The 142,507-nt window shown below is 40.0% G+C and overlaps 8 protein-coding genes across 26 annotated transcripts in view; 5 read left to right on the top strand and 3 right to left on the bottom strand.

Annotated features, from left to right (window-relative positions):
- Positions 1-24,282, top strand: part of LOC128612621 (TOG array regulator of axonemal microtubules protein 1-like) — a 38,313-nt gene extending 14,031 nt beyond the window's left edge. For 2 of the 3 annotated variants that reach the window (XM_053632927.1, XM_053632926.1), the window contains exons 6-23: positions 27-265; positions 542-771; positions 997-1,091; positions 1,184-1,354; positions 3,390-3,455; positions 3,585-3,754; positions 8,951-9,098; positions 9,189-9,416; positions 9,736-9,853; positions 10,071-10,176; positions 11,526-11,761; positions 12,202-12,360; positions 12,484-12,610; positions 12,739-12,851; positions 12,954-13,125; positions 13,465-13,684; positions 14,444-14,530; positions 20,670-24,282. In XM_053632927.1, coding sequence (XP_053488902.1) covers positions 27-265; positions 542-771; positions 997-1,091; positions 1,184-1,354; positions 3,390-3,455; positions 3,585-3,754; positions 8,951-9,098; positions 9,189-9,416; positions 9,736-9,853; positions 10,071-10,176; positions 11,526-11,761; positions 12,202-12,360; positions 12,484-12,610; positions 12,739-12,851; positions 12,954-13,125; positions 13,465-13,684; positions 14,444-14,530; positions 20,670-20,929 — 2,945 coding nt within the window. In that variant the 3' untranslated portion in view covers positions 20,930-24,282. The remainder of the gene's footprint in view (positions 1-26; positions 266-541; positions 772-996; positions 1,092-1,183; positions 1,355-3,389; positions 3,456-3,584; positions 3,755-8,950; positions 9,099-9,188; positions 9,417-9,735; positions 9,854-10,070; positions 10,177-11,525; positions 11,762-12,201; positions 12,361-12,483; positions 12,611-12,738; positions 12,852-12,953; positions 13,126-13,464; positions 13,685-14,443; positions 14,531-20,669) is intronic. The other variant, XM_053632928.1, reaches the window with a different exon arrangement.
- Positions 24,283-33,187: 8,905 nt separating this feature from the next.
- Positions 33,188-51,766, top strand: LOC128612343 (TOG array regulator of axonemal microtubules protein 1-like). Of its 12 annotated transcripts, none has more exons than XM_053632423.1 (20): positions 33,192-33,409; positions 34,348-34,462; positions 35,009-36,200; positions 36,525-36,588; positions 38,403-38,595; positions 38,849-38,940; positions 39,033-39,224; positions 40,753-40,818; positions 40,953-41,122; positions 41,624-41,744; positions 41,864-41,981; positions 42,198-42,303; positions 43,650-43,885; positions 44,334-44,492; positions 44,618-44,780; positions 44,902-45,014; positions 45,117-45,288; positions 45,549-45,768; positions 46,524-46,610; positions 50,397-51,766. In XM_053632423.1, the coding sequence occupies exons 3-20, from the start codon at positions 35,064-35,066 to the stop codon at positions 50,666-50,668; spliced, it is 3,681 nt and encodes a 1,226-aa protein (XP_053488398.1). In that variant the 5' UTR covers positions 33,192-33,409; positions 34,348-34,462; positions 35,009-35,063; the 3' UTR covers positions 50,669-51,766. The 12 variants fall into 12 exon arrangements, with proteins under 12 accessions (XP_053488403.1, XP_053488404.1, XP_053488401.1 ...); XM_053632425.1 differs by having other exon boundaries at positions 41,621-41,744; positions 44,618-44,744; XM_053632420.1 differs by having other exon boundaries at positions 33,193-33,362; positions 41,621-41,744.
- A 127-nt stretch (positions 51,767-51,893) lies between these two features.
- fancm (FA complementation group M) lies at positions 51,894-92,190 on the top strand. 3 transcript variants are annotated; one of them, XM_053632416.1, is made up of 24 exons: positions 51,894-53,478; positions 53,618-54,620; positions 54,704-54,876; positions 54,960-55,037; positions 55,421-55,579; positions 72,279-72,410; positions 72,923-73,055; positions 73,239-73,331; positions 75,232-75,324; positions 75,610-75,800; positions 76,265-76,471; positions 77,004-77,244; positions 77,492-77,646; positions 78,782-78,940; positions 81,212-82,805; positions 83,953-84,038; positions 85,107-85,175; positions 85,272-85,376; positions 85,515-85,674; positions 86,006-86,112; positions 88,857-89,396; positions 89,871-90,231; positions 90,701-90,992; positions 91,313-92,190. In XM_053632416.1, the coding sequence occupies exons 2-24, from the start codon at positions 53,939-53,941 to the stop codon at positions 91,437-91,439; spliced, it is 5,937 nt and encodes a 1,978-aa protein (XP_053488391.1). In that variant the 5' UTR covers positions 51,894-53,478; positions 53,618-53,938; the 3' UTR covers positions 91,440-92,190. The 3 variants fall into 3 exon arrangements, with proteins under 3 accessions (XP_053488391.1, XP_053488389.1, XP_053488390.1); XM_053632414.1 differs by having other exon boundaries at positions 85,272-85,388; XM_053632415.1 differs by lacking the exon at positions 51,894-53,478 and having other exon boundaries at positions 53,499-54,620; positions 85,272-85,388.
- soul3 (heme-binding protein soul3) lies at positions 57,997-68,829 on the bottom strand. The gene is made up of 5 exons (XM_053632430.1): positions 68,321-68,829; positions 63,326-63,420; positions 60,639-60,780; positions 60,343-60,526; positions 57,997-59,832 (listed from the first exon to the last, which is right to left on the bottom strand). Exons 1-5 carry the CDS (start codon positions 68,586-68,588, stop codon positions 59,661-59,663), a joined length of 861 nt encoding a protein of 286 aa, XP_053488405.1. The 5' UTR covers positions 68,589-68,829; the 3' UTR covers positions 57,997-59,660.
- Positions 92,191-95,190: 3,000 nt separating the features above from the next.
- Positions 95,191-104,027, bottom strand: LOC128612902 (mitochondrial basic amino acids transporter). The gene is made up of 4 exons (XM_053633394.1): positions 103,614-104,027; positions 100,545-100,588; positions 99,104-99,187; positions 95,191-98,335 (listed from the first exon to the last, which is right to left on the bottom strand). Exons 1-4 carry the CDS (start codon positions 103,645-103,647, stop codon positions 97,577-97,579), a joined length of 921 nt encoding a protein of 306 aa, XP_053489369.1. The 5' UTR covers positions 103,648-104,027; the 3' UTR covers positions 95,191-97,576.
- Positions 104,028-105,097: 1,070 nt separating this feature from the next.
- slc25a47b (solute carrier family 25 member 47b) lies at positions 105,098-112,709 on the top strand. Of its 3 annotated transcripts, XM_053632889.1 has the most exons (6): positions 105,098-107,256; positions 107,586-107,629; positions 107,756-107,827; positions 107,915-108,097; positions 109,212-109,476; positions 111,454-112,709. In XM_053632889.1, the coding sequence occupies exons 1-6, from the start codon at positions 107,220-107,222 to the stop codon at positions 111,729-111,731; spliced, it is 879 nt and encodes a 292-aa protein (XP_053488864.1). In that variant the 5' UTR covers positions 105,098-107,219; the 3' UTR covers positions 111,732-112,709. The 3 variants fall into 3 exon arrangements, with proteins under 3 accessions (XP_053488864.1, XP_053488865.1, XP_053488867.1); XM_053632890.1 differs by lacking the exons at positions 105,098-107,256; positions 107,586-107,629 and having other exon boundaries at positions 107,728-107,827; positions 107,915-107,933; XM_053632892.1 differs by lacking the exons at positions 105,098-107,256; positions 107,586-107,629; positions 107,756-107,827; positions 107,915-108,097 and adding an exon at positions 108,238-108,365.
- LOC128612585 (tryptophan--tRNA ligase, cytoplasmic) lies at positions 112,613-122,933 on the bottom strand. Its single transcript, XM_053632886.1, has 11 exons — positions 122,602-122,933; positions 120,403-120,524; positions 120,005-120,212; positions 119,320-119,428; positions 119,091-119,210; positions 116,362-116,544; positions 115,917-116,017; positions 115,681-115,793; positions 114,031-114,204; positions 113,376-113,516; positions 112,613-113,260 (listed from the first exon to the last, which is right to left on the bottom strand). The coding sequence occupies exons 2-11, from the start codon at positions 120,514-120,516 to the stop codon at positions 113,102-113,104; spliced, it is 1,422 nt and encodes a 473-aa protein (XP_053488861.1). The 5' UTR covers positions 120,517-120,524; positions 122,602-122,933; the 3' UTR covers positions 112,613-113,101.
- Positions 122,934-124,373: 1,440 nt separating this feature from the next.
- wdr25 (WD repeat domain 25) lies at positions 124,374-138,428 on the top strand. Of its 2 annotated transcripts, none has more exons than XM_053632888.1 (7): positions 124,374-124,677; positions 125,445-126,163; positions 132,918-133,065; positions 133,740-133,870; positions 134,983-135,153; positions 137,212-137,352; positions 137,573-138,428. In XM_053632888.1, the coding sequence occupies exons 2-7, from the start codon at positions 125,603-125,605 to the stop codon at positions 137,792-137,794; spliced, it is 1,374 nt and encodes a 457-aa protein (XP_053488863.1). In that variant the 5' UTR covers positions 124,374-124,677; positions 125,445-125,602; the 3' UTR covers positions 137,795-138,428. The 2 variants fall into 2 exon arrangements, with proteins under 2 accessions (XP_053488863.1, XP_053488862.1); XM_053632887.1 differs by having other exon boundaries at positions 124,374-125,156.
- Positions 138,429-142,507: the final 4,079 nt, after the last annotated feature.

Below are 142,507 nucleotides of genomic sequence, written 5' to 3'. Positions count from 1 at the left end.
AGCCGACTGTCAAATCCTCAATGCAGGCGAGGCTGGCTCCACCAGACGTTCTCCAATGCACGCTTCTCGGACTAGCGTGGCGTCCTCCTCATCATTCCCTCAGGCAATGAACACAGTCAGGTCTTCTCCACCCATCTCACCCATCTCACAGCTGTCTGTGCAGGATGTGGGGAACCCGAGAGATCAACGTAGCAGGAATCTCCGCCTCGACCTGACTGTCATGAACCTGCAGGAGCCAGATGAGGAGCCAGTGGACAAGGAGGAGGTGTGTGGTCAAAATTGTATATTTATGCTCATCCAGATGGGGATAGCACAGCTATAACTTCCTGTTTATGGCAGTATTGCAAGTATTGTTGCCGCATACCCATGTTATAAGCTATAAAGACCCTTATTTTAATCATTTACTATTAATCATTTGCTCAGGTACAAATTTTGTACACTTCTATTTGACCACATCAAAGGAGAATTGGCATTGGGATTGGATTTATTGGGCTCATGGTGTTTTTTAAATATTTATTTATTTCTTTTTATTTATTTACAGATGATGAACTCACTGCGCTCCTTGCGTAACAGCGCAGCTAAGAAGCGGGCAAAGGCAAGCATGAGTGGCTCAGAGCCGGATCCAGACAGTCCGGACTCGGCCGTTAAACTCGAGCCAAACCTGGACTCATCCTCTCGGACCTCCCCGTCCGTGACAAGCCCAATGAGTGAGAGCAGCCTGTCCAGCCTTTATTCTCCTACTACTCCCACCATCAATGGCACCAAGAGCAGGTGCAAATTTATCATTTGTATTTACTTATTTGCTTGTATAGATTAGTTTTTGGAGATAGCCCTGATAAGTGAAACCTGTGAAACCTTATCTAGACATAAGATACAAGTACAGCTTCCATATAGATACTGCATTTATATGTGATTATACACAGTATACACCATCAATACTGGATAATTGGTACATCAATTAAAAAGCTCATTGTCTCATTCGTCGATTCATCACAGCAGCCCTGGGAACTTGACATCAAAAACACGTATCGCCAGAGTGCCTTCGGGGAAAAAGAAAGCTCCTCCTTCCTCCATGGAACCAAGTCCTCAAGGTATCATCTCGCCGAAGACACTCTATATTTCTGCTGTGTAGAATGTGTTAAGTGTGTACACGTTTCAGATCTCCGTGTGAACTGTATCGCAGGTGTCCAACCACAGGAAAAGCTTCTTTCTGATGCGAGTGTCAGTGTTGTTGGTCAGAGAGTGTCTTACTCTAAGGGAGCAGCAGTGGAAGAAAAGCCAAGTGAGACGTCTTCGCCTCCCCACGTTAGACCTGCAGGTCGTGAACCGCTCCGAGCTTTAAGGCCTGCCAAAGGTGAATTACTTTATGTTGCAGGTGCAGTGTGTTTGTAGTGTGTTTAAATCAATGTGTTTGTAGACCTAAAGTATCTATGTTTTTATTGGACTTTTGTAATTTATTTATTTATTTATTTATTTATTTTGCCAAGTCCCACCCACTAGCTAGCTCTCACCTATCACACAACAACTACCGAATGGGGAGGTTCAAGTTTAGCATGTGCTTCATCTGAGACACCTAAATCCAGCCACAACATCTTTTCACACAGCAGCTGAACACATTAGAGTTGGACACATTCACAGGACCCCCCCCACCGCTGGTTAGAGTGTCTCTGATTGACAGGGAGAGTGCCATCCAAATTATATAATATTTGTATCATTTAAAAAAAAAACAACCTGATTTGTGCTTTCTGTTGTGGTTCTTGAAAGTTTGTGAACCCTTTTGAATTTTCTATATATCTGCATAAATATGACTTAAAACATCATCAGAGTTTCACACAAGTCCTAAACCCAATTAAACAAATGAGACAAAAATATTACACTTGGTCACTTATTTATTGAGGAAAATGATCCGATATTACATATCTCTGAGTGGCAAAAGTATGTGAACCTTTGCATTCAGTATCTGGTGTGACCCCCTTGTGCAGCAATAACTGTAACTAAATGTTTATGGTAACTGTTGATCAGTCCTGCACATCGGCTTGGAGGAATTTTAGCCCGTTCCTCAGTACAGAACAGCTTCAACTCTGGGATGTTGGTGGCTTTCCTCACATGAACTGCTTGCTTCAGGTTCTTCCACAACATTTCTGTAGGATTAACGTCAGGACTTTGACTTGGCCATTCCAAAACATTAACTTTATTCTTCTTTAACCATTCTTTGGTAGAACGACTTGTGTGCTTAGAGTCATTGCCTTGCTGCATGACCCACTTTCTCTTGAGATTCAGATCATGGACAGATGTCCTGATATTTTCATTTAAAATCTCCGGTACAATTCAGAATTCATTGTTCCATCAATGATGGCAAGTCGTCCAGGCCCAGATGCAGCAAAACAGACCCAAACCACGATACTACCACCACCATGTTTCACAGATAGGATAAAACTCTTATGCTGGAATGCAGTATTTTCCTTTCTCCAAACATAACGCTTCTCATTTAAACCAAAAAGTTCTATTTTGGTCTCATCTGTCCACAAAACATATTTTTCCAATAGCCTTCTGGTTTGTCCATGTGATCTTAAGCAAATGCAGATGGGCAGCAATGTTCTTTTTGGAAAGCAGTGGCTTTCTCCTTACAACCCTGCCATGCACACCATTGTTGTTCAGTGTTCTCCTGATGGTGGACTCATGAACATTGACATTAGCCAATATGAGAGAAGCCTTTAGTTGCTTAGAAATTACCCTGGGTTCCACTGTGACCTTGTGGACTATTACACGTCTTGCTCTTGGAGTGATCTTTGTTGGTCGACCACTCCTGGGCAGGGGAACATAATTGTTCTGGTCCTAAATTTCCTCCATTTGTAAACAGTCTGCCTGATTGTGGATTGGTGGAGTCCAAACTCTTTAGAGATGGTTTTGTAAACTTTTCCAGCACCATCAACTTTTTTGTGAGGTCCTCAGAAATCTCCTTTGTTTGTGCCATGATACACTTCCACAAACGTGTTGTGAAGTATAATATTTTTGTCTCATTTGTTCAATTGGGACCTTTGTCTACATTTAGGACATCATAGAAAATCCAATGATGTTTTAGGTCATAATTATACAAAAATATAGAAAATTCTACAGGGTTCACAGACTTTCAAGCACCACTGTATGTTTTTATTTACGTTTATCTGGCCTAGACATTAGCTTTAGCTCCTGCTGGAGCAGCGCTCCTCAGCTATGTCCCTTTCTCTTATAAGACGTTAAGAGAGTGGGTCGTAATTAGAGTTTGTTTCACAGGCAACAGAGAGATTTGGAAATGACTTTTTGTTAAAAACTTTGCTTTCTTTATGTGTATCATAAAGCGATGAAATATAATCAGCAGTAATATTTATCACTGGCTCTTTATTTTTCAGAATCTCAGCTACACAACACTAAGACCACCCCTGTTAGTGACATGTCTGAGGGAGTAGTTGGGAGAGGTTAGTGCAACCTGTCTGCTTTTGTAATTAAAATCCTTTAAATGTTTATTGTGAATTTTATAATTGACTTTTGACCCTAAAAATGAAAAATGGACATCTCTTCGTTCAATCCCCCACACCCCCCGGCAGGAGTTTTTGGCTCTATGGTCCTTCCAAGCCGACCCGAAGTGGCAGCATGTCCTGAGCAGGATGAGTCCATAAACAAAGCCTCATGGGAGCCACCAGCTGGAATATATGGCCGTGCTGTCTCTGGAAGTCATGTTGATTGTGACGACAGCCCAGAACTTGATGAGGCAACGGTGAGAATCTTTCTTGGTCAAGTAATATAAAAAATTCCACATTCACTGATTGTCAGCATTCACTCTAAGCTTGATCCCAACTGTCATTAGTATAACATGTTGCTTGATTAAAACATTTTAAGGGATTGGCTATAATTTTAGGGAGGTTTTTTTTGTGTGTGCATATTTTTGTTCACATATTTACTACCATTTCAGTTCTGGTTTTGCGTTGGATGCAGAGCTTGCTCAGTACTCCTCTAGTTGTTGCTTAATTCGAACTTAGTATTGGATGCTGTGTAGAATCCCAAGGTTTCCTTCCTGCTTGTCATTCAGTATTCATCAAACCAAAACATTTTGAATGCCCCCTAAATTTCTAGGCTTGTGTTGAAGGATATTTTGCCACCCACCCGAAGGGCGTTGTCAGTAAAACAAAAAAAACTAAAATCATTTTTCAATTTTATTTGTATACCGCTTTTTACAAGACATTGTCTCGAAGCAGCTTTACAGAAATATATAAACATGGTATACAGATATTAAAAGTGTGAATTTATCCCAATTGAGCAAGCTGGTGGCGAGGAAAAACTCCCTAAGATGTTAAGAGGAAGAAACCTTGAGAGGAACCAGACTCAGAAGGGAACCCGTCCTCATCTGGGTAACAACAGATAGTGTGAAAAAGTTCATTATGGTTTTATATGAAGTCTGTTTGGCCTTAGAAGCAGCCGTAGTCCCAGCAATCTGGAATTGGAGTAGATGAGCGCGCCGTCCAGAGGTAGGACATCCGAAACGGATCAGGCAGGTCCGAAGAGCAGAAAGGATCAGGATCTCTAGTATCTCCATAAAATCGTGTGTGGCTCGACAGAAGGAGAGAGGGAGAGAAAAGATTATTAGGACTGTGCTTAGCGTAACAAAGTCTAGTCATGGTAAGCTTGAGTAAACAAATACGTTTTAAGCCTAGACTTAAACACTGAGACTGTGTCTGAGTCCCGAACACTAATTGGAAGACTGTTCCATAACTGTGGGGCTCTATAAGAGAAAGCTCTCCCCCCTGCTGTAACCTTCGCTATTGGAGGTACCGTCAAATAGCCTGCATCTTTTGATCTAAGTAGACGTGGCGGATCATAGAAAACCAAAAGGTCGCTTACAGACTGTGGAGCGAGACCATTTAGTGCTTTATAGATTAATAATAGTATTTTATAATCAATGCGAGATTTCACTGGGAGCCAATGCAGTGTGGATAAGATCGGGGTGATGTGGTCGTATCTTCTGGTTGTAGTTAGGACTCTAGCAGCTGCATTCTGGACTAACTAGAGTTTGTTTATGCTCCTACTGGAACATCCAGACAGTAAAGCATTACAGTAATCTAGTCTAGAGGTGAGATTTCTGCATCATGTAGTGACAATATATTTCTTATCTTAGAAATATTTCTGAGATGAAAGAAGGCTATCCTAGTAATATTATCTACATGAGCATCAAATGATACACTGGAGTCAATAATTACTCCCAGGTCTTTTACTGCTGCACATGATGAAACAGAAAGTCCATCCAGAGTTATTATGAGATCAGAAAGCTTACACGTGGTCCTAATACAATTCTTTCTGTAATTCTTTCTTATCAGAATTAAGTAAAAGGAAGTTAGTTAGCATCCAGTGTCTAATGTCCTTTACACATTCCTCAACTTTATTAAGCTGCTGTCTGTCCTCTGCCTTCGCTGAAACATACAACTGTGTATCATCAGCATAACAGTGGAAGCTAATTCCATGTTTACAAATAATTTGACCTAGAGGTAGCATATATAAAGTAAAAAGCAGTGGGCCTAAAACAGAACCTTGTGGAACACCAAATTTAACCTCGGTATGCGTGGAGAAGTCTTAATTTATATCTACGAACTGACAACGATCGGTCAAATAAGACCTGAGCCAGGAGAGGACTGTTCCCTTAATGCCAACAAAATTTTCTAATCCATCAAGGAGAATAGTATGATCTATAGTAGCAAAAGCTGCACTAAGGTAAAGTAACACAAGCAGCGAGACACAACCCTGATCAGAATCCAGTAGTAGGTCGTTTACTACTTTAACTAACTCTGTCTCTGTGCTATGATGAGGTCTAAATCCTGACTGATACATTTCATGAATTTTATTCCTATGCAAGTATGGGCATAGCTGCTGTGCTACAACTTTTTCTAAGATCTTGGAGATGAAGGGGAAATTTGATATAGGTCTATAGCTGGACAGTTGAGAGGGGTCACGGTCAGGTTTTTTAATCAGGGGTTTAATAACTGCTAATTTAAGTGATTAAGTACATAGCCAGTGATTGGAAGAATTGATTATATTTAAAAGCGGTTCAATTACTCCAGGACAAATCTGTTTAAAGAAACATGTAGGTACAGGATCTAGTATGCAAGTTGATGAATTTGCTGAAGAGATTAATGTAGCTAGTTCAGTCTCTCTAAAGGGAGTAAAACATTCTAAACATTGATCTGATATTGCTATATTATCATCTATAGGGTTAGTTATAATACTGTCTGGTTTTAATTTAATAGCCCGAATTTCTAATCTAATATTTTCAACTTTACCAATGAAAAATGTCATGAAATCTTCACTGCTATGTAATGATTGAGTGCTTCTTTCTGTAGTGGTTTTATTCCCAGTTAATTTTGCTTCTGTGTTGAATTGAAATCTCGAATTGTTTTTGTTATCTCCTGTTAAGGTGGAGAGATAGACTTTTCTAGCATCACTAAGAGATTTTCTATAGTTCAGTAGGCTCTCCTTCCATGCTGTTTGAAATCTTACCAATTTGGTTTGACGCTATTTACGTTCTAATTGTCGAGTGGTCTGTTTTAAGGTACGCATTTTATCGTTATACCAGGGTGCTAGTTTTTTCCCTCTAATTAATTTTCTTTTTTTTAATTTTCTTGCTATCTAGCGTGTAGCGGAGTGTTGACTCTAAGCGTTCAGTCGCCTGATCGAGTTCTATCGGATCAGATGATGATCCAAATCTAATTGATGTCTCTTGGAGGTTATTTATGAAGCTCGGTGCAGTAGCTGATGTGAAAGTACGTTTTATGCGGTAGCGAGGCAAGGTGGAAATATTATGATCAATACGTATTATGAACAAGATAAGATAATGGTCAGAGACAAAATTCAGACTGCGGGAAAAATTATAATGTTTTCTATATTTAATCCGTATGTTAGTATGAGGTCAAGAGTGTGACCACCATTATGAGTAGGTCCGATTACGTTCTGATTAACCCCTACTGAATCTAAGATGGACACAACCGCTGTTCTCAGGGGGTCTTCCGGGTTATCAAAATTGATATTAAAATCACAGACGATTAATGCTTTATCTACAGAAACAACCAGGTTTGAGATAAAGTCTGCAAATTCACTAAGAAATTCAGTATATGGCCCTGGGGGTCTGGAAATAATAATTAGAGGAATTGACTTTTTTTTGTGGCTACATAAGTTATACTGGTATAAAGAATTTCAAAATAATTAAATTTGTGACGCATATATTTTGACTATGGATGAGACCAGCACCTCCTCATCTACCAGTTTAACAAGGCTGATGTACATAACTGTATCCAGGAGGACTGGCTTCATTTAATGCTATGTACTCGTTTGGTTTAATGCAAGTTTCCGTTAACCACTTATGTTAATTAGGTTACTAAAACAAACTTTCCAAAATTTTCTGTGTATTTGTATAGCTCGGGGAACAGACACAGTCTCTATAAGTATGTACTACAAGTGTTGAACTATTAATTGAACATTGCTTATGATGAATGTTGTTATTGTAGGAAGATGTACTTATGGTAGGCAGTCACTTGGTGTGTAGCGCCTTGGAGATGTTGTCTGACAGCAGTTTCCCTCCAAGGCTGATGGGGTGCAGGCCATCGGGACAAAACAAACTAGGACGCTCCCAGAACAGATTCCAGTTATTAACAAACAGCAGATTCTGTTCATTACACCAGGAAACTAACCAGTCATTCAAAGCAAGAAGTCTACTGAACTTTTCAGCTCCACGTCTGTATGTGGGAAGAGGTCCAGAGATGATGATCTTCGTGGTGGGTGATCTGCCTCGTACCGTCTCGATCATCAAGGACATCAAGGACACGAGCACCAGAAAAACAATGTGTGTGCACCTTACCCTTTGTTGAAGCGACGCGGACGTTTCGCACAATGGAGTCCCTGACGATCACAGCGTTTGGTCTGGTCTGACGGAGAGGGGCGAAGCGGTTCCTGGTTGGGATCTCGAACACCGGAGGTGGAGAGGTCCTCGCCCGGGGTATGGCTCTCGCCTTTCGCTGCTGGTGCACCCAAGGTCCGTGGTGAGTCGGCACCAGCGTGACTGAGACCTTGGCTGGAAAAGTCTTGGGTGCACGGTCCCTGCACAGAGAAACACACGGCGTAGAGGGGCTGGGAGTGGTAATACCACGCTGCGTGCTTACCTTGGATGTGTAGGCGGAAGCACAAGATGTTTCCAGCACAGTTCTTCGCTCCAGCAGCTGTGGTTGGTTGTCGAGTAGGCCGCGGATCTGTTTCTCCACATCCTCCAGTTGCAGCAGCACCATGTGCAGCTCGAGCGAGTCCTCATCTCATGAGGGTGCAGTGGTGGCTTGGCAGTTATGGCTCTGGGTTACTGATCAGAAGGTCGGGGGTTCAAGCCCCAGCACTGCCAAGCTGCCACTGTTGGGCCCTTGAGCAAGGCCCTTAACCCTCTCTGCTCCAGGGGCGCTGTATCATGGCTGACCTGCGCTCTGACCCCAACCTCCTAACATGCTGGGGTATGCGAAGAAAAGAATTTCACTGTGCTGTAATGTATACATGATTAATAAATACTTATTATCTAATATAAGTGTGAAATGTAAACAAGGCTAGCGGTAAGGTGATGCTAGCAGGCTACAAGCTAGTCGCGGATGTTTGTAAGAACCAATAAAACTTAGTGACAGCTCAATGTTACCGTTGTTTTATCTAAAGTAGTATCAGTGATATTTGTAAATGTTATAAAGGTAAAAAAAAAAAACGTAAGGTAAAAAAAGTATCATTTTAAAGTATAGAGATTAGAAGAAATTGCGTCAGCTCGAGGGACACTGCTTCCTGCGACACTTCCTGCTTCCTGTATGTGTATTCCAATAATGAGAGGTGAAGTCCTTCCAGATTACACTGCAAGTCCAGTAGTCTCTTATTACTACTCCTTAGCATTTCAAACCTTTAATTACAGGAGAGGGTGAAGCTGTCCAAGATTGCAAGGGATAAGATGCGCCAACATTGGTTAGAACAGCAAGAAGCCCAGCCTACACCGCGAATGAGGCAGAGCCTTAGACATGTAACATCTGAAGTGACCGCAGATGAAACAGCATCTCTGCAAGGTAAGAGTTTGACTCGCTGAATGCTCCTCGTCACACTCGCATCGAATGGCAGAAATTCCGGCGTCACCGTAATTTCCCTCCTGTTCCCAGAGTTGCAACTGAATGGTAGCGTTTTACCCTCCACTAAGGCTGAAACCCTGACAAGGGAATCACCTACCAGTCCTACAAGTGCACAAGGACCCCAAAACCCACAAAAGTGTTTCAGTCCCCATCATCAGCCGAGCCCTCCTACAGGCCTCCCTAGCAGACACACGCTGCCACGGCGGAGAAGAGCTCCCAGTCTGACCAGAACACAACCATCTCTCCCCAACAGCTCTGGTAATGCTTTGACGTATTTATTTAAAAGAGCTTTGCTGTTTTTTTTCTGAACCCTGTGCATTTAAAAAGTAAATATGGTGCGCGTATATATATATATATATATATATATATATATATATATAAAATATTGTTATATTTCTATTGAGATGTGATATTTCCTCGAGCATATCATGTTATCTGATGTTATCATGATGTTTTTGCAGTTGTAAAAAAAAAAAAAGTAATCATATTTTATGACCATCTAACTGGAATAGAAACATTTGCTAGCATTATAAAATGTTGTGAATATTTTTTTATGAACACATACTTTCTGTTTTAGATGAAATCATACCCATTACCCTAAAGAAGGATTCCAATGAGCAGGTGGAGTTGCGGCCATTCTCCAGACCGGAGCTTGCCCTCACTCAGAGCTTCAGTCTGCTTAACTCGGATGATTGGTGAGTCCAGCACCTATAGAACTAGGTTACATCTTGTTCAATAAATGTGTCCGTTTATTTAAAACCGGGCTGCCTAACTCTGGTCTGAGAAGGTGTTCTGCCTAAATATGAATATAGTAAATATTAATGATATCTACCTTTTCATAACTAAACAGAGATCAGTTACTATAGCCTGCTTTTCCCAGCGTAGCAGTATAAATCCTGTCTCTACGTACAGGGAGAAAAAAATCGAGGGGCTCATGTTCCTGCGCTGTTTGGCACGGTATCACTCTGACGTGCTTAATAGTAGGCTTCATGAAGTCTGCCTTGCTCTCATTCAAGAGGTAAGCCACTCTTTTATTTTTTTTTGCTCTCTGCTTTATACTACTAATATTGTGCACTGGTATTTGAGTTCCCGGTTAACTGTCTGAGACACTAGTAATCGAATGCTTAAATCAGAATTTGGGTATTCGTTTATGCCGTGTGTCCAAATGAAGGAAAGCTGCCTCTGGCAATGTTTTGATGCAGAGGATAAGCTGCAGTATAGGATAAGATGTTCAAGGAGCTTAAAAGGTCTCTGAAAAGCGTTTTTTTTTCACTGGTCTAATAAAATATTGGCTATTAGTCCACTTGTAAATATTTATTCAGAGGTGGGTAGTAATGTGCTACATTTACTTGAGTAACTTTTAGAAAATAAAATTGACTTTTAAGAGTAGGTTTAACTGGCCGTACTTATACTCTTACTCAAGTTCATTTTTAATCACAGGAAGGTACTTTTACATCACTATGTTCAGTGGCATTCCTCCATTACTGTTAAATGTTAATGAATGTATGTAGTTTTAATAATTAGTTTATATCGCGTATAATGAGGTCGCGATACGCTGCAGTGGTCTGATGTGAAAATAAAGACTGTTGGGAAAATGTTTGTTTTTTGGGCTGTGTGTGTGAGATTTTGTGTTGAAAATGACAGGTTGTGTGTTATTATACCCAACACAGGACTGGGATACGCTGCTTCGTCTTGAACCCAAGTTTTATATCGTATAAACAGAACAGACCGACTTTCAAGGAGAGGCGTGATTTACAGTTCTCCATGTGGTCCGAGATTCAGGATTTTCCCTTCGTGTTAATCAGATCTGAAGTAACTAGTAACCTGCTACTTGAGTCTTCTCATCGGATACTTTATTACTCTTACTCAAGTCATTATTAACATTTATCGTTACTCGAGTGATTATTTTTATAAATAGTTTTACTTTTACTTGAGTGAACATTTTTGGCTACTCTACCCACCTCTGCATTCATTGCCACTGTGATTATATCATATATAAAGTGTGTTAATGAAATGATTTTTCACCCTGCAACAGTTTATGAGCTGTTTTAAAAGAATTGCGCAAATAACCCGGTGTCATTGTGTTCTGACCAAAGAAGAACTTTTTTTTTCTTTTTGTGTGCGTTCCAACCATGGTCAAGGCTCTGTCCTGTTATTTGCGCCAGTGAAAGCTTTACGAAAATATTGCTTCTAGGGCAGAGAATGTTGTGCTTTTGTCGAAAACAAAAGACGTTAATGCAACATAAAACTTTACAGTGCCTGTATACGTTTAATTCCGGAGTCAATTGGATCCAGGTTATATTGGTGTTCATATGATTTGGGGCAGTCTGCATGGTATAAACCCTCGATGCGCCTTCTGTGCTGCAGGTTCGTAACCTGCGCTCCGGAGTGTCCCGCATCGCCGTGGTGACTTTAGGAGAGCTATACTCTGGCCTGCAGAAGGGAATGGACCAGGAGCTGGAAGCAACAGCCAAAGTTCTGTTACACAAAACAGGAGAGACCAATGCATTCATTAGACAGGACGTGGATGCAGCGCTGGACAGCATGGTGCAGAACTGCACACCTACACGCAGCATGAACGCCCTGCTTGCTGGAGGACTCGGGTAAGTTTTGCCAAGCTGTTGAAATACTAATCTCTGGCTGTAATCAGGACTGGTTTATATTCTTCCGGGTTTCCTGTGGGTACTCTGGTTTCCTCCCCACCAGTACAAAGACATGCACTGTAGGCTGATTGGCATCTCCAAATTGTCCAGTGTATGTGATTGTACCCTGCGATGGGTTGGCACCCTTCCCCTTCCAGAGTGTCCCCCATCTTGTGCCCCGAGTTCCCTGGGACAGGCTCCACTGCGACCCTGGGTAGAGTAAGCAGTACTGAAAATGCATGGATGGACGGATGGACAAGTGACATGGAAGTCAACCAGAGAAAAACGGAAAACCCTACTCGCTTTTCTTGCAAAATCCAATTTTTCATTTATGACTTTACGTAAACATTCTTTTGTGAATCTTTTCGATTTCCTTCTCTTTTCTGGTTTCTGTTCCCCAGTCACTTGAACGCAGCCGTAAGGAAGTGCACCGCTCAGCACTTGACTACTCTGGTCGAGAAGATCGGTACCGGGCGCTTGTTGTCTGGAGCGAAAGATCTCACGGACCGAATCTTACCCGCTGTCTCCAAGCTGGTGCAAGACTCTTCACAAGAAACCAGGTTAAAGCTGTCTTTACGACATTTTTATTTGTCCCGCTCTCATACTCCACTACTGATTTAGTCTAAAAGCTTAGTGTTTCAAGATTAACCGACGATATTTTTCGGGTCTGTTATTTCTCTCAGATATTTTGGCCGGCAAATGCTGCTGTTCTTGTCTTCTCACCGAGACTTTGATAAAATGGTGGAAAAGTACATCCCTCCCAAAGACGTGGCAACCATCAGGGACACCGTCGTCACGCTGAAGACCAAGGTGTCTGTTCAGAACATCCGTTCATCTAAGTGCACGCGTCTAAGAGCTCTCGTTTATTTGGTCGCTGTGTAATAACATCCACACATGACAGCAGTGGGGAGATTGATTTTATAATCGTGATCTTTTAGGGACCAGGTGAGATGCCTCAGGACACTCCTTCAGCTCGAGGCAGGCGCTCCATATCTGGCAGCGGAATGGTGCGTGCCTCGTCTCTCACTCGAGAGCCTCAGGTTTCCAGCAGGTAAATATTTGAACGTTGGGGATTATAAAATGTTTCATGTTTTTCAGGCCCAGTTGGTTGATTTTTCCAGTGTTTTTCATTTGTGTTTGTTTTATATTTCAGCAAAGACAACAACAAAGCTCAGTTCCGCAGCATCGCGGACAAGACCGAGTATGTCAAGCAGCTCAAAGCCCTGCTGGCTTCAAAGGACTTCCGGGAACGCATCAAGGGCATCGATCAGCTGGTGACTGACTGTGAGGAAAACCCATATATGGTCATGGGCAACATCTTCCCGGTAATTTATTCAAGCATCTTTAGATTTTTTTTTTTGTTTGTGTGCTTTAAGAAGTATCTGTACAAGAGAGAATAAAGTGGGAGAATATAAATAGTCAAAAGCTAAGGGGTTTCCAAACGGAAGACTTTGTTTTTTTTTTCCAAAATATTTTATTGAGGAAAGAAAACAAACCTCCTGTCACAGCAACACCATTCTCATTTTTTTATACTTACGGATACAGATGGCCGCTGTATGCACGTGGGCCAATGGCCAAAAGCTACTTAATATTTTTTATACAATAAAGTGAACAGCTAAGCTATAGATAGTATAGGTGTGTTACTGTTTCTGTATTTCGCCCAGGTGTTTGATGCTTTTAAAGAACGGCTGCAGGAGTCAAACAGCAAAGTGAACCTCTATGCGTTGGAGGCCTTACAGAAGATAATCACCTTACTTAAAGACAACTTGGCCCAAGCGGTCTATATCCTCGTCCCAGCTGTAGTGGACAACCACCTCAACTCGAAGAATAATGGCATCTACACCGCTGCGACAGGCGCCATACATGCTCTGATCAATAACCTCGGTGGGTTCCTTTCTCTCCTGCACTTCTCCGAGGTCTATGCAAAATGAATGCCGTACACAATGAACGAAACCTGACACAGAGACACGTCATATTTTAAACAGTTTATAGTTACGTTTAATGTTGACGAACTTCATCTGCCAGACCAGTTCATGTTATCACTTACAGCATCAATAGTCGTTCCCTCACCAGCCTCTTTAAAAAAAAAAAAAATAATAATTCTTTTGCTTTTTTTTTTTTTTTTTTTTTTTTTAAAAAAAGTTAATCAAACAAACAAACAAAAAAGTAGCTGTCATGTTGTATAGAAACCAGAAACTCCAAGTGGTCTTGAAGACCGTGCCGTAAAAGTTATAGGTTTTTTATAAAGTGCTGACACTCGATGCTTGGTCTATTACATTTTAAATAAATGTCTCCTTATGGGAAATTTCACTATATCAGTGATTATACATTGTTAAATAAAAACACGTTGTTCCTTGTTTTGTTTTTGTTTTTTTTTTGTTTTTTATACATTTATCCTGCATACCAGTCCTTGGGAATGAGCTGCTACTATATATTTTGGGATGCACTAGCGAGATAGTGGAGCTTTTTATACTTCTGCCAGTTTTGTAATTTGAAAAGCTGAAAGGCGTGATTCGTGTGTATGATGTGTGATTCATTTAGGTCTAATGATCATTCTGTTTAGAATGCAAAACAAGTTTCTGAGAATTCAGTTTCTGACAAATTCGTATGTCATCTCTCTCTTTGTTTTTGTTTATTTTTCAGACAACACTCTACTTCTTCAGCCGTTTTGCACAAAGGCGCAGTTTCTCAGTGGGAAGGCTAAACTGGACCTTGTCGATAGAGTTGCAGGTATGTCCAGGATGCTCAGAGTGCCTGGAGAAGAGTTTCTGTATGTTCCACAGGTCTATGTCAACTGTAACGTGTGGCAAGAAACATCACGGTCATGTTCTGACAGAAATCGTATTATTCGTATTATGTTGCACATTCGGTACGTAACTATAAAAAACAATACAATTGTTTGTATTGACCTGTATTTTAAAATCTTAAGAGAAATTTCTAGAAAAATGTATGAAGTACGATGTTGGTAAAGATGGTTGTATTTGTGTTCGTAATAACTATTAGCTGTTGCGAGACCATATTAATAAATCAGCTTGATATCTAGAATGGAATTTCTTGTAAACAAAATGAATAAAGCATGAAATGCAGTCATGGGGAAAAACAAAGTACACCCTCCATAAATTTCTAGGTTTTTATTTATTTAAATATTAGTTTTGTGGTCCTTGCTAACTTCTATTCAAATAAACACTAACCTTAAATGACGATGTAGCATGTGGCTCGTTCGTAGCCAAGCCACCCCGAGAAAACGGGGGGGAAACAACCCAAACAAGGACACACAAATACGATCCACTTAGAACAGGCAAGAGGCATGGGTTTCCATATAAAAAATACATTTTATTGAAACTTAAAAGGACTGGCCAAGAATTATTTAAAAAAAATAACCAGCAACCAACGCAGTCAGGCATTGGTCAAATAAAACAGTCACAAGAAGAAATTAACAAAAATCATAGGAGGACTGAGGCTTCTTGTATGAAGGGCAGGCTAGTACAACAGCATCAGCTATACAAAAGGGAAAAGAACCCCACCAATCAGAATCATACCCACAAAATTCACTGCAAATAAACACAGCAATAATAATGACCCTTAGTTAAGTAAAGCCTAAGGTGCAGCAAAGAACGATGGTTACGTATGTAACCGTGGTTCTGTGAATTTCGGATGACCGCCAGAGGTGGGGCTTTCAGCACCTGGATGTCCATCACGTGTACGTGCAGGTCGAGTGTTTATATCAACAAAGTCACCTGTGACCTGGGTGACGTGTGCCTTTTGCCCTGGTACTAAAGGCACCTTCACCCCGGAAATGACCTCTTGCTAATCTTCTCACGAATCTTCCGAGTGACCGCCAAGCTCTGGCGGTCATCCGAAATTCATAGAACCGCGGTTACATATGTAACCATCGTTCTGTTTCGTTTCTACTGACCGCCAGAGGAGGTGCTTTTTCAGCACCTGGATGACTAATACCAACAAGGTCATGAGGAAGTTCTATGTGCCCCTTAATAACGGCTGTGAAACCGGGGAAAAAATGGCTGTAGCCACTGGGTTGTGCAAGATCACATTCACCCTATAAAATCTTGCAAATGTGCAGGTTGATGCCCATAACGCAGCCGCACAAATATCTGAAAGAGGGACCCCTCATAGGGCTGCCCATGAAGTAGACACACTCCTGATTGAGTGACCTCGAACCTGACTAGGGATCTGGAGGCCCCTGCCCTTATAGGCATAAACGATAGCCTCTACGATCCATTTTGACAGACACTGCTTGGACAAAGTGTGACCTCCCCTATGCCCCGTATGGCAGACAAACAGTGAATCTGACTGCCGGAATTCCGCAGTCGTTTGGATATAACACTTTAGTGCTCGCACTGGGCACAACAGACTCGCACTCAACCCCTGCTCTTTCTCCTGAGTTGGGGGCTCAAAAGCTGACAGACTGAGGGACTGGTTCGTATAAGACGAAGAAAAGGTCTTTGGGAGAAATTAAGGGTTTGGCCATAAGGTTCTGTGTTCCCAGAACTCCCGTGTAGGCACTCTCGGCTTACTGATAAGGCAGGTAACTCACCTACTCGTCTGGCCGATGCCATGGCTAAGAGGAAAGCTGTTTTCATAAACAGCCACCTAAATTCCAACTGCTCTAGAGGTTACATTTACATTTATTCATTTAGCAGACGCTTTTATCCAAAGCGACTTACAAATGAGAAAATACAAGCAAATGTGTGTTCAAATGGAGGCTGACACAGTGCCTCTAATGTGAGAGGCAAGTCCCAAGAGGATACATGGTTTTGTCGAGGAGGTCTCAGACATTGAGCACCTTTAAGGAAGCGGGTCACAAGGGTGTGGGACCCAATCGTCACGCCATCTACTCTATTACGCATAGCTGAGATGGCAGCTATGTATACCTTGATGGTCAAGGCTGCAAGGCCTCCATCAAGACGGGACTGGAGAAAGCTGAGGATTACCGGTATGGCACAGCGTGTTCCTATTTTGTGCCTGGCACCACTCAGAAAAGAGCTTCCATCTGTTAGCGTACAACGCATTGGTGGAAGGTGCACGGGAGTTGTGGATGGTCTGAACAACTGCTGGATCATACAGCCTTAGTAATGGTTCTGGCCATTCAGAGGCCAGACCCAAAGTTGCAGCTGGGATGGGTTCGAGTGCCAGATTCAACCCTCCAGCTGTGATAGGAGATCCCTCCTCACAGGGAGGCACCAAGGCTCCCTGTAGAGTAATCTGTGTAATAGTGGTAACCACACCCTCCCTGGCCATTTGGGGGCTAATAGTAGCACCTTCTGATTGCCCCTGAGGATCCTGTCTAGGGAGGGCAGTATCAATGGTAGTGGAGGGAAAGCATACAGCAGTCGATTTGGCCATGCCTGGGTCAGCGCATCTTGGCCAAAGGGGCTTGTTGGTTCCCCCCGTGAGAACCAAAAGGGACAGTGTGTCGTTGGCAGTGAGGTGAAAAGGTCCACCGCTGCCCTACCATATCTGTGCCAGATTGCTTGCACTTGTAGCCCTGTGACAGGGTTGATACAACCCGGGGGTCTGACATAAACACTTCCCAGCATCTGAGCTACTGGCTGGTAAAGCACCCGACTACGGGAGTGGTACAGTCATTGTCTACCCTGTCGCCTCTTATAATTTCTGTAGGGGCGACGGCCCGAAGTCTGGCCTCACTGTGCCAAGCGAGGGGGCTGGGTTGGGGTTGGCTGACGAAACCTTTCTGGGCGTTGTGCTCTCGACTGGGTAATTGGCTGTGGTATGTACTGAGCCGTATTTGTTGCTCTAGAGGGTCTCTGTCTAGCGGGGTGTTCACGACGCAGACTCGCAAACTGTTTCTGGCCTGTGTAACCGCTCCAGGGCTTGCTATGCAGCTGGGCCGAACAGTTCCCCAGGAATAACCGGGAGGGAGCGGAGGGCTCTCCTGCAGGGCTCCAAAAGTGGAGACTGGGTGAGCCATGTTTGGTGTCGGGCGAGGGTTAACGAACACATTAGCCTCCCCAATGCCCTGGTCATATAGGCGAATGCCTGAAAAGAGGTGTCACTCAGTCTCTGGGCAGACGGGTCAACCTCTGAAGCCTGCAATGTCTGGGACAGGGCAAGCATAAGGTGTGACATGGAATTTGGAATTCCCAATATGTCCCATACGTGCTGCTGTGTCATAGCTTCTCACAATTAAGTCATCTGTCAACTGGCACTGTGGCCAGGGGCAGCGTGCATCGGGCCGAAGTGCTTCATCAGGTGATCGCACAAGGGCGGCAATAGCCGGCTCTATATTGGGCATGCAATCAAGGCCATGATCAGATGCATCCTGCATATTAACTAGTGCTCTACAGTCTGTTGGTAGATGAGAGAAACGTCTGGGGTCTGCCCAGCACCTGTGCAGCTCCTCAATATATGGAGCTGAGGGTGGGATACAGAGAGCTGCGGACTGAGAGGTCTTCCTGAAAAAGGTGCTCTGAGGAATCACATGGACAGGTGCTGCATCTAACCCTAGATGTGCCAAGGTCATTTTTACCACAGGCCTGACTGATGTCTGACTGGTCTCTGAGCCCTTCAGTGTACTGTGGCTCATTCCCTGTGAATTGGGATGAGATGAATGGGAGCTCTCACCTGCCCCCTCCTCGTCATAACCTCCCCCAATAACTAGGCTCTCCGAAGCCCTAGTGGAGAGTGCATCCTCCTCCTGAGTCTCAAAGGCTGGTGACATTATTGGAGGCAGCACACTGCGGTGCAGCTGCCGCGGGACCACTAGCAGGCTGTGCACTGGGTGGTTGTAGATTAAGGAGGAGAGACTTGATCTCTGCAAACTCAGAAGCCAAGGTGTCTACCTTCTGGGCTAGGGGATCTACCTTTCTGCGTTACCCCTGACGAGGGGCCCCCCATGAATCGGTCTTACGGCGCTTATGAGAGCTGGGAGACATGGCCTGTGTAGGATGCGGTTGAGTGCCTAACCTGCCCTCTAACTGGGCCAGCCTGGATGCCCGTGCTGCTAAGCTCATGGAGCTGCAGTTCATGCATGCCATCTCCGTCAATCCCTCTCTTAAGTGTTCAACCCCCAGGCACGAGGGACATCTCTCATGGCCATCCTCTAGCTCCAGAGGGGCCAGGCAATCAATACATGTCATAAACATGGTTACTAGCAGTAATTACTATCCACATGGCTTTGTGCATGTGACCACTTTGCCAGGTGGTAATTGAGCACAAAGAGAGAAATATCTACACTTTGCCGTATCTCTGCAAATAATTAAAGAAATCCACAAACTAAATCATGGGGACGAAAAACAATCACCCATTTTGATCACCGCCCTTCAGGGTGCGTTGTGTAGCCTCTCCTACCACAATGAGTAAATTATGAGAATTAAACAATAGCAATATTGGGAAATGATCCCTCTATGATAACTATGCACTGCAATGCGATATGGTGCAGTTAAGAGCGGACACGCTCACACTGTGGCCAATAATTAAATTCAGGAATTAAATTACGGGGATGAAAACAATCACCCGTTTCAAACAACCCCAATCAGGGGCGTTCTGTAGCCTGTCCTATGGACAATGAGCCAATTATAAGAATTAAACAAATAACTATATTGGGGAATGATCCCTCTATGATAACTGTGCACTATGGTGCAATATGAAGCAGTTAAGAGCGAACACACTCACACTATAGCCAGTAATTAATTCAATTCACAAACTAAATCGTGGGGATGAAAAACAATTCAATGAAGCCCAATCGGGGTGCGTTGCCTACCGACAGCCCGCTTTTAAAAAATTAAACAACCAAAATCATGGGGAATAACTCCACGATAAGTATAAACAGAAATTTATGGGAGGAGATTTCAATCCGACTTTCAAAACGCGTTATATCCGCGTTAAAGCGAGAAACACCAAACTGAAAATGAACTGTAAACTGCCGATTGCCAAATTAGAGCGTGCCCACTCCTAAACGATTTTGATAGCAGAGTCACTTAACTTTCGCTGGATACTGTACTATTTGAAGTGATATAATCACAAAAAAAGGCTAACCGCAGTCTTTAGAGGACGAAAGTTCGTAGCTCCAACCCTACTTTGGATTACAAGACTACCAGCGGTGCCTGCACTCCTGAAACCTGCTTACCAACGCGAGAAGATACAAGAGGTCGTTTCCGGAGTGAGCATGCCTTTAGTACCGGGGCAAAAGGCACACGTCACCCAGGTCACAGTTGACTTTGTTGTTATAAACACTCGACCTGCACGTACACGTGATGGACATCCAAGTGCTGAAAGCACCGCCTCTGGCGGTCAGTAGAAATGAAATAGAACTCCCCCCAGCCTCAGGAAGCACTCAGCTCCTACAAGGAGAAAACAAAAACACAAGAAATCAATTACAATCTGCTCAAACAGGCACACAAAAGAATAAAAACAAGATAAAACAAAAACCAAACTTACGGTCACAAAAACACAGAGATGACCCCAAGCTCAAACTGATTACAGGTAGCAAATTTACCTAAACTGACCAAAACCACCACTACCGCATAGCGGTATCAGCATAATTGATAAAGACTGTTACAGCACAGATGAAGTAGAAAAAAAATTATCTTAGTGACAGTAACCTATACAAATAAAGCAAAATAAGAAGCAAAGCAGAGCAAAACCAAAGTAAAACAAGGCAACACAAAGCAGTCCAAAGCAGCAGCTTATTTGTTTATACACAGCTCTCTTAAGATCTCGCAACAGCATCTCAGTGGGGTTAAGGTCTGGACTTTGACTTGGACATTTGAACACCTTGATTTTTTTATTTTATTTATTCATTTATTTTTCTTTAGCCATTCATTTTTTCCCCAATGACTGTATGTTCTAAAAAATGACATTTATTTACACTCTGATTCCTGTTTCTTAGAGCTGGTCAGAGAGCTGTACCCCCGCAAGCCACAGCTGGTTGAACAGAAAGCACTCCCTCTGCTTTGGCACCTCCTGGGTTCCTCCTGCAAGAGCGGCACGGTCCACGGCAGGAGTGGCACCATGAGAGGAGCCACCACCAACCTGTGCCAAGCGCTGCATGCTCACATGGGCCCCATGCTGCTAAATCAAGCTGCTTCACAACCTTCTAACATCTCCAAGAGCCTGAATGAGATTCTGCACACCCTCACACCCCTCTGAAATCCACGTTAGAACATACCCCCAGCTGACAAACTACTTGAAAATAGAGATGTTCTCACATTTCTCACAGTGCCTGCACTTTTAAAAATATATATATTAATTAATTAAATAAAAATAAAGAATCACACTTCTATCACTTTGAATGAGCAAAAATGCTACGAGTCTTTAAAAAGTCCTGAACTAAAGGAATATAGATCTTAGTTTATTGTATATCAGGTTTAAGATTCCCAGGAGCCCTGCTCTTTTGGCACTTTGAATTAGTAACACTATAATGATAATGTTTTGTCATGGTGACTTTACTTATTATAATATTGTTCTGTGATTGTTGCGGTTATTTTTAATAATTTTTTTTTGCTCTTTGTGAGTTTTACAAAATGTTGACACATCCTGAGGCAACGATGCAGAATGTAATATTTGTGTCATGTGACTTTTCTACGAGGTGTCTTTAAATGGTTGTTTTAAACCTTTTGTGCATTTATGATTTACAAACTCTTTTGTATTGTATAGCTATGAAGTGTGATGGCACAGTATTAGCTTCATGTATGCTATATTATATTTCAGTATGTAATGTGTTGTGTGTGTGTGTGGAGATGAAAACTCTATAATGACTTGTTAACTGATAAGTTGTACCTGTCCTACTCTCTTCTTGCATGACCAAATATAGAGGTGGAGTGAAAAGATTATATTTCTAGTACAAAAAGATCTATTTTGATGTATACAGAAATTAACTCTGGATGTTAAGCAGCCATATTTTTGGTGGATGGTAAACAGGCAAAACAAAACCATATGATGAAAGCTAGCTTCATGCTAATGGATATATTTCTAGTCTACACATGAATTTATGCCCAGGTCTGTAATTCAGTATCGTGCCAGTCTTTAAATACCTTTTTGGAGATCTAATGTTAATTTATATTGAACATGTCTCTCAACATGGTGTACGACAAAGATCGATCTATATAATAAAATGTTTTATTTCAGTAAACCTTAACGATTTGGTGTTTGCTATACATGCATGCATGCATTTTTTCGCCCCTAATGCATGTGGTAAGATGATAAAAATAAGAAGCTTTGAGTAAAAGTAGGTTGCCAGTAGAGTGGCTTTAACATGGGGTAATTTTTGTTGTATAATTTGCAAACAATGTGAGTTTCACAAAAATTAATGAGATCCACAAATATTGGGTTTTTTTACAGACTATAATGTGGACTCTTCTGAATTTGTTTGTGGATCGCTTCATGTGTGCATCACTTACGCATCATGTGTTTGGAACCCACTGCATTTAGATTTCTTATGCCAACATGTCATCCATTCAAATGTATAGGTTTTTTTTTTTTTTTCAATGAGTTTGCATCAACTAATCAAGTTGTGAGACTTTTTGTTAATTTCCATGTTACTCTCACCAATTACAGCATAAATGTGCTCAACCAATCAGCTGAAGATTATAAGTAATGCAGGCTGGGTTAATAATGCTTCCCCTACCAGGAGGCCACTCCTATAGTGGCCTCACACATCCAGGGTTGGGGGTTTGAATCCTGCTTCCGCCCTGTGTGCATGTAGTTTGCGTGTTCTCCCCAGTGCTTCGGGAGTTTCCTCCAGATACTTCAGTTTCCTCCCCCAGTCCAAAGATATGCATTGTGATTGGCATTTCCAAATCGCCCGTACTGTGTGAATGGGTTTGTGATTGTGCCCTGCAATGAGATGTCTCCTGTCCAGGGTGTCCACCGCCTCGACAGGCTCCATGTGGCCCTGTGTAGGATAAGAGGTACAGAAAATGGATGGATCGATGGTTAGATGTCCAGGTACCATTTACTACAGAACAAAAAGTCCATGGGGTGGAGTTGGACCTGATCCAGCTTCTCCACCCTGGATACAACTTGCGTTTCAGGCTGTATAAGTATGTTTAATGTGTTTTGAGTTTGTACAGCATTGTGTGGGGTAAGTTTATAGGAGGAGTCTCAGACTATCTCCTGGACTTTTTTTTTTTTTTTTGCAACAACCACTGAAAATGGATGGACGCAAAATATTTGATGGTGAATTCGCATTCAGTGTACGGGTACAATTATTAAGTTGCCTACAGGATATGCCATGTGTATTGACAGGAATGTTGGGTGTGTGGGTGTTGTGCAGAGAAATCTAAGGTCTGTATGTATATGCCTGTGTATAAATACTCATAGGTGTTGACCTGGTTGAGGGCCCGAATGGTCTGCAGGAAGAAGTTTCTCCTCATTCTCTGTGTTGTAGTAGAGCTTTGAGGGCAGTTTCCCCAAACAGTTTATTATTTTTTTTTAGTTGTACAGATTGAACACCTGATAAGATAAATTAAGGTATTATCTGTATGTGTTACTATTTGTCACTTGATCTGAGTTTGGCTTTGATCTGAGTCTGATTTTAAGTCACTTTACATTCATTGGACATTATATAGCCAAAAGTATGTGGACACCTGACCATTACACACGTGTGCGTTTTTGAACACCCCATTTCAGATTTAGTCCCCATTTGCATAAATATTATAACCTCCACTCTCCTGGGAAGGTTTTCCACTAGATTTTGGAACGTGGCTGTTGGGATTTGTGATCATTCAGCCACAAGAGCATAGTGAGGTCAGGCAGTGATTTCTGGTGAGGAGGCCTGGGGCGCAGTCGGTTTTCAAATTCATCCCAAAGGAGTTCAGTGGAGTCGAGATCAGGGATCTGTGCAGGCCAACTCGAGATCTTCTGCTCCAAACTTGGCAAACCATTTTCACAGTGTCACTGTCATGTTGGAACAGGTTTAGGCCTCTTAGTTTCAGGGAAGGTAAACTGTAATGCTACAGTATACAAATATATCCTATACAATTGTGGGTTTGGGTAAGAACCACATATGGGTGTGATGGTCAGGTGTCTACATACTTTTGGCCATATAGTTTTTTCCATTGATACTTGGCCATTTCACATGTTACTTTAGCACAGTGCAATACTTTTTCCTCGTGTAGGCCAAAAAATGTTTCCTCTCTCTTTCCCCACTTACTTGTATTGTATTCTTTTTGTTCAATTTAACTTGAGTAACCGCGTTATCGTCCCTGCTGAAACCTTGTCCTTGTAATTGTCCTTTACTGGTAATTTGTTGCCATGTTATGTCTAGTGGATACCACTGAGGCCCAATAATGGTAATGGTTTTAATGGTTAGCTGATGTTTTTCAATGGTAGGAAACCTTTAGAATTTCTGTGATGATTTCTATTGTTTTTTGTTGGTTTTTTTTCTTCTTTTCAGCAGGGCTGGTCAGGGTTGTGGTGGATCCGGAGCCAATCCCGGCAACACTGGGTGCAAGGTGGGGAGAATTGACCCCGGATGTGTTACCAGTCCATGCCAGGACATCATGTACACACACACACACACACACACACACACACACACACACACACACAAAAATTCACAACTAGGGTCAGTATAGCGTAGCCAATTCATCTACCTTTATGTTTTTGGAAGTAAACCAGAGAACCCAGAGGAAACCCGTAGGAAAATGAGGAGAACATACAAAACTCCACACAGACAGTAACCCTTGGAGCTGTGATGTGGCAATGCACCACTCTGGCACCTTTCATTGAATTCTTAGCATTTATTTTAAACTCTTGCGTTGATGTGAGGCAGGGGCGGGGTGTTTTGAATATTCTGTTACACTTCAGGAATTTACCTGAATTGTGCCACAATGTATGTTTCGACATATTTGCACATGATATATAATCCAGACTAAATTGGACACTGAGTGTACATTTAAAGTCCCTGCGAAGTGCCTTGATTCGTGCAGCATTATTCAACATGTTATACACTGAAACAGGAAGTCAGGGCAGGACATATCAAGTGGCTCCTCCCTTCTTTTTAAATAGCCAATAGCGTCTAGCTTACCCCACAGCCTGGGGTTAAGTTGTACTTGACAGTTAAATTCGGGTGCAGACTGTGTGATTTTGAATAGTCCTTTGCGACTGTCGCTTGTCAGACTGTACGAACATGATCCCCGCTGTAAGCCACGTCACCATGTAGGATCTCAGTTGTCATTAATATCAGACTGTACAACAGTCAAGACGTTTAAAATGGATGCACGTAAGAAGACTCATACTGAGTAGGAGAAACCACACTACAGGACTCCGCAAATCTTCCGGTACTGGCAGAATTGAACTGGAGGAAAAATTTGATTGCAACGAGTATTGATCAGCTGTCGGGGAACGTGTCAAACTAGCGATCAAAGACTTTTGGCCTAGGATTAAAGGAATCTTTTAGGATTCTCAAAATTTGTCTCAGACAACCAAATCGTGGCCAAAATTGTACAGTGTGAACCTGGCTAAAGTTTGTACCATGGATTTTTGTTAATAATGTTGGGGGGGCAGGACACTTCAGATTCGAGAGGGCATTTGATTGGACAGAACATCTGATGAGAAACTGAAGTGCAGTGCAATGATGTCATCAAAAAATGGTGGTCGAGAAAGAGAGTAAATTTTGAATGCATTTATGAACCGCTGGCAACAAAAGTGACTACACCCCTAAGTGAAAATGTCCAAATTGGGCCCAATTAGCCATTTTCCGTCCCCGGTTTCATGTGACTTGTTAATGTTACAAGGTCTCAGGTGTAAATGGGGAGCAGGTGTGTTAAATTTGGTGTCATCGCTCTCACAATCCCTCATACTGGTCACTGGAAGTTCAACATGGCACCACAAGGCAAAGAACTCTCTGAGGATCTGACAAAAAGAATTGTTGCTCTACATAAAGATGACCTAGGCTATAAGAAGATTGCCAAGACCCTGACACTGAGCTGCAGCACGGTGGCCAAGACCATACAGCGGTTTAACAGGACAGGTTCCACTCAGAAAAGGCCTCACCATGGTCGACCAAAGAAGTTGAGTGCATGTGTTCAGCGTCATATCCAGAGGTTGTCTTTGGGAAATAGATGTATGGGTGCTGCCAGCATTGCTGCAGAGGTTGAAGGGGTGGGGGCTCAGCCTGTCAGTGCTCAGACCATACGCCGCACACTGCATCAAATTGGACTGCATGGCTGTCGTCCCAGAAGGAAGCCTCTTCTAAAGATGATGCACAAGAAAGCCTGCAAACAGTTTGCTGAAGACAAACAGACTAAGGACATGGATTACTGGAACCATGTCCTGTGGTCTGATGAGACCAAGATAAACTTATTTGGTTCAGAGGGTGTCAAGCGTGTTGCGGCAATCAGGTGAGGAGTACAAAGACAAGTGTGTCTTGCCTACAGTCAAGCATGGTGGTGGGAGTGTCATGGTCTGGGGCTGCATGAGTGCTGCCGGCACTGGGGAGGTACAGTTCATTGAGGGAACCATGAATGCCAACATGTACTGTGACATACTGAAGCAGAGACTGGGCTGCAGGGCAGTATTCCAGCATGATAACGACCCCAAACACACCTCCAAGACGACCACTGCCTTGTTAAAGAAGCTGAAGGTGAAGGTGATGGACTGGCTAAGCATGTCTCCAGACCTAAACCCTATTGAGCATCTGTGGGGCATCCTCAAACGGAAGGTCGAGGAGCACAAGGTCTCGAACATCCACCAGCTCTGTGATGTCATCATAGAGGAGTGGAAGAGGACTCCAGTGGCAACCTGTGAATCTCTGGTGAACTCTACGCCTAAGAGGGTTAAGGCAGTGCTGGAAAATAATGGTGGCCACACAAAATATTGACACTTTTGTTGTCAGCGGTTTAGACATTAAAAGTTGTGTGTTGAGTTATTTTGAGGGGACAGCAAATTTACACTGTTACACAAGCTGTACACTCACTACTTTACATTGTAGCAAAGTGTCATTTCTTCAGTGTTGTCACATGAAAAGATATAATCAAATATTTACAAAAATGTGAGGGGTGTAATCACTTTTGTGAGATACTGTATATCTTCTATATACAGTATATCTTATATACAGTATATCTTATATACTGTATATCTTCTATATACTAGCTTATAGACAACCTTAAAGCGAACATATTCATACTAATTTTGAGCGTCAATGAAATCCTAGCGCTTCATACAAATCCCATAGTTGCTCTTTTGGCGGTTTGGCAACAGCTGGACTCTGACTGGGCAGGAGATGGCAGAAGGAAGTGACGAGTCAGGAAGTGAGACGAGGTTTGAAGAAGATGGTGGGAGAGAGGTGTGTATGGAACATAGTACGATCGAGACAACAGAAAAAAAGGAAAAGAGAATGTCTAACACAGAGGAAACAGATATCGAGCAAAGTGTTAGCTTAGCAGCAAAACAGGAAGAGGAACACAAAGTGATCATAAAATTATCTCAAGAAGGTACAACGTTTGGTGAGTGGAATCTGGTTTAGCTAACAAAATCGATAGACAAACTGTTGGGTGAGGTCAAAAGTGCTAAAATATTAAGAAGTGGACCACTATTGATTAGTTGTAGAAATAAAGTCCAGCAAGGGAAAGCCATGCAACTGAATAAAATAGATGGTAAGAGAGTTCATTGTTCGTTGATTGGATATAAAAAAAATGGGTTCGAGGAGTCATCTCAGGGATACCTACAGGTGTTACAGAAGAACAAATAAAAATGTCTCAGGGGCAAAATTACTAGAAGCAAAACGTCTTAAAACAACTAGAAATGGGGAGAAATGCGACAGCCTGGCTGTGATGATTAAGTTTGACGAATAAAGACTGCCAAGTAAGGTGTACATAGGATATATGAGCTATGAGGTCAGGCCATATATTCCTCCACCACTGAAATGCTTTAAATGCCAAAAATTTGGCCATGTAGCAGCAATATGTAAGGGCAAACAGAGATGTGGTAGGTGTGCAGGCGAACATGAGTACGGGAAGTGTTGAGAAGGAGTGAAGCTCAAATGCTGCAACTGCGGAGGAGAGCACTGCTTAGCCTACCATGGCTGTGAAGCCAGCAAGAAGGCAGTGGTGGTGCAATGAGTGAAGACATTGCAAGGAATAACGTATGGAGAATAGAGATCAGACACTTGCCCAAAATCTAGGGATAGTAGAAAGAAGGACTACATCAGGGGAGAGTTGGACTTGCCATTTACTCTATTTGAATTAAAAAGAGCCATATCAAATGCACAGAAAACGGCACCAGGGAAAGACAGTATAGGCTATAGCATGTTAGGTCACATGAGAGACATCACACATGATGTAGTATTAAGACTGTTCAATATGGTATGGAATACAGGAAAAATCCCACTAACATGGAAACAGGCAGTTATAGTTCCAATACTCAAACCTGGCAAAGACCTGTCAGATTCAGCAAGCTACAGACCCATAGCATTAACGTCACAGTTAGGCAAAACTATGGAGAGGATGGTAACAGATAGATTAGATCACTATATAGAAAGTAAAGGTCTTCTCTCACTGTATCAGTCAGGATTTCGTAAAGGCAGGGGGACAATGGATTCTGTATTATGCCTAGAGTCAGAAGTTAGGAAAGCTCAAACTAACAAAGAAAGTGTAATTGCTGTATTTTTTGATGTTGAAAAAGCATATGATATGCTTTGGAAGGATGGACTTCTAATTAAATTCGACAAATTAGGAATAAATGGTAAGATATATAATTGGGTATTAGACTTTCTGAACAGAAGAATAATAGAAGTTAGAGTAGGTGAAGTGTATTCAAATAGATATGCAGTGGAAAATGGTACCCCACAAGGCAGTGTATGTAGCCCAATACTGTTTAATATTATGATTAATGACATATTTGTTCAGGTTGGAGGAAATATACATATGTTGCTTTATGCGGATGATGGGACACTCTGGGTTAGAGGTCGAAATATAGAATATTTAAGAAAGAAAATGCAACATGCAATAGGGAAAGTAGAACAGTGGGCAAATGAATGGGGATTTAAGCTATCCATTTCAAAATGTTTTTCTAAACATCATAAAACAGTACCACTTAAATTATATGGGCTAGATCTTGAACAGGTCAAGGCTGTGAGATTTTTAGGAGTGCTTTTTGATGAGAAGCTGACCTGGGGTCCGTATATTGATAAAATTAAGAACAAATGTAAAAAGATTAATAATGTTCTGAGGGTCTGTCAGGGCGAGACTGGGGAGCAAGTAGGGGATCACTCATAAATATCTATCAGGCTCTTATGAGAGCCGCCTTTGATTATGGTTCCCTAGCATATATGTCATCATCACAATCAAACCTTAAAAAGCTTGATGTGGAACAAGAACAAGCACTCAGGATCTATACTAGAGCATTTAAATCATCACCAGTGACTGCATTACAGGTTGAGACAGGAGAGATGCCGTTGTGTATCAGGAGGGTTAAGATCATGCTGGCATACTGGACAAATCTACAAGGGCATAGCAGGGTGCACCCCACGAAAGCCATCTTACAAGAATGCTCAGAGTTTTATAGGACTAACTTTAACAGTTTCGGATGGTTAGGAAATGCAAAGTTACAAAATGCAGGTCTCAGTCAGCTACAAGTAAGCCCCATTGTGGCGATACCAACTGCACCACCCTGGAGATTCATAAAACCATCAGTAGATACAAGATTACAACAAATATTAAAAGAGACATCTAAAATAGCACCACAGTGGATTATAGTTCAAAACTATATGGACCAATATCAGGATAAATTACTCATGTATACAGATGGGTCAAAACAGCCTGAGACAGGCCACACTTGTGCAGCTTTTTTCGTTCCTCGGTATGAAGTAGCAGTCAAAAAAAGAGCAACCGATCACTTATCAGTGTACACTGTAGAACTATTAGGAGTCCTATTGGCACAGCAGTGGTTGGAAAAAAATCATCAGAACCAAGATGTCGCTATACTTCTGACAGTCTATCTGCACTATCAAATATACAGTCTGGGAAAACATCATGCAGTCAAGACATTGTCTACCAAATACTTAATCTGCTTCTCATACTTCATGCTAAGGGGCTGAGTGTTTCCTTCTTCTGGGTTCCTGCACATGTAGGGGTAGAAGGGAATGAAACTGTGGATGTACTGGCAAAAAGATCTATAAAGCATGAAACAGTTGATATACAAGTACCGTTAAGTAGAGCAGAGATCAAAACCATTATAAAGGGACACACGCATAAAACGTGGCAGGAACACTGGGACACAGCTGACACCGGACGACAGCTATATACCATACAAAAACAAGTAGGCATGAGTGTGAGGCAGGGCAGAAACCCAAAGGAAGAGATGATAGTTACGCGTCTTAGAATAGGTCATGCTGGCTTAAATCTAGCATTAAACAGAATAGGAAAACACGCCACTGGACTCTGCACACACTGCAATACACAAGAGACGGTAAAACACATTCTGTTAATCTGCAAAAGGTATGAGGAGGAAAGAGCTGAGCTAGAGATGCAGATTGGAAAACAAAACATGACACTAGAGAGCTTGCTGGGGAAAACATCTGGGGAAATGCACCGCCCCCTAATGAACTATTTAAAAAGAACTGGTGTAAGTGAGAGAATTTAGTAATCTATAGTACGAATAAATAGTATATAACTAGTCATCTCTTTACTTTCTTTGTGTATGCAGTATCGTTTTGGTATTATTATTACTAGGGTTTTTTTTTCCCTGCCAATCTACTGCCCACACTCCAGTCCAGTAGGTGGCAGTAATGCACCTTTTGTGGTTTGCCAACCGCCATTAAAAACAAGAAGAAGATGAAGAAAATAATAGTAGTAATAATAATAATAATAATAATCATCATCATCATCATCCCATAGTTCTCTGCAGGAGTTGAGCTCTGGTGCTTCAAAGACTTGGCGTCACCATGGAATGGAATGGAAGCGCCATTTTGATTCCAAACACACCACCGGGAGCGTCGTGGAAAAGATATGTGTGTGTGTGTGTGTGTGTGTGTGTGTGTGTTAGTTAGTTATCAATCAACCGTGGACCGCGAATAAAACTGCAAACAAGTTTCCAAGCTTGAGCGCCTCGAGTCTGGACTTAAACGCCTTGTGTGCTGCTTTACAGTCGGCGACTGCGCTTTTTGTAACGCTGCTAATTCACAGCAACGCTGGTATGTGATGCCTGAAACTGCATAGCGGTGTGTTTGTGTTTGTTCAAGTTAGGCTCGCAGCACGCAAAACACGCTGCTGAACATAATTAAGGTGATATTTTTGTTTGTTTTTGTCGTGGAAATTAGATTATAAGTAGTTTATATTAGAAAATAGTATATAAAACCTGCGGAAAGAGATGTTAGGTATGATATTTGTGTTGTAAATGATTCTGGATTTTGGTTACTATTGTTAAACAACTTAATGTTTGTATTTTTTTATGCTTGTTACATTTTACAGAATGTTTACAGATGTTTTATTTTAAAACTAGAGTTAATATTGTACAGATTTACACTGGCACTTTTGTTTTAAATATGTAAAGGCCTATAACTTTGCTGTGATGGAATAATTGATTCATTGTGACAGCATATTTGAGTATGTTTACTACTTAATTTCCCAAGGCAAAATTTGTAGAGGAAAATAAATTTGTTGTTGTTTATTTTCAAGATTTAAATATTGTGGTACAAAAACTGCAGTTCAAAATAAAAAAAGTTAATTGTCTAACAGTATTGTTGTTGAATGAATTCATTTAATAAGCGCCATAAAATTAACAAAAATATGAAAGCTATAAACTACTAAAGAATATCTAATTATAGCAAATTCATTTTTAAATGGTTGTCAACTTAAAAAAAATTGTGTTCATAATTATGGTAATTAAGTGCATAACACTTAAATTCCTTTTAAATAATGGGAAAAAAACTAGTTGGAGCAACTAAATTTTTATGAGTAATCAACTTAAAGATGTGTGTTTATGCTACAAATTATTAAGTAAGTGTTAGGAAAGCTCAAACTAACAAAGAAAGTGTAATTGCTGTATTTTTTGATGTTGAAAAAGCATATGATATGCTTTGGAAGGATGGACTTCTAATTAAATTCGACAAATTAGGAATAAATGGTAAGATATATAATTGGGTATTAGACTTTCTTAACAGAAGAATAATAGAAGTTAGAGTAGGTGAAGTGTATTCAAATAGATATGCAGTGGAAAATGGTACCCCACAAGGCAGTGTATGTAGCCCAATACTGTTTAATATTATGATTAATGACATATTTGTTCAGGTTGGAGGAAATATACATATGTTGCTTTATGCGGATGATGGGACACTCTGGGTTAGAGGTCGAAATATAGAATATTTAAGAAAGAAAATGCAACATGCAATAGGGAAAGTAGAACAGTGGGCAAATGAATGGGGATTTAAGCTATCCATTTCAAAATGTTTTTCTAAACGTCATAAAACAGTACCACTTAAATTATATGGGCTAGATCTTGAACAGGTCAAGGCTGTGAGATTTTTAGGAGTGCTTTTTGATGAGAAGCTGACCTGGGGTCCGTATATTGATAAAATTAAGAACAAATGTAAAAAGATTAATAATGTTCTGAGGGTCTGTCAGGGCGAGACTGGGGAGCAAGTAGGGGATCACTCATAAATATCTATCAGGCTCTTATGAGAGCCGCCTTTGATTATGGTTCCCTAGCATATATGTCATCATCACAATCAAACCTTAAAAAGCTTGATGTGGAACAAGAACAAGCACTCAGGATCTATACTAGAGCATTTAAATCATCACCAGTGACTGCATTACAGGTTGAGACAGGAGAGATGCCGTTGTGTATCAGGAGGGTTAAGATCATGCTGGCATACTGGACAAATATACAAGGGCATAGCAGGGTGCACCCCACGAAAGCCATCTTACAAGAATGCTCAGAGTTTTATAGGACTAACTTTAACAGTTTCGGATGGTTAGGAAATGCAAAGTTACAAAATGCAGGTCTCAGTCAGCTACAAGTAAGCCCCATTGTGGCGATACCAAAATTAAACAACTTTTGTTGGAGCAACTAAATTTTTATGAGTAATCAACTTAAAGATGTGTGTTTATGCTACAAATTATTAAGTAAGTGTTAATTGGAAATACATTTGACTGTAGAGGAAAAGGAAATTCGTCTAACTCAATATAGTTTGTTGGTTGAACTTAATTTCATTAGAAGTCGTCATAACTCAAAGTTTTTTTTATTTGTTGAGCCTAAACATTTGCTTTTAGCATGTATCTTTGTTTTGAAGCTGTGATCTAAGAAACACCAATATCTCTGCCGTCGCAGAGGCGAAGTTCCTGGAACTTCTTATAAGAAATCGCTCCATGTAATACTTCTTGCAGTGTAATACGTGCATTTCTTATGTCATTGACTCGCTTCCATAGAGACAGCAATACATACTGCCTTCATAAAATTCTAATTCTAAATTCTTGATGATTCCTACCAGTCAGTATTAAGGCTGCATTGGTCTTTCGTTCTGCACAACAAAGGGCAAACCGCCTGCGCGTCAACACAGAATTCAGGGTGAAACTTTTCCACGAGCGTCCTCCGGTTTGCTTGTTGTCCAGTTCAACTGAAAAGACTCGCGCAGCCCAGCCAGGTGATGCCAAATCGTTGTTGAAATTAGACAACACTCGTCCTCTGAAGGTAAAAACAGGTTTAGTACAGAAAGATGGTTAATACAGGATAGAATAAAACAGGATTGAATAATGAGAGCACTCTGAAGCTCTTGTGCTGAACCACTACTATATATATGAAATGCAGAGCATGACACACTTCTGTATACCGATAAGAAGCGGTTTGAGGCAGTTCAAACTAGGGAAGTCACGAGAACCGATACTTCGGTACCAAGTCGGAACCAACATTCTTAAAACGTGACAGTACTTGTTTTTCTGCACTACTGTTGGAAGCGTTTCTAATGGAGGTACCGAGGTTGCGATTCTTCTGGACCTGATGCGGGCAGCAAATACGCGCAAGTGTTTTAGTCGGTCCACAAGTGGTGAAGAAGAAGAACGCCTACAAGCACACGGGAAAAACTACAGAAGATTAGCTTAGCTTAACAAGTTTAGCTCCTCCCTGACTCGTTGAGAGGAAAAGAGAGGAAAGCTAGTATCGGTTTCCGGTGTGCAACCGATGCTATCGTTCATTTCAAACAAAGCGAGGAAACACCTGGAATTTGACACCTGAAAGACAGTCCTATATTATATTTGTTTGAGGCAGCTGGCATTGTGGCCGTGAAACCAGCTAACGTTATGCTCCATGTAATGTTTGCGATAGCCAGTTATTTGTTAACGACGCTAACACATTGCAATGTTATAAACCACCTCCTAATGGACCACCATGCATCGCCATTCAGCCCGTGTCCTGTCAGCAAAATGTAGCCTAATGTCACTAATAATTATTCAAATGTTCATGCTTTGGCCTGCAACCATATCAGTGAATTTAAACTAATGCTTGCATTCAGAGTATAAATTGTGTGTGCGCGCTCACTTTTAGGAGTGCACCTTCACTCATTGTCAGACAGTGTTTGATAACTAAAATTCTCCCCCTCTCTCTCTCTTTCTCTCTCTCGCTCTCTTTCTCAGTATCAGCCAGAGGAGGATGTCGTCCAGGAGAGTTTATAATTTAATTTTTTAAATTTTATTTTTATACCACACCGTGGTATCGACTTTGGTATCGGTAACGACTACTAGATTTTTGGTATGATGACATGCCTAGTTCAAACAGGCTTTGTTTCGGGGTCTTTAATAATTTCCCTTACATTTTAAAAGCATTGTCGGGATGAGTGTCATAGGCTTGGCAACATAGCTAGCCAAACTTGCCATAAACAATGTTAAGCGGTTCCTATGTCAGTTATATTGCTTGGTCCTGGGTAGTCTTAAAGATGACACAGTTAGCTAGCTAGCTAACTAACTAACCAGGTTACTGAGACTAGCAAGTTGAGATCTGTCACATTGAAATGTGCTAACAGTAACCCGAATACCGCAGGGCCTAGAATAAAAACTGTAGGGTTTTTTCCCTGAGCTTATCATCATATCACTGAAGCTGGCAAAGCTACAGGTTGTTTAGACCTATTTACCTACGTTAATGTTTACTTATTTTGCCACCACTCAGTGGCAAAATGTCAGTACGTTGTTGTTTGTATTTTGTTCCTTTACTTCCCCCTCAGCTGTATTTGGCCAGGGTATTGATGTATTTGGCTTCTTTCAGCAGCTTGACTTGTTTTTTTCTTTTCTACTTGTTTAGACCTCTTTCTTGGTGACCACGTTCTGAAATCTGTGCTCACACAGGCCTTGTCAAGATGCGCTTGATAAAATCTCAACACATACACGGGCTCTTACAAATAACCTCAAATAGTAAGCTTGGGCTTCGACAGACTTTGACGTCGTCATCATCATCGTCAATGATGATTTATGGACTAATACCTCCGGAGTTACACGAACAACTCCTTGATCACAAGAACTACCAAAATCGAACGAATGGGATAGAAGAGCTGAAAACCATCCTGTCCGAGCTGGACTTGAAAACCGTTTCATTTGACAGAATTGTAGAGTTCATCTACTTTTTACGCAGGCTCCTGGACGACACCAACTTTAAAGTCTTGTACGGCACTTTACGGGTCCTGAACCTCCTTGTTCAAAAGCTGGACTACGATGTGGACAGATATTACAAACAGATCGCGCATGTGGCCCTCAAAACCCTGAGGGACACGCGTGCCGTTCCTCGGAACGAATACATGAACGTTTTTCGGCAGCTCATGAGGATCGTAGGGCCGCAGAAAGTTCTGGACCTTGTAACGGGACACTTGAAGCACAAAAACTCGAGAGTAAGAGAGGATGTTCTGAACATCGTTATAGCTGCTGTGCTGGCGCACCCCAGGAAAGACTTCAACATCCCGCATCTGTGCTTTCTGGTCGCTCCTTATCTTGCAGACAGCAAGAAGAGGGTGCGACACGCAGCCCTGGAGCTCTTTGCTGTTTTCGATTACTGTCTTGACATGGGCAAGAAACAACCTATCATGAAGGCTATAGACAGGGTGGAGCTCACCGGTAACGCTCAGGGCCTTATGGCTGCCGTACAGGCACGAAGGGCCAGGCACGTCCTTCCTCGGCTATGTGCGGATGGTATGGTGGAATACGCGCTGGTTATCCCCAAACCTGGCCAACGGCGCACGCCCCAGTTCGGCTCCGGAGCCGATCTGGAGTGGATCCTTAACGGAGGCAGATCGAATAGCGTGAGGAGTCACAGGACGAACGTGAACTCGGAAGGGCTGAATGCCTACAGCAGTTTTGGTTCCCTGACTGATGAGATACCATTACAGAGGAGGATAGTGAGTGCCGGCAAGGGCAAAAACAAGCTACCCTGGGAGAGGTCGAGCCTCCCGTCTGCAGGAAATCAGGAGCCTTGCAGCACGTCGAATGGAAAGTTGTCTGACAAGGTGAGGGATTCGCACATGTCTTTTAATGTTGCGTGCAAAAAATGAACAATTTAGAAGAATGGTCAGCATGAGTCAGACACTTAATACAGGTGATGTTTGGTGTCCAAAGAAATAGAAACGTCATAGGAACATCAAATCGCTTCTACTTTTTGAAGTTTATAGTTCTATTTAGGAATAATCCATGGTAATGATTAAGACTTTTGGTGGTATGTCAGTCAAATAAAATCTAAAATAATTTAAAATCATTTATTAGGCAAAGAAATGTAGATAATAACCAGGTCTATGTTGCTGGTTGGTAACTAAATAATTTTTTTGTTGTTTTAGTCAAATCTTGAAGATCTCACTACCTCCATGAAGCTGAATCAGGAATCTTGTGTCACACAGTCTGGTAAGTCCATGTCTTCCTTGAAGTTTTCATACTGTACATCTCTTTATTTCTTTGTCCCTCTTTTTCTTCATTAATCACTATGATGTATTATTTAGTTTGGCAACTGAACTTGTAATTGTTTTTATTTTTATTTTATCAGAGCCGATGATGTTTTATTACGTGAACACTTGCCTAAACGTTCTTCAGTCCCACTCCACTTTTTCAGGGCCATAGTGTTGCCAAGTTCATTATTTTCTCCTGCTCTAATACATATCAGCCTGTTAACACCTCTAACACATGATTACCAGCTCCTTCTTCAGTTTTGTTGAGTTGGAGCAGGGGAATGTTGTCTGCGAATGCTGTTTCTGGGTGACTGGAGGAAATTCCAGCTAAGCCTAACAGACTTGTAAAAATGTGGAAAAAAATGAAACTGTCTGTAAGGCGATGTTTATTTAACACTTGTGGAAGAAGTCTCGAGTGTCAGTAAGTCAGTGCCATGAGGACAGATTGCTTTACGGACAAAAAAAATACAGGCAGTTGAAGGAAGACCTTTTCTTGCTGCTTTAATGTAAGTGATGGGAACAGGAACTAACTTGTTATGCTTGAAATGCTTAAAAGTAACAGTCCTTCATTAGTAGATCGAAATTTGTAACGGGTGGCAAATTGCAGTGATATAAAAGGAATGAAACATTGAAGAATGCACTGTTATTGAAAAAAAATCAACTTTGCGGTGCTACCATTAACTCTGCTTCATCTATCACACCAATCTACTGCTGATTATCTTCCTAGAACAGCACATTGCCGTCATGTTTTATTCCTTAATTATATCTTGGAATATCTTAAGTCTTGCACACATCACGTCAGTATTCATCGGTCTCTGTCATGAACAGACTGTTTCCTACTGTTTAGATTTGGTGATTGTGGGTTGGTGCATGCCAGTTCTCCCAGGGAGTTACAGTTTGGACAATTTGCATTACGATTAGTCTTATTTCCTCAAATTGAACATACACTGGGTTGTATTCAAAAGATCTGTATTCAGGCCTGTGCTCAACTGATGCTTAAATTGATTTGTTGTGGCTTTTCTTGTGTAGAACGTTCTTAAAATTCTTCTAGGGTGTTCTTTAAAACAAGCCCAAAGACATTCAGTTAATAATTCAAATTACATAAAATATAAGTAGACTAATGATATTATGCAAAGTAGTAAGTAAGTGTCCAATAAATTTGTACTAGTTGGCAAATATATGGAGTTTGATTTGTCATGAATAATCCTAGTCATAAGCTTATTTTTACACGTCGCGAGTCCACTTGGGTAATGTGGAACTTTACGTAGGAGTCTTGTGCCTCAGGGGTGTATTAATAAAGACACTAAAGCACCCTGACATTGATGTCTTTGAGACCCCCAAGAACAATCCCAGATTCCCTTTGAAATAAACCAGATATCCGAACGGAAAGTGTGCGCGTTATGTGATGGAGCACAGACAGCAAGTGATGGCTGTCGAATTTGGGTTTACAGTCCTCATTGGAGTATCTGGCATGGACCAAAACTAGCTCCTTTGTTTGAATACACTGCTGATCCATACATGACAACACATTAATTCGTATCTGACAATCCTGTCGTTGTTTGCAGCACTTGTACTTATGTAACTAAAAGGTAATGTGAACCGATTTTTTCTCTCATACAATTTAGGATTAGCAGAACCGCTTCAGTCCCACCCGTCTGGCCGGAGGAAAGAAACCGCAGTCAGACTTCGCCTTTTTTCAGACTTAAAAAAACGATAGAATTGTCAGTTATGTCTTTGCAAACATGATTATTAAAACGATTTGTACCGTTGCAGGTGTTCCCAGGACAGGTCGTCTGCTAGGGTCCAGAAACTCTAATGTGGAGCAGGCTTTTTCTCTTTCGTCTAATCCCACTCCTCCTGGCTCCTTTCTGTTGCCCTCCTACCCTCTTGCCACGCTGCCAGGGGTCCAGTTAACTCCCACGCTGTGTTCTCCTACCACTCCCACCATCAGTGGCACCAAGAGCAGGTGCAAATTTATCATTTATGTTTACTTATTTGCTTGTATAGATTAGTTTTTGGAGATAACCCTGTTAAGTGAAACCTTATCTAGACATAAGATACAGAAGTATCTGCAGTAAATGCAGTATCTCTGTGGAAGTACAGCTTCCATAGAGATACTGCATTTATATGTGATTATACACAGTATACGCCATCAATACTGGATAATTGGTACATCAATTAAAAAGCTCATTGTCTCATTCGTCCATTCATCACTGCAGCCCTGGGAACGCCACATCAAAAACATGTATCCCCAGACTGCTGTCGCAGAAAAAGAAAGCTCCTCCTTCCACCATGGAACCAAGTCCTCAAGGTATCATCTCGCCGAAGACACTCTATATTTCTGCTGTGTAGAATGGGTTAAGTGTGTACACGTTTCAGATCTCCGTGTGAACTGTATTGCAGGTGTCCAACCGCAGGAAAAGCTTCTTTCTGATGCCAGTGTCAGTGTTGTTGGTCAGAGAGTGTCTTACTCTAAGGGAGCAGCAGCGGAAGAAAAGCGAAGAGAAACGTCTTCGCCTCCCCACGTTAGACCTGCAGGTCGCCAACCGCTCCGAGCTTTAAGGACTGCCAAAGGTGAATTAGTGTATGTTGCAGGTGCGGTGTGTATTTTAAATCAATGTGTTTGTACACCTAAAGTATCTATGTTTTTATTTTCTCTGTTTCCCCAATTAGGAGCCCTAGGCCTATTTATATAATATATTACATATCTGTGAGTAGCAAAAGTATGTGAACCTTTCATTTCAGTATCTGGTGTGACCCCCTTGTGCAGCAATAACTGTAACTAAACGTTTGCGGTAAATGTTGATCAGTCCTGCACATCGGCTTGGAGGAATTTTAGCCCGTTCCTCAGTACAGAACAGCTTCAACTCTGGGATGTTGGTGGCTTTCCTCACATGAACTGCTTGCTTCAGGTTCTTCCACAACATTTCTATTTAAAAAACTTTATGTCAGGACTTTGACTTGGCCATTCCAAAACATTTAACTGTTCTATGGAATGGCACATGTGCTTGGGGTCGGTGTCTTGCTGCATGTCTCACTTTCTCTTGAGATTCAGGTATAATTCAGAATTCATTGTTCCATCAATGATGGCGAGTCATCCTGGCCCAGATGCAGCAAAACAGGCCCAAACCATGATACTACCACCACCATGTTTCACAGAGAGGATAAAACTCTTATGATGGAATGCAGTATTTTCCTTTCTCCAAATATAACGCTTCTCAATTAAACCAAAAAGTTCTATTTTGGTCTCATCCATCCACAAAACATTTTCCCAATAGCCTTTTGGCTTGTCCATGTGATCTTTAGCAAACTTCAGACAAGCAGACAATGTTCTTTTTGGAGAGCAGTGGCTTTGTCCTTACAACCCTGCCACGCACATCATTGTTGTTCAGTGTTCTCCTGATGGTGGACTCATGAACATTGACATTAGCCAATGTGAGAGAAGCCTTTAGTTGCTTAGAAATTACCCTGGGTTCCATTGTGACCTTGTGGACTATTACACGTCTTGCTCTTGGAGTGATCTTTGTTGGTCAACCACTCCTGGGCAGGGGAACAGAATTGTTCTGGTCCTAAATTTCCTCCATTTGTAAACAGTCTGCCTGACTGTGGACTGGTGGAGTGCAAACTCTTTAGAGATGGTTTTGTAACCTTTTCCAGCATCATCAACTTTTTTGTGAGGTCCTCAGAAATCTCCTTTGTTTGTGCCATGATACACTTCCACAAATGTGTTGCGAAGTATAATATTTTTGTCTCATTTGTTCAATTGGGACCTTTGTCTACTTTTAGGACATCATAGAAAATCCAATGATGTTTTAGGTCATAATTATACAAAAATATATAAAATTCTACAGGGTTCACAGACTTTCAAGCACCACTGTATGCTTTTATTTACGTTTATCTGGCCTAGACATTAGCTTTAGCTCCTGCTGGAGCAGCGCTCCTCAGCTATGTACCTTTCTCTTATAAGACGTTAAGAGAGTGGGTTGTAATTAGAGTTTGTTTCACAGGCAACACAGAGATTTGTAAATTACTTTTTGTTAGAAACTTTGCTTTCTTTACATGTATCATAAAGTGATGAAATATAATCAGCAGTAGTATTTATCACTTTCTCTTTATTTTTCAGAATCTCAGCTACACAACACGAAGACCACCCCTGTTAGTGACATGTCTGAGGGAGTAGTTGGGAGAGGTTAGTGCAACCTGTCTGCTTTTGTAATTAAAATCCTTTTAAATGTTTATTGTGAATTTTATAATTGACTTTTGACCCTAAAAATGAAAAATGGACATCTCTTCGTTCAACCACCCCCCCACACCCCCTGGCAGGAGTTTTTGGCTCCATGGTCCGTTCAAGCCGACCCAAAGTGGCAGCATGTCCTGAGCAGGATGAGTCCATAAACAAAGCCTCATGGGAGCCACCAGCTGGAACATATGGCCATGCTGTCTCTGGAAGTCATGTTGATTGTGACGACAGCCCAGAACCTGATGAGGCAACGGTGAGAATCTTTCTTGGTCAAGTAATATAAAAAATTCCACATTCACTGTTTCTCAGCATTCACTCTAAGCTTGATCCCAACTGTCATTAGTATAACATGTTGCTTGATTAAAACATTTTAAGGGATTGGCTATAATTTTAGGGAGTTTTTTTTTTTTGTGCATATTTTTGTTCACATATTTACTACCGTTTCAGTTCTGGTTTTGCGTTGGATGCAGAGCTTGCTCAGTACTCCTCTAGTTGTTGCTTAATTCGAATTTAGTATTGGGTACTGCGTAGAATCCCAAGGCTTCCTTCCTGCTTGTCATTCAGCATTCATCAAACCAAAACATGCCCCCTAACTTTCTAGGCTTGTGTTGAAGGATATTTTGCCACTCACCTGAGGGGTGTCTTCAGTAAAACTAAAATAATGAATGAGAGGTGAAGTCCTTCCAGATTACACTGCAAGTCCAGTAATCTCTTAGTTCTACTCCTGAGCATTTCAAACCTGTAATTAAAGGAGAGGGTGAAGCTGTACAAGATTGCAAGGGATAAGATGCGCCAACAAGCCCAGCCTACACCGCGAATGAGAATTAGACATGTAACATCTGAAGTGACCTCAGATGAAGCAGCATCTCTGCAAGGTAAGAGTTTGACTCGCTGAATGCTCTTCGTCACGCTCGCATCGACTGGCAGATTCCGGCGTCACCGTAATTTCCCTCCTGTTCCCAGAGTTGCAACTGAACGGTACTTTCTGTTTTAGATGAAATCATACCCGTTACCCTAAAGAAGGATTCTAATGAGCAGGTGGAGTTGCGGCCATTCTCCAGACCGGAGCTTGCCCTCACTCAGAGCTTCAGACTGCTTAACTCGGATGACTGGTGAGTCCAGCACCTATAGAACTAGGTTACGTCTCGTTCAATAAATGTGTCCGTTTCTTTAAAACCGGGCTGCCTAATTCTGGTCTGAGAAGGTGTTCTGTCAAATATGAATATAGTAAATATTAATGATATCTACCTTTTCATAACTAAACAGAGATCAGTTACTATAGCCTGCTTTTCCCAGCGTAGCAGTATAAATCCTGTCTCTACGTACAGGGAGAAAAAAATCGAGGGGCTCATGTTCCTGCGCTGTTTGGCACGGTATCACTCTGACGTGCTTAATAGTAGGCTTCATGAAGTCTGCCTTGCTCTCATTCAAGAGGTAAGCCACTCTTTTATTTATTTTTGCTTTCTGCTTTGTACTACTAATATTGTGCACGGGTATTTGAGTTCCCGGTTAACTGTCTGAGACACTAGTAATCGAATGCTTAAATCAGAATTTGGGTATTCGTTTATGCCGTGCATCCAAATGAAGGAAAGCTGCCTCTGGCAATGTTTTGATGCAGAGGATAAGCTGCAGTATAGGATAAGATGTTCAAGGAGCTTAAAAGGTCTCTGAAAAGCGTTTTATTTCACTGGTCTAATAAAATATTGGCTATTAGTCCACTTGTAAATATTTATTCAGAGGTGGGTAGTAATGTGCTACGTTTACTCGAGTAACTTTTAGAAAATAAAATCGACTTTTAAGAGTAGGTTTAACTGGCCAAACTTATACTCTTACTCAAGTTCATTTTTAATCACAGGGATGTACTTTTACTTCACTATGTTCGGTGGCGTTCCTCCATTACTGTTAAATGTTAATGAATGTATGTAGTTTTAATAATCAGTTTATATCACGTATAATGAGGTTGCGATACGCTGCAGTGGTCTGATGTGAAAATAAAGACTGTTGGGAAAATGTTTGTTTTTTGGGTTGTGTGTGTGAGATTTTGTGTTGAAAATGACAGGTTGTGTGTTATTATACCCAACACAGGACTGGGATACGCTGCTTCGTCTTGAACCCAGGTTTTATATCGTATAAACAGAACAGACCGACTTTCAAGGAGAGGCGTGACTTACAGTTCTCCATGTGGTCCGAGATTCGGGATTTTCCCTTCGTGTTAATCAGATCTGAAGTAACTAGTAACCTGCTACTTGAGTCTTCTCATCAGATACTTTATTACTCTTACTCAAGTCATTATTAACATTTATCGTTACTCGAGTGATTATTTTTATAAATAGTTTTACTTTTACTTGAGTGAACATTTTTGGCTACTCTACCCACCTCTGCATTCATTGCCACTGTGATTATATCATATATAAATTGTGTTAATGAAATGATTTTTCACCCTGCAGCAGTTTATGAGCTGTTTTAGAAGAATTGCGCAAATAACCCGGTGTCATTGTGTTCTGACCAAAGAAGAACTTTTTTCTTTTTGTGTGCGTTCCAACCATGGTCAAGGCTCTGTCCTGTTATTTGCGCCAGTGAAAGCTTTACGAAAATATTGCTTCTAGTTCAGAGAATGTTGTGCTTTTGTCGAAAAACAAAAGACGTTAACGCAACATAAATCTTTACAGTGCCTGTATACGTTTAATTCCGGAGTTGATTGGATCCAGGTTATATTGGTGTTCGTATGATTTGGGGCAGTCTGCATGGTATAAATCCTCGATGCGCCTTCTGTGCTGCAGGTTTGTAACCTGCGCTCCGGAGTGTCCCGCATCGCCGTGGTGACTTTAGGAGAGCTATACTCTGGCCTGCAGAAGGGAATGGACCAGGAGCTGGAAGCAACAGCCAAAGTTCTGTTACACAAAACAAGAGATACCAATGCGTTCATTAGGCAGCTCGCAGATGCCGCGCTGGGCAACATGGTGCAGAACTGCACACCTACACGCAGCATGCATGCCCTGCTTGCTGGAGGACTCGGGTAAGTTTCGCCAAGCTGTTGAAATACTAATCTCTGGCTGTAATCAGGACTGGTTTATATTCTTCCGGGTTTCCTGTGGGTACTCTGGTTTCCTCCCCCCAGTACAAAGACATGCACTGTAGGCTGATTGGCATCTCCAGATTGTCCAGTGTGTGTGATTGTGCCCTGCGATGGGTTGGCACCCTTCCCCTTCCAGGGTGTCCCCCATCTTGTGCCCCGAGTTCCCTGGGACAGATTCCAGGCTCCACTGCGACCCTGGGTAGAGTAAGCAGTACTGAAAATGGATGGATGGATGGATGGACAAGTGACATGGAAGTCAACCAGAGAAAAACGGAAAACCCTACTCGCTTTTCTTGCGAAATCCAATTTTTCATTTATGACTCTACGTAAACATTCTTTTGTGAATCTTTTCAATTTCCTTCTCTTTTCTGGTTTCTGTTCCCAACAGTCACTTGAACGCAGCCGTAAGGAAGTGCACCGCTCAGCACTTGACTACTCTGGTCAAGAAGATCGGTACCGGGCGTTTATTGTCTGGAGCGAAAGATCTCACGGACCGAATCTTACCCGCTGTCTCTAAGCTGGCGCAAGACTCTTCACCTGAAACCAGGTTAGTGCTGTCTTTACGACATTTTTATTTGTCTCGCTCTCATACTCCACTGCTGATTTAGTCTAAAAGCTTAAAGTGTTTCAAGATTAACCGACGATATTTCTCGGGTCCGTTATTTCTCTCAGATATTTTGGCCGGCAAATGCTGCTGTTCTTGTCTTCTCACCGAGACTTTGTTAAAATGGTGGAAAAGTACATTCCTCCCAAAGACGTGGCAACCATCAGGGACACCGTCGTCACTCTGAAGACCAAGGTGTCTGTTCGGAACATCCGTTCATCTAAGTGCACGGTGATAGTCCACAGTAGTATTTATTCGTCTGTTAAGATCAGAGCCCTCGTTAATTTGATCGCTGTGTTCATTCATACATGACAGCAGTGGGGAGATTGATTTTATAATCGTGATCTTTTAGGGACCGGGTGAGATGCCTCAGGACACTCGTTCAGCTCGAGGCAGGCTCTCCATGTCTGGCGACGGAATGGTGCATGCCTCATCTCTCACTCGAGAGCCTCAGATTTCCAGCAAGTAAATATTTGAACGTTGGGGATTATAAAATGGTTAATGCTTTTCAGGCCCAGTTGGTTGATTTTTCCAGTGTTTTTCACTTGCATTTGTTTTATATTTCAGCAAAGACAACAGCAAAGCTCAGTTCCGCAGCATCGCGGACAAGACTGAGTATGTCAAGCAGCTCAAAGCCCTGCTGGCTTCAAAAGACTTCCAGGAACGCATCAAGGGCATCGATCAGTTGGTGGCTGACTGTGAGGAAAACCCATATATGGTCATGGGCAACATCTTCCCGGTAATTTATTCAGGCATCTTTAGATTTTTTTTTCTTTGTATGCTTTAAGAAGTATCTGTACAAGAGAGAATAAAGTGGGAGAATATAAGTAAACAAGAGCTAAGGGGTTTCCAAATGGAAGACTTTGTTTAAGGGATACAAATGGCCGCTGTATGCACGTGGGCCAATGGCCAAAAGCTACTTAATATTTTTTATATAATAAAGTGAACAGCTAAACTATAGATAGTATAGGTGTGTTACTGTTTCTGTATTTCGCCCAGGTGTTTGATGTTTTTAAAGAACGGCTGCAGGAGTCAAACAGAAAAGTGAACCTCTATGCGTTGGAGGCCTTACAGAAGATAATCCCCTTACTTAAAGACAGCTTGGCCCAAGCGGTCTATATCCTCGTCCCAGCTGTAGTGGACAACCACCTCAACTCGAAGAATAATGGCATCTACACCGCTGCAACAGGCGCCATACATGCTCTGATCAATAACCTCGGTGGGTTCCTTTCTCTCCTGCACTTCGAGGTCTATGCAAAATGAATGCCGTACACAATGAACGAAACCTGACACGGAGTCACGTCATATTTTAAACAGTTTATAGTTACGTTTAATGTTGACAACTTCATCTGCCAGGCAAGTTCATGTTATCACTTACAGCATCAACAGTCGTTCCCTCACCAACCTCTTTAAAAAAAAAAAATTTTTTTTGTTTTATTCTTTTGCTTTTTCTTGAAGTTAATCAAACAAACAAACAAACAAAAAAGCAGCTGTCATGTTGTATAGAAACCAGAAACTCCAAATGGTCTTGAAGACCATGGCATAAAAGTTATAGGTTTTTTTTTTTATAAAGCGCTGACACTCGATGCTTGGTCTATTACATTTTAAATAAATGTAATGTAAATTTCCTTATGGGAAATTTCACTATATCAGTGATTATACATTGTTAAATAAAAACACGTTGTTCTTTGTTTTTTTAAATTTATTTTATTTTTTATCCATTTATCCTGCATGCCAGTCCGTGGGAATGAGCTGCTACTATATATTTTGGGATGCACTAGCGAGATAGTGGAGCTTTTTATACTTCTGCCAGTTTTGTAATTTGAAAAGCTGAAAGGCGTGATTCGTGTGTATGATGTGTGATTCATTTAGGTCTAATGATCATTCTGTTTAGAATGCAAAACAAGTTTCTGAGAATTTAGTTTCTGACAGATTCGTATGTCATCTCTCTCTTTGTTTTCGTTTATTTTTCAGACAACACTCTACTTCTTCAGCCGTTTTGCACAAAGGCGCAGTTTCTCAGTGGGAAGGCTAAACTGGACCTTGTCGATAGAGTTGCAGGTATGTCCAGGATGCTCGGAGTGCCTGGAGAAGAGTTTCTGTATGTTCCACAGGTCTATGTCAACTGTAACGTGTGGCAAGAAACATAACGGTCTAGTGATGTAGATCGTAAATTTCTAGAAAAATGTATGAAGTACGATGTTGGTAAAGATGGTTGTATTTGTGTTCGTAATGACTATTAGCTGTTGCGAGACCATATTAATAAATCAGCTTGATATCTAGAATGGAATTTCTTGTAAACAAAATGAATAAAGCATGAAATGCATTCATGGGAAAAAGAAAGTACACCCTCCTTAAATTTCTAGTTTTTGAATTTTTATTTAAATATCAGTTTTGTGGTCCTCGCTAACTTCTATTCAAATAAACACTAACCTTGGATTACAACAAAAGAAAAATATTTATTTAAATATATTGTCTTTTTATTTATTTATTTTTTTAAACAAACCATTCAGAAATCAGTTGGGGAAAAATAAGTACACCCTATAAGTCATTAACACATAGAACTACGTTTAGCAACAGTAACATAAAGTAAATCTTTTCTGTAGGAGTTTATCATTCTGTCAAGTATCGTGACGCAACGGAGATAAGGACGGATGCAATCGCAGTTTGAACAGGTTTTGTTGAGAGACACAGGCAGGTTAATCCAAATTGTGATCCAAAAACGTAATCCAAAACATGCAAGAGGTCAGGCGATCGGCAAACAGGCATAAACGGGGCACGGCAGGAAACTATGTCGTGGTCACGGAAAACAAGTCAAGATACAAAACATGAAACATAAGCTATGAATATGAACTGGGAGCGGAGAAACCAGCGTGAACTAAACAGAAGAATCTAAACATGAAACATGACATGGACAAGAACTATGACTATGACTATGGTAACGACTCTAAACTAAACGTATACTATATCGAATCGAATCTACTCTAATATTCCGCGCCGTGTGCTGGGAGGCGCACGGTGTATATATACATAATCAGCCTCGTAATGGCTGACGGCTGAGGGCAATTGAGACACACGTTACACCATAGCCAATGATGGAACAGGGAGGAGACATAACAAAACATAACAAATGCACATGTCCAAATGTCACGAATGTCAACAAGGGAAAAGCAGGTGCTCGTGCACACGCGCTCACATGCTCCACAGCGCGCTGCTTAAAGGGGAACTCGTGACAGAACCCTCCCCGAAAGGCACTCCTCCCAGAGTGCCATGAAAGATGTTCACAGCAGAGCAGGAAAGCAGAGTGACGTCCTCGGCGGTGCATGAAGGCATAGTGATGTCCTCGGCGGAACATGAAAGCAGTGCGACGTTCACAGCAGAGCAGGAAAGCAGAGCGACGGGCTCCGCAGTGCAGGAAAGCAGAGTGTCGTCCTTGGCGGGACAGGAAAGCAGAGCGATGTCCTCGACGGAGCGAGGAAACAGCAACGTACTCAGCAGTGCAGGAAAGCAGAGCGACGTCCTCGGCTGAACAGGAAGGCAGAGCGACGTCCTCGGCTGAACAGGAAGGCAGAGCGACGTCCTCGGTGGAGCAGGGAAACAGAGCGACGTACGCAGCAGTGCAGGGAAACAGAGGGACGTCTGCAGCGGAACAGGAAAGCGGGGCGAAGTTCTCAGCAGAACAGGAAAGCGGAGCGATGTCCTTGGCTGAGCAGGAAAGCAGAGTGACGTCCTCGGCTGAGCAGGAAAGCAGAGCGACGTACTCAGCGGAGCCTGCAGGCTGAACTTGGCTGGTCATGTCAGCAGACTTGGATGTGAGCAGAGCTTGGTTGTCTGTTTCAGCAAACTTGGGCGTGAGCATAACTTGGTTGTCTCTGTCAGCTGACTTGGGCATGAACATAACTTGGTTGTCCCTGTCGGCTGACTTGGGCATGAGCATAACTTGGTTGTCCCTGTCGGCGGACTCGGGCGCGAGCAGAACTTGGCTGTCAGTGTCGGCGGACTCGGGAGTGAGCAGAACTTGGCTGTCAGTGTCGGCAGACTCGGGGGCGAACAGAACTTGGCTGTCAGTGTTGGCGGACTCGGGCGTGAGCAGAACTTGGCTGTCAGTGTTGGCGGACACGGGCATGAACAGAACTTGGCTGTCCTTGTTAGTAGACTCGGGCTTGAGCAGAACGTGGTCGGCCGTGATAGTAGACTCGGGGTTGAGCAGAACGTGGTCGGCCGTGTTGGCGGACTCGGGCGTGAACAGAACTCGGCTGTCCGTGTCAGTAGACTCGGGCTTGAGCAGAACGTGGTTGGCCGTGTCGGTAGACTCGGGCTTGAGCAGAACGTGGTTGGCCGTGTCGGTAGACTCAGGCTTGAGCAGAACTTGTTCGGCCGTATCGGTGGACTTGGGCGTGAGCAGAACTTGGTCGGCCGTGTCAGTAGACTTGGCCGTGAGCAGAACTTGGTCGGCCGTGTCAGTAGACTTGGGCTTGAGCAGAACTTGGTCGGCCGTGTCAGTAGACTTGGGCTTGAGCAAAACTTGGATCTGTGGAGCTGAGACCCCCTCTTGAACCTCAGGCTGGAGCTCTGGTGCTGGGGCCTCCCTGTTGACCTCTAGCTGGAGCTCGGCAGGTGAGCCCACCTCGTGGGTCTCAGGTTTGAGCTCTGAGGTTGCCAGGTTAACCTCCGGCTGGGGCTCTGATGCTGGGGCCTCCCTGTTGACCTCTAGCTGGAGCTCGGCAGGTGAGCCCACCTCGTGGGTCTCAGGTTCGAGCTCTGAGGTCACCAGGTTGACCTCCGGCTGGGGCTTTGCATGAGTTTGCCTGTAGTAGTGGGTAAACGGCAGGGTAGGTTTGTCTGCCAGATTTACCGCCCCCAAAAGTTGTTCTAGCTCGACCCTCACCTCCGGACTCCCGAACCGCATCATGAACTCCCCCACAAACTGTTCTACACTGTCCAGGTTCCTACAGTGCTTATCCAGTTGGAGCTGCACCACTGACGGGCCAGTCCAAAGAACCAGGACCACATGAATCGGAGTCATTGCTTCTCCTCTGGCTTAGGGTCTAACAGGCTGTAAAAATAGAATTGACAGTCTACCAGAACTTTTTTGTTTTATTGAGAGACACAGGCAGGTTAATCCAAATCGTGATCCAAAAACGTAATCCAAAACATGCAAGAGGTCAGGCGATCGGCAAACAGGCATAAACGGGGCAAGGCAGGAAACTGTGTCGTGGTCACGGAAAACAGGTCGAGATACAAAACATGAGGCATAAGCTATGACTATGAACTGGGAGCGGAGAAACCAGCGTGAACTAAACAGAAGAATCTAAACATGAAACATGACATGGACAAGAACTATGACTATGGTAACGACTCTAAACTAAACGTATACTACATCGAATCGAATCTACTCTAATATTCCGTGCTGTGTGCTGGGAGGCGCGCGGTATATATACATACATAATCAGCCTCGTAATGGCTGACGGCTGAGGGCAATTGAGACACATGTGACACCATAGCCAATGATGGAACAGGGAGGAGACATAACAAAACATAACAACTGCTTAAAGGGGAACTCGTGACACATTCTCTCATTTGTAGAAATGTTTGGCCCACTCATCTTTACAACATTGCATCAGTTCATTGATGTTTGAGGGCATTTGTTTATACACAGCTCTCTTAAGATCTCGCAACAGCATCTCAGTGGGGTTAAGGTCTGGACTTTGACTTGGCCAATCGAACACCTTGATTTTATTTATGTATTTATTTATTTATTTATGTTCTTTAGCCATTCATTTTTTTCCCAATGACTGTATGTTCTATAAAATGACATTTATTTACACTCTGATTTCTGTTTCTTAGAGCTGGTCAGAGAGCTGTACCCCCGCAAGCCACAGCTGGTTAAACAGAAAGCACTCCCTCTGCTTTGGCATCTCCTGGGTTCCTCCTGCAAGAGCGGCACGGTCCACGACCGGAGCGGCACCATGAGAGGAGCCACCACCAACCTGTGCCAAGCGCTGCATGCTCACATGGGCCCCATGCTGCTAAATCAAGCTGCTTCACAACCTTCCAACATCTTCAAGAGCCTGAATGTGATTCTTCACACCTTCACACCCCTCAGAAATCCACGTTAGAACATATCCCCAGTTAACTGTATATCAGGTTTGAGATTCCCAGGAGCTCTGCTCTGAAGAGACAGCTCCACTTCAGCACCACCAATGTTTTGGACAGCTGGAGAGCGCGTGGCTGCGGGGCGGGGCTGCCGACACACACACGGCTGGTGGATGATACGCAGCGCGGCAAATTTCCACCATCCAGCAGCCGATGGGAGAGTATAAAAGGGCGATCCTCCGCTTGCAAAGGGAGAGAAGGCTCTCGGGACACGTGCACTAATCTGTGTTGTGTTCCTGGCAAACGACTCAGACGCGAGCGAAGACTCCGCCCCCTGGCTGCACCCACGGCGTTTTCTGATGGCAGAAAGGGATCCCTGCCACTCAGGAAAAACCCCAGCAGCCCCGCGGACGACTGAACACTTCACCTCATGGTCTCACTTCTGCACACACTCACACACGTGCACACACACACCCTCATGGACATTTTATATAAAAATTCAACGTGTGACCCCTAAGCCACCTCCTGTGTGTTTGTGCTCTGCGCACCACTGGCTAAATTCCCTACACTGGTTGTTTTAAACCTTTTGTATATTTATGATTTAAAAACTCTTTTGTATTGTATAGTTATGATGTGTGATGGCACATTATTAGCTTCATGTATGCTATATTATATTGCACTATGTAATGTGTTGTGTGTGTGTGTGTGTGTGTGTGTGTGTGTGTGGAGATGAAAACTCTATAATGACTTGTTAACTGATAAGTTGGACCTGTCCTACTCTCTTTTTGCATGACCAAATATAGAGGTGGAGTGAAAAGATTATATTTCTAGTACAAAAAGATCTATTTTGATGTATACAGAAATTAACTCTGGATGTTAAGCAGTCATATTTTTGGTGGATGGTAAACAGGCAAAACAAAACCATATGATGAATGCTAGCTTCATGCTAATAGATATATTTCTAGTCTACACTTGAATTTATGCCCAGGTCTGTAATTCAGTATCGTGCCTGTCTTTAAATGCCTTTTTGGAGATATAATGTTAATTTATATTGAACATGTCTCTCAACATGGTGTACGACAAAGATTGATCTATATATTAAAATGTTTTATTTCAGTAAACCTTAACGATTTGGTGTTTGCTATACATGCATGCTATTTTTTTTGCCCCTAATGCATGTGGTAAGAAGATAAAAATAAGAAGCTTTGAGTAAAAATAGGTTGCCAGTAGAGTGGCTTTAACATGGGGTAATTTTTGTTGTATAATTTGCAAACAATGTGAGTTTCACAAAAATTAATGAGATCCACAAATTTTTTTATTTTTTTTTTGCAGACAATAATGCCAACATGTCATCCATTCAAATGTGTAATTTTTTTTTCCCAATGATTTTGAGTTTGCATCAACTAATCAAGTTGTGAGACTTTTTGTTAATTTCCATGTAACTCTCACCAATTACAACATAAATGTGCTCAACCAATCAGCTGAAGATTATAAGTGCTGTAGGCTGGGTTGATAATGCTTCTCCTACTAGAGGACACAGTGGCCTCACACCTCCAGGGTTGGGGGTTTGAATCTTGCCTCCGCCCTGTGTGCGTCGAGTTTGCGTGTTCTCCCCAGTGCTTCGGGAGTTTCCTCCGGATACTCCGGTTTCCTCCCCCAGTCCAAAGATATGCATTGTGATTGGCATTTCCAAATCGCCCGTACTGTGTGAATGGGTTTGTGATTGTGCCTTGCGATGGGCTGTCTCCTGTCCAGGCTGTCCACCGCCTCGACAGGCTCCACGTGACCCTGTGTAGTCTAAGAGGTACAGAAAATGGATGGATCGATGGTTGGATGTCCAGGTACCATTTACTACAGAACAAAAAGTCCATGGGGAGGAGTTGGACCTGATCCAACTTCTCCTACCTGGATACAACTTGCGTTTCAGGCTGGATAAGTATGTTTAATGTGTTTTGAGATTGTACAGCATTGTGTGGGGTAAGTTTATAGGAGGAGTCTCAGACTATCTCCTGTACATTTTTTTTTTTTGCAACAACCTCTGAAAATGGATGGATGCAAAATATTTGATGGTGAATTTGCATTCAGTGTGCATGTACAATCATTCATTTGCCACAGGATGGCCATGAATTGTGATTGGTGGGTGTGTTTCATTTTAATAATGTTTAATAACATCTATTTAAAAAAAAAAAAACATTACACCCACGCGTACAGAGGGTTAGTGGTTGGCACGTTCGCCTCATACCTCCAGGTTTGGGGGTTTGATTCCTGACGTGTTCTCCCCATGCTGTGGGGGTTTTTTCCAGGTACTCTGGTTTCCTCCCCCAATAAGCTGATTGGCATGTCCAAAGTGTCCGTAGTGTGTGAATATGCCTGTGATTGTGCTCTGCAATCGATTGGCACCCTGTCCAAAGTGTACCCCGCCATGTGTCCCATGCTCCCTGGGATAGGCTTCGGGTTCCCCGTGACCCAGTAGGATAAGCGGTATAGAAAATAGATGGATTGATGTAATTATAAACACTTTATACTCGGTTATACTCCAGTCCACTAGGTGGCGTTTTATACTCGATTGTACTCCAGTCCAGTAGGTGGCATTTTATGCTCGGTTATACTCCAATCCGGTAGGTGGGGTTTTATACTCGGTTATACTCCAATCCAGTAGGTGGCGTTTTATACTCGGTTATGTTCCAGTCCAGTAGGTGGCATTTTATACTCGGTTATGCTCCAGTCCAGTAGGTGGCGGTAATGCACCTTTCCGCTTGATATCAACCGCCTTTTCTGAAAGAGGAAGAGTTTCATCATGTCCGTGCGCCACATTTGACTCATAATAGAATGGGTAAGTGAGCTACAAAACAATTAGTATTGTACTCTGGTTTATTATTGTTATTTACAGCGCTGCTAAACTGTAATGTATATTTAAAAGAAAACACGGCTGTTGAATAATAGAGGGTTTCTTCTATGTTTTCTTTTTCCAGAAAGTGCTATTATCATCAGCAGCATTACAAATGTGTGAAATTAAACATACATGTCAGTAATAATGTGAAACCACAGAGTTAGCAAGAGCTTATTAGCAACATATAACTCGAGCTGTCTCACTATGTTATCCAGCTAAAGTTAACATCAACATCAACAACAACAACAACACGACTGGAGGCTAGATCAGATTGCAGACCTAGAGCCCTTCCTCCCAAGAGCAGAGATTACTTTAACACCAATGACGGCTTTGAGATTTGCTTGAATTAAAGTCTGGGGATCATGTTGCGTTGAGCAGAAAGTCATCCTCGGTGTTCAGCTTCATGTGCTGTGCTGAGGAGCGATTCAGAATGAGTGGTGCAAATCAAAAGACTTTATTTCAGACCTGGGGCTCAGCCGTTCCTAAGACAACCCTTCCGAGTAAAGATCCAGGGAAAAAGTTACCCCAGAGGCGTAGAGCAATCACAAACAGCCTGGGAAAGGCGAAGAAAAAGGAACGCGACAATGCAGCAGCGCCTTCACTTTGGGCTGAAGTCGGCCAAGGGACTGCAGTCCACCAGGCATCAAGACAGGACCAGGACGAGGAGATGGACGACGTTGACGACGATCTGATCCTTGTAGCTGTACACGAGGCTGAGAAACGTCTGGAAAACCAACCTGATTCATCAGCTGACGCCTCAATCGAGGATCCCGCAGACGTTTGCTCGGATCTTCCGGGTTTTGACGGTTCGTCGGGACGGATATGGATCTATCCGACCAACTTCCCAATCAGGGATTATCAGCTGAAGATCTCTGAAGCAGCCCTGTTGCAAAACACGCTGGTGTGCTTGCCCACTGGCCTGGGTAAAACCTTCATCGCGTCAGTGGTGATGTATAACTTCTACCGGTGGTATCCTGCAGGGAAGATAGTCTTCCTGGCCCCCACGAAGCCCCTCGTTGCTCAGCAGATTGAAGCATGTTACAGAGTGATGGGGATTCCTCAGCAGCACATGGCTGAGCTGACGGGTAGCTCCATTTCTATGATCTGTTCTTGCATATTTCCCGCTTATCCGGCCGATAAACTGACCCTGTTTTTTCTTTTTGCTTAGGGAGCACTCCGGCTCCACAGAGGAGGGACCTGTGGCGATCCAGGCGTGTTTTCTTCCTTACGCCACAGGTCATGGTGAACGATTTGTCTCGAAACACGTGTCCTGCTCCTCAGATCAAGTGCGTGGTTATTGACGAAGCTCACAAGGCGTCAGGGAATCATGCGTATTGTCAGGTACTTCCATCTTGCACGTAGGGTTCTTCAGACGTCGACGAAACCCATCCATTACTTAACGTGTATGAAACCTGTGTGTTCAGGTGGTGCGGGAATTATGGAACCAGACGAAACAGTTCCGCGTCCTGGCTCTCAGCGCTACACCTGGCGCAGACATGAAGGTTTGCCTTGTAGATGTTACTCACAAATGAAAAGCATTCAGCTCAACATATACAGTATGTTCATCGATCACTGGTCCTAGTTTTCTGGATCAAAGAGTATGCCTCACTTTGAGGTCGGTCATACACATCAAATAATCTCACCTTGTTTGTACAGTCTCTCAACTGATAATCCGGGTTTACTCGCTTAACCTTGTACCCCGAGTCCCCTGAGATAGGCTCCAGGCTCCCTGTGACCCTGTGTAGGATAAGCGGTACAGAAGATGGACGTGTTGTTACACTGTATACAATTATTCATCACCTTCTGTCCAATCACAATTGAGCATTCAGTGGATCTGTGGTAGAAAAGAACACTGTAGAACATGCTGTTGTTTCTTTGTGTGTAGGCAGTACAGCAAGTCATCTCCAACCTGCTGATCTCTCACATCGAGCTGCGCTCAGAGGAGAGTCCAGACGTTCGGGCCCACACCCATCAGCGCAGTGTGGACAAGATTGTTGTCCCTTTAGGAGAGTCACTCACTGGATACCAGTCTCGGTACTTACAGGTAGGATGCAGATGATCTCTGTGTGGTTACCGATTGCCCCTGGGTTTAAATAACCATAATCATAAACTGTTCAGGTATCGATCAGAGTGCACCTCAATGCTGTTCTATTTTCCTGAAGAATTTGTGTTACACACACACTGTCCACTTTAATAGGAACACCTGCACCTATTCTCGTTCAAGCATTTATCCAATCAGCAGCAGAGAAAAACTTCACCTTGTGCCATCCCCTTCACCACGGTTGTAATTACTATAGACTTCCTATCAGCTTAAACCAGTTTGGTCATGTTCCTCTGACTTCGCTCATCAACAAGGCGTGTCAACCCAAAGAAATGCTGCTCACTGGAAGGGGTTTTTTTTTTTTTTTTGGTCCCAGGAGATAAACAGGTTCTGAACTACTCGAACAGGCAGAGTCGCAGTTGCTGCCACGTGATTGACTGATTGGATGCTTGTGTAAATACACAGGTGTTCCTAATAAAGTGGACAGTGAGTGTTTATCGTAAAGCTCTGAAACACAGACAGGTGACGTTGATCAGCTGATATCACTTTCGTGAATATGTAACAATTTAGTCTTTACTATTTTACAAAATTGCTTTGTATTTAAGGCACAGTTAAAGTAAGCTTGCACATGTAAAGAATTATTGGCACCCTTGGTAAAGACGAGTTTAAATAAAAAAAAATGATAAAAGATTCTTTGTATTTAATTAACTTAATTTCACACTGAAAATATAGGTGTCTACTTTCCTTTTCTGTATGCCTGCATCAGTCGGTTATTCCAGTTGAATGATTTAGAGTAATCTGTTGATTATATTAGTCTAATCCAGGAGTGCTTAATCTGGGGGGGTTGTGGTGCTAAAAAAAGACAATCTCCAGGATACTGTCGATTAACAGTCATGCATGATCAGCTCTTGTACCACAGCAAAGTATGATTGCTGGTCCAGTGTGTTTAGGTGTATTTATATAAATATCAGCTGTCCAATCTAACACTAAACTGTATTCGCTGAACTTTTGAGCCGAATGTGTCAAAACATCTGAATGAACAAACTGACCTTACACAACATCTTCGTTTACGTGACAAATTACGGTTTACATCACCAGAAACGAGAATTTTTTTCCCCTGCCATTCAGAGCGCATAAAAAGAATACGTGTAATATTCGTTACATTGAAGAGGTTTTGGTTAATGGTGAGTACGTGTGCTGTTTTTTTCTCTTGGGGGTAGATGGCACACTAAAGCCTTGACTGTGTCCACATTTTAGAATAATAATAATAATGTCACCTTCTTCTGAACCGCCCTGTGATGCTGCATAAGCAGAAGTTCGAACAGATGGTTCAGCTTGGCTTGTCTCAGAGGACACCCATGTTACTCTTCAACCTGGTATCTGTGGTATGGTAGGGGAGAGCTGGATGATGGGTGGGAATTGGCAGGTGACCAAATTCTGGATTCTAGAAAGAAAACAACGGAGGAAAAAACTAAAACTGAAATTGATTACTTGTACTTTTTTTTTTGGAGCAAGACACTCACCGTGTCACCAAGGTGTCCGCGGATCCTTAACAAGTCTTGAAATGTCTTCAATTTCTTAATGTTAAAATAAGGCCGCAATTAGCATTAAAATGTCTTAAATCCACGTTTCAAAGGTCTTAAAAATCTAACTGAACTGACACCGTAAAGAAGGTTTAGATTTTATTTTCGTTCGTTGCTTTTTGAAATCGAAAACCCGTGCCACCATGTTGCACTCAGTGTGTATTTGTACCCCCAAATAAAAATGTATTATTATTATTATTAAGTGTTATTCAGTGCAATAGTAATATTCAAAATAGCAACGTTTAAGAAAAAAAATTCTTCTTTGCAAAAATGTATTTACATTTATAACACTACTTGTTACATTACCCTGACATTAAATTACCAAAAAAAAAATCTAGTAAACTCTGCTGCAAGGGGGTTTCTAATACAGCTGCTAGGGAGTGAGGATAAATTTGACATCTTTTTCTCTTCTGACTGCTGTAATCCATCTCTATATATTTTTTCCTCTTTTGGAAAGTCATAGAATTCATTGAAATACTGGATTTTTTTTTCTTTCACTGAGCAAACGGTAATGCAAAAAGCATATTCGCTGCAGTCTCCCATCTTCCTCTATAGAACTTTTACCCTGCTATAGTTTACTTAAACCCAGAAATGGACGTATACGCATGAACAATATAGCCGATGTCTCGTGTCGCATGATTGATATGACGTGCAGAGCTGTGAAGTGCTGATAAGTGCAGATACCCTGTTACCCTTCGCCTCGCGACCGCTTCTGCAACTTTACGTTCCGTTCAATGTTCTGGTGTCCTGGCAGATTTGACTGTTAAACAGCTGTAAATCTTTTACATATATATGTGTTAATAACATGTCTCTGACAAGCATATGTGCCTGCGAGCAAGAAGGTGTTCTAACCACAGAATTGAGTCTCATTAAAGCACTGATGTATTTATACCCCAATTCTTGCTAGGGCGCTTAAACAAGATGGAATTTATTTATAGGTTTTTGTTTTTTTTACACAAAATAATCTCTCTGTAGGGATCATACATGAACTAAGCCTCTGCTTCATGAATGTTTGAATAGGTTTATACTGTATATAAAATCTCTGGGGACCAGACGAATACATGACGCGTACACAACTCATTTCTGTACGTTTACTTATGGCCCTCTTGCAAAGCTACTGTTGCAAAACAGGACTGTTACACCACATGGACACAAAGTCAGTGTTGGTCCTTTTCTTTATTTAGACAGAAGTTAACAAAAACAAACATGAAGCACACAGTAGCTTTTCTCCCCCAGTCCCAGATCCCAAGTGACCAGAGTGTTAGTGTAGTTATTTTGCAGATATTTTGCAGACATTTTACCGGTTCTAACTGGTTCATATAATACTTTGATTGTACTGTTGTACTATATATAGCATTAAAAAAGAGATTAGAAGTTACTTCTAAACTCAAATGCAGCAAGTAAAATAAAACCTGAATATCTATATAATAAAATAAAAAAAATATTTAATAAAAATAGTACTACTATTCTATCTATACTAACACTATGACCATTAAAAATATGCACTACCCTAACGATCACTCTCACTAGAGCAGCAGTGGTACTTACACATTCAGTAAAGCTGCACAGAACACAAACAAGACTCATGAACCTGGCTGTAAGATCGACTGTATGAAGGTCAGAGTGGTTCATTTCACACAGAAGGATAAAAAAAAGGCATGAATAATAAGGTACATTGTCATGCATGTTGTCAGAGTAGTGTTTTTGGTTTGCAGTAACATTTTTATTGCCAAGTTCATTCTTTTTTTTTTTTTTTTTAACGGCAAGTGTCTTTTCTTGCTCTGTATTAAGCCCCATCACAGCTGCAACTGAAGCACACTGCTCTACTTTGTATTAACCTTTTATGGCAATTCCTGTAGAACTTGGTGTGTCTTGAGCAATCAGTGTCAAGTTTTTTGAGAATAATCAGTCATACGCCATTTTTTTGTGGTGCATTAAGCTAAGCCCATTATAATTATACAGCATGAACAAGGCTTCCTTTAAGCTTTTCTTGAATCTTAATTAGTGAAGCTTCATTTCCTTTAGAATTTCAAGGAAAAGCAGTAATAAACATGAATAATAATAATAAAAAACATACATAGACATGGCATGTGCAAGTACATTTTTAAAAAAGAATTTGATGTGTGAGAACTGAGTAGGAATTTGCTTCCAACACAACTTTATTATTATTTTTTATTTCAGTAAAAACAAAAGAACACTGGTTTTACTGAGGAGCAAAAGCTATGACAAATCACAGCCAAGAGATCAGGACAGAAAATGTTATTCATGTTTCCACAACTTAAAGCAGACCTGCCAACCTTTACACATCATTTTGCATGAAGGAACTTCGCATTTTAAAAATTGCTAGGAGGAGTTATTCAGAAATACACCCCCCCCCCCCCCCCCAAAAAAAAACAAAAAAAGAGCAGTCTTCCTATTTCACTCCGGGAAGTGTGCTTGTTCAAGCTGTAGACTGGGGCAAATAAGCAGGTGCAGGGTCGGGTGTTTCCATGGGAATCCCTTCACTGCCTTTGAATGAACCATATCTCATTAACACGGTGCGCTGCTGCAGGGTTTGTGTAGCCAGCTACGATGAAGGAGTTGGTGATATACAGCCCGGGAGAATCCAGTATTTCTGCCAGAGTGTTGATCTGACTCATGAGGGTAGTCTCATTTGTAGCCCCCGTGAAGGCCCTGGGAAATGGAAAGCACCTTGAATTGCTAATTGGCTGACAGATACATAACAGGGGTTAGATAATGAACCTGCATGCACATTTTCACAGTAAATATCTTTAGGCTGTATACTCTGGCATCAACAATGGCATATCATTAAAGTAAATATTATGCGTTTGACGGTTGTCACAGAGGTAGCAACGTAGCATGTTTATAAGAGTAATGGATTACACAGTCTAAGAGTTTTCAGTGTGTTGCGTCCTCTGCACAGAGAAACGGAGGATGCTGTGGTGTCACCGCTGTGGGCAGTCCAGGGGCAGGAGGTGGGTTGTGAAATCTTTTGGGGGAGTTTCTCACACAACTGGAGTGAGAAAATCGATTTGGTTGATCAAAAGAAATGGATTTTAATAAATATTATTGAAAAAGTCAACCGTGAGGTAATCATGTCACTGTAACAACATTAAAGTTACAGCACCTGCTAGAGGCCAAAGAACTGAAACACATTTTCTAGTTGTGAACCTTATAGCTGACCTGGTGTAGACTGTAGTAGCAGTCCACTCCTCAATCACTATGTCAGGGTCAAGAGGCTGTGGTGGCTGAGCCTGGTGGTTTGAGGGAAGATAGTAAGCTATGGTGACGGCTCTAGAAAAGCTCGTGTTTGCCTCCTCCATGCGCACCACTGTCAGGATGGGTATGGTCATGCCCAGATAAATACCTATAATGCAAAACACAAGACACACAGCCAGCTGACACACAGTCGCGTGATTCGGCAAATTGGTGAACAATGTTTTTTTGTTGCATCTATATTTTTTCCCCATTCCAGTTACCTAAAGAATTCTGCTGGCAAATGTATCTCATGATCTTCATGAAGCCGTAGCCAATGCTCTGTTCGTATGTGTCCTCTTTGACCGTGATGCAGGCCCAGTGCGCTTTGTCATAGTGGCGCGTCTCATAAAGTACGTCCCCGCACTGCAAGGCAATAAAAAATGTTTTACTTTATGTTTAGAAGGATATCAGAAAGATACAATTTCCTCACTTGGATGAAACGCACTATTCTGCGTTCGAACGCGCGATCTCCTGATAACAGCGTGAATGTGTTTTTCTGCACTTGGGAGCTACGCTTCTGTTTTATTTATACCTCTCCAAAACAACTAATTGGCAAATAATTAAGGCAGGACAGACTAACACGCTTGGTTCAGTACCGTACACTGGTGGCACTAATGTTCAGATACCACTGAAGGCCTGAAGGATAGTTCACCCAAAAATGAAAATTCTGTCATCATTTACTCACCCTCATGTCGTTCCAAGTCTGTATGCGTTTCTTTCTTCCGTGGAACACAAGAAAAGGTATTTTGAAGAATGTTGGTAACCAAACAGTTTTGGTGCCCATTGTCTTCCATTGTATGGAAAAAATAAACACGGACCTTTTCTCAAAATATCTTCGTTTGAAATATCTTCCACAGAAGAAAGTCAGTCGTATAGGTAGGGAACAATATGAGGGTGAGTAAATGATGACGATTTTAATTTTTGAGTGAACTGTCCCTTTAATTAACTGCATCAAGAATGTTGAACCCGCACCATTATGTATTCCAGACAGTAGTGCTGGACAGAAGAGTTCTTATTAGAAGATATTCTCTAATAAGAGAATAGGATCTACGTCATCACTTAATTTGAGCTGGGAAAATAACCAGACTGGAGTTGGGATGCGCTGAAAATGCGCTTGTTGACGATAAGCCTGTGTCTAGTCCGGTATAATCCTGTTAATAAGGCCTCTGGGCATTAACAGGGAAGACCACTCTGAAGTCCTAACAGTTTTTGAATAACAAGCTTTTCATATTACCAGATTTGTATAAATATATCATAAACGTTTGCTTCATCTGGAATACCGAAGCAGTCAAAGTTCCAAATACAAAGAACACATTTTAACAAAGTCAACACAGCATTAATGTGGCATTAGAATATTGTGATTGTTAATACAATGGTCAGTGTCTAATAGCACTAGTTCAATAATGTGCGTAAACAGCCTCGCATAATGGTATGTGGTTTTCATTTTCATTCTCTTTTTACATATGTGGTGCAGTCAGAAGTCAGTTATTTAATAAATTAAAAGAGCTTATTTTGACTGCAAAGGATGGAGCTTTTCATTACGACCATTTGAATGCCAAGCAGTCGTGTTTTTCAGGGGAAAACATTTCAGCCCTCACAAACAGAGCAAAGGCTGCTAGGGAAGTATTAATTCACCTTCGTGAATAGCTCGCTGTGGTTCCAAACGTCGTGTAATAAAAGCGGTCATCTTATCGTAGGGAGCTCAAGAGTTTGAGTCCCAACGATGTCACAGCCATCCGTAGCCAGAAGAGCAAAATTGACCGCGCTCTCTGGTGGGAGGGGTGCCATTACTTTCTCTCCCTGCCGATCACATCAACACTGAGTTTGTGATCTCATATATGTGGAAGAGGGCTGATAGCGTTTTCCTCCAAGTGTGTTATGCTGCCTCAGAGGAAGCACTTTTTTGGCAAAACCAGATTGGAGAGAAAATGCCTTTGTAATTCCAATATATAATCTCCAACTGTTTTTGACTTTTCACGCTTGACAATGTGCATATTACGTTCATGCCTCTGTATTTATGTACGAGTTGTGTTAAAATGTGTGTTACTGCACAGTCACTAAACTGAAGTGACTTCGCAGGAGTTCACTGCCTGCCGTCAGTCAGCTGTGAGCGAGATTTATCAGCAATTTCACGTGGTATTGTTTTACAATGATGATCAAAATGACGGTACATTGAAAAGACATCAATAAATGAGAAATCCGCACTCATAAACCACAGTCCCCAGGGTTTATTTACCATAATTCACAAAAAGAAAAAAGAAACAAAATAGGTGATAAAGTTTCCAACTATATGTGTAGGATCTGTAGTATATTTTATTTTGTTGTATTTGTTTGCTTGTATTTTATAGAAGGTGGTTGTCATGGTCTCATCCTTTCTAGTGTGTGTGGGAGACTAAACACCGTGAAACATTGGATTTTAAGTTCAAATCTAAGACTTAGAAAAGTTCATGTTCAAATTCAATTCATTTCTAGTAAAATCGTACTACTGGTTTGTTGTGCTCAATAGGTGCTTCTACTTTTACCTTAAATGGACAACTCAACCGGCGCCCATAACTCCTACTCTAAAGAGTGAATTTGGAAGAAAGAAAAAAAAAATCTAAGAAATTCCGTTGAATGTGATCCAATTAGTCAGGATTAACATAAAAATAATTTTTTTGCACAAATATTATTGTGTGCTGGTTAAAGCGGCCATTTCGTTAATAATGTCAGTCACTCTTCTCTTATTCTCGTCTTATTATTCATTATGACATGAGGTTCTTCGGCAGTGTCGAATAATTTAAATATTGATTGACTAACTTAATCAATTAAAATAAATAAACTAATCAATATTTATAAAATGTTTTATGTTTATGAAATAAACTATGCATGAAAATGCCTGCAAAGGCACCCAGATTATAAATATTCCTACCTTCTCCTTGCGTGAGAGGAGTGTGAAGGGAACTGTTTCCCGCTCGTGTGCGCCATTATTGTTAGAAGTTAGCTGCTGAATGGGTTCTGCCATATCTGTGAAGTCAAGACGAGGAAATGTGAACCAAATGAACATTGTAAGAGAATACCACACACACTTACATAAAACATGAAGCAAGGCTCCTCCTTTCCGTTTCACTGCTTGATGATGAGAGTAACTTTTGCTGCAGTTAAAGTAAGGATTTATGTTACAGTGAGATTAGTTCACCTTGTAATACGTTTTCCAAAATACACTATAAATACTTATACTGAACATTAGCACTGCTGTGATTCTGCTTTTATACAGTAGTTCTTACAAACAAGAAATTCATATAGCATAACTGACGTTTCAGACAAAATATGGCCAAATATTTTGTTTAATTTTGCTCCGTCAACAAAAACGGTTCCAAAAAGAAGCCACGGCTGGATAAAGCGTTGCGTGTTGCCATGCAAACGCACAGACTGACTGACAGCCTGTAGTAAGTGTAATAACCGTTTCGATGTAAAGAAGATACTGCTAGATTTTATGTAGCAAAAACAGACAAGCTGAGTGATACAAACTAAATGTACCAGCACTGTTAGACTAAATATCAGAACTCTTGGAACATCAGTAGTCCAATCAAAATAGTATGTGGAAGAAGGCAGACAGCAGTTTGAAAATATGCATCTGGCTGTCTTCACGTGTCTGAGGGAGCATGTGTTAATGGGGAAACAACATGAATGTGGATGAACCGTTTCTGTGACGAACCAATCTTTCATTTTAATTCAGTTTAGTTTTATTTGTATAGCACTTTTAACAATGGACCTTGTCACAAAGCAGCTTTACAGAAATGTAAAAATAAAGTTTATAACTATCATCATTTCTAAGGCTATATTGCTAATGCTGGCGTTTATGTAATAAATTAAGAGTAGGTTGTCATATGTATATAAGGTGTGTGTGTGTGAATTTTCTATATTTCAGCATAAATGACCTAAAACATCAGATTTTCATACAAGTCTTTAAAATAGACAAAGAGAACCCAATTAAACAAATGAGACAAAAATATTATACTTTGTCAATTATTTATTGAGGAAAATGATCCACCATTTCAGATCTGTGAGTGGCAAAAGTATGTGAACCTTTGCTTTCCGTATCTGGTGTGATCCTCTTGTGCAGCAATAACTGTAACTAAATGTTTGGGGTGTGTTGATCGGCACATCGGCTTGGAGGAATTTTAGCCCGTTCCTCAGTACAGAACAGCTTCAACACTGGGATGTTGGTGGGTTTCCTCACATGAACTGCTTGCTTCAGGTTCTTCCACAACATTTCTGTAGGATTAACGTCAGGACTTTGACTTGGCCATTCCAAAACATTAACTTTATTCTTTAACCATTCTTTAGTAGAAAGACTTGTGTGCTTGGGGTCGTTGTCTTGCTGTATGCCCCACTTTCTCTTGAGATTCAGTTCATGAACAGATGTCCTGATATTTTCATTTAGAAATCTCTGGTATAATTCAGAATTCATTGTTCCACCAATGATGTTACGTCGTCCAGGCCCAGATGCAGCAAAACAGGCCCAAACCACGATACTACCACCACCATGTTTCACAGATAGGATAAAACTCTTATGCTGGAATGCAGTGTTTTCCTTTCTCCGAACATAACGCTTTTCATTTAAGGGTTTGTAACCTTTTCCAGCCTGATGACCATCAACAACTTTCAGAAAATAAATTTCCACAAACACGTGTTGTGAAGATCAGACTTTGATAGATCCCTGTTCTTTAAATAAGACAGGGCGCTCACTCACACCTGAGTGACATCCCATTGATTAAAAACACCTGCCTCTAATTTTCACCTTCAAATTAACTGCTAATCCTAGAGGTTCATATTTTTTTGCCACTCTCAGATGAGAAATATTGGATCATTTCCCTCAATAAATAAATGACCAAGTATAACATTTTTTTGTCTCATTTAATTGGGTTCTTTTTATCTACTTTTAAGACGTGTGTGGAAAAAAATCTGATGTTTTTGCTCATATTTATGCAGAAATATAGAAAATTCACAAACTTACATGCACCACTGTATGTTGAGGTAAATGGAACCAGAGAAAGTCAGAAAGTTATGCAGTTATTACTCGTTCTTCAGAGGCCACATGACAAACTTAGTGTTTTGAAATGCTTTATTTATTTATTTTTGGTTGGGTTGAAATAACGCACAAAAAAGGAATAAATACATTTGTTGCTAATGGGTAAATACATGAAATTCCCTGTCCTTTACTGTGGATTCACATGCCTCAATAATTTGCATTTAAGTTTACATGCAAGCATGGGCGAAAAATGCAAAAAGGTCATGCTTTGCATGACCGTCCATGGGTTCCATGCATGCACGCGCATCTTTTCCAGGAAAAAGACAAACCCTGTTGTAAAAAGCTTAACTGTATCTTGCATATTTGACATGTTTATGCTTCACTTTAATGCCCAGTGAACAGTAAAACCGAACACTGATTTTTACACTCTGTGCATTAGTGTTGGGATAAATATGGTAAAAGGCAAGAAGTTCATACTTCTCCTTGCCCTGAGCCCTGATATCCGAAGACAGTGCATTTATTCAGAAATTAGTCGTCTCTTACTGCTTAGAGCTCAAACAGATCTACGTCATATTAGTGAGTGCTCCGAATTTGTTCTTTGTGTTGTGCTCATCCCTCATGGAACATCACGATATGAGATTTGACCTGAATTTCCCCAAAGCGTTTTTGTTCCTGCAGAATACCAGACAGGTCAGACAAGCATTTCAGGAACTTGCAAGCATGATTTGAAATGCTACCTCCAGTCGATGACTTGTGCATGCCTGTTCGCACAGCAGTCTTTGTAAGTTAGACGACATTACATTAATGTTTCATTTTTTTTTCCTGTGTGATTCGTCTATAGTGCAAATATGGGACTGCACTGCTACCCATCAGCTGTTTACAAGCTAAAATTAATTACTTTATTATAAGCCATGCTTGGTGTAAATGCATGTAACAAAGAAACAGCTGCATTATTCCTGTATGTAAGGACATTTTAAATATACATTTGGCTTTTATTAAGTGATTTCAAGGCAGACTAGAATCCAGGTATACTGTGGTCCAGGTTGAAGGTAAGAAGAACAGTGTGGGTTGGAGAAAGTGCAAGAAATCACGCATGCTACAAACTAGTGAGTCAACCTATGTGACATACGTTAGACATGGCTTCTAGCTAATGTACATTCCCTTTTGGTTGCACCCTGTAATCTACTACACCCTTAGGCTGCATTCCTCTGATACTCAAATAGGTCGGCGCAGTTTGGCTTCGTTCCAGTCTGACAGCAGATCACAGGCTTGACTGAGTATGAAGACTGGAAATAGACCAGGTGATTGATTGATTGATTTATTTTTCCTTCTTCTAATCTTCATCTGTCCAGTTTGGGTGAGTCTGTGCCCATGATGGCCTCAGATTCCTGTTTGTGATGGACAGAAGTGGAACTCCGTGTGGTCTTCTGCTTTTTGTAGCCCATCCACTTCAAGATTTGATGTTTTGTGCATGTTGAGATGCTTTTCTGCTCAACACGGTTGTAAAGAGTGATTATATGAGTCTCTTAAGCCTTCCTGGGAGCTCGAGCCAATCTGGCCAGTTTCCTCTGACCTCTCTTTATCAGCAATCCGTTTCCACCAACAGAACCGTCGCTCACTCAGTGTTTTTCGCACCGTTCTGTGTAAACTCTAGAGACCGTCCTGAGTGAAGATCTCAGATCAGCAGTTTCTGAAATACTCAAACCAGAGTGAATAAGAGTGAATACTGTATAGTAATATGGTGTAATGCTCCACATTTGATCAGTATGCAAAATATTTTTTTTTCCACATTTATCTTTTTGTGTGTAGAAAAGAAACTACGCGAGAATCTGTAAAAGCTTAATCACACAGCGCTGGGTGATCAGACGCTGTAACGTTGACGTTGTGATTAATTATGTCATAAGGTGCTTTTCTGAGATATCGTGTTATACAATTATAGTTGTATAAAAAATGTTGTATTAAAAATAAAATTTGGTACAAAATCTTTAAAATGTTAACTTTCCCCCTTTTAGTAGTAAATATTTTTGTTTTTATTATTATAGTAAAAAATATTTCTTAATATAAAAATACACATTTGTTGTAGACATTAAATTGAATATTGAGTATTTTCAAAGCAGCACTACTGTATTCCTGGCAGTTTTTGAGCAAAACCTACATTGTTGCCAAAAGTATGTGGACACATGACCGTCACCCACACGCGCTTGTTGAACATCCCATTCCAGATTTAATCCCCATTTTGCTGTTATTATAATCTCAACTCTTCTGGGAAGGCTTTCTACTAGATTCTGGAGCATGACTCTGGGGATTTGTGCTCCTTCAGCTACAAGAGCATTAGTGGGATCAGACCCTGATGTCAGGTGAGAAGGCCTGAGGTGTTCGCTGGGGTTGAGGTCAGGGCTTTCTCTGTGCAGGACACTCGAGTTCTTCCACTCCAACCTTCTCAAACCATGTCTTCATGGAGCTCGCGTTGTGCACACAGAGGCATTATCAAGCTGGAACATGTTTGGGCTTCTTAATTGCAGTGAAGCGAAATTGTAATGCTCCAGCAGACAAAGACATTATAGACAATGGTGTACTTTGGACTTTGTGACAATAATTTTGGAAAGATCACACACGGGTGTGCCAGTCAGGTGCTCTCGTGATACATATCGTATATTGTAGAAATATGTTGGAGAACCATGATGTGATGTTCTCGTCATATTGCTCACCCCTAAGGTCACACGCCTCATCATAATGTTCTCTTTGTAAACACATTATTTGTAACATAAGCCACCGGAAGCCTAAGGCGCAGGATTTAAGAGGTGGAGATTATCTTCTTTAAAACTAGGTCGCCTAATAAAGTGGAGTTGGTTTTAAGAAGTTCTTAAATAAACCTACAGCTGGTCAGTTTACCTCTGGGCACTTCTATTCGGTGTCCTCTGGCGACGTCCTGCCAGTACCTCAGGAGTCTGTTCTGCTCTTCATCCTCCATCATCTCCCTCTCTTCAGCACCGCCTGTGCCGGAGTCTGAGAGCTGATCTTCGGAGAAAGACTCGAGATCTTCCAGAGTGATCATGCCATGCTGAGCTCCCGACCCCTGGCTCTCTCCTCCTCCTCCTCCTCCTCCTCCTCCTCCACCTCCTCCACCGCCATTTAACCCACAGCCCCCGCCGTCCATCATAAATCCAGCGATATCAATCACAATCTTCAGCCTACAGAGAGATATGACGGCGTGTCAGAGTTAATGAGTTAGTGCTTTGCCCTCGGAGTCCCGCATGCAACAAGTGCTCGCGTTTGGAAGCGTTTTAAAAAACCCAAACAAACAAAAAAAAACTATTTAAAAACAAGTTTTCACAACACGGCTAACCTAAACCACATAGCAACTGCTTATGGACTCGCGCGATGAGTCTCACGAGCTGCTGAACTTCATGTTTATACGCTCACGAGCGATACCACGTGATCGGACACACCACGTGATCAAGGTAGAACGAGGAAAAACTGCGATGCTGAGGACTAATGTGTACTTATTTATTTATTATAAACGTACTTATTTATAATAAACGTCTTTTTCTTTTTAGGTTCTTTCATGGTGTATAACAGTATAGACTATATACAGTATAGGTATAGTTCTTAACTCTTTTATAGTAAGGATACCATTTAACTTAATTAATTAATATACAGGACAAAAGTCTTGCCTTTAAACATAATGAAATTAAACATTTGTGCATAAAAACACGATAAGAAGCAAACAGTAATAAACTAAGAGTTTTACACAGTACCGTGTGTATATGTATGTATGTGTGTGTGTGTGTGTGTGTGTGTGTGTGTGTATAAATGTGTATAACTGGTATAATTAGTGCAGTTTTGTAAGGAAATGAGCTGTAAGCGTTATTGAGCATCTTGCAAAACCAGCCACGGTTCTTCTGGAGACTTTGACTGTCGCACTCGCTTCTTATTTTTGCAGCAAGAATTCGTTTTTTTGTTTCGTTGTTTTTTGTTTTTTTGTCTGAAAAGTGTCTCTTACTTAATATGCTGCTTTCTTTACTTACATACAAACATTTTTCTGTAACATTTCATTTTGTGCTAGAAAACAGATGTTTGAGAATTTAAAATGTTTTTTTGTACTGACTCGATAATGTAGAAGTAATAAAATAAAAAAATCTATAACAAAGCTTGTGCTAAAAATAAATAAATAAATAAATAAAAAAGGGTGCCTAAGACTTTGGCACAATACTGTGTATACATATGCATATAACTATATATAAGACTGCAGCCATAGAAACAGCTCGGCACCTGAATAGATTAGAGGCAGCGTAGCGTATTCACTTTCACATTAAATGTTTTTCTCTCTTAATTAATTAAGTCACTGTCAGCTGGTTAGATTTATGGAGCAGGCTGTGAGAATGAAAAATAACAAATGCTTTCCTAAAATAGGAGAAATGCAAGAGAATTTGATGCTGTGAGAGCACTGGGTAAGACTAATGAAACACAGAGAATTGAGAGTATTGAATAGCAGAAATTTAGGCACAAATGCACTGTATGCCTGGTTGAATCAAGGTCCTATAAAGAAATGCATGAATATTCAGTTGACCTTTACAAAGAGGAATAAAGCCATTTTAGAAAATAAGTGGTGGCCAAATATCTGAATATATTTCTGAGTTATAAGAGTGGTGTCTTAAATTACCATGAGTCAGTATAAGCTGATAGCTTTATGAAACCATTCACATTGTATAAGAGGCTAATTGGGAATATCCTAGGGAAACGATGTCAAGAATTAACAACAGGGATAAGCGGAAAACGTAATTTCTGTAGATCATAATTGTAATTTGTTTCAACAGTCTTACAGTGTTCATGTGTGCAACAGGCTTATATTACAGCCATGACCATTACAAAAGTCAAATGGAAAAATAATTAACCCGGTTCTTACTTTGCTTTGTATCAGTGTATACCGGAAGAGACACACAGTGATTGAGGACGATGGGTACTCAACACATGCTGTATAGTTTACACAAGCTCTTCCTCAGGGCACACACCGACCCACAGTAAATCACAGGCAGATAAAACCCAGTCATGTGTACACTACCAGCACTTGGTGTCCTTGAGAAAGCCATTTGCTAGGGTTAGTCATAATAGTCTTTCGTCCTTGTGTGCTTTGCACTGTGTACGTCCAATCACAGCCACCCCATTTGTCCAGGCATCATTGTCACTTAATGAGTTGAATTTGTAAGTTTAGAATGGTGGTAAAATAGGTGGTTTTATCGAAACTTTCATTAGATTTAGTTAATTAAAAAGAGGCTCTGAGTCATCACAGAGGTAGCTATAATTTTATTATTTTCGCTGGAAAAACGGAACATTCCTTGGTTAAAGTCTGCTTGCGCATATGTGTGAGAATGAGGGCAATTGGAAAATTCACGTAAGCCTGTGTGTGACTTGTCAGAGGTCATTTAATTAACCTCCTTCACTCTTGGCTTTGTGCTTGTTAAATAAAGAACATGTTTTTTTATACTGTATGCTGCAGCTCCATATATAAGTAGGCTACATTCAGGCATGAAATAATGTCTTATACACCTAATAGTGTGCATTGTATGTGCAATAGAGTTGTATGTAGAATTGAGTCTCTGCCTGATTTGAACAAAATGCAACTAGAAGTGTGCACTAGTTGGTTATATGTTGGTCAAAAAATAATAACTAGTTAGTAATTTAAACCATTGCTAGAATCCAGACCACTGCAATGTTAATCAATAGTTTTTTCTTTTTTGTCTGGTAAGCTTCATGCACTATATGGCCAAATGTTTGTGGAAACCTGTTCATCACATCCATATCCATCCCAAACTGTTGCCACAGAGTTGGAATCACACAACTGTATAATGTCTTTGTATGCTTTAGCATTACATTGTCCCTTCACTGGACCCAAGGGTTCCAAACATGTTCCAGCATGACGATGTCCCATGAGGTCCATGAAGTCATGGTTTACCGAGATTGGAGTGGAAGAACTTTGGCCTTCACAGACCCTGAATTCAACCCCACTGAACACCTTTTATGTGAACTGGAACACCGACTACATCATGGGGGAGTTGACTAAATCATGAATGGGATGTTCAAAAAGCACAAATGGGTGTTATGGGCAGGTGTCCAAATACTTTTGGTGGATATAGTAGACATAGTGTATCTGACCTGCGTGCATAAAAGTAAAAACTGTTCTCTTTCACAGCTTTTTTGTTGGGCCTTGTGGAATCCCAGTGCAGATACTGGATCCTACTGTACACAACAGATGAGAGAAACTAAATAATGAATTTTCAGTTAATTTCTGATATTACTGCCAATGAAGTGTCAGTCTTTATCATTATAGGTATTTATTAGCCCTGAATAGAAAAATCAACTAAAGTGAAATGTGAAAGTAGAATGAGCTTGATCCGCATTGGCCTTCCCTTTCAGTGATGTCACAGAGTTACGTGGCAGAGCTGAGATCTGCTAGGAAAGTGATTTTAACTTTTTTTTTCTTTCTTTCATGTATAAAAAATGGATAGGATAACATCGTTATTATGTTCTGTGAATAAGGCTGTTGTAAATATTCCTTGTATTTTCTGATTAGCAGTAATTAGCTTAATGTCTTCTCATAACTTTTTGTCAACTGCATAGATTTGACTGTACTTTTTAAACTAACTTTGTAATTTGGGGTTCATTATCTATCATGAAGTATTAAAAAGGAAAATACATTTAAAAATGTCTTCCTCAGAAGGCCTCTTTTTTTATGTCTGAAACTGGGACATTGGGGGATTAAAAAAAAACAAAAACAGAATCACTGTTTATTTTGTATTGTGTAACCGTTCTAGTGTATCGTGTTATCTAACAGCTGTTTTTTTCTGAAAAGGTCTTGGAAAGGTTTACATCTCGTCTGACCCAGATGAGTGTGCTTAACCAGCGTGATCTTCGCTCCCTCACAAAGTACCAGCTCATTCTGGCACGAGAGCAATTCAGACGCAACCCTCCACCACAACTCATGGTACAACAGTTGAAATCTGATATTATTATTATTGCAGATCTTGAGCTCACAAAGACTATCTATATGCTACTACTACTACTACTACTAATATATTATTATTACGATTGTAATTAAGAGTAATATTTATTTTCCTGCCAAAAAATAAGTGTGTGTGTGAGAATGTAAAATAGAAATTGTACTTTTATGCGTTTCAGGTCTGTAGTCAATTGAGTAAATCTGAAATTCGGGTTTCTTTTGTCTCACGTTGGATTGGATGGATTACATGCAAAGATGTGACAGTTTGTAGCATGAACTTCTACATAATCTGAGGCTTGTCCTCACTGAACTTGGGTTACAGTCACAGTTGCTATATTCGAGGATGGATTTCTAATGCTTACTTTTGCTAGTGGAGTTTTGTCACTAATAAATTATTCATCTGATTAACCTAATTGACGGCATAAAATATGACCATAGTGCTAAAACATGAACACTGTGTGTAATATTGGACCTTTTTGGGATTGTTTTGGAGACAGGGAGCACAGCACGGGGCACTGGAGGGAGATTTCGCTCTGTGTATTAGCCTGTACCATGGTTACGAGCTCCTGCAGCAGATGGGCCTCAGATCTCTCTTTCTTTTCACACAGAACATTATGTCAGGCTCTAAAGGTACCTTGAGTGATTTAAACAGATTTGTTAAATGCTTCACTGCTTTTATAACTCATCTGTATTTCTAGTGCATATTTAAAAGCTTCCATATGTGCGTATAAGTATTGTCATTTTTTCCCCCCCTCGTAATTCATATGTTTTAAAAAATAAGCTGTGAGTTGTAATTCATTTGAATTTTCTCAGAGACTTCACGAGCCAGAAATGAGCTGCAGCGCAGCCCCGTCTTCATGGACCTGTACAGGGAAATGGAGGCCATGTTTCTCAGCACTCCCAAAGGTACTTTATTCTACTCATCAACTGAAAGAAATTTAAGCTTATTTAAAAGGCTCGAGATCATGCACAGTGGTGCTTGAAAGTTTGTGAACCCTTTAGAAGTTTCTATATTTCTGCATAAATATGACCTAAAACATCATCAGATTTTCACACGCGTCCTAAAAGTAGACAAAGAGAAGTCGATTAAACAAACAAAACAAAAATATTATACTTGAAATTTATTTATTGAGGAAAGTGATCCAATATTACATGGCAAAAGTATGTGAACCTCTAGGATTAGCAGTTTATTTGAAGGTGAAATTAGAGGCAGGTGTTTTCAATCAATGAGATGACAATCAGGTATGAGTGAGCGCCCTGTCTTATTTAAAGAACAGGGATCTATGAGAGCCTGATCTTCACAACATGTGTTTGTGGAAGTGCATCATGGCACGAACAAAGGAGATTTCTGAGGACCTCAGAAAAAGAGATTTTGATGCTCATTAGGCTGAAAAATGTTACAAAACCTTCTAAAGAGTTTGGACTCCACCGATCCACAGTCAGACAGATTGTGTACAAATGGAGGAAATTCAAGACCACTGTTACCCTCCCCTGAAGTGCAATCACTCCAGGAGCAAGACGTGTCACAGAGTAGTCACAAAATAGTCCACTGGGTCACAAAGGAACCTGCGGTATCTTCTAAGCAAATAAAAGCTTCTCTCACATTGGCTAATGTTAATGTTCATGAGTCCACCATCAGGAGAACACTGAACAGCAATGGTGTGCATGGCAGGGTTGCAAGGGGAAAGCCACTGCTCTCCAAAAAGAACATTGCTGCCCATCTGCATTTGCTAAAGATCACGTGGACAAGCCAGAAGGCTATTGGAAAAATGTTTTGTGGATGGATGAGACAAAAATAGAACTGTTTGGTTTAAATGAGAAGCGTTATGTTCAGAGAAAGGAAAACACTGCATTCCAGCATAAGAACTTTATCCTATCTGTGAAACATGGTGGTGGTAGTATCATGTTTGGGCTTGTTTTGCTGCATCTGGGCCTGGACGACGTACCATCATTGATGGAACAATGAATTCTGAATTATACCAGAGATTTCTAAATGAAAATATCAGGACATCTGTCCATGATCTGAATCTGAAGAGAAACACCGACCCTAAGCACATGTGTCATTCCAAAGAATGGTTAAAGAAGAATAAAGTTAATGTTTTGGAATAGCCAAGTTAAAGTTCTGACCTTAATCCAGTAGAAATGTTGTGGAAGATCTTGAAGCAAGCAGTTCATGTGAGGAAAGCCACCAACATCCCAGAGTTGAAGCTGTTCTGTACTGAGGAACGGGCTAAAATTTCTCCAACCCGATATGCAGGACTGATCAACAGTTACCGTAAACATTCAGTTACAGTTATTCCTGCACAAGGGGGTCACACCAGATACTGAAAGCAAAGGTTCACATACTTTTACCACTCACAGATATGTAATATTGGATCATGTTCCTCAATAAATGACCAAGTGTAATATTTTTGTTTAATCGGGTTCTCTTTATCTACTTTTGTGTGAAGCTCTGATGTTTAGGTCATATTTATGCAGAAATGTAGAAAATTCTAAAGAGATCACAAACTTTGAAACACCACGGTACATGATATATAATCGACTTTTACAGGCACTTAACCTTATCCAGGCTGTGTCTGGATTTGTTCCCTATTCATACACTATTTGTGGTGTAGCCATTTCCTCAATAGTTCATTATAGTACACTACTCAAAGTCGTGATTTCTTTCAGCACACAATTTACTAGGACTAATCAGTATAGAATGATGCATCAGCACTGAATTGCAATTCAATACTTATGAAACCTGTCAAATAATCTCCATACTCGGCGCAAATGCTTGGATCAGACTAACTGGTTCAGTTTTCAGGGCCTGAGGAGCAGTATTTCCACAGCCATCCAAAACTTCAGAAACTGGACGAGGTGATACAACAGCATTTCAGTACATGGGTGAAAAGTAGAGGTAAAGTTTACCACTCTCTAATTCCACAAACTCCTATATTTAACATGGACCAAAGAGAATACATTTAACTTTGTAAAAGTTTTGGTGAACCTTAGTCATTCTTGTAGAGATTATATTATGTAACGCATGTGACCGAGACATTAAAATATATACCACAATATTGTTGAGTTCTTCATTCTGATTGCCACGACGGTGTTGATTAATTAATCACTTAACCGTGATAAATGACTGTTCCTTGTGCTCTCCAGGCTGAAATCAAATTCTTTTCTTCTTTCATTGGTCTAGGCAGTGCTCCAGACTCTGGGGACAAAGCAGAGAGTACAAGAGTGATGATCTTCTCGTCATTTCGCGAGAGTGTTCAAGAGATCGCTGAAATGCTTAACCGCCACCAGCCCCTTGTCAGGGTCATGACCTTTATGGGGCAAGCATCAGCTGGGAAAGGGGTGCGAGGGTTCACTCAGAAGGAGCAGCTTGAGGTAACACCTTAACCATGAGTCTAAGAGCTGTGTATGTTGCATTCATGCTCAGTGTACATGATGGGATTATCTGCTTCCTTGTGGGTTTCAGTAGGAAAATACCAGGAAATTGATAAATAACCTTTTTTTTTCTTTTTCTTTTCCAAAAGTTGTATGTTCATGAAATGACTTGACAACTCTTGACATTTTCAGCATTTTATATATTTCCTCCCATGTCACCTCAGCATGATGTCCATTTATTTTGCTTTTCTTATTATATGGCCGTTGAAATGGACATAGCAATGTATATAGTGATGTTAAGACATAGTAATATAGCTCCAGTAGTTAAGTTTTATCATTTCCTTGCTCCTTTTTTATTATTATTTTTATTTATTTATTTATCTTTAAAAAAAATTTATATTTATTTATAAAAGCTGTCCTAAATAGGACATGGTTTATATCATTTATATTTTTATTGAAATTAGGTGGTGCGGCGGTTCCGAGAGGGCGGCTTTAACACCTTGGTCTCTACTTGTGTGGGTGAAGAGGGTCTCGACATCGGAGAGGTAGACCTAATCGTCTGCTTCGACGCTCAGAAAAGTCCCATCCGTCTGGTGCAGCGAATGGGCCGAACCGGGCGCCACAGGCAGGGGCGTATAGTGGTTATACTGGCTGAAGGACGAGAGGAGCGGGTGAGTCCGTTCAAAAAATAAATAAATGTTTATTAATGATTCCCAGCTATATTCTAATTAGTAGTATTACGATTATGATGTACCACAATGTCAAGGTCAAAAAAAATTGTGCTTCTGCATGGTTTTGATTCCTTGTTGGGTTGTATGCTTTTTTTTGTTTTCTGACTGTGATACTTGCTGTGACCACAGCTGCCCCCCAAAAAAGTTTGTTTTAAAAAATACTTTGGCAAGTTCTTTAGGCTGACAGCACTCTTGCTCTTCTACTGGAGTGTTATGCCATTTTGAACGTAAGAAGTTCTGCAAAACTATAACGTTGTGGTTTATAGTTATCACACGCAAACGTTTATCTTACTATAGGCAGAATTAACATGCGTACCTGTTAAGTAACCTGCCCTGTTCATTAGAGGGCACTTTGTCTTTTGTTTGTCTTTTGTTATGAGCTTTATATCGTCGCATTTTCTCATAACGACTCTGAGATTTATTTATTTTTTGTTCATTTTATATCTGCATGCTGATCTCATCTACTCCACAGATCTATAACCAGAGCCAGAGTAACAGGCGCAGCGTGAACAAATGCATCATGGGAAGCAAGCAAAGCTTCTTCATGTTCCCCCACAGCCCCCGCATGCTGCCTGCTGGTGTCACTCCCACCCTGCACAAGATGCACATTACATGTGGCCAGTTCGAGGCCAAAGAGATCAGCAAGCGTTCCAGCAACGGCCGACAGTCACTCAGCATGAGGAGAGCGTCTCTTCTCAGCCCTGACGCCCAAGGTACTGACTGAAGACCCCACGGTGTCGTCGTTACTTGCATATTAGTACGCACGTTTATGATAAAATAATAAAAAAATTAAAACGCTAAAATGATGGGACCTAAATATTTTTACATTAGAGGTTCATATGTACAGTTCATTGTTGATATTTATGCTTGAAAATGACACATAACGCATCATGGAATTAATCCTGTGTAAATGTAAAATCAGTTAACTGTATTTCTGTTTTTAACATTTTTTTTTTTTAGTGGTTGGTGTGCAGGGGCGTGTGAAGGAGGATGGCTTTCTCACCCCTGGTGAAGAGGCTGAGTGGTCATCTACCATGAAGTTGGGCGAGAATGAAGCCCAGCCCAGACTCAAGCACTCCTCTTTCCTCTGCTTTAACGCAGAGCCGCAACAACTGGTACATTTTTCTCACTTAGAACAATGATTAAAACATTAGAGGTGCAACAATAACATTATTATCAATACGAGGGCCTCTATTTGATACGAACAATACAGTCAACAAACTGCATAATAAAGTAAGCTATTAAATAAAATACAGCTTATATTACATGAGTTCAAATATTTAAACCTAATCAAGCCCACACTCCCTCCTCCGAAAAAAGTTGTTTCCCTTTTTTTTTGAAACAGTCAAGGCTACAGGGATTTTAAAAAAAAAAACGTGCCCTGTTTTTCTCGAGCTAATACTCTACCATACTAGCTGACACTAATAACACACATGCATTTATACTCTCTCTCTCTCTTTCTCTCTCTCTTTTCGGTTTTAAGAGAACAGTTCCTTGCCCGTTCAGTCTGGGATAAAGAAATCACATGTTTGAGCTACAGAGAGCTGCATGACATTAGAAATAAAGCAAACTTTGCTTTAGACGCACCCAACACCCAAACTTTAACTGTGTCTACTTTAACAGTTTTCCTGATTTAATCACTACTATACTTTTATACATAGTGTAGTAACTAACATAAACACATACAGGCTTATATAGCATTTAGTATTAAGTGTTAAGAAACATTAATTTGTTATTGCGATTTGATGTGTAACAAAACACTCCGGTAAAGATTCAATTTGATTCATGATACTGACTTCACGATTCTCTGAATATTTAAGAAAAATAAGGCTGAAATGCCTTTTTTTTTTTTTTTTTTTTTAAATTTCTGAATCATAAACAGTGCAAAACAATGTGCATTTTTGTCTGTATAAAACTAGAAGAATAAAAAATTATAAATATATAAATTTTTGATTAAATAAACAAAGTGTCTAACCTAGGGAAAAATATAATTTTGAGTTCTGTCGCAGAAATAGAGCTCCAAAGTTGGCTAAAATGCCCGCTTTCCGTGACTTTTAGTGTTGTTGAAAGCTATTGAGCTCTTTTTAACCATTATAACATGGTTGCGTAACCGTATGAAGTTTCATGTTCTCTCCATGATCACGTGACCGGTGTGCTCTCTATGTCACAGTGTATCATTACACACCGTATTATTTAATGATGTATTGACCATCCAGCATGTAGATGAGTGTGTGTGTGATGTTTGTATAGGATGAGTGTGTGGAGGGACCAGTGAGAGACTTGTCTCTTTGGGAATGGAGACACTGGCAGAATCAACCTCTTCCAACACACAGAGTAGACCACTCAAGCCGCTGCCTCCATTTCACCGCCATCATGGAACTCATTGACCAGATGAGACAGGAGGAGGAGGTGAGACATGGGAAATCAGGGAGGCCATTTTGCTCATATGTTCATATTCTATTATCTACCGTTGCCGTTATGTCAGTGCATCATTTTGGGTTGCTGCACATACTACTAAACATCATAATCGCATAAAATGCTGTCTTGTACTATGTTGAAGTTTATAGCAGGAATTTTATTGCTTAAGGTGATTGCACAGTAATCCTGATAACCATATAAAATACAGTGGTGCTTGAAAGTTTGTGGACCCTTTAGAATTTTCTACATTTCTGCATAAATATGAGCTAAAACATCATCAGATTTTCACACAAGTCCTAAAAGTAGACAAAGAGAACCCAATTAAATAAATGATACAAAAATATTATACTTGGTCATTTATTTTTGGAGGGAAATGATCCAGTATTACATATCTGTGAGTGGTAAAAATATCTGGTATGACCCACCCCCACTTGTGCCGCAATAACTGCAGCTAAACGTTTACGGTAACTGTTAATCAGGCTTGGTTAATCAGGCTACTGTTCCTCAGTACAGAAAAGCTTCAGCTCTGGGATGTTGGTTGGTTTCCTCACATGAACTGCTTGCTTCAGGTTCTTCCACAACATTTCTATTGTATTAAGGTTCAAACAGGCCCAAACCATGATACTACCACCACCATGATTCACAGATGGGATAAGGTTCTTATGCTGGAATACAGTATTTTCCTTTTTCCAAACATAACGCTTCTTATTCAAACCTAAAATTTCTATTTTGGTCTCATCTGTCCACAAAACATTTTTCCAATAGCCTTCTGGCTTGTCCATGTGATCTTTAGCAAATGCAGATGGGTAGACATGTTCTTTTTTTGAGAGCAATGGCTTTCTCCTTGCAACCCTGCCATGCACACCATTGTTGTTCAGTGTTCTCCTGATGGTGGACTCATGAACATTAACATTAGCCAATGTGAGAGAAGCCTTGATTTGCTTAGAAGTTACCCTGGGTTCCTTTGTGACTTCGTGGACTATTACGCGTCTTGCTCTTGGAGTGATCTTTGTGGGTCGATCACTCCTGGGGAGGGTAACAATGGTCTTGAATTTCCTTCATTTGTACACAATCTGTCTGACTGTGGATTGGTGGAGTCCAAACTCTTTAGAGATGGTTTTGTAACCTTTTCCAGCTTGATGAGCATCAACAACTCTTTTTCTGAGGTCCGCAGAAATCTCCTCTATTCGTGCCATGATACACTTCCACAAACATGTGTTGTGAAGACCAGACTTTGATAGATGCTTATTCTTTAAATAAAACAGGGTGCTGACTCACACCTGAATGTCATCCCATTGATTGAAAACACCTGCTGCTAATTTCACCTTCAAATTAAACTGCTAATCCTAAAGGTTCGCATACTTTTGCCACTCACAGTTATGTAATATTGAAACATTTTCCTCAGTAAATAAATGACCAAGTATAATATTTTTTCTTTCATTTGTTTTATTGGGTTCTCTTTGTCTACTATTAGGACTTTAGGCTGTTTTAGGCCATATTTATGCAAATATACAGAAACATTCTAAAGGGTTCACAAACTTTCAAGCACCACTACTGCAATTTCCATTACGTTGCACTTTTTTCACATAGGTATTCGGCTATCTAGTCATAATTTGAACTTTTAAGTTTAATGTCTGTTATTTTTAAGTTTCAAGCTAAGCCTAAGTGACCTATTATTTCTTTGAACTATCATCGGTACATTTTATTGATTTGTTAATCCCTCACTGCTCGTGTCATCTTGCCATTAGAGGATGACGTAAAACATCCATAATTTTTTTTTATGTTACCCCTGTTCTCTCCTGATTGGTCTCTCACCTCTTTCAAAAGCCAGACTGTCTTACATAACACTTCTGAGAGCAATTATATAAGTGCACAAAGCTGGAAGTTGACCAGGGACAAGTGACTTAGCTGTACATGAATGGCTAATGGAGACAAGAGGTGAGGAGTAGAATCAGAGAAACAAATTCTAGGATAAGTCTCACGCTCATTTGTTCAAAACAAAGCCCGTTTCATTTGCTCGGCTTTCCTTTTAAGTAATGCAGAAGCAACACAGTAGACTTAATATCATTAATCAGGATTGGCAGGTTTCCACTAAATTTCACGCCCTACTACATCTCCAAAACCACACAAAAGAATTGAAAGTCATTTTAATCCACAATTCATTTAAAAATTGTCCAGAACATTTCTAAAGTAACTTTTAAAAATATTTTCAAAAATTCTTATATTTTATCAATTAATTGAATCGATTTTCTGGTCCAACAGAGTGGCTGCAGATATGAATCTGAGGTCAAAGCATATCTACAGAAGGAGGATGTTGTTGGTTGTGAGGAGGATGGCTCAGTAGCGAAACCTACATGCGAAAAAAAACCTCGGCGGAAAAGATCTGAACCTAGACTTGTTGGTCGAGATGCCAGCCGTTCTGTCTCAAAAACTAAACTGGATAAGAAGGACCAAGCAGGACCTCCTTCATTGTTAAAAGACAAAGTGTCTTCCGAATCGGACTGTGATGCCACTAAAGAAGGTGTAAGTGTGTTTCAGTGTAACTATGATGACCTTGCAGCTGATGATAATGCTGATAATGCCCTGCAGACTGATGCAAATGAGACTAAAATCTCAAGGAAAGATGACCAGCTACATAGTTCTCCTGAACACACAAAGGACCTTAGGCCAAGCCCTGATGCTTCCATCGAGCCTGTTGAGGAAATGTTCTATTTACCCAAATGGGATGTCTGCCAAAAAGTCTACAATTTCAATCGATCTGCTGGAAGCTTGGAAATTATTCTGTCCAATGTGAAAAATCTTCTGTCTAGATCGCCGCCGGAATGTCTTGACCTACATTGCTCATTGAGCCTCAACGAACCTGTTCACTTTGATGAATCAGATAAGATCTGCAGTAGTCCGACGGAAGAGGTTGATCACTTCCAGGTCAATTTTGACCTTGCCGAACGTGAGAATTCGTTAGACTCTGACTCTCTAGACTGTAACATAGAAGGAGCCCCTCCTAAATCTGTAACATTGCCTAGTGAGACCGTTTCTGCTGGTCTGGATAGTACTGCCAACAGTCCTAGCTGGGATGAGGTTTTTGACGATATTGTGGATGATAAGTCACATAAAACAGCTAATCTACCTTTAGAGTCTAAAATACAGCTCACTAGCTTAGATGAAAGTGTTGACTTGTTTGGTGATGATGAGGCGTTCCTACAGATATCATTACCAAACATTGAGACTCCAAACAAAGACACTGTAATTCCAATCAAGAGACGGGACACTGACCAAAGGAAACAGGTCACACAAAATGTAGGGGGTGCATCAAATATTTTTAATTCCGAAGGTTCTTCCAAGAGCCCAGTAGTCTTAGGAAACAAACCACTATCTGAGCACAGGTCTGAGGCTTTTAATTATTCTCAAGACATTTTTTCTGTGAACTTTGACCTTGGGTTTTCCTTTGATTCTGAAGAGGAGGAAACCGCAGAACCAGCCTCTGACATGACCACAGAACTCACAGCTGATAGAGAGCAGCCGTTCACCTCACTAACCCTGAACAAACCCAATACATCTTCCAACAACTTCACTCTTGGACATATGTCAACACCCAGGGTGTGTCTAATGGACAAAAAGCTCCCATCTCTTACAGCCAAGAGTAACCTGTCGCCCATAATCACCGAGCGAGAGAGTTTGGCAAGACCCGATGCCTCGACCCCAAATCCATCATTTGTGTCTCCAAAAAGCAGAGCTCTAGAACTCTTTCCTAAAGTATTGAGCTCACAAGCACAGCCACGTGGAACAGGGAACAGATTGTGTCGGAGGTCTCTGCTTGACGCAAGGAAACCTGTTTATGAAGACCATGCTTGTTCAGGTCAGTTCAAGGTTTTTAAAAGTAAAATTTGTAATAGCTGCAAATGAAATTTATCATGAACGTTTACGAGCACGTTTGTTATTTAGAGCTATTCTTCGAGATGTAATAATAATAATAATAATAATAATAATAATACAGCTTATTTATATATGTAGCCCTTTTCACTAACCCAAGAAGCAGGTGGAAACAACAGATCACTTGATGCAGGGTGTTCAAGGTGTTGTTCTACAGAGGACATGGTAACCAAAGCTATGACATTTGGGTGTAGAACAGCCAGCGGTAGACGGTACAAGGGTTTGAGTGGGTTTGGGGGAAGGATAAAGTTCAGACAAAGAGGATGAGTTTATAAGTGAGGAAATGAAAAGTTTGCATTTATTTTTTGTTGTTTTATATAGTGAAGTTAGTAAATTATGTTACCAGGCTTGAGATCTGAATGATATGAGGCTTAGGAAGGATTTGGAGGTAACGCGTAAAAGAGAACTGTGCTGAAATAGTCAAAACAGTTAAAGAAGTAAGGTTAAGCAGTGGTGCAGAAATAAAAGAACTGACATAAATATCTATTTGGGTCCACAATGATTCCAGTATCCTAAAATGTTAAAGTGTTAGGGGTCTTGTTTTGTTGAGGGTTGATACTGAGCCAATGAACATGTTTTTACTAAGGAACAACAAGGCTTAATCTTGAGAAGGGGCGGACGAAGTACTGAGAAATTCTACTTAAGTGAAAGTGTAGATAATGTGTCGAAATCTTACTTCATTAAAAGTAGAAGTATCCAGCCTCAAGTGAGTGCACTCAAGTGAAAGCGAAAAGACGAAGTTTTAATGTACTTGAGAGTTCTAAAAGAAAAACATTATTGTTTGAACTGATGAAATTACGTTAAGGTCGTGTTTTCATTTCAAATGAACTTTTATTACTTATAGAAAATGGTCAGAAGGTGATTTTTATTTTTATTTATTTATTTTATTTTTTTTCCAAACGCAACTACGACATTTTACCTGAAAAACATTATTCAGTCGTTTCAGGAATGTTGTTTTCCATGGAAATGGATTATCCAGTTGATTGGTCAGCCACATAGCAATTTATGGCAGTTCTGTTTATACCACCTTTGTGTTTATTCTTCTGTTCTTTGTCTTATTTTGAATTGTCCAGTAACAGTGAACAGTGATAGTGAAGAGGAATCAGTCATTAGAAAACCCGGGCGTCAAGGCAGAGCCAATCCCCTGGCATCTCCAGATGTAAGACGCACTCACTACAAAACATGCTTGGCACACGGCTTGAATTAGGCCAATCCTCACACAAAGCCCAGCTTTCTAATCGTTACTTTGCAGTGTCATCTTTTGTGCTAGAACGTCATGGCTGATACTAGGTGATGTTTTCATTAATATCTCAAAAGATAGAAGTACAAAATAGCACTATGAAGACACTTGGTTGTTCAAATGCGAGGGGAAAATTTGAATGTGAAGAAAATGTTTATGAACCAGGGTCTGTTTTCTTGCTAAATTTCTCCAGTTAATAAGGGTATGAACCTCAGGTGTCCATGCAATGCAATACGATTTCAAATTCATAAGGCAATAATTTATATTTGATTATACTACTGAATCTGCTACAATACAGTTCGATTGGATTTACTAGCCTCCCATTGACGTGAGACCAACTTCGTTCAGAATCTGGGGTAGGCCTACTGATAATTCATAAATGATGATGAAATAGCGAAGGACCATTTTACATAACGGAGGTGCAGGCAAATCATCTTCGTAACCGATTTACACATCAGTTTTAAAAACTTAAATATTTTTTACACACCAGTTGTTTGTCCTTTTTGATAACATTCAAGTTATTATTGATTGTGATTGGTTCATATTAAATTCTAATCGATAATAATTTGCTTTGACTGTCGCCACGATTCATTTCAATCGTCGCCTTTTAAAATCGCCGCGTCTATCTAAGTCGTCTGATCGTCGTTCCTAAAACAGAACTTGCTAAATTCCTTCTTTATAAAAATATAAAATATATTTTAAAAATTCATACAGGAATTAATGAATTAAATGAAGCCTTTAGAGATCTTATTAGTCTGTTAAACTGGATACAGTCAAATAAATATTGCTTATTTGTTTATTTAATACCTTTTGAAAGATTTACTGAATTTATTCATATATGCCATTAAAAATTTGATTCATTTCTGTAATTGAAGGTATATTTGATTCTTGTATTGAATCCTTTTTGATGTGCTGCTGGTGAATTTGCGATCTGCACTAATGTCCACAGTCGAGTTGTTGTGAACGTTTATATTTTTTTCTTCCTAGCAATCAAAAATCAGTGACGTCGAGTCTCCTGTCCAGGCGCCTAGAAAGCGCGTCGCTCGACTGAATATGGTACGTCTATGAATTTTTCACAAAAAATCCCTACAGGAATGAATCAGCCTGCTCATGTTAAGTCATGATTGAATGACACTGGCTTTATGTTTCTAGTCAGAGGAGAGTGGCGGGGAAGCCGCGTCAGATGATGACTTTAAGCAAGACTCGTTTTTTCGGCCCAAAGTGTTTCAGCCTCGTAAAAGTTCACATCCTCTTAAGGTGAAATCTCAGGTAAAGGCAGCTCTTTACAGCTGCATGCAGGTCAAGAAGGTTATGTTTTTTTAATAACGTGTAGAGGCCAGAAATGTCACGCGCATTTATCCGTTGCCCTCGGTTCACTCCTCTTTAATCTCCCAGAATGCAGTGCACAGAGATGTGAGGCAATTCCTGGATGAAGAGGCAGCGCTGTCTGAAGAAGGAGACTTGGTCTCTTCTGATGAATGTGATGGAGAAGAACTGAACAAGTCTTTGGAAGGGTTTGTAGTGGACAACACTCAATTCTCTCAAGGTCTTAATGGTAAGGAATTCATGATTCTAACTGATGATGTCATTTTAAAGAATTTGCTTATATTTCATTCATTTTATGTGGTTTATTTACATGCAGTTTCAGCACAGGTCCTTCTTTAGAACAGTGTCCTATGTTGTATTTGACTTGAGCCCCTTAAAAGCAGTATCTAATAAAGTATCTAATTAATTATTGGAACGACTTTTGAGACAAGGTTTTCCCAAAAAGGGAATGGTTATAATTTTGGATGAGCTGATTTGAACTGGCCGGTACAAATACTTGTCATTTGTAGAAACACTTTGTGAGTAATGGTTTTCTCTTTCTGTTTTTTTTTTTTTCTCAGATTCGGAGATGCATGGAATTTATCTGAAATCTGTAAAAAGCCCTGCCATTTCAAGCAAATTTAGAATGGCGCATAGACCCGTGCATAATCTAAACATCTTCTCACAGGTGAGTAGAGTAGATAGTTTGAGAAACAGGCTGTGTCATGCATTTTCTGTGCTTAAAAGTACTAAATCAGCTGCGAAATCCGTTTAATTGTGTTCAAATAAATGAATAATTGCGACTAAATTGGACAGGGTGTAAGCAAGCTAAACAACACTGCAGAGTGCAACTAACAAGGTTCCAACGGGTCATGGAATTTCTGGAATGTCATGGAAATTTAATAAAGTCTATTCCAGTCATGGAAAGTCAGGGAATTTTTCAAATGTATTAGCTAATATGTGTTTATATATATATATATATATATATATATATATATATATATATATATATATATATATATATATATATATAAACAGTATCTCACAAAAGTGAGATACTGTATATACCCCTCACATTTTTGTAAATATTTCATTATATATTTTCATGTGACAACACTAAAGAAATGACACTTTGCTACAATGTAAAGTAGTGAGTGTACAGCTTGTGTAACAGTGTAAATTTGCTGTCCCCTCAAAATAACTCAACACATAGCCATTAATGTCTAAACCGCTGGCAACAAAAGTGAGTACACCCCTAAGTGAAAATGTCCAAATCGGGCCCAAAGTGTCTATTTTGTGTGGCCACCATTATTTTCCAGCACTGCCTTAACCCTCTTGGGCATGGAGTTCACTGGAGTCCTCTTCCACTCCTCCATAATGACATCACGGAGCTGGTGGATGTTCGAGACCTTGTGCTCCTCCACCTTCCGTTTGAGGATGTCCCACAGATGCTCAATAGGGTTTAGGTCTGGAGACATGCTTGGCCAGTCCATCACCTTCACCCTCAGCTTCTTTAGCCAGGCAGTGGTCGTCTTGGAGGTGTGTTTGGGGTCGTTATCATGCTGGAATACTGCCCTGCGGCCCAGTCTCCGAAGGGAGGGGATCATGCTCTGCTTTAGTATGTCACAGTACATGTTTGCATTCATGGTTCCCTCAATGAACTGTACCTCCCCAGTGCCGGCAGCACTCATGTAGCCCCAGGCCATGACACTCCCACCACCATGTTTAACTGTAGGCAAGACACACTTGTCTTTGTACTCCTCACCTGGTTGCCGCCACACACGCTTGACACCATCTGAACCAAATAAGTTTATCTTGGTCTCATCAGACCACAGGACATGGTTCCAGTAATCCATGTCCTTAGTCTGCTTGTCTTCAGCAAACTGTTTGCGGGCTTTCTTGTACATCATCTTTAGAAGAGGCTTCCTTCTGGGATGACAGCCATGCAGACCAATTTGATGCAGTGTGTGGCGTATGGTCTGAGCACTGACAGTTTGACACCCCACCCCTTCAACTTCTGCAGCAATGCTGGCAGCACTCATACGTCTATTTCCCAAAGACAACCTCTGGATATGGCGCTGAGCACGTACACTCAACTTCTTTGGTCGACCATGGTGAGGCCTTTTCTGAGTGGAACCTGTCCTGTTAAACCGCTGTATGGTCTTGGCCACCGTGCTGCAGCTCGGTGTCAGGGTCTTGGCAATCTTCTTAGAGCCTAGGCCAACTTTATGTAGAGCAACAATTCTTTTTGTCAGATCCTCAGAGAGTTCTTTGCCATGAGGTGCCATGTTGAACTTCCAGTGACCAGTATGAGGGAGTGTGAGAGCGATGACACCAAATTTAACACACCTGCTCCCCATTCACACCTGAGACCTTGTAACACTAACGAGTCACATGACACTGGGGAGGGAAAATGGCTAATTGGGCCCAATTTGGACATTTTCACTTAGGGGTGTACTCACTTTTGTTGCCAGCGGTTTAGACATTAATGGCTGTGTGTTGAGTTATTTTGAGGGGACAGCAAATTTACACTGTTACACAAGCTGTACACTCACTACTTTACATTGTAGCAAAGTGTCATTTCTTCAGTGTTGTCACATGAAAAGATATAATCAAATATTTACAAAAATGTGAGGGGTGTACTCACTTTTGTGAGATACTGTGTGAGTGTGTGTGTGTGTATAATATAAAAAATATGTGTGTGTGTGTGTGTGTATTTATTTATTTATTTATTTATTTTACAGTGTGCTCATTTGCTGAATGTGACGTGGTGTTATGGGTTAAAAATGTACTTAAAATGGCTTACAGTACCTTGTAATTGAATTGATTTTATTTCCATTAAAGAAATATATTTTGTTTCATTAGGACCATTTTGTTTATGCGGTGTAAAGACTAGTCATGAGATAAGTATATGTACTTTTTAAGCAATGAAAACTAAGTTTTGCACTGAAAATGTCTGTTAACCAGGAAATCGAGCTTACAGATTTAATGGGTTAAAATAGTTAGTTTTTTTCTGCTCAGTACCCAGGCAGTACATTGTACCATTCTTCGTACAGTAGGTCATGGAAATTCAAGATTTTGGTCAAGGAAAAGTCATGGAATTTTACATTTGACTTGGAGTAGGAACCCTGAACTAAAAATGGACAAATATTAGTTTAGGCCTAATATGGTTACTCCTGGGGGATAGCAGGTTTTCCTGTCACGTGGTGGTGTATTAGTTTGTTTTCTGCCAGTATTTGGACACATTTATCATAGGCTAATTTGTATTAGATCAGTTGTATTCTGGTTTGACTGGTTTTACTTTTTTCCTACTGTGCATAATGTATAAAGAGTTTTTCACACAATTTAGTCTGTATAGAATTCTTTATTTTTTTTTTAATCCATAATATCTTATCCATAACTAAAGGGAAGCACTTGTTCCTCTGTGTGCAGGTCCCTGAGCAGGACGAGACGTATGAGGAGGACAGTTTTGTGGTCGATGGCAGTGAAGTCGATGAAGACTTCGATAGCGCTTCTGACGACGAAGAGGAGGTCGAGGTCGGGATTGTCCCCGAAGACTCCTTCGTAGATGGGAGACGACAGTACACCACACGCCGCAGAGCTCATCTCCGACAAACTAGGACTGCTGGAGAGACGAGAAACCTCCAATCCAGAACAACCAAACGCTCCAGAATCGTCCAAGTGGAGGATTCGAGTGAAGAGGAAGAGGAGACGGATGAAAAGAAGAGGAAGATACTGTATGCTAGGAAGGCACCCGTTTCAGATACTGCACCTGGGACAGTTTTTAATACAGTTCGTCCTCCGTCCCGTTCGCCTAAATCAGATCCTGCACGAGCAGGTGGAGAGAAGAGCAGGAAGGATGCTGTGCCGCAGAAACAGGAGACGGACAGACAGAGGTTCAGTAACCAGGCCCTGCTGTCTGAAGAGCTGGACTTTCAGGAACCTCTGCCCACCACTTGTGTTAAAACACAGGTGAGGGTTCTAGAAGGACATTGCCAGTTTTTATGAATATTTTGGCAAATTTAAAATGGTCTTTAGTGTGAGAAATGTTTAACATCAAATGTTTGACCTCATTTTGCAATCTTTTAGTAATATTATATATTATTATTATTATTATTATTATTATTATTATTATTATGAAGTGAGTACTGTGCAGACAGACCGGCCCTCCGTTTATACGGTGTCATTTCTTTTAATGTTATCAATCTTAATTTATGGGTTTGTATGATTTTATATGATTTAAGTCGATCAAGTCGAGGTTTACATTAGTTAGTCTTCTTATGCATAAATTTACACACACACTCCGTTCGTATACAGTCATTTTTTCACATTTAACTACCTTTCTGTTTATATTTATGTTAAAAATAAATTCCCTGTATTCAATGTACTAAAATATGCTTTAAGATATGATTTCATTAATTGATCATTTATCCTTCATGTGTCCAGGCAGCCTGTTGCAGTACTGCTTCTCTGACCGTGGCCAGTGGTTCTGTTGATTATGGTACGACGACCGATTCCACAATCAACACCACCCCGGCTTGCGCGTGCGTGCTCGTGGACAGCCGTTGCATCAGCGCTGGTGCGGACGTGGTGTCTTCCCTCCGACTAAAACACGGCGCAGCCGTGCACATCTGCTCTCTGGTCAGCTGTGATTTCATCGTAAGTAAGCGGATGGCTGTAGAGCGGCACAGCGAGTCGGAGTTGGCCAGTCTGCAGAGTCGCAAGCGGCTGCAGGAGAGGATACAGAGCGTGCAGGGTTTATTTGACCGGGTGTGCCTCCTGGTGGAGAAAGAGCGCACTAAACCGGGTAAGCTAAAGGAGTGTGCAGTTGATATTTGAGAATACTGTAGTGTATCCGATTAATAACATTAATAACACTTGCGCTTACAATAAATGCATGATTAGTACACTAAACTCGTATTCTCTGGTAATAATAATAATGATAAATAAATAAACTATTTAGATCAATGCAAGTGATTATTATAAACCACAACAGAACTGCTACAGAAGCCATGATGGTTAATGTTTAGAAAACTGTTTAGAAGTTGCTGAACTACAGCCTACAGATTTTTTGTATAATATGGATATTAGTTCTGCTACAGTATTTTTGGTACTTGGTTCATTATTTGGCTGCAGTACATTCTTGGGTCAACATCTGGACAGCAGTCTGCCTTATTTATTTATTTATTTATTTATTCATTCATTCATTTATTTATTACCACCCTTGCGCTATCCAATCCTTTATTCACGACTTTCTTTTGACTGTTTTCTCTTAGGAGAGCCGCTGCGTTCGTTCCAGCGCAGCCGTTATTATGACGGCACCATGGCTGCGCTGGTAAGAGCAGGGGTCAGACTTCTGTTTAGCACGGGTCCCGATGACACCGCCATGCTGTTGGCCCAACTGGCGCAGGTGGAGCAGAGGAAAGGCCAGGCCATCAGCGTCCCTGTGGAGGTCAACGGTCGTCGTCAGCAGGCGCTGCAGTTTTACCTCACGCTGCCGTGTGTGAGCTACGTCAACGCCCTTTACATGTGCAATAGATTCTACTCTGTGGCACATCTGGTCAACAGGTATCATAAACAGTCGTACAGCTGTGACACTCTCTTTGATTCAATGGTTTGATGTTAAAAACCCATTTTGACTGTTCTAGTGCATTTGGAGGCTGCTGTATGTATGTATATGTATGTATATGTGTGTGTGTGTGTGTGTGTGTGTATATATATATATATATATATATATATATATATATATATATATATATATATATATATATATATATATATATATATACACATCACATTGGTTCTTTATTTGTTTGTACAAGATCTTATTGCATCGTATCGTATCCGGAGGTGAAATACAAAGCCGTGTTTTCTGTCTTGTTCTTCAGTTCTGTGGATACACTGCATGCGGGCATACACGTGAGCCGCTCCAGAGCTGAGGAGATTTACCGCTGTCTGCGCTACTCATGCGACACCACACTGATGAAAAGCAACACCTCAAAGAATAACCTTTAGACACGATGTTTGTCCATGCATGCACAAGGGATACACATTAATCTTACTGTGCACTTTATACATTCTGAACCATTGCCTCTGTCATAAATACCTCATTTTTATAAATAAGCTATTTTGAATCATTTTGTTTCTCTCTCTCTCTCTCTCTATATATATATATGTATGTATGTATGTATGTATGTATGTATGTATGTATGTGTGTGTGTGTGTGTGTGTGTGTGTGTGTGTGTGTATATATATATATATATATATATATATATATATATATATATATATATATATATATATAATATGGAAATGTATGTGTACCTAATAATGAACATTTTTGTAAATGGTGTTGTATAGAAGTGTGCATGTGTTGAGTAATAAACGGTTTGTCTGTATGATGAATAGAAATAGTCGTAACAATAATAAGCCAAACTGACCTGGCTGATTATAAAGGTCCTCAGCAGTTTCTAAAAATCTGTGGAAGATACTATATTAGGCGAAGTCCTGGTCTTCGTGAAGCACAAAGAGTCTGTTCAGGAAGAGTCCATTGATTTGTCAAGCTTCTCTCCTTGCTATTCAGGTAAAGAAATGACTATGAATCTAAAAATAACGTTATGTAAGAGCATCTCAAAAAATTTGAATATCGTTGGAAAGTTCACGTTTAACGAACTTTAATTCAGAAAGTGAAACTTTCATGTATTCTAGATTCATTACACATAAAGTGAAATATTTCAAGCCCATTTTTTTGCTTTAATCTCGATGATTACTGCTTACAGCTCATGGAAATCAAAAATCCAGTATCTCAAAATATTAGAATACAGAATTTATAATACAGAAATGTATTATAAATCCACTTTTTTAATTACACGCTTCCACGATATTAAAATTTTTTTGAGACGCACCTGTATGTTGTATGTTCAGGTGAGAATCTGGAAGCACCATGCCTGGTGGTGAGTTATTTAATTACTTCTATATCTTAAAATGCAGGGATGCCCACATTCTTGCAGTGAATATAATATCTAAAATAATATCCTCATTTCTCTTTGTAAATGCTGAGGGTGGCGTCACATCCCAGCCAAAGAATAAGCAACAGCCTTTATTTATTTATTTATTTATTGTCATTTCATCTCTAACTTTATTATACTTTGTGTGTGTACAGCAATGACATCACCAGTTTTCTGACTGTAACAATCACAACTCCACACTAATTCAAAAATAAAACAACAGCTACGTTTAAAGTTTAAAATGCACTTCTAGACAGGCAGAATTGTTAGGAAGCCAGCATGCACTAGTGAGCTCTGCAATAATAAGTGATGTGGTAGACCATAGAAATACTGTATATTTTATTAAGAAATTTGACATATGTAACTTTCTGTCAGAAACTACAGTACTTTCTTATAACTTTGTTTAACTCGTGAGGCCGAGTATAAATACATTTGTTTAAACATACCTTGAATTAATATAAGTATTCAAATGTTCATATTTGAAAGTAGACTCTTGGACAATGGATAGTAACATAATACAAATTTCACTTATTGGCATTTTGCAACAGTAGTCCTTAAAATGTAATGAAAAGTGTATTGTTTATGTAATAGAAGAAACTTAACACTATGAGAAGTGGGGTTGGTGATTTGTGAATGTCATGTAAGCTGTATTAAACATCTTAGACATTTCATAGACTCTATTATTTAACATACTGTAAAATTAAACAGTGAATGAACTTGAAACAAGAGGTTTAGTATTTCAGTAGTGCAAAGGTTGCTTGAGCAGCTACTTTTTAGGACTCTTAAGAGGCTTGGTTGGGGTTTCTTGGTAAAACTTAGGTCTCAACACAAAGGAACTACAAATTGGCTACTACTAAACAGTTCAGATTATATTGGCTATATATATGTATGTGTATACATATACGTCTGTACATATATACATACACACAGACATATACATACATACACATATACATACACACTCACACACACACACACACACATTATATATATATATATATATATATATATATATATATATATATATATATATATATATAACACCCACATACATACACACAGACATATATATATACATACACGTGTGTGTACATTTTATATATATATATACACACACATACACGTACATATATATACTTACATGTACATATGTATGTCTGTGTGTGTGTATATATATATATATATACACACACACACAGACATACATATGTACATGTAAGTATATATATGTACCTGTGTGTGTATATATATTTATATAATATTATATATATATATATATATATATATATATATATATATATATATATATATATATATATATATATATATAATTAATATGTGTGTGTGTGTGTGTGTGTATATTTTTTATGTAAATCTAACATAGGGCTGGGGAAACACCTGCAGAAGTCAAGGTTACTGAAATGTGGGGTAGTGTTCATCTCTGCTGGGGATATTACTGAGCAGTGGAATGAACATCTTGTGGACTTTCTGTCCCTTTAGGAGATTTGTGCTGGTGATTTGGATTCTATTTCTGTGGCTGAAGATACTACGCTGGTTAGACACCGAGAGTGATTAAGATTTGAACAGATGTATTGAAAGCACTAGGCAATGTCTGCGTGGTTGACCAGCCTCTTCAGTGTTGTGTCGAAATCTGAGACGGCTCCTTTGGACTGCTGAAACTAGACTGTGTTCCAATTATAGGGCTGCTGTGCGCCAGCCTTCCAGGAAAATCTATATCGGTGCTGAACATGACACAACAGTTGAACCATTGACTCAAGAAGAACAATGCTTGCACAACTTTGTGAGGGGTCATGGAAGTATGCCAATCTAGTCTACGTGTGTGTTGTTTATTTGGAAGAGGTCTGATTTGTTGCGAAATGTATTGTATGAGTTAACTTCATCCGCTACCTCAGACTCGGTATGAGCACGATGCGAGTTGTATCTGCCTTCTTGGCATCAATTCAGTGTATTTTATGGTGGGTTAGAGATAGCATTTCTGTTATTGGCAGATGATGTCATCAACTTGGCACCATCCTGACATGCATGTGAATGGTTTGAGTGTGAAGCAACAAGATGAAGTCTGTAGACATGATGCTCCCTTTATATGAGGGGAGAAAAGTTTATCAACAGCCTGTGTTTCTGTGAGAGTACAGGCAGTATGGCTGGTAAACCCTGAAACTGAGCTGATGGTGTTTTCTCTTTAACCAAAAAAAGAGCATGTATACTGCAATAATGTTTTTATGTGAAACCTCCATTTAGAATTTGTATTAAACGTAGTATTCTCTTTAGTGAATGCATGATATTATTTAGCACTGTTCTTAATCTGCTAATTGTGTTCTACTTTGTTTTCCTGATTTACTGCCAACATCCATCCAAACATCCAATTTATCCAGCCAATCATCCACCCACTGGTAAAGATACATTCATCTATTCTCTTGACATTCAGGTCCACTTGTGCTTCCTTAGTGGTTTTTTTTACCCCCTTTGTTGGAGTCACTGTAGGCATGGTACTTATGTTTTTCCCTAGTGGAAAGAACGATCGATATTTTTCCAGCATTGTTTCTTTTTTTCCCCCCGGCATTGATCTATTTATCCAAAACACGGCAGAATGATGAAATCCACTACAGCGCAGAAATATGCAGGCCCATGTTTAATATTCTTACTTACTTGGTTCTGTTTCTCAAATTCCTTTAAGGCATGCTACTAAGTATTCTTAGTAGTAGTAGTAGTAGTAGTAATAATAATAATAATGCACAGCAGTAATTCCATTACCCTTTAATTCGTTAATAAATACCATTTTGTACAATCATGAAAGTATAAGAGTATTCACAATTTCATTTACCATGTGAGAGAAGACAATGTAAAAACAGACAGAACTAAATGATCAAAAATGATCTTGATTAATTATACACATGAATGTGAGACCTTTTTTAAAAAAAAAAAAAATTAAAAAAAAAGGAAAGGTATTTTTGCCTTTCAGATGCTAAAAGTTAAACACCAACAACAAAAAAAAACACCCAGAACAAAAATGCATCACTAAACACATGCCTGTAAGTAAATCATTGCAGAGATTCTTTAAGCTTATTGCAACCGGACACACTATTTAAAATAATTCCACAGTACTAAAATAATGCTCCAGCAACTAAGATGATGATAAAACAGTATCTCAATTGGGTAACAAAGCAAGAAAAGGTAAGGGAATAATTGAAAGAAGTAAGGTGCACTTCAGATATCTTTGAACTTTTAAAATAATGTTACAAATTATAAAAGTGTTGTGCTACTGTGTAATGATTTAGAGACGTGTTCCACTTAACCAGATCTATCTGTAACGGTACCGTACAGAAATACTGTGTGAATATGTATTTTTCAGCAAATGAGCGGTGAACCAGTTCACAGTCTAATCTCTTGCAGAATGTGAACACGTTAAAGGCTTTGAGGTTTATCGTCAAATCAGAATCCATCTTTTCTTTGGAATGCCAGTAGCAATGGAGGGGAAAAAAAAAAACGGACAAGAGATCAAAGCTATACGCTACTAATCGCAACGCTGACAACATATGTCAGTAAATGTAGTTGTTTAGAAGCTCAGCAGCACCATTTTCTACATACAAAGAATGCCTCCATTGCAGATGCACTACAGGTACAAAAGTATGTGCATGCCTGGCCATCATACCTTTGCCAAATGGTTGCCACGATATTGGAAGCACACAATCGTTTCAGCAGTATTCTCTTTGCTATAACTAAGGGGCTTAGCCCAAACTCGTTCCAGCATGAGAGTGCCCTTGTGCACAAAGCGAGGTCCATAAAGACCTGGCATTAACAAGCATCTTGGGTGATTGGAATGGGGTCAAACGCGTCTCAAAGACACATCGTGATCCGATCACTCAAACCACATTCGGAGATGGTCTGGGGCGCGTATGGCCACATCACATTTGCAGTATGAATGCAAATGCATACAAAGGACCGTCTACTCGACTGCATCATTGCCCTAGCTGGAAAAATATGTAATTGTTGCGATTCTGTTTGGAAATGCCGCAGAATGATGGAGCTCTCCACCGCCAGGCTAACCCATAAAGGCGATGCTATGACAGCAAAGACGACAGCAAGTGTTTTTCATATAGTTTAATTTCTCATCTTAACGCTCACTCGTTTATAAGTTTCGCTAGCATATCACATGATTAAAACGGTCCATAAAGGTACATGAAACATGATTGGAGGGACATTTCTGCTTGAGAATAAATGCAAAGGAAGACTGACCGTCATAAAACAAGTCTTCGCACAGGTGGAGACGCGTTCATAATGCCGGGTGTGAACGGGGCCATCGTTTGCTGAGGTTGGTGTAGAAGAACCCCGATTTCAACTCCACGGAACACCTTTGGGATGAACTGGAAGTCTGATTGCGCACCCCAGGCCTCCTCGCCCAACATCAACGCCTAACCTCACTAATGCTCTTGTGGCTGAATAAATACAAATCCCCACAGTCACGGTCATGCAACAAAATCTAGTGGAAAGCCTTCCCAGAAGAGCGGAGTCTGTTATAGCTGCAACGTGTATGAATAACCACTTCTGCAAATGAAAAAAAGCTGTTGATCTTTTTGTCATTTCTGCCGAAGGGCTTAGTGATGACAGAGTAATCCTTTTTTTGGACCCAAAGCCTTCTGTCTTTCTATGAAATGGACTTGCCCCCCTCCTCTTGACCTCCAGTCAGTTTAATACAGGTTAGCATTAGCCTTTTTGCTTGTTCACAATTTTCCCCATACAAACTTGATTTAATCCAAATTCCTGGACTAGAACATGCATCCTGTGGACATTGAGTTAAAAAAACAAAACAAATTGTAGCAGCATGAACCCTCTCTCATTGTAGCGATAAACGTAGCAAAATATGGTTCGAGTTTTTTTCAGAACCTTGGGTCAACGTGGAATTTTCTTTTTTCAAAAGCACGTAACACAAATTGCTACTCCTTGTAAAGACACTTTGGAAGCTGGTACAATTTTGCTGATAATGTTTCTAGTGTAACTGCTAATAAGGGAACTAGAATTCCCAACAGGTTTCATATGGGGGGGGGGGGGGATTGAAATTATTATACAGACACTGTATAATAATTATTCTGGGTGAAGAGCCCAAATATTGGAGATTGGAGCATCCAATCAAAGGCTTGTGGTTTGGAGCTGTGTTTGCTGTACAGGCTGATGCTCAGGCTCGCAGTCTTTCACACCGCCATCGTTTCGCATGTACATGAGGAACAGAGTCACTGTGGCAAACGTGGTAGCGTTGACAGGGAAAGCCCTGAGAAGAGTAGAGGTAAGACCTCGAGTAAAAAACCTCCAACCTTCCCTTTGCCAGCTCTGATGGACACAGTCCATAATTCCACTGTATTTATTAACTCCACCTACGCCATCAGCCTGGAGGCGGGACTTAATAACGTCCACCGGATAGGTAGATAACCAGGAAGCAATCCCAGACATGCCCCCTGCGAAGAGCAGCTTAGGAATGATGTAGAGGTCGTCTGCTTCACATCCCAGTGAACGCGTCAGGACATCATAGGACAGGAAATACACTCCGAATCCTGGTGTCTCACGGATAATGGTGGTCAGCATGCCACGGTTGATGCCCCGAATGCCCTCTTTCTTGTAGATGCGAACTAAGCAGTCCAACGAGTTCTTGTATGTTTTCCTGGATGACTTCTTCTCTCCTGTGCCCTGCATCTGCATGCGAGTCTTGGCTAGCTCCATTGGGCAACAAATGATGCATTGGATAGCCCCTGCTGCCGCTCCTGCTAGAAACTGGTGAAGAGGGGTATCTTTGCTCAGCATGCGCATTGCGTTGCCCTGTACACCAAATACAATGGCGTTGATGAAAGTCAGGCCCATCATTGGGGACCCGATACCTTTGTAGAGCCCAAATATCTGTAATAAGAGAGATATTAAACAAACAAGAAAATCAAGTGTGAGAAAAGGTGCCCTCCAACTGAGAGATGAATCAGGAGGCAAAAAAAAGGACATTCTGTTATTCAGCTCTCACCACAACCATTTCATATAAATCATACTATGGATACAGAATACATTCCAAAACATAATAATAATAATAAATGTTGTATTTTAACATACAACTTACTTAAAATAAATAAGGACATTTGATCTTAAAAGCTCCCATAAATAGCCCTAATGGAACCCCCCGCAAAAAAAAAAAACAAAAACAAAAAAAAAAAAACACACACACACAACATGACATGCGTTTCACTGTTAAAACTTTTGTTAAGCCAACAACCACTACAACACCACTAAACTAAACTACTGATAATGCAACAGACTTGATGATGCAGTTGTTTATGATCTGCATTTAATTCCTTCATCAACATATTCCAGCGTGGCGTGTTTATCCTGGAGAGTGAACAAGATAGCACGGCCTCAGAGCTCAATTTAGCTCTCTATGCATGTTATCCTTGCTCACCCTGGGTATTAAAATATCCTTATAGCCGTAACACTGTGCAAACATCCACCTCCAAAATCAGACCCTACTGCAATAGCACTAGGAAGTCGAGAATTTTCTCTAAATTTACAGCACTCGCAATTGAGATATTAAAAAGCTGAACTTGCGCAGCTGATTTCTGTTTTTCTTTCTAGCGCTCTCACTTAATCACCAAAGACCAAAAAGAAACCAAATGTCATACTCACAGATTCTTGATGAACGATAGACTGGAAGCAGTGGTACGTTCCGCGATACAGGGGCTTGTCTATGTTTTGTACCTGAAGTCTTACCTGAAAGTTGGATTTCCACAATTATAACCAGCCCTTAAGAGCAAACGTCATGTCCATAAACACACACAACACAATACAATACAAGGCTGTAAAACTGTACAAACATGTAGCAAATGAGCAACATTAACTGAATCATTGAATCAAAGAGAAGGGGGGGGGGGGGGAACAACAACAACGCAACAATTAAACACAGCATGAAATTTAACAGTCTGAACTGCAGTGTAGAGAATACAAATAGGGATTTGAGTGCTGTGTCGTAGCTCAGAGATACTGTAATGAAAATAAAAAAACAAAAAAACAATGAAAACCCAAAACACGCCATGTTCGAATGGAAATAAAGAAATTCACCTTGACTGTACTTACTAGGTTACCAATCCGTGCAGGGGTTGTAAATCCCTCACCCTCATCTACAACAAAGTAACACTTATGCCGTGAAAGACAGCCCCTGTAGCAGGGTTTACAATGAACACAGGAAAAAGCAGGACAGCAGCCATGAAACACATTGTATCTCAAAGCTCTGAACCCACTCTCTGTGGCGGTTAGAATCCACAACAATTAATTTCATTATAAAGAAATAATAATAAATAAATAAGTTATTAGCATTATCTTTGAAATCCATAATACTGACCTAACATACATACCTAACACAAATACTGTTTAAAAAGAATATTAATGAATGACTTTCCCCAGATATGATATTTCCCAAGCATTTCACTAAACGTTTATGCATACATGGAACCACAGTACAGATGAAAGGATCAGTATAAAAGACCGAGTTCTTGTCAATACATTTTCTACAGAAATCTACTGTCTAATTTGATCGAATGGGACTTGTATGATTTGACATGATCCTACAATTACGAAAAAGATCATTCTTAACATTCCAAGGTCAAGATTAATTGCAATTATGCTCCGAGCCAGAGCTGGGAGTCCTTCACGTGTGCGCGCGCATTCGGTTTTCTGTGAGAAAGGTCGTAACTTTGGAGAGCATTCAAAACAAACAGTACGTATCTGCTAGACCAAAAACACTGCGGAGCCAAAACATGAAAAGAGCTCAGCTAGTGCATGCTCGCATGTGACACAGTAACCCACAACCAAAACCTCAAGCCAACCTATGTGATGGATAGTTTTTTTGTTTTTTTTTTAAAAAGGAAACCTGCAAGAGAAAAATATGTCCTAGTTTCCATATACAAATGAAATGAACATTTTCATTTTCTCGTCACAGGCTCATTCTGGAGCTTTGTTCACTCCACTAGAATTTTTCTGCTGTGACAGAATAACAGATCAATCAATATCAGGCATCAACATTATGAATTGGATTTGAGCAACCTAAAAAAAAATTAAAAGTTGAACCCACCTTAACGGTATCAAAAGGATGTCCAACCAATACACCAGCAGCACCTGGAACAAATAAAGACTTATGTTTACATCCGATACAGTTGAGTTTACATACGCCTTGCAGTATCCGCAGAATGTTAATAATACTAAAAATAAATAAATAATAATGATGGATCATAATAATTGCATTGCGTTTTTTTTTGGGGGGGGGGGGGGTCATAAACTTTTGCACAAGATGATCAGTGTAAATTATTATTTTGTTTAAAGATCTTATTCCCCCCCAATTTAGTACTGCGTTAACAATAATAACAATTAACACCAATCATCCTGTTCAAAGAAAAAAAGAAAAGAAACACTAGTACTAGTACTGTCAGTTCACCTTTTTATGAGATGATGTTTGTTTATTTGCTCGTTTGATATTTCTCATTTTTCTCTCCAGTGTGTTCACTTGCTAATTCCCACCCACCAACCACCTCTCCGCTATCATACAACAGTTTCCAAGGGAGGGTGAAGGCCAACATCTGCTTCCTCCAAAACATGTGAAGCCAGCCAAGGACATTTTTTTGAACTGCTTTACATGTGGCGTCGCAGAACAGCGTAAAACACACAGAAGAAAGCGCTATCTGTCTTCTTCCGCATATTCGGGCTGAGAGATGCCCACAATTGTCTAGTGTTAGTGTGAGTGACCATATGCCATCCCTCCCACGCCATCCTTAAAGACCAAGGCCAGTTTTGCTCCCTTGGCTCACAGCCGCACATTGTTGGGATTCTAACCCGTGAACACTTTCCTGTTGCACCACTCAGGAACCTGATATTTATTTTTACCAAGATATTTGTGTTCATAGAAAATCATGCTGGTCAAAAACTTTAGGTTGTGTATGATGGTCTTGTCTTAAAGCACACACTGATATCGTCACAAAGCAGCTTTAAAGAAATCCATACATTATATGTGGATTTAGAGCAAGCCAGAGGCGACAGTGGCAAGGAAAAACTCCCCAAGAAGACATGAGGAAGAAACCCTGAGAGGAACCAGATTCAAAAAGAAAGTATACACTTCCACAGTTATACATTCTAAAAGTCAGACAGGACCGAGTGTGTTAAAAGGATTCCAGTATATACACAGCAGTTATGTTGAAGTCTACAGTATCCAGGTGCATGGTAAGTATAATCTTTATGATATCCATGTGGGACGGTCCACAGTAATCTTTAGTGTATCACAGTTTACAGCACACCCATGGAAACCTAGCTGTAAAATAATCCGCTATACAGGTGCATCTCAAAAAATTAGAACATCGTGGAAATGTTCATTTTTCCCCCGTAATTTAATTCAAAAAGTGGAACTTTTCATATATTCTAGATTCATTACACATAAAGTGAAATATTTCAAGCCTTTTTTGTTTTAATCTTCATGATTATGGCCTACAGCTCATGGAAATCAAAAATCCAGTATCTCAGACTATTAGAATACAGAATTTATAATACAGAAATGTCGATCTGAGAAGAGCTCTAATCAGATATCAGTCTAATCAGTCCAGTGTGAAGTTTCCACAGTCAGTGATGGTTTGGGTTGCCATATCATCTGCTGGTGTTGGTCCACTGTGTTTTCTCAAGTCGAGAGTCGATGCAGCGTCTACCAGGAGATTTTAGAGCACTTCATGCTTCCATCTGCTGACGAGCTTTATGGAGATGCCGATTTCCTTTTCCAGCAGGACTCGGCACCTGCCCACAGTGCCAAAACTACTAGTAACTGGTTTGCTGAACATGGTATTACTGTGCTTGATTGGCTAGCCGACTCGCCTGACCCGAACCCCATAGAGAATCTGTGAGAGACACCAGACCCAACAATACAGATGAGCTGAAGGCTGCTATCAAAGCAACCTGGGCTTCCAGAACACCTCAGCAGTGCCACAGGCTGATTGCCTCCATGCCACGTCGCATTCATGCTGTCATTCGTGCAAAAGGAGACCGACCAAGTATTGAGTGCATAAATTAACATACTTTTCACAAGGTTCGACATTTCTGTATTACGAATTCTTTATTCTAATATTTTGAGATACAGGATTTTTGATTTCCACGAGCTGTAAGCCATACTCATCGAGATTAAAAGAAAAAAAGCCTTGTAATATTTCACTTTATGTGTAATGAATCTAGAATATATGAAAGTTCCACTTTTTGAATTAAATTACAGGGGGAAAAAAAACGAACTTTTCCACGATATTCTCATTTTCTGAGCTGCACCTGTACACTTCACCGGAATACCGAAAACGCTGATATGTGTGTGTGTGTGTGTGTGTGTGTGTGTGTGTGTGTGTTTGATTTGCTGGATGACGCCAGGACTCTGCTGTCCTTGGGGTCATACAAATGAGGGACTGTGTGTCAGTTATGAGCCCACTTTAAGCTGTAGAGTAGGCAGATAAAAGGACAGCCATTTTGATTGGCCGGTTAGACATCAGCAGAGAGGGAAGACAGATGTGTAACTCTGTAGTCCAGTTCGAAGAAAATAAGAAATCCAGTGTCACAAGATTTTGTCCCACCCTGGCACTTCTCTCCCATTTGCACTACAGTTTACTTATGTATTTTTTTTTTTAAATAATAATAATAATAATAACCTCATGAAATACAAGTGCAAGTACAGGTTCAGAACATTCAAGAGAGCATTCTGCAGTCAAGTTAGTTAGAAATAAAAACAAGTTGTCCTGACAGAGCGAAGGTGCCAAGGCATCTAATGAGGAAATAAAAAATAGTTCTCTCAGATAGTTTTGTAGGAAGCTTGGATGATTTGCATGTCAGTCCAGTGGGGAAAATGGACTTATATGAAATGAATTAAAGTTGCATTCAGTTCCCATGATTCACTTTGGCAGTTACAATTATCCACAATTTCAGCTTTGTATTTGAAAGTATAACTTTTATCAGTAAAAACAGCACTATTTATCAAAAAGAAAGAAAGGGAAAAAAGAAGAAAGAAAGTCGTATATGTCCATGTCATTACATAAGTCCAGCTGAAATGGAAAATAAATAGGTGGCTCCACTGCACTGCTTTGCTCCTGTGTGTAGTCTGTGATTCCCACTTCTGCATATAAACACTTACCTCCAATACATCCTGCTGCAAAGTCCAGTGCCATTCCTTAATTTCAGTTTGAACTGACTGAAAAATGACGACTGTTAGGACTTAACCGTGGAGTTGGGCTCCAAAAGACGCAAATGAACCCGCACTGAAGCTATTCTGAAAACACGGAGCTAAGTGCTGGTGTGTACGGTGGCTCAGCTAGCTCAATTAGCCAGCTTGCTGTCTGCAAACTTTCTGTAAGACGTGTGTTAAGTATGAAAATCTGTTTACGAGTTTTACTATTAACTTTCACCGCACAACCAAAAGGTGCTCGGATTTGCGTCTCATGCCTGACTCAAGCAGCAGTCTATTCTAGTACTTTCTGAATGGAGCTCAGACAGAGAGAGAGAAGCTGAGTCCATATTTAAGGACGAGTTTGGGCCAATAGACTCGTGTGAACACAGACAACACCCCTACTGCCCGCTGGCTCGTGCCCATGGGTGCGTCTCAAACCGATGAACACGGTGTAAAGATAACGTCACACCTGATCGTGTAAAACTGATATTTTTTGGTTCGTTAACCGTTTAGTTTATTTGCACACTGCGCATAATTAAATAACCCTAAAAGCAAATAAATAAATAAATAAATAAATAAGAATAATAATGGGCGCGTAGGACTTAAAAAGTACACCTATAGCCTTTTCATTCATTGGCCAAGAATATGGTGAGCTCAAATCAAAGGTAAATAAAACCTTTGCCAAGTGCACTCAGAAATCACAAAGTGCAGCCAAGCGCTAAGAACACAGAGTCAGATAACTAGAAATAACTATATTAAATCATTTTATGTGTCACATGCAGTGGTGTTAGCTGGTCCAAATATCCAGAACACAGATCATATTACTGCGGCGCTACAGTCTAGCGGCTCGGATTAGCAACTATTGTGTACAAAACTAAACAAACAAACAAACAAACAAACAAAATAACGCTACCCACGACAGTGTTGTCAACTCTTTTCAGATGGAAGCATACTCAAAAATGTCACTAGAAGTTGAAGGATGATGCCATAGCTTCATTTGCATATTCAAAGATTCGTTGTGATGGTTTGCCTATCCAAGTACAGATTTCGGTATATGACGAAGGAGGATTTTGTGAAGAGACTTAATCTACCCAAGATTATAAAATAGAATGTAGATTTATCGGAACAGAAATGAATAGGTGGCACCACAAGCGAATGCATTTCCAAAAATACTATACCTCAGTGGTTTTCAAAGTGGAGGCCGCGGCCCCCTTGGGGGCCGCCAGAGGGCGCCCGGGGGGCCTCAACAATTTGGTGTGTCCATCAAAGGGGGATATATTCAGAAGTCTGTATTTTTAATGTGTTTTAAAGACATCTTGCAAAAGGGGGGCCTCGGTCAAATGTTAATGCCATTTGGAGGCCTTGCCCTGGAAAAGTTTGGGAACCCCTGCTATACCTTCTACCAAATATATGGACAAAAGGATGCAGTGGTTGTGAGGAGTCCTGAAGTACACATTATGGAAACATTTACGGATAGAATAACTCACTTTTATTACTGTAAAAATCACCAAGAAGAGAGTTTAAAATGAAGCACAAAGACGTGTGATGGTGGGACAAAAACGATGATTGTTTGATGGGAGATTGTTGTTGGGAACAATGGTGGTCAGTAATTGGCTGTTGGGAACAATGGTAATCAGTGATTGGCTGTTGGGAACAACGGTAATCAGTGATTGGCTGTTGGGAACACTGGTGATCATTAATTGGCTGTTGGGAACAATGGTGATTAGTAATTGGCTGTTGGGAACAATGGTGATCAGTGATTGGCTGTTGGGAACAATGCTGATTAGTGATTGGCTGTAGGGAACAATGGTGATCAGTGATTGGCATTTTAGGAACAATAGTGATCAGTGATTGGCTGTTGGGAAGAATCGTGATCAGTGATTGGCTGTTGGGAACACTGGTAATCAGAGATTGGTTGATGGGAACAATGGTGATCAGTGATTGGTTGATGTACACAAGTACAACTCAGTCATACTGGTCTAACCAGCTGCTGCAATCCTTGTACATCAAATACATCCAGAAAAGAGCTTTTAAAATATCCTCTGACCACCCCCCCCCACCTTGCACTCATCATATTTAACCCTTCCCTTGACTAAACAAGCTGCTTCATAAACAGTTTCTTTCCTTCTGCTTTCAGATAATTCAGTTCATATTTATTTGATAACACGCTTCTTAGTTTCTTAGCTTCTTACTTTTTTAGCTTTTTACTTTTTTTTAGTATAAACTTCTCATCAATTTGTTGGTTCCTGTTTACTTTTGTTAACGGTTTTCTACATGACCCACGATGCCATTCATCTGCCCTCTGATAGCGGTGATAGTGGGAAATAGCTTGCTTCATTCATCTCTACCTACCAATCATTACTAATCCATCAGACCACTCATCTATAATAACAGTGACCCATAACATTGCTGTTTTTCTTCTAAATGTTGTTACAATGATGCTGTTAGATGATATATGCGACTTCGGTGCAGTATGACTCTCTTCCCACCCCGATTGTAAAACAAAATGTGATTGGTTGGAGCGAGAACGTGCTACAATTGGTCAGTGCACTGTGGCGGTAATCCGATTGGCTTGAGTAGATGGTGGGCGAAGTCCAACTATTTGTGGATTTGTGTGCACTTTTGACGCTAGAAATGTTTCATAACCTACAAATGCACAGGACTCACAAATGAATGCAAGGCAGAGTTGTGTTTGTGACATAAAAAACTATTTGTAATTTTTTTTTTTTTTTTAATATTTGCAAATCACATTTAATTTCTTTTTCTGAAACCACTAACATATATATTTGTGGATCTCCTTCAACGCATCTGTGAATTTGTTTAATTTTTGTAAATCTCACTACATTTATTTGTGGATCGTAATCTTTTTATTTGGAATTATGAAACAATTCTAACCTCCAGACATTAGAATACCCAAGAAATGGCTTAATCCCTAGTTAGTGCTGTACACTCAGAAGAACCAGCGGTCGATTTGAGACGCGCCCTGGTGTGTGCAAAAACTGAATGCGCGTCTGGCACCTGCCTATGCGCTTCAACCTGACCAGCGCGCTTCAACCTGACCAGCGCGCGCGCTGCCAATAGATCATCTAACAGTATTCGTGGAAGGAAAAAAGAAAAAAGTTTGACCAAAAAAAAAAAAAAAATTTTTTATAAAAAAAAGTCTAATTTGCTCCCACTTGTGGGGTGAAATAATAGCTAGATATACCGTTATTCTGATAACCACAACAATGTACAACAACTACTACTATTAATAATAAATAACATCATCATCATCATCATGTACAATAGCAGTGTTTTAGCTAAGAGCTGGCAGCTGAAGCCCAACAAATATATATTTATTTTAAACCTAGAAATAAAACTAAACCTGGGAAATATCACGTGTCAATCTTATGCCGTTTTAACTGGCAATTACAGCAACTCTAAATAAGTGAGCTCAATTCGAATAATTTAATGTTAAATGCTCAGATGAAGGCAGAAATAATATCCACAGTGTTGTTATTGTGTGCCGTTCACGGTTTTGCTAGCTAGCCAGCTACAGTAGTGGTGCTATGTCTATGTCTGTGGAGAGCAGACATGCATGTAGCAGACTTCATTGCCGGCTCTGTTGGAGGTAAATTCACTTTCTGGCTTTCTACACGGTCTGTATATAACGTTTATCCGTCGTCTTTATGACAATAATCTACATGAAAATGCTAGTGTGGCACTGACACTGTTGTGGTTAGCCTTTCTCTGGACTGTTTCCAGTAGCTCAGTTAGCTTAGCGGTTTAGAGGTTAGATATGGCGAAGGGCATGCTGCTTAAACTCGTATGTCTGTAGATAAATAAATGACATTCAGTACATTTCTTTCTATGAAACCTAACCCAAAAGCGTGTGGTGTTTGCGTCTGACTGCGAAGTGTTTGTATCTGTCATGTTTCTCTCCTGCTTTGTGGTGTCCAGGAGCTTTTGGAGTGGCAGTGGGCTATCCTCTGGACACTGTTAAGGTAATATTCACTGCTTTTTTATTTTATTTTATTTTTAAAAATTTTTTTAATAAGCACTGAATATGCTTATTTATAATCAACATGATTGCTGTGCATCACTGCCGTTTGAGATTGTGTTTTATTCAGGTCAGGATACAGACTCAGAGGAAGTTCGTTGGGGTTTGGCAGTGCATTCACACCACCTGCAGGAATGAAGGGGTATGTACGAGGTGTAATAAGGTATAACTAATGTTTTATTTCTCGTAGAATGAAATCCGTCTATAAGCTTGTACTGGATATTCACAGGTGTACGGCTTCTATAAAGGTATGTCGATGCCCATCACTACAGTGTCTATCAGCTCGTCTGTGGTGTTTGGCACATACAGGAATGTGCTTCAGGTGTTGCACCACCTGCGGGGTAAAAGCGCAGATGCCCCCAATGCCAAAAAGGACATCTTTCTAGCAGGCTTCGCTGGGGGGATTGCTCAGGTACCAGCCCAAGTGCAGTTTATTTTTCTATCAGACACACCAAGATTTCTTTATTGAGGGTTAGTACAGATCCGCAGTGTAATAAAACATGAGATAACAGTGCCTAATAGTCCTAATATGAAGCGAATAAAATTGCAGATTTTATGACGTCTTTTATACCTCAGCACTGCTGAATCCTTGAATTGGATCGGTCAGAAGGTGTTGATTAAATTTCTGACAGTAGCAGCAGCCCGGACTCGGTATTTCCCGGCTGTAATTCACGTCACAGGTTTGTAATCTAAACATGATATTGTTTCTAATATGATATTGTTTCTATAGTAACAGCTCACTTACAGGGACAAAAAAAGGGATAATTTCAAATACCTATAAAAGTTGATATTGCAAAGCTTCCTGTATTTATGGAAGGAGTCTCCAGTGTCATTGCATTCTAACAGTCAGTAAGTTTTCCGCTACGGGAAAGTCTTCAGACGAAACACTAATTGTGACTAATTATTAAGTCACAGAGATTCCCTTTAGTCATTTTGAGTGGAGTTCATTTTGAACAAGAAGACTGGCCTTAAATACTGTATAAGTATGAAATTAAAAGATTATTTTTAGCACCTGTCACATGACCTCCAGCCCTTATTCACACTCCCATCACCTGGAGCATCACAAAGGACTGGAAGGACTTTTGGATGTCTGTTTCCATAAAATTTGCTTCTATTGCAAATAATCATAAATATAAGCTATATGTATACTTTAAAATTTATATTTCAAGTACGTTGCTATAAAATTAAAAACAATTATTTTTAAGTGGATAACCAGACAAGGGTTAAGTAACTTATTTCAGTTTTATCTATGTTAAAATCTGCATGGGCTCCACGTTAAAATATAGTTTAATAATAAATAGTTCTTTATAAATTAGCATTAACCTCATGAGAAATATTTGAGTCACATAAAATATTAAATATTCCAAGGAAATTAAATAATAATAATAATAATAATAAAAAAGCAAAAGTTGAAGACCTTCCAGAAATGGTCCTGTTTTGAAAAGACGAATACCAGTTTTCAGCAGCACGGAAAGGGATATTAGTTATAACTCATACAGTTTTCACATCTGACTCGGGTGTTCCAGGTTTCAGTAATGTCTCCGGCGGACATTGTGAAAGTACGTCTTCAGTGTCAGACCCAACTGTATCAGCGATCTGACCTCACAGCCAGGCCTAAATACAACGGGCCTGTACACTGTCTATTAACCATCGCCCGTGAGGAAGGAGTGCTGGGCCTTTACAAGGGAGCTGGAGCCTTAGCTCTAAGAGACGGTCCGTCTTTCGCCACCTACTTCCTTGTCTATAACACTGTCTGTGACCGTCTGTCTCTGGACAAGAATGCTCAGCCAGGTAAAAGATTGCTTACTGTCCACAAAATTAAACTTTTACTGTGTTGAAACTTTAGAGACTCTAAAAGTATTTCTAAAGAGAAATACTTTTAAAGAGAAACAGTCTAAAGAGAGTATTTTGCTACACCAATGTAAACAAGTTTTTAATATGAGGAAACAGCATTTTGCATTGTGACAAACAATTGAAGACAGAGAGATTCTAATAGGATAGTGGTTTACCTGGACAAATAATTTAGCCTACTACTTAAACTGGTGTATGCTGTCATGTAATGTCATCCTCAAGAAAGTATGGCTTTGTAAGAAGACACCTGACCAATCATGCCTACAGTATACAGGTGCATCTAAAAAAAAATTAGAACATCATGGAAAAGTAAATTTTTTTCCCTGTAATTTAATTCAAAAAGTGGAACTTTCATATATTCTAGATTAATTACACATAAAGTGAAATATTACAAGGCTTTTTTGTTTTAATCTCGATGATTAAAGCTTACAGCTCATGGAAATAAAAAATCCAGCATCTCAAAATATTAGAATAAAGAATTTGTAATACAGAAATGTCGTCCTTGTGAAAAGTATGTTAATTTATGCACTCAATACTTGATCGGTCTCCTTTTGCATGAATTACTGCATCAATGCGGCGTGGCATGGAGGCGATCAGCCTGTGGCACTGCTGAGGTGTTCTGGAAGCCCAGGTTGCTTTGATAGCGGCCTTCAGCTCGTCTGTATTGTTGGGTCTGGTGTCTCTCATAGTTTCTGTATGGGGTTCGGGTCAGCGAGTTGGCTGTTCAATCAAGCACAGTAATACCATGTTCAGCAAACCAGTTACTAGTAGTTTTGGCACTGTGGGCAGGTGCCGAGTCCTGCTGGAAAAGGAAATCAGCATCTCCATAAAGCTCGTCAGCAGATGGCAGCATGAAGTGCTCTAAAATCTCCTGGTAGACGCTGCATCGACTCCCGACTTGAGAAAACACAGTGGACCAACACCAGCAGATGACATGGCATCTCAAATCATCACTGACTGTGGGAACTTCACACTGGACTTCAAGCAACTTGGATTCTGTGCCTCTCCACTCTCCCTCAAGACTTTGGGACCTTGATTTCCAAATGAAATGTAAAATTTACTTTCACCTTCCCCATGATTCCCCACTGAACCAGACTGAGAGATTAAAGGCACAGGAAACCTCTGCAGGTGTTTTGAGTTAATTAGCTGATTAGAGCTCTTCTCAAGTTGACGTTTCTGTATTATAAATTCTGTATTCTAATATTTTCAGATACTGGATTTGTGATTTCCATGAGCTGTAAGCCATAATAAAGATTAAAATAGCAAAAAAAAAAAGGTTTGAAATATTTCACTTTATGTGTATTGAATCTAGAATATATGAAAAGTTCCACTTTTTGAATTAAATTGCAGAAAAAAACCCTAACTTTTCCACTATATTCGAATTTTTTGAGAAGCACCTGTATGTACTTTTTGAACATCCCATTCCAGATTTAATTCCCCCTTTTCTGTTATATCCTCCACTCTTCTGGGAAGGCTTTCCACTAGAATTTGGGTAAGATTTGTGGTCATTCAGCCACACGAGCATTAGTTGGGTCATGCACTGATGTTAGGCGAGGAGGCCTGGGGTGCAGTCAGCGATCCAGTTCATCCCTAAAGTGTTCAGTGAGGTTGAGGTCGGGGCTCTGTGCAGGCCACTTGATTTCTTCCACTACCACCTTGGCAAGCCATGTCTTTATGGAGCTTGCTTTGTGCACAGAGGGGCATTGTCATGCTGGAACATGTCCTTTAGTTCCAGTGAATTACAGCATACAAAGGCATTCTATACAATTGTGTGCTTCCAACTTTGTGGCAACAGTTTGGGAAGATACGCATGAGTGTGATGGTCAAGTGTCCATAAGCTTTTTGGCCATAAAGCATACCATAAGTAACCAAAAACCATAAAATTTGCTTATACATAGTTCCATATACATTTTCCAGAGTGGAAGGTGGTGATGTTTGCTGGAGGATTTGCAGGGATGTGTGCCTGGAGTGTTGGGACCCCCATGGACGTGATAAAGTCCCGCTTACAGACTGATGGTGTGGGCAAGAGACACTACAGAGGATTTTTTCACTGCATAACAGAAAGCATCCGAACTGAAGGAACTGCCGTTCTTTTTAAAGGCCTCATGCTGAATTGTGTACGCGCCTTTCCAGTCAACATGGCAGTATTTGCCATGTACGAGCTGATCATTCGCTTTCTACGACCAAAGTCATAGGTCATTCTACTTATCATACTGCACTTACTCGCATATCACACCATGAATACGTGGAAACTGTTGAGAGAATTCGGGAAAATCATTCTCGAGTGACAAACCTGGTTTGATGGTGGACTTAATGAAAGTTTATTTATGACGTTTTAACTGGTTTGCATTGATTTGCAGTGACTACCTCTACTGAAAGCTTAATATAATTTTAATGAATATATTTATATCTGCATTATGTTTGATCATTTCCTGGTGAAACTAACACTACTGCTTCATATTGCCCATTGTACTACATATCATAACTTAATGGAAAACTGTATTAAGAGTCATTTGAACACACTTTAAACTGTTCTCACTAAAAGGGACCATTTTAATAGCCTATCATTCTTGTTGTTTTAAGCTAATATCTATCTACCCTGTCTGTAGTTTGTGTAATACAGTGGTTGTGTGTTACTAACATGTAGGTCTGATGGATACCTCAGAACCTTAGGGACAGTGAAGTAACCAGAACTTTTGTTTTGGAATGTTAATAATGATAATAGTGTGTATGGGGAGCTCAGCAGAACACCATATATATCAGATGACGAACTGGTAAATACAACCTCACTCTGTTTGGATGCTTATCAGAAGATATTCCAATAATCAGAATTAAAAAAGGATGGAGTTTTTTTGTAAAAATATTAAAGAAATATGTTTGTTTGTTTTTTTCAAACAAATGCTTCTTGCAATTAAATCGGAACATGGACAGAAGCAGTGAAAATTCACACTTGTGTATTATCCAGAAGCCCACATTTCCTAGTTCCATTTCTTACGGACATTAACGTCTATTAATGCACCACACATGAGGTGGATAGAGATTACTATCATTTTCTCTTAACAAAGAAACTACTGGATATTTAATTTCCTAAAATTTTTATTTTATTTTGAAATTAATATATCAGTGTACTTGAATGTGATTAGTTTGATTTGTGTGTGATTGAGACAACTGTAATAACATATACAACTCTCATCCCAACTTCTTACTTTATAATATTTTCAATGGATTTATATGTACTCTATCAAAATGTAAACATATGAACAATGCCTCTTGCAGCTTGGTAACTTCTTACATGGAAATTACACCTTTACTGAATTAGTTTGCATATCAACTACATAAATTAGAATAAAATTTGTCTGAGCTACTTCATGCTTATGGATGGTTAAATATCGGACGAGTATGGCTGTTATTCATCTGGTTTATTTGTAAGGAATCTTGCTGGACATCACTGTGATGTCCTGGTGTGTTGTGGATATTGCGGGACTGTATAACGATCTAGACCGTAATTCATATAGTGAGAGCTACCACTTCATCTTCCTCCTTCAGTTCCATTTCTTTCCTTATACTAGAAATCGAAGTCTAGCTTCCGTGGAGTCATAAACTGCTTGACCATGTCATCTGTAACTTGTTTGCGTCTCTCTTGGTGAGATGCGATCATTGGTTGAAGGGTTTCGATTAGACATTTCTTAAGCTCGCCAGTCAGGAGTGCTCCACTGGTATAATCCTGCAAAAAAAAACAACAATGTATTGGCTTCCTTGGAAAAAAAAAAAAAGTTTAATAACATTTGTTTTGTGCTTGAAAGAAAATGTCATATATTGGTTCTGCAGTCTTTATATACCTGTCGGATTTTCTCCAGCTGTTCGTCATCTTCGAGGAAGAAAGTCAAGTACATGAATGACACGTCCACATCTGGGTTTCCGCCATATTTCCTGTGCTCCTCTACAGTGTCTTTCCCCCCAGAGAATGCATGCTTGTTGACCTGTGTGATCCAGATTCAAGTTATTCTTTAGGATCTTAAGAGGTATGGTGTTGATTTGCATTTTTTTTTTTTGTTTAAGATTTTTCCATTGTTTTTGTTCTGACCTGAACAGGATGTCATGCCAAGTTCTCTTATTTGAATGTTTTTAATTCAATTCAATTTTATTTGTAAAGCGCTTTTAACAATGGAAATTGTCTCAAAGCAGCTTTACAGAAACATAAACACAGGATACAGATTTTAAGTGTGTGAATTTATCTCTATTGAGCGAGCCGGTGGTGAGGAAAAACTCATTAAGATAATATGAGGAAGAAACCGTTAGAGGAACCAGACTCAGAAGGGAACCTGTCCTCATCTGGGTAACAACGGATAGTGTGAAAGTAAAGGAAAGTTCTTTATGGTTTTAACATGAAGTCTGTTTTTAACCCCAATAGTTAAAAAACCAAAAGGAACAAAAAACAAAACACAGTGCTTAGCTGTTTGTGTGTGTGTCTCTGCGGAAAAGCTTGTACGGTACCTTCGTTTTGATCTGTTTGGGTGTGTCAGTCAGGAAGATGGAGGAGTTCGGGTCACTAGCGCTCATCTTGGTCTGAGCTCCTTGTAATGCAGGGAAAAAAGTGGAGTGCAGAAGAGCAGGCTTGGGGTAGCCTACTCGAGGAGCAACGTCTCGTGTCATGCGGAAATATGGGTCCTGAATTGACAAGTGTATATACATATTTTTTTTTTTAAATACTCTTAATAAATCATGTCTGTTTAAAATTAGTATGAAAATAATGTACAACACCAATTCCGAAAAAGTTGTGGCAGTATGGAAAATGTTAATAAAAACAAAGAGGAGTGAATGTAAATGTACTTTGACTTGTATTTAAAACAAAAAAAAATGTCTAATGACAAGGTATTTGATGTTTTACCTAATCAACTGCATAATTTTTTTTGAAGGTAAACATTTTATTTTGAAATTGATGCATGCAACATGTTCCAAAAAAGTTGGGACAGGGGTAATTTAGGACTAATAGCAATGTTAAGGCTTTAATATGCAAAGCAGAAGCCGTACATCAGCACTGTCCAGAAGCGCCACAGACTTCTCTGGGCAGATGGACAGTAGCAAAGTGGAATCGTATTTTGTGGTCCGATGAGTCAACATTTCAAATAGTCGTGTTTTCCGGGCCAAAGAGGAAAAGGACCATCCAAACTGTTATCAGCATCAGGTCCAAAAGCCAGTGTGTCATTGTATGGGGGTGTGTCACTGCCCATGGCATGGGTAACTTACACATCTGTGAGAGCAGCATTAATGCAGAAAGATATGTACACATTTTGGAGCTACATATGCTTCCATCCAGAGCAGGACAACGCCAAACCACAGCAGAGAGTGCGGGTGCTAGCATGGCCTGCCTGCAGTCCTGACCTGTCTCTGATTGAGAATGTGTGGTGCATTATGAAGCGCAAAACAAGGCAACAAAGGTCCTGCACAGTTGTGCAGCTGAAGAAATGCATAATGGATGAATGGGGGTAAAATTCCGCTTGCTAAGCTTAACCAACTGGTGTCGCCCTGTCCAAACGCTTAATAAGTGTTATTAAAAGAAAAGCTGATGTTACACAGCGGTAAACCGTCGACTGTCCCAACTTTTGTGGAGTGTGTTGCAGTCATCAGATTTGAAATGAGTGTATATTTTCAAAAATAAATTAAATCCACAAAATCAAATAATATGTTTTCAATATAGTACAGGGTGATTGGAATTTTCAAATGACACTGTGTTTTTTTGCATTTTCCATACCGTCCCAACTTTTTTCGGAATTGGGGTTGTATATTTGAGACACAGTTTACACAACCTTAACCTTAACTTTATTCTATTTGTAGCGAAAGGCAAAATGTGTGGTGTTTAAGTGTTTTCATATTTTGATAGTATATTTTTATTTTCATTATGATATTGCTCACACACCACTGTAACATCCCTGGGCTGTTCTCTGTAGAATCATGCTGACCGGCTAGCCAACACATATGTTGCTATATGTGCTACATTTTGAGTTTTAATTTATGCAAATGCTGCATTTCAGTCAAATGGTAACCTTTGAACCTAAACCTTAGAAAATCTTGTGCTCAGCTTTTCTATTAAGCCAGCATTCTGGCAAATAAATAAATAAACAAAATAACCACAAGCTCACTTACCTGGTCAATAGCACAGGGGATGAGACACTGCAAATCTTTCCTGCTGTTGAAGATTTGCGGGAAAGAGCTGCTGAAGGAAGGAGCTGCCTGTATTGCAGGAAAACTAATCTTTCCTTGAGATAAATAGTACACAGAGGCAGAGATTTGTTGAGGACAAACCATTTTGCACCCAGATTCTTGGCTTGACAATCTAAATTCATTTCGGACACAGTAGTATTAGTTTTAGGGTAACTCACCAATGCAGTCACTGTCTGTGAATCCAAATATGCCTTTAACTTGGTTAAAAGTTACATGCTTCTGTATTTTCACCACATTTCTATAGAATGATGAACTCATGCTGCAGGGATAAAGACACATCACGAGCACATATGAATCATGTATAGTCAAGATCTCAAAGCGGTACTCCTGAACCTACATTTCTATGCCTTCAATTCTGACAGTACTAACACAGCCATCTTTAATAATTCCTCAGTTTCATTAACTTGAATGAATTCAAATGTTTTGCGCCTTTCCTTTATGCACTAATAGGCCAAATCAACAAAACTATTTCCAATGATCATTTTACTGAACTAATTGGATTGGTTCTTTTTTTAATTGTAACACCAGGGCAGCATTCATAAGGAAAAAAAGTTTGGTGAAAAGATTCACATTCTCATCCTTGTACACTGCGCTGTTATTTACCCCATATAGTCTAGATCTGAGAAAATGAAGGTCTTATTGACATCAAATCCACAGGCGATGATGTCTTTGGCGTTCTCCACAGCAAAGCGGTAGCACTGCTCCTGCGTCAGATCCTTCCACAGATACTTCTCATCATCGGTCAGCTGGATGACCAAAGGCACGTTAAACACATCCTGAAGCCACCTATGGGATGTGTGAATATTAAAACCTTTTAGTCTGGCAGCTGGCTTTGGAATACTAAGCAATGTATGAATTTAAAGTCCTCTGTGACTGAAGCAGTGGCTCGGATACTTTCTCCTCTAATTACTGCAAACAAATGAATTCCAGTGACTGCTGTGTCAAACTAAACAAGTTTGTAGATAGTTGACAAAGAAAGGTGTCCTGGCTATTATTTTATGGTGCTTGAAAAACATGGCATTCAGCACACCGTTGAGATGATTCTCACATTAACACCGCCTGCCCAGGATCAATGACCTTGTTATAGATGCAGTATACAGTCCCCGCCGAAACTATTGGAACAGCAAGGCCAATTCTTTTTTTTTCCGCTACACACTGAAGACATTCGGGTTTGAGCTCAAAAGATGAATATGAAACAACAGATCAGAATTTCAGCTTTCATTTCCTGATATTTACATCTATATGTGTTACACGCCTTAAGTGGCAGACTAACCATTTTTTTTGGGGTGTGCATAAGTACTGGAACACAGTCTTAAAGTAACTAGTACTTGCAGTAACTGCCTCATTCTTGCGACTCATTGGCATCACCAAATTGTTGGTTTCTTATTTTGTTTTGCCTTTCCAGGCTTGTACCACAGCTTCTTTCAACTGTTGTTTGTTTTGGGTGGGTTCTCCCTTCAGTCTCTTTCTGCATTCTTCTTTTGTGATGTTTTTCCTGGCTTGTACTGTAGCTTCTTTCAGCTGTTGTTTGTTTTGGGTGGGTTCTCCCTTTAGTCTCTTCTTCAGTAGGTGAAATGCATGTTTGATTGGGTTAAGGTCTGGTGATTGACTTGGCCAGTCTAAAACCTTCCACTTTTCTCCCTTGATTAAGTCCTTTGTTGAGTTGGTAGTGTGTTTTGAGTCATTGTCTTGCTGCATGATGAAGTTCCTCCCAATTAGATTGGATGCATTTCTCTGTAAACTGGCAGACAAAATATTTCTATAGACTTCTGAATTCATTCTGCTGCTACCATCATGAGTTACATCATAAATAAAGATTAATGAGCCTGTTCCAGAAGCAGCCATGCAAGCCCAAGCCATGACACTACCTCCGCCATGTTTCACAGATGATTCGGCCTTTCCATCACTTTGGTAGAGGTTTATATTGGTCCCAGACCTTTTGTGGCTCATCTCTGTATTTCTTTGCAAATTTCAATCTGGCCTTCTGATTCGTACTGCTGATAAGTAGTTAGCATCTTGTGGTATGGCCTCTCTATTTCTGCTCTGAAGTCTTGTTTGAATGGTGGATTGTGATACCTTAACCCCTGCCCTGTGGAGATGTTGGTAATGTCACTGACTCGTTTTTGGGTTTGTCTTCACAGCTCTCACAATGTTTGTCATTAACTGCTGTTGTTTTCCTTGGCCGACCCATTTGGTGTCTGTTTTATTGGCTAGGCCCAATTCTTGTGCCATGGCTCTGATAAATCATCCCTCTTTTCTCAGCTTCAACATGGCTCACTTTTCTCCCATAGACAACTCCATTGTCTTCATGTTGGTTTGTCCTTTTTTAAACAACAAATGCAGTCTTCACAGGAGAAACCAAGGGCTCAAACTAAAAGTAGACATTCAGAAATATTAACTGTTTAAACAATTAGTCTGGACAAACCTGGGCAAGAAGAAACACTGGTCAGTCACGTGTTCCAATAATTCTGATCACTTGAAAAATGGGTCGGTTCAAACAAAAGGTGCCATGTTCTTCGCTGCTTAACACATCTAGATGTAAATATGAGGAAATTAAAACTGAAACTCTGATTTACCATCTCATATATTTTTTTTTTATCTAAAACCCAAATGTCTTCAGTGTATAGCAAAAAGAAAAGAATTGGCCTTGCCATTCCAATACTTTTAGAGGGGACTGTATATGGCCAAAAGTATGTGGACACCTGACCATCACATCCATTTGTGGGCCTTCATCAAAAATGGACCAGCTATAGGGGATGGAGAAGGTCCACCACCAGTGCCAAAGGAGTAGATTATGACAAGCTCATAGGTGGGTGTTCATACAGTAGCATACTGTTGCTACAAAGTTGGAAGCACACAACTGTATCGGATGTCTTTGTATGCTGTAGGATTACAATGTACCTTGACTTGAACTAAGAGGCCCAATCGTATTGCAGCACGACAATGCCCCTATACACAAGATTAGATCCATGAAGACGAAGATCCATGAATACGGAAAACTGATTCACAATATTCATGACTATTTAGTATGAATGCTGGTTATGACACGGGTTTATCTAATGAAGGATGCACCATTCTCAATGTGCTAATGCTTTTTTAACAACTCTGAGTGAGCTAACTCTGCTAGACATGGATAAAACTCACTTTATAATATTACTGTAGCATCAGCATGGACATCCTTTGCCTTGAAGTAGTTAGTTAACCATCCAAATATATCTAAGCCTGAGCAACTGATATCTGATGAAGAAAAAACTGCTTTAAACAATTAAAGTCTTTACAGTTATTTGTCAGTCTGAGGTGCATTCAGAATTCTTGATCATGAACATACTCACTTAGTGAAGATGAAGGGAATAAGGTGACCCACATGCATCGCTTCTGAGGAAGGCCCTCTGCCTGTGTACAGAAAGAATGACTTCTTGTTCTCGTAGGCGTCCAGGACCTGATGCATATCTCTTCAAAAATAAATAAATAAATAAATAAATAAACATAACATAAAAACATTGCAACACTGTAGAGGGTATTAATATTAATGACATTCATTTTTTTTTGACCAGGGCCAACCTGTGAGAGAAGAAGACTCCTCGGCGGAGGAAGCGGTGAGGTGTTTGCTCTGTGATTCTGCCTATTCTGTCAATCAGTTCCTGATCAATCTTACTGCTTCCGAACCTCACTGTGAACATAAAATGCCCCGTTTTAAGCGTTCCTAAGATATGATCAGTCAGCTCTTAAAACTCAATGCTGTGCTGCGTAAGGAATAAAACAGGACGGGGGCACACTGTTGTTACATATAAAAATAATCAATGATCAGGTTTGCGTGATGCAGGACACCACTGTTTTATTCCTTTTATACTACAGCGATTTGCCGCTGACTAGAATCTTTTATTTATAATTGTGTGATGTATCGATTTTTTTATCCGTTGTTGTTAAATAACAACACAGCAATACATATTCCTGTTAATGAGCTTTTACTATAGAAACAATAACGTATCAAAGTTCAGTTTAACTGAACGTATTAGAACAAGCTCATTAATGTAGCTGCTGGTATACAAAAAATAATAATAATAAAAAAGGTCAAAACACCTTCTGACCAATCGGATTCAAGACTTCGACAGTACTGTGGTTTAAAAGAATTTGACGAACGCGTAGGTCTGTTTAAATCAAACCAAGGCCTTCTCAGCAAGTGTACTTTTCATGGACTTACACAGAATCATCTACGGTTTGTAAATGCAGCAGTATGAACACCGACCTATGAGCTTGTCGTAATCCACTCCTTTGGCATTGGTGGTGGACACGTTCCAGGGGTCCACCTGGTCATCTCCATCCTCTGTAGCTGGTCCATTACTGCTTGATGAAATGTCAGTGGGGGGACAACCGGCCTTGTATTCTTGCCCTGTGATTGTTTTGTAATGAACCTTCAGCTTGAGCAGCAGCTGTACAGCAGCATCGATCTCAGCCTGAACAAACACATTATATTCTGTAATTACGAATACGAGCCTCAGCTGACTGAATAATTAATCACCAATAATAATTAAAAAAATTAAAACGGGATGGACAGAACAATAGAACTGAGAAGGTTTCTGTGCAAATTTATTATTATTTTAAACATTACCAGACACTCATAAAAATGCAGTTGTTATTACTTACTTTAGCAGCCTTCTCTGACTTTAGGACTCGGACTTGGTCTCCTTGGAGGTTCAGTTTCTCGTAAAGTTGCATGGGCGTCAGATCACACGTGACGTCTCCCTGACAGTCTGCCATATTTTACCCTTTTATTGAAAGAAAGGAAAAAAAAGCATGTCTTTCAGTTTAACGTTAACCTGCTACGATGAATCATAACTTAAGCGCGAGTGTGTGGTACATGATAGCGGTCCTGCGTGACTGGAATATTTTGTCAGCCATGATCATAAGGACTTATACATACAGAAAACCCATAATTTCAGCTCATTTAATACAATCAGAAATAAACAGACTTTTTTTTTTTAATATTTGCATTTGTATGATTCTCATCTCTAATAAAACGGCAGAACCAAAACCAGTGATGTAATTCCAATTAGTAACATAAAGGGATTAAATTAAATAATAGCTTTTTCTGAGTACTGTGGATCGGTGCCTGATCGGTACCCCCCCACACATGTGTGAATGATTGTGTGGATGTGTGTGTGTGCTCGTTGCCCTGTTAGTGTTCCTGAGGGGTTTCGGCTAAGGATCCACCTCAGTGATCCGCTGACAGATGAACGGTTAGACTCAACAATCACGCGTTGTCATGTAAATGTACAGCATATGTAATAAATACACAAAGTGCTTTCTCAATTAGACTCTTGATACAATCGTACTGATCCACTAAGATATTTGAAATCATTATTCTATCATCTATGAAATATTTCTAACCATGTCTTGTCAGGAAACACGTTAATATTTAGCGGCGCCGGAATGTTTCTGCTCTCGTTGTTAGGCATGGGGCGATGTCTTACCGTTTGCGATATACCGGTAGAAATTCTCCCCACAATAAGAATGAGTCTTCCCGCGATAATAACGATAAAGCCTAGTTGATAACGTATTTCTGTGCGTGACCTGTTCGCAGCTCTGTTTAACGCAATAAATACCAGAAAATATTGTGATATACTTTTAAGTCCATATCGCCCATCCCTACTCATTGTAAACGACAAGATTTATTACGCTGGTAAACGATTCGTTCGAGGCAGGCTATTTGCTATACTGTATTTGATCTCATTGTGATTTGATTTCATTCAGAAATGTGTTTAAGTTATAACGTGTACCGTGTCTAACTTTTTTCTTTCAGCACACAACAGAAATATAATTTCTTGTAATTGATTGTCCACAAACTTGTGCCTCTCTATTATACTGTACGTTCAGCGTTGATAAATGCTTGTGTATGGACGTTATTACGCAGATGTTATGCTTATAAATGTACGACAGTTATGTGTCTGAGCATGACAATTAATTGTCGCCATTTCGTAATTGTAACAATAACAACCTAACAAAAAACAAACAAACAAAAAACAATGCGTGTCTTCCAATGTGTGCTTTATGTTGGAATGATATGAGGTTTGAGAGTTGAAATGGAAATCAAGGACAGACAAAAAATGCTCATAAATAGTATTGATAAAGTTTACAGTGTAAAAAGTCTGTACGTTCATCTTGTGTTATGGGAATATAGCAGATGTATGGGGGCCCTGCCAAAACATTTTTTGTTTTACCACCATTGGTCTAGAAATTGAAAAGATCACACTGCATGTCTAAAAGATGTGTTCATTCATTTCTTTTTTAAGAAATCAACATTATTATTATTATTATTATTATTATTTTTTAAGAAATCTTTTGAATTGTTACTTAGAACAGTTTCTCAATCCTGGTCCTCCTGGAATACCCCTGTCCTGTATATTTCAGTTTTTCTCTCACCTATCTAAGCTCAGGCTTCTTAAATCCTGATTAGTTATAGTGACTAACTGAGTTAGAAACAGGGAAATGATTCAAATCTGTCAGACAGGGGAACCCCAGGACCTCACAACTGACAGGCGAGTGTGCTCATCTCATTTTCTCATCCAGGAGTTTACAGTAGAGTTCTTTAAATAAAACCCGCGGCATTAAATCAACGCAGCAGCGTTAACACGATGCAAGTCCTACACATTAGTCCAGCAGGCTTCCCTGGTTCGCCATCACGTAAATTCAGCATGAAACCAGCATATGGTCACCTACCTTAACTGACTGCTGGTCAATTATGTACATTATGGTATTGTGGCTGACTCTGAGACACTAACAGTGTAAAAAAACAAGTTTATGAATGTTAATTTTAATAAAAGAAGTTAGAAAGGAGTACGGTACCGTTTCGTGTTCGTGGAGCCGGCTTTTCCTTCAATACATTCCACTTGCATCAGATCTCCCCAACGTCAGTGTGACAGCAAAAAACACTCCCGGGTGCAACACAGAAAACAGACAAAGTTCCGGATACTGCGTTAAATCCAAAGATTACTGATATGAGATTACGATCGAGTTAAATTGGTCTATTCCACACACAAATGTTCTTGATTTTTTTTTTAACTAAACGAAAAACGTGTAGTGATATTTTGTGAAACAAACAAATCAATATCAATTAAGTATACAATACATTATTATAATTGATAGTCTGAATAATTGGACCTGCTTCAGTGAATTAACTTCATATGCTACGATTTGAACATTCATCATGAACAACTGCTAGTTTAGTTTGTGATGGTTATGTTGCAGCAGAAATTTTTTTTGTGAAAAAAAATCGAACTTTTGGAGTCGACTCTTGATTCACGATGACCGGGACCAGAGAATCGACTCCTTTTTGGATCAGCTCCCAGCCCTACTCTTTAGTAACACTGCACCAGTGAAAATGTCACCAGGGATTGAAGTAAAAGATTTCGTTACATTACACGGGTAGACAGTAGTCATACACATACATACATATATATGTATGTACGTACACACACACACACACATAATGTCTTATACCCAAGGGCAATAAAGTAAACGAGTGAAAAGGCTGAGAAGTGTGACGGGAAGTTGCCATAGTAACTCGTTGGCGTCCCCTGAGAGAGTGAGAGTGTGTATGCTTGATCAGGCCAAAACAACGCAGTGCATTTGGGGTATTTCCTGACCGTTGCGGATTTGTTGTTGTTGTTTTTTTAATGTATATTATTGTGTTTCAGTGATACAATAAGAAGATCAAACCATACATTCATTAAAGACGAAATTAAACACACATTAACAATATATACTGTCACAAAGCAACTTTATATGGCCAACAATTTGTGGACACCTGACCATCACACCCATATGTGTTCCTTCCCCAAACTTTTGCAACAAATTTGAAGGCACCCAATTGTATAGGGTGTCTTTGTTTGCTGTAGCATTACAATTCCCCTTCACTGGAACTAAAGGGCCCAAATGTGTTCTAGCATGACAATGCCCCTATGCACAAAGCGAGCTCCATGAAGACATAGTTTGCCAAGGTTGGAGTCGAAGAACTTGAGTGTCCTGCACAGAGCCCTGACCTCAACCCCACTGAACACCTTTGGGATGAACTGGAACGCCAACTTCAGTGGGTCAGTGAACTCATGAACTCAACTCACTAATGCTCTTGTGGCTGAATGGGCAAATCTCAACAGCTACGCTCCAAAATCTAGTGGAAAGCCTTCCTAGAAGAGTGGAGGTTATTATAACACCAAGGGGGAAACAAGTCCATATTAATGCCCATGGTTTTGGAAAGGGATCTTCAACAATTGTGATGTTCAGGTGTCCGCATACTTATGCATATTGTGTATATCTCTAATGAGCAAGCAAGAGATGACAGTGGCAAGGAAAAACTTCCTAAGATCACATAAATAAGGCAGAAATCTGGAGAGGAACCAGATTCAAAAGGGAACCTGTCCTCTTCTGCATGATACCGTCATTACTCTTACAGTATAACTGTGTACTATAAAGTTAAACAGTACTAATATTCAACATGAGCGACAGAGCCTTCAGTTTGATTTTTGTTAACTGCCTTCTTCTTTAGAAGTCTTATTTATTCATTAATTTACTGTAGATATCTATTTCCCCGCCCCAAAGCAGTCACGTGATTGTGCGTCAACCCCACTCTGGCTACGTCGTTGGTCATGTGTTTGCGGCAGAACGAATCAAGCACCGATACGTTTTTCTGAGATTTTTTAAAAATGCAATTTTATTTTAAATATTTTCCAATCAAATATTATTACCGTCATTAAGTGTATGTTTTTTGAAACATTAATAATAAAAAATACAGTTACCTTTTTTTTTTTACACGCATTGGAAATTCGGCTCGAAGGGTGACGTCACTATAAAAGACTACTGACAGCTCTACAAAATGTCAGATCCCGGAAATTGGAGGTCAGAATACGGGTGGGAATACAAAACGTACGCATCACAAGCTTATGGCTGCTGTATTCGAAACAACTCGTTTTTTTTTTTTTTTTTTTTTTTTGCTTAGACCGAAATATAGCGTGTACTAGAAATACATGTATATGCGCGGATGGTTTAGTCGTAGGTCTTTGCAGAGAAACATTTGGTGTAATCTATCAGTTGTTTGGACACGTTATTGCCGCCAAGCTAATGTAATTAGCAAACAGCTACAAAGACAGCGGTTTGGGTTTAATTAGTCCTTTTTTTTTTATCTGCACCCGGAAATCCTCTTTAGCTGACTTCTTTTCCGCGGTGTTTTGCTGCATTCATGACCAAGCGGGAACTGGTAAATTCCCTACTTCCCAGTAGGAAAGACCACTTTGGACAGCGCTCCATCTCGTAATTCTCGTGAACATTGGTTTTTCGAGAGCCCCGACTTCTGTTAGCTGCGATTCTGTGACGTCACTTAAATATGGCGGCGCTCATGGTGAAAAGTAAGAGCAATAAATAACTGAACTCGCTAAATACCATTTGATACTTTGATAAATTAATTGTTAATTCGCTTTCTGCAAGATGCTAATTTTTTAAATCAAACTGCTGCAATTATTGCCGTTATTAACCGTGAATTATCACATTCACTGTAGAACAAACCTGCAGAAATTAAAAATAAATAAATAAATAGGTGTAATATTATGAAAAGAAATAAAGGGATAAATGACTTGATAGATAAAGATATATTTGATTTATCTACTTATTTATATATTTATTTTTAATTTCTGCAGGTCCACCATACTTTCCGAGTTCCCAGTTGTCCTGATGTGAAGCTGGAGTGTTATTTCACAGCCTCTCCAACAGATGGCGACATTCTCTGTGCAGAATCATAACCTCTAAGCGCACAGATTGTTGTTTGGTTAAACTGTATTTTATACAGCATTGCACCATGAATTCGTTGGTGGATTATGATTGTGACAGTGAGGACAGTTTAGAACCAGAGGAGACACTTGCAGGAGAGAGTGTCAGTTCAGCCGAGTCTGAAGAAACAATTCGAAGCTTTCCATTACACGTTAATAGGCCCGATTCAGATCTCCATCACCACAAGTCAAAATCAGAAGAATATAAAACCCCATCAGGTTCCAAGTGGCCTGAGTCGACATGTCCTTTAGTACAAACTTCTGTGTGTTCAAAAAGACCTCAGTCTACTCCAGGTGGACTCAGACCATATGTATCAAAGAGACAGAGGATGATCACGCAGCCCGAATCTGCAGCAATGGTGCGCACAGGAAACTCACCTGACCTCCAGACTACAAACCTGCGCCCTCTCTCAGAAGTGTCCGAGAGAGTGCAGACATTCCTTGGCAGGAAAGTGGTGCAAGGCGAGCTGCCTAAACATGTTCAGCATCAGCTTCATGCTCATCAAGGTCCAGTAAACACAGTGCAGTGGTGCCCAGTGCCGCATCTCAGCCACCTGCTGCTCTCAGCCTCCATGGACAAGACCTTTAAGGTGAGAGTGTGACCTTGCACCAGTGAGGCTTGGATTCTAAGAATCTATTAACTTTATTAAAAAAAAAAACAACAACAATTTTTAAGGATGGGCACTAATAACAGGTGATTTTATTTACACTTTATTTCCATTTGTGCATAGCGTTCTCTCTGGCTTCCACATAAAGCTTCACAATATTATTTAAAAATGTTCTGGTAGAAGTTTAACGTACACTACGTGAAAACGGAACATGGCTTATGGTCTGCCATCATCGTGCATGTGACGTTTTATGGAACTTGGCAACAGATGTTCGCATAGAGCAAGGGATCAATATTGTTTTGAGCCCCTTGACTAATACTCAAGGCTTTGATACTGGGTTAAAGTTGTAGCCGTGCAGCCTTTTTATTTATTTATTTTGAAATAGACTCTTGCTGCTGTAGTGCGTGACATCTAATGATGTATGGTTTTCTTTTCCTACTGTATTGATGCCAGTGAGTGTGTGTATCTAGCCAGGAAGGTTGGATTTTTAAGGTAGCTTGTGCCTGAATGCAAGCAAACTACTTCAATAGGACCTAATAGGACCAGAGCAGAGAGACCACTACTAATACGTTTATAGCGTCAGCTGGGACGGGACAGAAATGCAAACGGTTTATTTATAAATGAGGCCCCTGGGGTGTGAGCGTTGTTTGTTGAGTGTTACTCCTGCTTTTCAGGGAGGACAGCGTGAGTGATTCAGGTTCACATGACTGCATTTCTACTATCTGGCATGCACCGCATCCTTTTTGTGATTTCGAAGAAGTCGTGCTGCCGCGTGACCTTTTTGCATAATTGCAACTCTAAATATTCATGAGCTGTTTTTTCAGGTTGTGCAGGAGCATCAGTATTACTCCCACGGCGCACATGTTCAGACAGCCGGCTGAGAATGAGCAGAGCAGATGGTGTGATTTATGTGCAAGGCGCTGGTGGTGTGCAGGTTCATTTGCAGTCAGTGCAACTCATCCAATTTCTTCTCTTTACTCATTTCATCTCTGAGCTATACTAATTAGTTGTGCAGTCTGATTAGTCCTAAATTAATGATCCCACGTCTCCCATTAATGAATTGAACAGCGTGGACACAATATAGACTAAATATGACATTGAAGCAGTTTATATTTTATCTTTCTGTATTTGCCACTGCAGGCCAATGCACTTTTAATAGTTTGCTTTGAGTTCATTTAAGGACGAGAACCGTTATATCTGTGTGTAATTAGATTCGTTCTAAATTCCCAAGTCAAGGTTTGTAAGAGTTGGACTTAACACAAGAGAAAGCCGTCTCACACCGATGAGGAGTGGTCTTTTTTGCATTTCCTTTAATGAGGCGCTGTGTGTGGTAACGAATTATACCATTAGAAACAGAAATTGCAGCATGCTTTCAGATGTACCACGGTTACCAAGGTTACAGAGGTTTCTTCGTAATCGATAACAAAAATACCAATTTACTCTCAATTACTTCAGACACATTAGCAGGCTGATGAAACGGAGTGCAATTTACCCAAGACTTCCTTAAGTGACCACGGATGGAGAACACGAGGACCGTTCTTCATTTAGCCGTGCTCCTAACGTTAGTCTCGGTTTCGGGTTGTCTTGGTTCAACTGCAAAAGGCTTTTCAGAGACCGCATCTGAGCATGATTTTGGAGTCTGCAGTTTTTAAAGCAATACTTTATATTTGCCACTGAAGGGCAGTGTTCCTCCAATGTGCTTTCATGGCTTGGTTTGCACCACAGCCAATTTGGGTGAGGAAGATCAAGATGATGTTGAAAAGTAGTGTTACGTTACCTGACAGACCTCCACTTTCACAGAGGTAGAAAGTAAAGAACAGTCCACAAAGGTTTTTAAAAAATAATTGTCGAAAAACTAGCTGGTCTAAATTCTTCTAACCATATCAGTCTTAAATACAAATTTATACACTGACATCCGTATGCTTATTATGTGATTAACTTTTTATGTTTATTTTATGTCTCGGATTCCATTGAGGTCTCATTTGTTCCTGTCATTCTTGATATAAGGCTTGCCGGAGTCTCTGATGCTGTGTCTGGTGCTGTGCAGTGTTCAATAATGAAATTCAGGAGAAGAAATGGATCAGTCTCTTAGGGAACTTCAGAGCTGCATTCTGCTTGTTAAATGAGTGCACACCATTAGATAGGCCTCTACGTTTGACAGTGTGGCCCTGCGGGCGTGCACGCTGCAAAGGACTGGCAGGAGAAAATTGGTCCTCGCTTCACTAGCTGTTGGCTCTTGAGAGGTTTAGTTACTGGGCTTTGTTGGATTGCAGATAAACACACTCGAAAGAATCCTGTTTAGCTCATGCTTTAATTATATTTTGAAAGAAATAATCATTTCTTTTGTGTTTTTCACTTTAGACTTGTCAAATACAGAGAAATTGCATCAGTAATTTGACAGCTATGGTGTACCCTGTGGATGGTTCTTTGTCTTTTCAAAATTGCTGTTGCATTTTCTTCAGTAAAGATTAAGTCCAAAGTTTGAGACATGCTTATGAAGTTATTTGGATCTGGAAATCAGGCTATAAACAAATGGATTTTCCCCATTGACTGACATGTTCCTAATACCAACATTTTATAAATATTCATTAGACTATATGGCTGTATTTTTGTGGACACCTCACCATTACATCCATTTGTGCTTTTTGAACATCCCATTCCAGATTTAATCCCCCTTTGCTGTTACAATAACCTTCACTCTTGGAGCGTGGCTGTGGGGATTTGCCCATTCAGCCACAAGAGCATTCGTGACATCAGGGACCGATGTTGGGCGAAAAGGCCTGGGGCGCAGTCGACATTCCAGTCCATCCCAAAGGTGTTCACTGGTGTTGAAGTCAGAACTTTGTGTAGGCCACTTGATTTCTTTCACACCAACCTTGGCAAATCATGTGTTCATGGAACTCAAATGTTTGGGCCCCTTGAAGGGAAATTGTAATGCTACAGCATGCAAGGACAACTTATACAATTGTGTGCATCCAATTTTGTAGAAACAGTTTGGGGAAGGCCCACATATGGGTGTAATGATCAAGTGTCCACATAGTTTTGGCCATTTTGTATGTGTTTATTGAGTATCAGATTAGAGATCTGATTTCCAGAGCCCTTTTTTTTTAAATATCCTTTGTGGTACTGAACAGGTTGACCCTACAGAGGGAAAGGGCCTTTGAAGATGCACCTATATAACCTCGATAAACATGCAGGTTTCTATTTTATTTTATTTTTACAGCGTATTATCATCAGTCAGGTCTATCTGTGCCAAGCAAGATTTGTGTTGAGGCTGTGCAGGGAGATGCATTAGTTGATCTGACTCTATTATTTAGTCCAGATGGGATGTAATGGTTTTAAAAATATACTGGACGTGGGATGAATATTTCAAGGCCATCGCTCTTCGACATACAGTCCCCTCTCAAAATACTGAAACGGCAAGGTCATTTCTTTTCTTTTCGCTACACACTGAAGACATTTTGGTTTGAGGTTAAAAGATGAATGAGATGATGGATCAGAATTTCAGGTTTCATTTGCTGATATTTACATCTAAATGTATTAAACACCTTAGAAAATTGCACCTTTTGTCTGCACCCATTTTTCAAGTGATCAAAAATATTGGAAGACGTGACTGACAGTTGTTTCTTGTTGACCAGATGTGCCATGTTAGATTGATTTTTAAAAAAAAATAATTAATAGCTCTGAATGTGTACTCTTGGTCTGAGCCCTAGGTTTTACCTGTGAAGACTGCAGTTGTTGTTTAAAAGGATGAAACAACATGAAGACCAGAGAGCTGTCTGTCTGTGGGAGAAAAGCAGGGGTGAGAGTATCTCAATCCACCATTCGAAGAAGAGCTTTGAGAGCATAAATATAGGGGCCATACGACAAGATGCAAACCACCCCTCGGCATTAAGAATCCGAGGGGCGAGTTTGGAATTTGCAAAGAAATACAGAAATGAGCCACAAAAATTCTGGAAGCAAGATTAACCTCTACCAAAGCGATGGAAAGTCCAAAGTGTGGAAATGGAACAGATTTGTTCACAATCCAAAACATACAAGTTCAACGGTGAAACATGGTGGAGGTAATGCCATGGCTTGGGCTTGCATGGCTGCTTCTGGAACAGGCTCACTAATCTTTATCGATGATGTAACTCGTGATGGTAGCAGCTGAATGAATTCGGAAGTTTACAGGAACGTTTTATCTGCCAGTTTACAGAGAAATGCATCCAATCAAATAACTTCATCATACAGCAAGCCAATGACTCAAAACACATTGCCAACACAAAAAGGGCCTTCATCAGAGGGAACAAAGTGGAAGATTTTAGACTGGCCAAGTCAATCACCAGACCTTAAGAAAATTGAGCATGTATTTCACTTCCTGAAAAGGAGACTGAGGGGAGAACCCACCTGAAACAAACAACACCTGAAAGAAGCTACAGTGCAAGCCAGAAAAAACATCACAAAAGAAGAATGCAACAGTTTGGTGACAGTTTGCTTGATGCAATTATTATTCCTGGCAAAAATTATGGGTGGAAACAGCAGTCAATGTTTGTGACGGAACTGTAAGAAATCGGCTGAATGAAATGGGATTATCATATAGAAAAGCCATACGAAAACAAGTACTAACACCTAAACAGAAGAAAACAAGGATACAGTGGGCTAAAGAGAAGCAATCATGGAGTGTGGATGATCGGATGAAAGTGATATTCAGTGACGAATCACGAATCTGCATTGGCCAACGAGATGTTGCTGGAACTTTTGTCTGGTGCTGTTCTAATGAAACATATAAAGATGACTGCCTGAAAACAATCACATTTCCTCACTCATTTATGATCTGGGGTTTCATGTCAGGTGAAGGACCAGGGGAAACTTCAACAGTCAGTACACAGGTGTACACTGAAATTTTGGACACTTTTCTCATTCCATCGATAGAAAATGGGTTTGGTGATGAAGTCATTTTTCAGGATGATCATGCATCTTGCCACAGAGCAAAGAGTATTAAAGCATTTCTTCAGGAAAGGCACATCAACCCAGTGACACAGCCAGCAAACAAAAAAAATTGGTCTATGATAAGGCCCCATCCTGCAATGCTGATCTGTCAACTGCTATTGGAGAAAGTTGGAACCAGCTTGATGGAGAATATTGTTTTTCATTAGTGGAATTCATGCCTCGAAGAAAAAAGTCATAGGAGGAGCAACACAGTACAAATTGTGATTTTTAATTAATTAATCATTTTTATTTATTTATTTTTTTGATTAATCGGTAATCTTTTCTTCAACATTGAGTGATTCCTTAATTTTTTTCCTCTACTTGATTTGAAATACGCCATTAATTAAAATACATGTATTTAATTTCATTGAATGTTTTACGAAGCCAGATTGTTCTGCTATTAAACAAAAATTGTGTCATATCTGTGATTTGTTTATTTGCCCAGAAGTGTAAAAAGCCAGGTGAGCATCCATAATTGTGGTGATTCTGTAATTGTTGCCAAGGGTAGTATTGCAAGCAAGGGATATGCAACCATATGTTAAGTGTTGTTCACTTTAAGACTACCTGTTCCACCTAAAAACTGGTGGTCTGCCACCATGGTGTGGGATGTTCAATGTTATTTAACACATATAGATGTAAATATCAGGAAATGAAATTCTGATCCATGGTCTCATTCATCTTTTGATCTCAAACCCAAATGTCTTCAGTGTGAAATAAAAGAATTGGCCTTGCAATTCCAGTACTTTCGGAGGGGACTGTATACCTGGATTATTACAGTTTCTCATATAATATTGTTTTTTACCCTGAATGTAGTATGAATTCTGCGAGTATATACACCCACCAGCCACTTTATGAGGAGCAAACTGTGTCTAACTTGAGACAGAGAATGATGCCAGATCAGCTAAACCACTAATAGCAGTGATTTCTTGTGCTGTTAGATCACAGCATTCGTGCTGTGCGAATTCCTAGGGAAAGATCATCAACTTGTCACTTTATGGAAGATATGGTGTATTTGCAAACCTACACTGGCTGTGGACGAGACAGAGAATACAGTGTTCAGTTCACATCAGATCTGCTCTGACGACTGGTCGAAGCCAAGGAGTTTAAATTGGGTAGAGATCTAAATGTTCTGGTGTGAAATAGGCTGGGTAGTTCAATATGTTTATTCGTTGCAGACAGTGAGGACATGGCTTCAACAAAAGTGACACCTGTAGCAATTAAAAGCTGTGATGTTACACTAGTCAGATAACATCCTGGCTATCAAACATCCTGCTTCAAAACACTGGATAAAATCAGGATCTTGCAGCACAAAGGCAATCGATCGAGCACATGGACAAATGTAGTATAAAACCAGATTGCCAGTTGTTGGAAAGACTCTGAGGTGTGTGTAGAACATGTGAAGAGCAGCATTGACGGAGTTTTGTAAAAATGGGTTGGAAGAAGGACAGCAGATTGGGTAGGGCAAAAGAAGTCATAGAATGAAGGATGAAGGATTTAAAATAGACCACCACAAACTAGTTGAAATGTGTGACCAGTCGGTGGAGGAATTTTTACCTGACAGGATTGACTCTATTATTAAGGTGAGGAGAGAGATAAGTTAAGAAATGACATGTGATTAATTATTTTATGTCTGGGAAGTGTATCATTTATGAACTACAGGGTGTATAAAATGTGACAGAAGGCAACTCGAAATTTATCACTCAAAAGCCAAGACCTCATTACTGTAGAATTTTGAATGTTAACTATTATCTCTCTGTGGTTGAAGGTCTGGGATGGGGCAGGCAGTGGGCGGTGCCTTCAGACTTACTCCACCCACTGCGGGGCTGTCCGAGATGCATGTTGGCTGCCATGTGGACGACGCCTCCTATCTGGCTCCTTTGACAACGCAACCTCTGTGACAGATCTGGAGACGAGTAAGTAATTTGATCCATCTATCTCCGTGTTATCAGAGACCATCTATCTCAGTGCATCGTACTGCACTGGCATTTTAACATTTTCTAGAGTTGGCTGTAAAGTTCACTCTTAAATGCTATACAGAGAAGAATGCAATCATGGACTTTGCTATCAGGGTTTTTCTAATGTATTTGAAGAAGAAACTTGTAAAATATTAGGTAGTATACCTTATAGAATTTGCAGTTACATTTCTTCTTTGTTTGCTTATTATACAGCATACACTTTTATCCGAAGAGGATTACTTGGGAAGTAGAATGCAATACAAGCACAGGCACTTGAGGCTTGAAATTTAGTACCCAACAATGCTTCTGTACGAGTTCTGGAAGTTGTCACCAAAGCAGAATCCTAACTGCTGAGCTGTATTTGCCACTGTTTTTTTCATGTATCTCAGGAAGTTGGGATTATCCTACATCGCCCCTGGAGCAGTTATGGGTTAAAAGCATTGCTTAGAGTTAACATACAAATGGCCCAAGAGATGCTCTAGAGATACTATATAAATGTTATGATAATTTAGCCAAATCAGCAATATCCCAATTTCTATTTACCATTTGCTTGATTAAATTTTATTTTAATCAATTCTCCCTGCCTTTTTTTTTATTTATTGCATTTTGGTTTTTTTTATTTCTGTTTTTAGGTCAGGTGGTTGCCAGGGTGGACAACCAATTCAAGGTCACTTGTCTTGCCTTTCAGCCCTCGGATCCTACTCTTTTTCTTTGTGGGGGATTCAGTTCTGAAGTCAGGGCATGGGATTCCCGAACCTGTAAGGTAAGTTTGATTTATTTATTTATTTATTTTTTAAATGTAATGTTTTTAAAAAGACTAAGAAATAAATACGAGATTTTATGGCGACATACTGTATGTGTCTATTCTATTTCCCCAATTACATTTAGAAAACCTGTGATGGTCGCTCATTATTGTTGCTGTTTCTGTTGCCGTAATTGGAATTTTGGCATTGCAGCGTGGGCGATATGAACGTATGGAAGACTTGCCATTATTCAGCTCATAGTTGGCTGGAAAAATGCCAGACCTGTCTGCAGTTTCTTGTTAAAAATGTGCCTGAGGCACAGATCAATTAAAACTGGACTGGACAAATGAACTGATGATGGAACTGATGATCCACTCGTCACTCTCCTGCGCTCCTTAAAAACATTTCCCTGTGCACAGATGCGCATGGCATATCTTCCAGAAAGGCGTTATCCCAATCAATCTTTAGATTTGTCTTTTATTCGATTTTACTTCACATTTCATCTGTGCTACTTCTCTGCACCTTGTCAGCACCAAAATCAGTAATTACTCTGTCAATTATGGTGATATGACAGACAATAAGTGGGATGGGAGATCCTCATAATCAGTTTAAGTGCAATTACACTTTTCTTCTACTATGGCTTCCTGCATATGTATGGTCATGCACACTAAGTAATTGATAAATAACATTCTAGGCATAGAAACGTGCTTAAGCATACTATGCGCACACATAAATGGTTGATAAATGAGACCCCTGGCTGCTTCTGCCAGAAGGTTAAGATTAAATGTTTAACAAGATTATGATCCCAAATCCCCAAATGAATACACAAATGGTTGCACGGGGAATAAAAGTTTATTTTGCAACAGCCATCTCAGTTTCCAAATTTGAACCCTATCAAAAACTTGTGGTCTGAATTAAAGAGGACAGCCCACGTACACAAACCTAAGAATATAAATGATCTTGAAATGTTCCCTTTATCAAGGAGCATCCAGTATGCTTCAAAGTATGTATACAGTCATAGTCAATTAAGAATCCATATCGAATGAAGGTATCTTTAAACCATGAAATGATTAAAAGGTGACATCTTTTTTTTGGCAATGGTATAGTCAAATGCGCTAACTTCATTTTTCAGATGGTCAGAGTGTACAAGGCTGGGATTCAGCAGACATTGGACATCCTGTTTCTGGGTGAAGGGAAAGAATTTGTGACCAGCAGTGATGTCGTCAGTCGAGACTCTGCAGATCGCACCCTCATTGCCTGGGACTTTGTGACTACTGCTAAAATCTCCAACCAGATATTCCACGTAAGAAACTCCATATTCTACTTTATTCTAATACAATATGTTAATTTTCTCTGCCTCAACGGTTTCATTTCAAGTGCAGTGTTATATTGTTGACAAAAACTAAAATGAAAAATGTTTCACACTTACTTCCACTTGCATACATCTGCACCAGAGTTAGAATGTATATGTACAGAGCCCTCCACTAATATTGGCACCTTTGGTAAATATGAACAAAGAAGGCTGTAAAAATTCTCTTATTGTTTAATCAAACAAAATAAGGTTTATTAAAAAAATAATCTTTTTGGCACCCTTTTAGTCAGTATTTTGTGCTACCTCCCTTTGCCAAGATAACAGCTCTGAGTCTTCTCCTATAATGCTTAATGAGGTTGGAGAATTCATGGCAAGAGATCTGAGACCATTCCTCCATACAGAATTTCTCCAGATCCTTCACATTTCGAGGTCCATGCTGGTGGACTCTCCTCTTCAGTTCACCCCACAGGTTTTCTATGGGTTTCAAGTCAGGGGACTGGGATGGTCATGGCAGGACCTTGATTTTGTGGTCAGTAAACCATTTTTGTGTTGATTTTAATGTATGTTTTGGATCATTGTCCTGCTGGAAGATCCAACCACGGCCCATTTTAAGCTTTCTGGCAGAGACAGTCGGGTTTTCATTTAATAACTGTTGATATTTGATCTATGATGCCATGTATGTCCACAAAATGTCCAAGTCCTCTGGCAGAAAAACAGCCCCAAAACATTAAAGAGCCACCACCATATTTAACTGTGGGCATGAGGTACTTTTCCACATGGCTACCTCTGTGTGCCAAAATGACCTCTGGTGTTTATTGTCAAAAAGCTCTGTTTTGGTTTCATCTGACCATAGAACCCGATCCCATTTGAAGTTCCAGTAGTGTCTGGCAAACTGAAGACGCTCAAGTTTGTTTTTGGATGAGAGTAGAGGCTTTTTTCTTGAAACCCTTCCAAACAACTTGTGGTGATGTAAGTGACTTCCGATTGTAGTTTTGGAGACTTTCTGACCCCAAGACGCAACTAACTTCTGCAATTCTCCAGCTGTGATCCTTGGAGATTTTTTTTCTCTTCTTCGGCCAGTCGGACCATCCTCTTCACAGTGCATTGAAACGATATAGACACACGTCCAATTCCAGGTTGATTCATAACATTTCCAGTTGACTGGAACTTCTTAATTATTGCCCTGATGGTGGAAATGGGCATTTTCAATGCTTGTGCTATTTTCTTATAGTCACGTCCCAGTTTGAGAAGCTCAACAACCTTTTGCCACACATCACAGCTATATTCCTTGGTCTTACCCATTGTTATGAATGACTAAGGGAACTTGGCCTATGTGTTGCCTCATATTTATACCCCTGTGAAACAGGAAATCATGGTTGAACAATTTCCTGTTCCCAGTCACCCAGGTGTACTAAAAACAACTTAAAATATTCACAACCTTCACCTCTTCCGTGAATACCTAACCAACTCATAAAATGTGCACTTTGCTTCTTCTGGAACTCAATTAATGGATATTGTATGGTAGCACTACTTGTATTGTTCTCTGCTTGATATATCGCCTTGCTTGTATTTTTCTCATTTGTAAGTCGCTTTGGATAAAAGCGTCTGCTAAGTGAATAAATGTAAATGTAAAATATCAATGGGAATGTAATTCAAATATATTTTTTTCTCATATGAATTCATAGGGGTGCCAATAATTGTTGCACACCTATATTTAACAAAGATTTATTTTGATAAACCTGTGTTTTGTTTGCAATTGTTTGATATTCATGAGAGCAGAGTATTGTTTAGTTGCTTTTTTTTTTTTAAACAAAAGATCAAAAGTTTAAACAATAAAAACAAATTTTCACAGCCTTCTTTGCTCATATTTACCAAGGGTGCCAATATTAATGGAGGCAACTGTATAAATATAATATATACTACTAATTGATTAATATTAAGAACAATATCTTTGCTTGTGATAATGGCCCATAGTGAACAAACCACTCATATGCCTCATATTTATATTCATCAGAATATGTAATCATATTCCTTTTGCTTATGGTGCAGGAGAGATACACCTGTCCTAGTCTGGCCATGCACCCACAGGACGACTCCTTTGTTGCTCAGACCAATGGAAATTACATAGCACTCTTCTCAGCCCAGAAGCCATACCGGATGAACAAGAGGAAGAGATATGAAGGACACAAGGTTAAGTTCTGTGCTTGCATCAGATCTGACTGCACTGAATTACCATTTGATTAATATAATACATGTCATTTGTTGCAGTATCTTCTTTCTCAGTATTTGTTATTCTTTCTAATATCAGTTATTCAAACTGAACTCTGCAGCAATTCAACCAACAAAATCAGTTGTGACCCTCATTTTTGTCTGTATCTGTTTTTAAGCAATTTAAACTTTTATGTTTTAGGTGGAAGGTTATGCAGTGCAATGCGAATGGTCTTCAGATGGAACCATACTGGCGACAGGTAGTTCTACAGGCTCTGTGCACTTCTATGAGTCTCATAGTGCACGGAGTTTGCTCACACTCCATGCTCATCAGCAGGCCTGTGTGTGTGTGTCTTACCACCCTGTAATACCTGCTACGGTTGCCACATGTGACTGGGGAGGGGAGATCAAGATATGGAACTGACAACATTTAGGACTTCTGTTTGCTGCAGGAATGTATCCAACGACTCTGTATTTAGAAACAAAATACATTTAATCCATCCATCCATCTTCTACACCGCTTATCCTTCACTTCATGGTCATGGGGAAATCTGGAGCCTATCCCAGGGAGCATCGGGCACAAGTACCCGGAGGAAACCCCCGCAGCACGGGGAGAACATGCAAACTCTGCACACACAGGGCCCCGGTGGGAATCGAACCCTCGACCCTGGAGGTGTGAGGCGAACGTGCTAACAAAATACATTTAATTTGTCTTATAAATGTCTTATAAAGCAAGATTGGTATATGAGCATGTACAAATGTCTACTCAGAGTGTTTCCTTGCCTCTGTGGCCTTTGGCTTGGAATCTACATCTAGATTTCTGTAAAGCTGTTTGTGCCCATGTCTTATTAAAAGCTGCATAAAAGTAAAACTGAAGTGCGTGAAGAATCAAAAACGTACAACTTCATATATTTTATTTTATCATCTTTCAGGTAATAATTTATTAGTACACCATGATGAATATTTCTCAGAAATTATGGAATAATTCACTATTATCTCAGTATATCTCAATCTCACTATAAGAAAATACTTTTTCTGTGATAAATAGACAATTTGACATCTCGGGCAATAACAAGATACACTACACTATCCCATACATAAAATTCTTTCCCAGTCATTCTCTAAAATCCCTCTGTGTAACAATTAACACTAATTTTAAAAGAAATAATGTTTTATTACAAATGTGTCTACATAGCACCTCGATGACACTTGGCTATTAATAAAGTTTAATATTAGCATTTGTGTAATTATATTTAGCAAGATATTAGTAGAAGGAGTTTTGTGTGGCTCTTAGCTAACCTATGAAATTTAGCTAAAAGGGGCAGAGCTCATACAACTGTAACATTTGACTTTCCCAAAGAGAGTTTAAATTGTAGACTTCCTACATAACCTCATGCATTTGTTTTTTGATTTTTTTAAAATCACGTGCCAACTTACACATATTAGCAGAGAGTACCGTAAATGTGCACTGAAATCACTTTCAGAATTCTAAAGTTACGTGGGTCAAATTTAACACCACTCAAAAACGCTGTACATGTACATAAGGAAAATATTAAGTGATTACAAAAGATCATCACATGGCTTATGCTCTGTATGAACTTCTCAAACAATTTCCCCCCCCCAAAAATCAAACAATTGCAAACACACAACACAGGTTTATCAAAGAAAATATATATTTGAAGTACATTCCCATTGATATTTAAAAAATTTTTAGTGCACCTGTGTGACTGGGAACAGGAAATTGTTTAACCATGACTTCCTGTTTCACAGGGGTATAAATATGAGGTAACACATAGGCCAAATTCCCTTAGTCATTCATAACAATGGGTCAGACCAAGGAATATACTGTAGCTGTGATGTGCGGCAAAAGGTTGTTGAGCTTCTTAAACTGGGAAGTGGCTATAAGAAAATAGCACAAGCATTGAAAATTTCCAGTCAACTGGAAATGTTATGAATCAACCTGGATGAGGACGTGTGTCTATATCGTCTCAACGCACTGTGAAGAGGATGGTTTGAGTAGCCAAAAATCTCCAAGGATCACAGCTGGAGAATTGCAGAAGTTAGTGGTGTCTTGTTTTCAGAAAGTCTCAAAACTACAATCCGAAGTCACCTACATTACCACATGTTTTTTGGAAGGGTTTCAAAAAAAAAAAGTTCTTCGTTCATCCACAAACGAACTCAATCGCCTTTTGACGGACATGACTGGAACTTCAAATGGGATCGGGTTCTATGGTCAAATGAAACCAAAATAGAGCTTTTTGGCAATAAATACTAGAGGTGGTTTTGGTGCAAACAGAGAGGTAGCCATATGGAAAAGTACCTCCTGCCCACGGTTAAATATGGTGGTGGCTCTTTAATGTTTTGGGGCTGTTTTTCTACCACAGCACCTGGACATTTTGTTAGGATACATGGCATCATAGATCAAATATCAACAGTTATTAAATGAAAACCTGACTGCCTCTCCCAGAAAGCTTAAAATGGGCCATGGTTGGATCTTCCAGCAGGACAATGATCCAAAACACATCAAAATCAACACAAAAATGGTTTACTGACCACAAAATCAAGGTCCTGCCATGACCATCCCAGTCCCCTGACCTGAAACCCATAGAAAACCTGTGGGGTGAACTGAAGAGGAAAGTCCACCAGCGTGGACCTCGAAATGTGAAGTATCTGGAGAGATTCTGTATGGAGGAATGGTCTCAGATCCCTCGCCATGTATTCTCCAACCTCATCAGGCATTATAGGAGAAGACTCAGAGCTGTTATCTTGGCAAAGGGAGGTAGCACAAAGTATTGACTAAAAGGGTGCCAATAATTGTTGCACACCTATATTATATATATATATATATATATATATATATATATATATATATATATATATATATATATATATATATATATATATATATATATATATATATATGGCACAGCATATATTGTGTGACCCTAGACAACCATCTCACCTCCACCATAATCACTTTCCTCATTACTGCCACATTGCCAGCATTCTTTCTATAATGCAATAAACATTATGTGTCATTCAGAACATCATGAACGTTTTGAATGTGTAAACATCTTGTAAGAACCCTTAGAACTAGGGTTTGGACATATGGCATGTTACGCATCATATAACTATTGGTAAATTCCAATAGGTAGCTGCATATTCAATGTTTTGTTTTTAGATAACTCAATTTAATTATGTTATAATCTTTGGGGAAAACAAAGTTTTATTATTCAGCAATCTCCAAACAACTATTGCACCAACTTAGGAAAACAGCAGTTGAGATAATGAGAAACCAAATCAGGAAATCAAGAGTAATTAAAATAAGTGATCCCTTGTCCCATACTACTATTTTTAAAAACTTATAGGAAATAGGAAAGCTACTTTAAAAACTCTACCAAAAGTTTCTAAACATTAACTTATAAGAAATAGCACTGTTGCTAATGCTGGCAAATGCTGCTTTAACCATCTGATGGGAACTATATAATGTTACATACAACCTTCATTGACTGAGTTGTTGTGATAGCGAACACTCAGATAAACATATTAGTAGTCCTACATAGTAAATCCTTCTATGTATAAGGCCACAGTGAAAGTCGCTGCAGAGGTGGACGGGCAGTTTAGACACTTTGGAACAACCATGCTCTACCTTTAGGCGGTTTGTGAAGGAGCTCTGCATTTCAACCTCTGGTACAAATACAATGCACCAGTCAAAAATATGCCAGAAGAGAAGTCTGGATAAAAAGTCAATATGTATGTTCAACTTGGTTAACATAAGCATATAGTTAGCATCAGTTATGTATATTTATTCGGGATGTATTTTCATTTTTTTGAGCAAAAGATATTAAACAACAGTGTAAATGTTTGTCCTGTGGAACCATTTCACAGTTTCTACAAGGAAAATTAGACAAGCAATTTGTAAAAGGGCTATATTGAAAATGTACCATATGTTTTTCACTGTTTACTGTGTTTTTATTCACCTTCGGAAAGAAACAGAAATCTGGCTTAAAAAATACAGATGTGTAAAATTAATTGTTGATAGCTAACTACTGTATGAAATTTGTATGAAGTTTTTTGCCTTCTCTGAGACTCCAAGCCATATTTACTGTCACATTAATGTTTCAATAGATAAAAACATGGTTTGACAACAATTTACTACTACTTTTTTTTTTTTTTTAAATCATTTTGGTGACTTTTAAATGAGGTACGTCTAAACATGCATTGTAATAATTTGTGCACTTAACAGGTAAAGACTGAGCATTAAAGAAAAGTGAGTTCCTAATCTGTATTTATTTACTAAACAAACACACAAAAAATTTTTTGAACCATGCATCAAGCAAACAACTGACATCTCTGAGGTAGAACAGAACTGGGAAAAGTTAGCAGGAGCAAAACTATGTTCAGCATAAACAAGTGAATACGTTTTCCAACACGTTGACTAAAGACTTGTGGTGATGTCAAATCCAACAACAAAAATAACTAAGTTGATGTACCATACACAATGTTGCCAGTTTATTAGGTACATCTACCTGGCCATTTTGTCTACTTGGATTGTCATGCAAGAAAATAAAAAAAAATTCTGAAATCTTTAGAAGTACATACAGTATGCCTACCATGCTGATGCACCTTGTAGGTATACAACCACTGACTATAACACAGTAGTTGATAAGCACAATTGCCCTTATTACCAACAGTTTCCTTATTCATCAAATTCACGTCTGATTTGAGTGTATAAAATTGACATGTTAATGCCTGAAAAATGTTTGATTTGCTAACAAACAATATCGACCTAGTCAATTATAGCATGTATAGGAAATTCAGTAGTAGCTGCAAAAGCAATAACAGTAAATTAAAAGCCATATTAAAATATATGTAATTCAGGATTTGTGTCAGCATTTTGCACATAATTTGTAAGTATTAACCACAATGCTCCATTGTGGATCTTACCCAGTTTGTTAGTCCTTTTTAGTGAGTAATAGCCATACAATAGGTACCTTGTAGCTTCTTGTGGACCCCTGACCATCACACCCACATGTGCTTTTTGAACAGCCCATTCTAGATTTAGTTCCTCGTTTGCTGTTATAATAACCTCCACTCTTCTGGGAATGCTTTTCACTACATTTTCGTGCGTGACTGT

This window comes from Ictalurus furcatus, chromosome 9 (assembly GCF_023375685.1).
Source record: "Ictalurus furcatus strain D&B chromosome 9, Billie_1.0, whole genome shotgun sequence".
NCBI lineage: Eukaryota > Metazoa > Chordata > Actinopteri > Siluriformes > Ictaluridae > Ictalurus > Ictalurus furcatus.
The sequence above is the reverse complement of the archived record's forward strand: the minus strand, read 5'-3'. Positions and strand labels throughout refer to the sequence as shown.

Excerpts from the sequence above, each read along its gene's own strand:
- LOC128612343 (XM_053632422.1), top strand. The coding sequence starts at position 35,064 with ATGCGCTTGATAAAATCTCAACACATACACGGGCTCTTACAAATAACC. Across the intron at positions 36,589-38,402 it reads ATCTTGTGTCACACAGTCTG|GTGTTCCCAGGACAGGTCGT; the intron begins GTAAGTCCATGT and ends GTACCGTTGCAG. Across the intron at positions 38,941-39,032 it reads CATGGAACCAAGTCCTCAAG|GTGTCCAACCGCAGGAAAAG; the intron begins GTATCATCTCGC and ends ACTGTATTGCAG.
- fancm (XM_053632414.1), top strand. The coding sequence starts at position 53,939 with ATGTGCTGTGCTGAGGAGCGATTCAGAATGAGTGGTGCAAATCAAAAG. Across the intron at positions 77,245-77,491 it reads TCTCAGCCCTGACGCCCAAG|TGGTTGGTGTGCAGGGGCGT; the intron begins GTACTGACTGAA and ends TTTTTTTTTTAG. Across the intron at positions 78,941-81,211 it reads AGATGAGACAGGAGGAGGAG|AGTGGCTGCAGATATGAATC; the intron begins GTGAGACATGGG and ends CTGGTCCAACAG.
- soul3 (XM_053632430.1), bottom strand. The coding sequence starts at position 68,588 with ATGATGGACGGCGGGGGCTGTGGGTTAAATGGCGGTGGAGGAGGTGGA. Across the intron at positions 63,421-68,320 it reads CCGAATAGAAGTGCCCAGAG|ATATGGCAGAACCCATTCAG; the intron begins GTAAACTGACCA and ends TTGACTTCACAG. Across the intron at positions 59,833-60,342 it reads GCTACTACAGTCTACACCAG|GGCCTTCACGGGGGCTACAA; the intron begins GTCAGCTATAAG and ends TCCATTTCCCAG.
- LOC128612902 (XM_053633394.1), bottom strand. The coding sequence starts at position 103,647 with ATGGCACTGGACTTTGCAGCAGGATGTATTGGAG. Across the intron at positions 100,589-103,613 it reads TGCAGCAGGATGTATTGGAG|GTGCTGCTGGTGTATTGGTT; the intron begins GTAAGTGTTTAT and ends TATTTGTTCCAG. Across the intron at positions 98,336-99,103 it reads CTATCGTTCATCAAGAATCT|ATATTTGGGCTCTACAAAGG; the intron begins GTGAGTATGACA and ends CTCTTATTACAG.
- slc25a47b (XM_053632889.1), top strand. The coding sequence starts at position 107,220 with ATGCATGTAGCAGACTTCATTGCCGGCTCTGTTGGAG. Across the intron at positions 107,257-107,585 it reads CATTGCCGGCTCTGTTGGAG|GAGCTTTTGGAGTGGCAGTG; the intron begins GTAAATTCACTT and ends TGTGGTGTCCAG. Across the intron at positions 108,098-109,211 it reads TCGCTGGGGGGATTGCTCAG|GTTTCAGTAATGTCTCCGGC; the intron begins GTACCAGCCCAA and ends CGGGTGTTCCAG.
- LOC128612585 (XM_053632886.1), bottom strand. The coding sequence starts at position 120,516 with ATGGCAGACTGTCAGGGAGACGTCACGTGTGATCTGACGCCCATGCAA. Across the intron at positions 116,018-116,361 it reads TCAGATCTAGACTATATGGG|CATGAGTTCATCATTCTATA; the intron begins GTAAATAACAGC and ends TTATCCCTGCAG. Across the intron at positions 113,261-113,375 it reads AGCTGGAGAAAATCCGACAG|GATTATACCAGTGGAGCACT; the intron begins GTATATAAAGAC and ends TTTTTTTTGCAG.
- wdr25 (XM_053632888.1), top strand. The coding sequence starts at position 125,603 with ATGAATTCGTTGGTGGATTATGATTGTGACAGTGAGGACAGTTTAGAA. Across the intron at positions 126,164-132,917 it reads CCATGGACAAGACCTTTAAG|GTCTGGGATGGGGCAGGCAG; the intron begins GTGAGAGTGTGA and ends CTGTGGTTGAAG. Across the intron at positions 133,871-134,982 it reads GGGATTCCCGAACCTGTAAG|ATGGTCAGAGTGTACAAGGC; the intron begins GTAAGTTTGATT and ends TTCATTTTTCAG.